Source organism: Limanda limanda, chromosome 2, assembly GCF_963576545.1.
Source record: "Limanda limanda chromosome 2, fLimLim1.1, whole genome shotgun sequence".
Classification (NCBI taxonomy): domain Eukaryota; kingdom Metazoa; phylum Chordata; class Actinopteri; order Pleuronectiformes; family Pleuronectidae; genus Limanda; species Limanda limanda.
Window position 1 is genome coordinate 22,859,428 of NC_083637.1, and position 129,755 is coordinate 22,989,182.

The 129,755-nt window shown below is 41.8% G+C and overlaps 17 protein-coding genes across 19 annotated transcripts in view; 8 read left to right on the forward strand and 9 right to left on the reverse strand.

Annotated features, from left to right (window-relative positions):
* The window catches only part of LOC133016246 (serine/threonine-protein kinase pim-1-like), a 4,021-nt gene extending 1,368 nt beyond the window's left edge, over positions 1-2,653 (forward strand). The window contains exons 2-7 of the mRNA XM_061083493.1: positions 1,138-1,201; positions 1,319-1,423; positions 1,464-1,682; positions 2,006-2,186; positions 2,296-2,466; positions 2,562-2,653. Of these exons, the coding sequence (XP_060939476.1) occupies positions 1,138-1,201; positions 1,319-1,423; positions 1,464-1,682; positions 2,006-2,186; positions 2,296-2,466; positions 2,562-2,653 (832 nt within the window). The remainder of the gene's footprint in view (positions 1-1,137; positions 1,202-1,318; positions 1,424-1,463; positions 1,683-2,005; positions 2,187-2,295; positions 2,467-2,561) is intronic.
* Positions 2,654-4,492: 1,839 nt separating this feature from the next.
* tekt4 (tektin 4) lies at positions 4,493-10,762 on the forward strand. The gene is made up of 8 exons (XM_061067292.1): positions 4,493-4,507; positions 6,647-7,168; positions 7,468-7,538; positions 7,639-7,782; positions 8,749-8,835; positions 10,085-10,220; positions 10,297-10,451; positions 10,549-10,762. Exons 2-8 carry the CDS (start codon positions 6,647-6,649, stop codon positions 10,760-10,762), a joined length of 1,329 nt encoding a protein of 442 aa, XP_060923275.1. The 5' UTR covers positions 4,493-4,507.
* A 2,979-nt stretch (positions 10,763-13,741) lies between these two features.
* Positions 13,742-17,005, forward strand: LOC133018807 (dead end protein 1-like; the record flags this gene model as incomplete). Its single annotated transcript, XM_061085194.1, has 4 exons — positions 13,742-13,853; positions 14,351-14,676; positions 15,393-15,525; positions 16,596-17,005. Coding segments are annotated over 4 exons (981 nt in total), but the record flags the coding sequence as incomplete, so codon positions are not given.
* A 3,660-nt stretch (positions 17,006-20,665) lies between these two features.
* LOC133024190 (lysyl oxidase homolog 4-like) lies at positions 20,666-38,677 on the forward strand. Its single transcript, XM_061091188.1, has 14 exons — positions 20,666-20,930; positions 21,376-22,022; positions 22,713-22,924; positions 29,304-29,342; positions 29,450-29,657; positions 30,338-30,518; positions 32,261-32,415; positions 32,494-32,661; positions 33,148-33,310; positions 33,400-33,643; positions 34,869-34,984; positions 35,349-35,485; positions 38,373-38,484; positions 38,607-38,677. The coding sequence occupies exons 1-14, from the start codon at positions 20,666-20,668 to the stop codon at positions 38,675-38,677; spliced, it is 2,718 nt and encodes a 905-aa protein (XP_060947171.1).
* Positions 38,678-42,567: 3,890 nt separating this feature from the next.
* Positions 42,568-48,914, reverse strand: r3hcc1l (R3H domain and coiled-coil containing 1-like). The gene is made up of 7 exons (XM_061086154.1): positions 48,851-48,914; positions 47,489-48,001; positions 47,084-47,274; positions 46,580-46,650; positions 46,400-46,495; positions 46,152-46,292; positions 42,568-43,804 (listed from the first exon to the last, which is right to left on the reverse strand). Exons 2-7 carry the CDS (start codon positions 47,975-47,977, stop codon positions 43,752-43,754), a joined length of 1,041 nt encoding a protein of 346 aa, XP_060942137.1. The 5' UTR covers positions 47,978-48,001; positions 48,851-48,914; the 3' UTR covers positions 42,568-43,751.
* A 327-nt stretch (positions 48,915-49,241) lies between these two features.
* On the forward strand, positions 49,242-54,414 carry crtac1a (cartilage acidic protein 1a). The gene is made up of 14 exons (XM_061088856.1): positions 49,242-49,335; positions 50,588-50,799; positions 50,907-51,103; positions 51,220-51,356; positions 51,448-51,604; positions 51,685-51,819; positions 52,448-52,584; positions 52,680-52,816; positions 52,926-53,008; positions 53,214-53,314; positions 53,400-53,568; positions 53,678-53,823; positions 54,034-54,073; positions 54,194-54,414. The coding sequence occupies exons 2-14, from the start codon at positions 50,600-50,602 to the stop codon at positions 54,199-54,201; spliced, it is 1,647 nt and encodes a 548-aa protein (XP_060944839.1). The 5' UTR covers positions 49,242-49,335; positions 50,588-50,599; the 3' UTR covers positions 54,202-54,414.
* A 1,580-nt stretch (positions 54,415-55,994) lies between these two features.
* golga7ba (golgin A7 family, member Ba) lies at positions 55,995-60,613 on the reverse strand. Its single transcript, XM_061088867.1, has 5 exons — positions 60,554-60,613; positions 59,281-59,406; positions 58,304-58,456; positions 58,109-58,210; positions 55,995-57,153 (listed from the first exon to the last, which is right to left on the reverse strand). The coding sequence occupies exons 1-5, from the start codon at positions 60,563-60,565 to the stop codon at positions 57,070-57,072; spliced, it is 477 nt and encodes a 158-aa protein (XP_060944850.1). The 5' UTR covers positions 60,566-60,613; the 3' UTR covers positions 55,995-57,069.
* Positions 60,614-62,712: 2,099 nt separating this feature from the next.
* Positions 62,713-71,969, reverse strand: zfyve27 (zinc finger, FYVE domain containing 27). The gene is made up of 12 exons (XM_061089771.1): positions 71,665-71,969; positions 70,507-70,734; positions 70,304-70,374; positions 70,002-70,188; positions 69,641-69,736; positions 68,775-68,887; positions 68,180-68,298; positions 67,716-67,787; positions 65,028-65,169; positions 64,597-64,643; positions 64,404-64,485; positions 62,713-64,284 (listed from the first exon to the last, which is right to left on the reverse strand). The coding sequence occupies exons 2-12, from the start codon at positions 70,725-70,727 to the stop codon at positions 64,214-64,216; spliced, it is 1,221 nt and encodes a 406-aa protein (XP_060945754.1). The 5' UTR covers positions 70,728-70,734; positions 71,665-71,969; the 3' UTR covers positions 62,713-64,213.
* Positions 71,970-72,772: 803 nt separating this feature from the next.
* Positions 72,773-74,787, reverse strand: LOC133018823 (serine/threonine-protein kinase pim-1-like). The gene is made up of 8 exons (XM_061085195.1): positions 74,748-74,787; positions 74,507-74,629; positions 74,321-74,415; positions 74,159-74,206; positions 73,843-74,061; positions 73,298-73,478; positions 73,017-73,187; positions 72,773-72,921 (listed from the first exon to the last, which is right to left on the reverse strand). The coding sequence occupies exons 1-8, from the start codon at positions 74,785-74,787 to the stop codon at positions 72,773-72,775; spliced, it is 1,026 nt and encodes a 341-aa protein (XP_060941178.1).
* Positions 74,788-76,972: 2,185 nt separating this feature from the next.
* Positions 76,973-81,718, reverse strand: LOC133020775 (zinc finger and SCAN domain-containing protein 2-like). Its single transcript, XM_061087487.1, has 3 exons — positions 81,259-81,718; positions 78,866-79,174; positions 76,973-78,125 (listed from the first exon to the last, which is right to left on the reverse strand). The coding sequence occupies exons 1-3, from the start codon at positions 81,599-81,601 to the stop codon at positions 77,566-77,568; spliced, it is 1,212 nt and encodes a 403-aa protein (XP_060943470.1). The 5' UTR covers positions 81,602-81,718; the 3' UTR covers positions 76,973-77,565.
* avpi1 (arginine vasopressin induced 1) lies at positions 80,759-90,237 on the forward strand. 3 transcript variants are annotated; one of them, XM_061087529.1, is made up of 4 exons: positions 80,759-82,273; positions 85,709-85,933; positions 86,853-87,294; positions 88,781-90,237. In XM_061087529.1, exons 3-4 carry the CDS (start codon positions 86,936-86,938, stop codon positions 88,980-88,982), a joined length of 561 nt encoding a protein of 186 aa, XP_060943512.1. In that variant the 5' UTR covers positions 80,759-82,273; positions 85,709-85,933; positions 86,853-86,935; the 3' UTR covers positions 88,983-90,237. The 3 variants fall into 3 exon arrangements, with proteins under 3 accessions (XP_060943512.1, XP_060943505.1, XP_060943519.1); XM_061087522.1 differs by lacking the exon at positions 80,759-82,273 and adding an exon at positions 85,049-85,351; XM_061087536.1 differs by lacking the exon at positions 80,759-82,273 and adding an exon at positions 85,368-85,590.
* On the reverse strand, positions 81,820-82,385 carry LOC133020851 (cytochrome c oxidase subunit 8A, mitochondrial-like). Its single transcript, XM_061087584.1, has 2 exons — positions 82,165-82,385; positions 81,820-82,046 (listed from the first exon to the last, which is right to left on the reverse strand). The coding sequence occupies exons 1-2, from the start codon at positions 82,294-82,296 to the stop codon at positions 81,951-81,953; spliced, it is 228 nt and encodes a 75-aa protein (XP_060943567.1). The 5' UTR covers positions 82,297-82,385; the 3' UTR covers positions 81,820-81,950.
* Positions 90,238-90,289: 52 nt separating the features above from the next.
* On the reverse strand, positions 90,290-97,403 carry pi4k2a (phosphatidylinositol 4-kinase type 2 alpha). The gene is made up of 9 exons (XM_061087440.1): positions 96,932-97,403; positions 94,661-94,861; positions 94,428-94,559; positions 93,735-93,888; positions 92,854-92,915; positions 92,616-92,715; positions 92,313-92,446; positions 91,690-91,749; positions 90,290-91,506 (listed from the first exon to the last, which is right to left on the reverse strand). The coding sequence occupies exons 1-9, from the start codon at positions 97,268-97,270 to the stop codon at positions 91,345-91,347; spliced, it is 1,344 nt and encodes a 447-aa protein (XP_060943423.1). The 5' UTR covers positions 97,271-97,403; the 3' UTR covers positions 90,290-91,344.
* Positions 97,404-99,296: 1,893 nt separating this feature from the next.
* pgam1b (phosphoglycerate mutase 1b) lies at positions 99,297-103,485 on the forward strand. The gene is made up of 4 exons (XM_061087509.1): positions 99,297-99,689; positions 100,951-101,225; positions 101,341-101,521; positions 102,855-103,485. The coding sequence occupies exons 1-4, from the start codon at positions 99,551-99,553 to the stop codon at positions 103,022-103,024; spliced, it is 765 nt and encodes a 254-aa protein (XP_060943492.1). The 5' UTR covers positions 99,297-99,550; the 3' UTR covers positions 103,025-103,485.
* A 657-nt stretch (positions 103,486-104,142) lies between these two features.
* Positions 104,143-109,471, forward strand: exosc1 (exosome component 1). Its single transcript, XM_061087597.1, has 8 exons — positions 104,143-104,194; positions 105,670-105,785; positions 105,981-106,055; positions 106,182-106,270; positions 106,654-106,687; positions 106,803-106,853; positions 107,508-107,592; positions 108,444-109,471. The coding sequence occupies exons 1-8, from the start codon at positions 104,167-104,169 to the stop codon at positions 108,548-108,550; spliced, it is 585 nt and encodes a 194-aa protein (XP_060943580.1). The 5' UTR covers positions 104,143-104,166; the 3' UTR covers positions 108,551-109,471.
* Positions 109,128-113,383, reverse strand: knop1 (lysine-rich nucleolar protein 1). Its single transcript, XM_061087429.1, has 5 exons — positions 113,322-113,383; positions 111,905-112,874; positions 111,500-111,571; positions 111,141-111,209; positions 109,128-110,338 (listed from the first exon to the last, which is right to left on the reverse strand). Exons 1-5 carry the CDS (start codon positions 113,360-113,362, stop codon positions 110,033-110,035), a joined length of 1,458 nt encoding a protein of 485 aa, XP_060943412.1. The 5' UTR covers positions 113,363-113,383; the 3' UTR covers positions 109,128-110,032.
* Positions 113,384-117,169: 3,786 nt separating this feature from the next.
* gprc5bb (G protein-coupled receptor, class C, group 5, member Bb) lies at positions 117,170-120,708 on the reverse strand. Its single transcript, XM_061087475.1, has 3 exons — positions 119,598-120,708; positions 117,317-117,429; positions 117,170-117,214 (listed from the first exon to the last, which is right to left on the reverse strand). Exons 1-3 carry the CDS (start codon positions 120,706-120,708, stop codon positions 117,170-117,172), a joined length of 1,269 nt encoding a protein of 422 aa, XP_060943458.1.
* Between the last annotated feature and the right edge of the window lie 9,047 nt (positions 120,709-129,755).

The following is a 129,755-nucleotide window of genomic DNA, read 5'->3' on the forward strand; positions in this document are numbered from 1 at the left end:
TTTTCATAAAAGAGCTGCTACCGGTGTCCCTACATAATCTTCCCCCACACCCCGTGTCCAAATGTCATAGGTTTCTATGTAACTAGGAAGATAATACATAAATAAGAGGAAATATGTATAATGGAACTTACCCAAAAAATAATATTCAGACTCCTTAAGCTATTACAATTACAATTATTTTGATTTTCAATCATACGGGCACCCCCATTACATATTGTACTGAACAAATAGTTTGAGATTTGAACTTAAAACATTCAGGTTAACCCAGACCCATTCAAATAATGCACAAAGATGTTACATTATATCAAAGATTGCATCTTCTAAAGAACGTTAAAGACTCATGAGAGATGACATGAACTTTTTGATCAAGGGTCTAACCACCCATTGATCAAAGGCAAATACATAGACATGTTGGTTGTCACAGGCAATCAGGCAAACATACAAGAAGACTTCAAGTGACAATGCTCAGAATCAGAATGACCTGGGGTGGTTGGTGTATCAGACATAAAAACAACTATAAATATATAAGTAGGAAACAATACATAAAAGTAGAAAACTATATACATAAGTAGAAAATATATTATTATCAAGAAAGTTATTAGGCAAGATGAGTCGTCTCTTCGAAATGGTCCTCAGAACCCGTAAAAGTGAGTAAATTCAGGCAAAAACCTGCTTTCACCAATGTTATTGATCAGATAAAACGGCCGTTGTTTCAGTTTGTAGCTCAATCCCGACAAACTGATGATAGCGACTTTCTCATGTGCAGATGAACCCTCTGAGGAGGTTGAAAGGGTGAGAGGAACGAAAAGGAAAGACAGAGATGATGAGGGAAAACCAGAAAAGAGGAAGACACGACCTGTCGTTGACTCGAATGAACCCGACTCAGCAGAGGCTGGTGTCAGTCGAATAAGCAGGAATAGAAACATCTCTGCTGATAGCGGGGAAGACGAAGAGAATCAGACGTCGGTTGTTGAGATGAAGACCCCGGATGCCTCAGAAGACAACCCAAGAGGTGCGTAGGAATTGATTAATAGATTAATGAGTCATATTAAGTCTGGTGTATTTAATGCTGCTCTCAACTGTAGTTTAACCAAATATTTCTGTAGTTGACCTTGAGGCCAAATACTTGGTGATCAGTCAGCTTGGTGGAGGAGGCTGTGGATCAGTGTTTGCTGGCTTCCGCAAAGCAGATCTGTTTCCAGTAAGTAATACACATACACACACAGACACACTTACACACAAAAAAATACACACACAGACACCTACACACACAATAGGGCCATAAAGTGATAACCAAACTTGTGTTGTTGTCTTGTAGGTGGCGATCAAGCACATACCGCAGGCAAATCTTTTCTGCAAACACGTGGTAAGTGGCCAACACCGACTACTCCACTGTGGCTTTCACCTCACTCACTGTCTGAATGTGTTATGGATGAACTGTTGCTTTTGTTGTGACTCTTCAGTCCCTGAATGGAAAGAGGTTCCCTACAGAGGTGGCCATAATGCTGAAACTAACGGCAGAGAAAAATGACTTTGTGGGGACGTCAGCACCAGTATCATTACTGGACTGGTATGACCTGGGCCATGAGTTGATAGTGGTGATGGAGAGACCTGTCCCTGCCATTGACCTATCCACATATATATTGCTCAAAAAAGGCTCTCTACAGGAGTCTAATGCCAAGGTAAGCTGCTGGAGGATCGTATTCACTGTTCATGAGCTGGTCAACAGGTTGATCTGTGTAACTCCCTTTTTCTCTCTCATATTGAGACAACTTCTACCATTGTTGCCTGTCACACGACTGAACTGCAGTTAACACTCCTGCTATTTAAAATAGTGTCACCTTTTCAGTGTCAAGTATATAATACACAGTGTAAACATGCAGCCACACCCAGGACCAAGACCCTATAGTTGTTTCAAGATCACATTCGCGGAAGCTCCAGGTTATGGAATCAGTTCTCTAGAGCCATGAAAAATGTCAAACTGCTGTCTGTCTCTGTCTCGCAGACCATAATGAAGCAGCTGGTGGTCGCAGCCATTGGGCTGGAGCAGAACGGAGTCTTTCACCGGGACATCAAACCCGAAAATATCCTGATTGAGACTGGCCGACGTATCCCACGGGTTCGCCTCATTGATTTTGGGCTGAGCTGCCTCGTGAAGAAAGGCTCATATTACACTGTATTCTATGGTAAGATGCCTGGTTTCTACTCTGATTACTAACCTGTTACTTTAACATGAACACAAAGCTTTTCCTCCTCATAATCCTCACCGTCTCACATCATGACTGTGTATTCCAGGCACTGAAAGGTACGCCACTCCAGAGTTTTGCAGCTCTTCTGTCTACAGGGCTGGTCCAAGCACAGTGTGGCAGCTTGGCGCAGTTCTGTATGAGATGCTCCACAATCAGGGATTCATCACCAAACGCTTCCTCAGAAAACAACTGAAAATCAGCGGCGGACTCTGCCAAAGTAAGAAATCTACACTGGTACACAAACCTGTCAGCAAACACCGATCACACACTGCAACGGTCATCCTCATATTTCCTCTCTCTTTTTCACTCTAGACCTCAAGGATTTCCTCCAGCTGTGTTTGGAGGAGGACCCTAAAATGCGTCCCACCCTGAGAGAGCTGCAGCTTCACCAGTGGCTGAAATAAACACCACCTCCTAACTCTGTCCCCATCACCATCCCCAGCCACAACCCCTCACCGTCTACCCCTAACCCTGCCTCCAGAGATATCCTCATATTCAATCAAAAACAGCCACCTGATTGTGCTGCAGCTTCATTGACAAAAAAAGAGGAGACAGAATTTAATATTAAATTGTAAATGGACTGTATTTATGTAGCGTTTTTCTAGTTATCGTATATTCTGAGCAGCCAAGAGGTGTCGATGATAGTCTTGATGACCACTCAAAGCCCTCTACAGTTTGCCATTCACCCCTTTTTTCTAAGAGGGGCAATTCGGGGTCTAGCATCTTGCCCAAGGACACTTCGGCATGCAGATGGGGAAGACTGGGATTTTTGTGCCGCTCTACCCCTCACAGAACAACACCACTACCACTTTAAAATACTTTAAAGTAGTGTCACCTTTTCAGTGTCAAGTATATAAGACGCAGTGGGAACATGCAGCCACACCCAGGACCAAGACTTTACAGTTGTTTCAAGATCACATTCGTGGAAGCTCCAGGTTATGGAAACCGTTCCCTAGAGTCACAGCTGGTGGACGCAGCCATTGGGCTGGAGCAGAACGGAGTCTTTCACCGGGACATAAAACCTGAAAATATCCTGATTGAGACTGGCCAAAGTGTCCCAAGGGTTCGCCTCATTGATTTTGGGCTGAGCTGTCTCGTGAAGAAAGGCTCATATTACACTGTATTCTATGGTAGGATGCCTGGTTTCTACTCTGATTTTCTTCTCTGTGACTTTTACATGAAAACAAAGCTTCTCCTCCTCATCATCCTCACTGTCTCATAATCATGTCTGTATATTCCAGGCACAGAAAGGTACGCCCCTCCAGAGTTTTGCAGCTCTTCTGTCTACAGGGCTGGTCCAAGCACAGTCCTGTATGAGATGCTCCACAATCAGGGATTCATCACCAAACGCTTCCTCAGAAAAAAACTGAAAATAAGCATAACCTGTGCAAAAGTAAGAAAACCACACATGTACAAAAACCTGTCAGCAAACACCCATCACACACTGCAATGGTCATCTTCATATTTTCATCTCTCTTTTTCACTCTAGACCTCAAGGATTTCCTCCAGCTGTGTCTGGAGGAGGACCCTAAGCTGCGTCCCACCCTGAGAAAGCTGCAGCTTCACCTGTGGCTGAAATAAACACCACCTCCTAACCCTGTCCCCATCACCATCCCTGGCCATAACCCCTCACCGTCTACCCCTAACCCTGCCTCCAGAGATATCCTCATGTTCAATAAAAAACAGCCACCTGATTGTGGTGAAGCTTCATTGACAAAACAAGAGGAGACAGAATTTAATAGTAAATGGTAAATGGACTGTATTTATATCCGGGTTTTCTAGTCTTGATGACCACTCAAAGCACTTTACAGTTTGCCATTCACCCATTCACACTTTTCATACAGTGCATGTGTTACCAGCCCTTTTTTTCAATAAGGGGCAATTCGGGATTTAGCATCTTGCCCAAGGACACCTCGGCATGCAGATGGGGAAGACTGGGATTTTTGTGCCGCTCTACACCTCATAGTACAACACCACTACCACTTTAAAAATACTTTAACCACTGATGCTAGAATTCAAAGAGTACAAAACCGTATGTTGAGTATTCATATTCTTTAAACTGCCTGGGGCTGAGTATGTTTAATGTTTTATTTTATTTTTTCATTGAGGTACATTGAGGTGTTCTTTGATCTTTTTGTTTTTCATTTACTAATAAGCATGATAGTGAGATTCCTTTTAAGTTTTATTAATCGTATCTTAAAATAATTTGCAGATAGTGGCTTGTTGAGTACATTTGTATTTTTCTTTTACAAATCTTGATTGGTCTTTTTTGAAAATTAACCAAGTACGCACCCTCAAATATTGTGCTCAACAATTCTGAGGTGTACTTTTCTTGAGTATTTCCATTTTGTGCTTCAGATATTTATCCATTTTACTATATTATATTACTTTTATTTATTCAAAAAGGGCAATGTACATTACAAACAAGGAGACAGAGAACAAACAACCGACAAATGGACAAGAAAGTTACATAAATATTCTATTATAAATGTATTTCATAGCTTCAGTTAGGCCACTGCTAACTTTGCCAATTCAGAATTTGAAAACACATACAAGACAAAATATGATGCATTGTTATAAAAGTCAATATAATCAGTAGCATGTGATTATATCATTAAATAAAAGCCAATTTTCCCCTGCTACTTAGTCTATGGGGTTTTTATATTGTGTTTTATTTACATTGTATATATTGGTTTATTTTTGTTGTGCACTGGTTGCTGGTTGTACATCAAATTGCCCTTGAAGGATAATAACTATGTTCTTTTATGGACAACTTTAGTTAATCATAAACTGCACAAACCAAGAAAGAGCAGCAAAGGAACCCAGCAGTCAGCAGGAGGCAGTCTCAGGACATCACATGGGAGGAAGCAATTAAATGTGTCCGACACTGTGATTCTTGTAAGGCGTCAGAAGCCAAGGCTGGAAACTACTGGGTGATTCTCTAACAATAGGTTTTTAAAGCATGTTAAATCATCCAGTATCTAAAATCCCAAAATATAAAAGTAACTTTTAAGTAAGGCTGTCAAATGTAGTAAAGTAGAAAATACAATGGTTTACTCTTAAATGTGTATCAAAAACAGCATAGAATGACACAGACACACACACAAACAATAATTTGTCCATCTTCTTCCTGTGCTTAGTTTCTCATAAATATGAACAGGTAATCCAATCCTTAATGGTAATCCCCACTCTTCCCCATCTGCATGCCGAAGTGTCCTAAGAAAGATACTGAACCCCTGAAATTGGCAGGACTTCAACCACCTATTAATTGCACAATATCTTGGACTATGTCAATTTTTAAAATTTAAAATTTAAAATTTAAAATTTAAAATTTAAAATTTAAAATTTAAAATTTAAAATTTAAAATTTAAAATTTAAAATTTAAAATTTAAATTAATCCTGCGCAGTCCACTTCTGCACAGGAGGTAACTTAAAATGAATTAATTAATTAAATTAAAAAAAATAACAGAAAATAAATGAAAAGTACATTTTCACCACTTTCTAATTTTCTGCAAATTTTGGTAAGAATTTGAGCATGTTAAAGCCCTCAAAAAGCCAATTAATTAACCTGAAAAATAATAATAATAATCCTTACAATTTTAATAGGGCCTCACTCACTCGGGCCCTAAATAGCATTTTTCATCCTGATATTTCTTCAAATACATGCGTCAGTGAGATTATATGAAATCAATAACACCCACTGTTTGAAAAAGGAACTGAGATTTTTTAACATTTTCATACTTTGTTTACACATGTTGTAGGCGTAATGTTAACCCCTTATCTGTATACTCAAGATTTTACACTGTTGTTATAGTGTGAAGAATCAGGTCACACTTCCATATAAGCAGCATCAGTATTTTCAGCTGGAGTTTTGAGCCATGCACATTGCATTGTGATCAGTATAGTATGTAAGGTAAAGCAGCTTTCAAAGCTTTTGATCGTGTCAATTATAGTGACTTAGTTGCTCAGTGAGAAGAGGGGTACAATAGTACATTGTCAGATCCTTGCGAAATGGAATACCCATCGGACAATGTAAGCAAAATGGAGAAATAGTGTTTCAGCCTCATTTGCTGCAATGGTGTCAGACAAGTAATTGAGATGGAGTGATGGAGTGAAGGCATCTCTGTTCAGATTCTCTATAATGCCTACCTGTGGTCAATCTCCAATCTCCACTGTATATTGTGTTGCACTTGTTTAATGGCTGTAATTTGATCTGCATCCGCTCATTTGATCTCTGGTCACCTGAGCCAAGGATCCTACCAACATGTGTAACCAGGCAACAGGAAACAAACACAGGTACAGTTTGCTGCAGCATCACTGAGGCCTCTCAGTCTTTTATGATCAACTGATCAGTTTGAAAGGTTTTCTCCCAATAGGTTCATTTAGCCGTCAGAGACATGAGCTCTGAGCTTTTAGTGTCACGGCCTCACTGTGACAGCAGGGCTGTGGCTGTGGGGCTCCCGGGGAAGGAGCCTCCTATGAGGGGCTCGCAGCCGTCCTCAGGCTCCACCACAGCTGGCTACCGCTCTGCGAAATACACCCCGGGCGAGTGGTTCTCCAACTACCACAACATCCTGCAACAGGCCGGCACCGACCGCCTCCAGGCCCGCAGCGTCCAGCGAGAGTCCAGGAGTCTGCACCAGGACACCGAGTCGGCCACTCTGTACACCCAGGCCGAGGGGACGCGTCTGCTGGGGGAGAGACTCCAAGACCTCCACCACTGGAGGTCAGAGCTGCAGCGGCACATCGAGCAGCTGCAGGCCGACAATCAGTCCCTGGTGGCGGTGAAGACGCAGCTGGAGAAGGCGCTGGACGCCACCGAGACTCCGTACGTCATCTCCACCGATAACCTGACCTGCAGGACGAGGAGACTGGGACCAGACCTGGTCAAAGACTCAGTGGAGGAGCAGCTGTTAAAGGTGCTCAAACTGTTAAATACTTTGAGTTATGGAAATAAAATAATTTCAATCAAATGATAACAATTAAAACTAAATTAAATTATTATTAATAATAAAAGAATATTCAGAAAGAATATTCAGCATATAAATTAATACTGAACATAATTATCAATCATTAGATGCAGCCCTGAACAATTATAATTCTTACAGTTATGTGTATGGGAGAGAAGTGTGTATACTGTATTGAGTGTAACAGTAAAATGACGCCAGCAGAGGGCAGAGTGTGACACTAACCAGAAGCATGGCTGTGTTTTTTGTAGGAAGTGGACCTGATCAGGAGCGTCCAGGCTCTTCTGAAGAGAACCACAGCTCAGGTTGTGACTCAGATCAAGTGAGTCTCCCGTCCTGGAGTCAAACTGCCTCACATGCACAGCAATTATGAAAGGTCCCATTTATTTAGATGTGTGTGTGTGTTTGTGTGTCTGTATCAGGAGGAACAGAGAGGCCAAGCAGACCTTAGAGTTGGACTGGTCTGATAAGTATGAGGCCTACAACTTGGACGACCACTGTGGAAGATACAGTAACATGAGTGCAGATACAAAGCACCACCCCAGCTCAGCCACCGTGCAGGACCAGTGAGTGTGTTTGTGTGTGTGTGTGTGTGTGTGTGTGTGTGTGTGTGTGTGTGTGTGTGTGTGTGTGTGTGTGTGTGTGTGTGTGTGTGTGTGTACCACAACAAGATAGACAGTGAAAAAAAGATCTGTTGAATATGTCACGTACCTAAATATTCACCTGTACCTCTTTCAAAGTAAAATCATTTAAGCGTTGTGTTGCCTGAATCCATTTCTTTGTTTGAACAGGGATTCGATTATTTGATTATTGACCAAATGCTTCTTAAAGGGATAGTTCAAGCAAAATTCACTAATTATCTACTCACCACTATGTTGGGTGTTTGAGTCCAAAAAACACTTTGGGAGTTTCAGGGGTAAACAGATTTGCAGCCAAATCCAATCCAATTTTAAGGACTGGGGAACCCTTCTTTAAACGTAAACAACAACATCTGGTCTGGTGGTCCCGAGGCCATTTACACCATATTTTAGGGCTAAATGTCCGCTATGATCCACACACAAATGCCCCTCCGTATAATACTGAGTAGATGATGAGTGAATTAAACATTTTGAGGGAACTTTCCCTTCTTCTGTCAAAACAAAGAGTAGATTAGATGTGATATGACATATCAAAGTTATATAATGTCTGGCAATCTTCAAAGGCAAACCCTATGTAACACACTATGTTGTGTGTCTGCCACACAACCAGTGTGAACAAAAACACGTGAGACACAGCAGATCAGCGACAGCCTTCACATGCTGCAAACACACCCGGTGCGGCGCAGGCAGTTCGAGGTTTAGTTGAAGTCCAGAAAGTCTATCATATCTCATTTTTTTCTTCGGGGTTTAGGCCTCCCTGGACCTTTCAGCCTTTGGCACCCAAAGTCCCTTTAAATGCTTCTAAATGCATGAAGTGATATTACCCCTGCAAATGAAAAACTGTGCTGATAACCCTTGTGAATAATGTCCACACTAACCTCTGGTCTTCTGCAGGGTGTGTAACCATGCAGCGTGGTCTAAGTTCACACAGGACAACCTGAGCACAGCCTTGCAGGAGGAGCAGGCCTCGAGCAGCCTCAGGTCAGAGAGCAGAGTGTGTGTTCGGACTGTTGTTGAGCCTCCACACGGACTCAGAGTGACACTGTGGCACATTCATGAATCTTTCCAGGAGCTGTTTTTACAGTGGATAGAAATAGTCCGCACACCCCTGTTAAAATGCCAAGTTGTTGTGATGTAAATATTAAAATGTTTTAGGGGGTAAAAATAAAAACCTCAAAATAACTTAGTTGTACAAATATGCACACCCTTAAAATAATACTTTGTTGAAGCACCTTTTGAGTTCATGACAGCAATCAGTCTTGTTGGGTAGGAGTCCATCAACACATCTTTACTTGGCAATATTTGCCGATTCTTCTTTGCAAATCTGTCAGATTGCCTGGGTATCTCCTGTGCATGGTCCTCCTCATGCAGTTCAAACCCACAGATTTTCAATTGGATTCAGGTCTGGGCTCTGGCTGGGCCATTCCAAAACTTGAATCTTCTCCTAGTGAAGCCATTATTTTGCTGATTGGGAGTTATACTTTGAGTAGTTGTTGTGCTGAAAGATGAAAATCCTCCTCATCATCAGCTTTTTAGGTTTTTTGTCAAAATTGGGCCATTTCCTCGGGCGTGGCCTGGCTGCTGACCCAGTGCCCACCGCTGCTGTATGTTTGTCCAAATCTTTGACCACTTGCTTGTTTTGGGCTACAATTGCAGGAATTTATTTCAATTTTATTTTTAATGTATTGCCCTCAGTCTTCTTCTTGTCTTTTCATCAATTTTGGAGAGACGTCCAGTTCTTGGTAATGTCCGAGGTTTTGTCCACTTGTTGATGACTGTCTTCACAGTGTTCCATGGTATATCCATCCTTCTCCTGACTGAGACCTTTCCACAATGCGATGCTTTATACTTTGTAAGCTCGTTGCAGACCGTGGCTTTTGCTGGAAGATGCGACTGAGTTCATGTCAGGACTCAAACTACTGAACTTTATTTAGGGTTAACCAATGTCACTTTAATTTATGGCAGGTGTGTGATTGGTTAATTCTGAACACATCCACACTCTCAATTATAAGAGGGACTGCACACTTATGAAACCACATTGTTATAGTTTTTAATTTTGTATCCCCTTAAAGATTTCAGTTGAAGATTTCATTCTATTGTACAGATGATGGGTCACATTAACGGTGGGACAAGTTTCGTGATGATTTATCTTGGTCATATTTGTTTACTTCACAACAACCTGGCCTTTTAACAGGGGTGTGACGTCTTATATCCCGTGTGTGCATCTCAGAAAGCTGGTGGAGCGAGTGCTGCTGGACACCACTGAGGACCTGAGGGTCCAGTGCTCCACTGTGGACCGAGCCTTCAGCCAGCGCTGTGTGGAGCTGAATGAGGCCAAGACCCAGCTGGAGAGGAAGCTCGCAGAGGTAGACACAGACACACAGAGCGATTGATTGGTGGATTGATGGATTATCTGTTGTATGATGGTGTGTGTCTGTGCAGGTCCTGGAGCAGATCGGGGCTCAAGAGAGGAACATCGTTGCTCTACAACAGGCCATCCACAACAAAGAGGCTCCGCTGAGAGTTGCTCAGTCCAGACTCTACGTCCGCTCCCTCAGACCCCACATGGAGCTCTGCAGGGACGAACCTCAGCTCAGGTACACACACGCACACACACATTTACACACCTACAAATCATACTGAATGTTTCTCCCTTTGTTTCTCTATCTCCTCATTCGCCGCCTGTGTCTGTAGTTTGGAGGGGGAGGCAAGGCAGATTGATGCCACTGTGGCGTCTCTGCACCAGCAGCTGAGCGAGGCCAGAGGCTCCCTGTCCCAGCTGGAGGAGTCTCGCATGGCCCTCGAGAAGGACGTGAACTGTAAGACCCACTCGCTGTTCATCGAGAGGGACAAGTGCATGACTCAGCGTAAACGATACCCAACGGTCTCCACACTGTCAGGATACTGAAGACGACGACCACTCAGTTTTAGCTGAAAATGTACAACATGTTTTTCTGTCGTGTTTTTTTGTTGTGCTTTGTTGTTAGCATCAACGTGATATTATTTGCTTTAAAAAAATGGAAATTTAATAGTATTGCACATATTTGATTATATTTTTGGTTTAGGGTTTCCCATTTTCAGAAATATCCTAAATAAAATTGCTCCATTACCTCATATGCATCCATCAGTGTAATGCAGAAAATAAAACTCACTATGTTATTCTATGGTTTTTTTATTCATTCACATTCACAAAAGTATCATATACATTGCTCATCAACAGTTAGTCATGAATGTAACAGTGTAAAAGTGATGAATATCCTCAGTGAGTTGGAGCGTTGCACCACAGTTGTACCAGAATATGTTGGTTCTCTGATTGTAGCAATAAAACAGGATCCTTTTGACCATAACTCTGTGACCCCAAAACATTAAGGTTGACCAGGCTCATGTGTCTCAGTTGATTCTCAGTGAGGCGTTTGGTATAAAGACTCAGTCGCAAAGAGCCTTTTCTTTCTTTATAGGTTTGAAATTATACAAATAAACAATACGTATACAAGCAAGTTTAGTTAGTGTATTTTGAGGATGAGTGATAACATATGTGTAATTAAGAAACTATAGGTCATGCATGTGCATCTATCAGCGAAACTGCTGTCGGTCAGTTGGTCCAATTGTCCATGACCTTGGTAAAAATGTCTGTCATTTGATAGGAATCATCTTATCAGGTAAAATCCTCAAACTCTAGAGGACCTGGGCAAGGGAGATATATATATACACATATATATAAATCATACTAAATTTTAATTTTCAATACACAATAGGAAATAGTTCCCCCCCCTCAATTTATTTTCTTTCATTTATATTTATGTTGTATATCCTTTTTAACATAATAATATCATAATGTATTTTATTATACATTGTGTTTTTTTGGGAGTAATCCACAGATCACTTGAGCTGTTTATTTTCAGTGTTGAGCAACATATTTGAAAATAGTCTTTATATAAAAGTTTGTAAATAAAGTTGTTTAAAAAAAGGGAGGGTCACGAGCACGAGCTGGGCTGGTGGCGGCTGGAGGTATCCGCTGATTGGTCCACACGGAGCCGACCTGCACCAGCGTCTTAATTACTTCTCTCATCGATAATACAACAACATGGGCTCCAAGTCGGTGAGTTCATATTTGATACTTTTACTTCAGTAAACTTTTGAATTCCAGACGCTATCTGTTCACAGAGAACTTTGACGTGTCTGTATTGGTCCCTGTACTGGTTCCTCCACTGAGGAGGTTGTGGGTTCACTGTCCGGCTGCACAGGACGGACACACACCTGGGACCGGGAGGCACATCAGAGGATTTCCACCATCGCATGGTGTTTGTTCTCAACACGTTTAAATAACAACGAACAATTCTTGAGAGTAACTTTGACAAGTTATGGCTTTAAGTAACAATTTTATTCTTTTAAGTTTAGATACAATACTTGCCAGTTGTTAACAATTTGCACATCTTAAATAGAAACACTTTTACCTGTGTATGATACGTTTGATTTTAGGTGACGTTTTACTCTCTTAAGTTTAGTTTTCTGATATATTACACACAAGTCGACAACCTTGTACATGGCCTCCATGATTTCTCCATTGCTCATTCTTACCCTCAATGCCCCGTATGTGTGTTTGAAGCTTCTCGATGTAAACGTTTCTAGATGTCTATCTATCTATCTACATTTTATATTTTGTCACATATCTATGTACAACATTTATAAGAGGTTAATTGAACACTTAGAACGTGGATAGTAATCAGCTACGTTTTAACAAAGTTAAACAAAAGTTACTTTGGAGAAAGAAAAAAAAACGTTTTACCTAATGTCACTGCACGTGATTGGCTGCTCTCTCTCTTAAAGGGGAACCCCACCAGGTGTGTGTGTGTGGGGGGGGGGGGGGGGGGGACTGGGACTGGCTGGAGCCTTTTGTGCCTCAGATTAATGTCCTCAGGTGATTTCAATTGAATCAGCATCAGCTTGCACGGAAGCCTCCAAGTCTGAAATATGAACCTAATCTGGAGTTAAAATGAAGTGAGTTTATCAAACCTCTGTGGCCTGTTAACGCTGTCACTTTGCATTTGATAATCAAGCATTTATTCAAACGTGGAGGGAAAAGTTTATATTCTAATTGTAATGACCTGTGAGATTTGGAAATATGCAGTCTAAGAGCGTGTCTCCTGATCCAGCAGAGGGCGAGCGGTGTGTGTGGCGATGCTCTTAGACAACCCAAGGGCCCAACTGGTGGTTGAGTTGCATTGTGGGTACTTAGGTACCACATTCAACCTATATAGGAACTTGTAGATTGATTAACACATGTTTTCTGGGTTTTCTGCATCGATTTAATCCTGTTTCTGTCTGTCCATGTTAATTTTACAATATTAAGTCTAAGAATGATGCTAAATCCATGGAGTGCTTGCTTAAATGCCAAAGACTGTTGAAAAAACCCTTTTTAACCCTTTCACTGTAATAGAGTGTGTGGTAGTTTTACTACAGAAAATGAACAAGTGTCCTGATTATGAGGATTTTCTGCTTTAGGTTCTTGTCCTCATCAAATACAGTGGTGTAAATCTGCTGTAGAAGTTATAGGTGGAATGTTTTCCTGAAAATGATACAAGGCAATGATCTATTATAGATCATAAACCAGTGAGAGTAAGTAAGTCAGAAAATTTAATCAGTTTTCAGCCCCTGAAAATCTGAAAAAAGCCTTTTCACATCCCAATAAACATGCTATATTTTACTTAACCTGGGCGATTAGGTTCATTAACTTTTGCTCATTTGTTACTTTACACTTGCCAGTTATACATGCTTTGAGTAAGTGGATTAAAACAGTGTCACAACAACCAATGATTTTATTCAAATGATCTGTCTTGTAAGTTGCAAAGGAACTGTCACTGTGTAATTGTTCCCACTTTGTTTTTCCTGTCAGGTGCTGAACCTTGAGCGGGTGCAGGCCCTGGAAACCTGGTTGGGAACCACCAATATAAAACTGACTCAAGTAAATGGCCAGAGGAAGTACGGGGGACCACCTGAGGGTAAGAGAGACCGCAGCTCACACTAGTGCTGTTCCTCCAACTGACAGTCCAGTTAAAATGATGTGTTATGGTCTCAATGCCTCAATACTCACTTAATTAAAAGGAAACTGTTATTTATTAGTTATTATCCTTTTATATTGTAAGATTTTTTTAACATTTCTTTTTTATTTCTCTGAGAATAATTTCTGAATCTTGATATAACAAAAATTGGGGCATGTTTACAGGACTGATATTTAATTAATCAAAATTTGTATGCCCCTCAGATATCCAGATCTAATCGATTTTAATTTGGGTTTCATAAGGGGACTGTTAGGCCTTGGGGCTCGTGCTCTACTCAGATCCAATCTAGTTGTTGATGTTTTCTATAACAAGAGTAAAAAAAGATAAGGTAACTCCAGATTTATCCTTTAATGAAGATTTAAGCCAACAAAGTAACAACTTGAGCTGATGAGATCACGTGACAGATCACTTCTCTCTCCTGTTTGTTCTGGTGACAGTGTGGAATGGTCCCACTCCAGAAGGCCGCTGCGAGGTCTTCATCAGCCAGATCCCACTGGACACCTACGAGGACCTGCTGATCCCCCTGTTCAGCTCCGTGGGTCCACTCTGGGAGTTCAGGCTCATGATGAACTTCAGCGGACAAAACCGCGGCTTCGCGTATGCCAAATACGGCTCACCAAGTGAAGTCGCTGATGCGATCCGCCTGCTGCACGGCCACGTGCTGGAGCCTGGCTCCCCCCTCAGTGTTCGTCGCAGCACAGAGAAGAGACAACTCTGTATTGACAACCTGCCGGTCACCACCAGAGTGGAGGACCTGCTGCAGGTACAACAGCAATATAGCTTGTCTTAGTGATTGCATGATGGGAACTTAGACTCAGCGACCAGTTTATAATCATCATTACCAACAGGACAGGAGCTAAGTTTCTCTGCAAACCAACACACACTATCCAAGTTAAAACATTTTAATGTGGCAGCTTGAGCCTGCCCTGGCTGCTTGACTGAGATTCAATTGGAGCAAACTACAGATAGGGAAGTGAGCAGAAGGAAAATAAATGAGAACTCGTCTGTCCCAAGACCATTCCCCAGATCTTGCTGCTGGCTCACTTGACAGGCGGACTAGACAGAAAAAGTAAACCCAAAACAAAGAAGAGCAACTAATTGGCCACTAATGCTCTGCAGGGAAACAAATTTTGATACGCTTTATTTAACTATTACTAAAAATGCTCTAATTCAACTCTAAACATGACATGACTGAACTCTACCTGGTAAGTCCCACATGATATGATATCATATGATAAGTGATGTGAAATCATTGAATGGAGTCATATAACATCGTAATACTTTAAATATGGCAACCTATAAGATGAGTGAAATGATCTACAGCTTATTTAGACTAACCAATCATTTGTCATCATGTGATAAATGACATCATTATGAAATGGCTTTTTTTCGCAACTTAACAAAGTTATCATTGGCTGACGGGGTATACACACAGTGAATACATCCCCCCTCTGATACTATCACTCTCTGTGTTTGCAGGTACTGCGTGTGCTCACCAATGGGGTGGAGAGAGTGTGTCTGATGACTCAAGCTGGTGTAGAGGGGGTGTCAGCGAAAGTGACCTTCTCATCTCACCACGCTGCTTCTATGGCTAAGAAGTTGCTGGTGGAAGGTTGGTGCTGGACTGATGCCTGTGATCAGTGAATTGCTGTTAATATGGTTCCCGTATAGCGTCATCCTCTTCAATACTCTTTGAATTTTTTTTACATTATTACGCCTTAGCTCTGAAACAGCCAGAGGAACTATGAAGGTACTATGTTTTCAGCATGTCTGTCCCAAGCATGTCTGTCCGTTCATCCGTAATTTTTTAAAATGTGGTACAAATGTTCAGTTTGACTCAAGGGTGAACGGTGACCTCATGTTCTAATGAACATGATAATTCAGGAACACTCCTTAGATCTAGCACAAACATTCACCTGGACTCAATTATCACCTGATTAGAATTCAGAGGTCATTGGTTGGTGGGTGACACACAAACACACACACTCACGGATTTCCAGTTTTATTAAAGCAACATATTCGCAATTATCAAAAAGATGTGTAGTAATTGTTGAGCACAACACTGGACATCTTGAATCACTGAAGAAATCTGACTTGCAGCCGGTCAGTGAGGATGGATCCAGGCAAGAGAATGGCCCTCACAAAATGCATAGCTCTGCCAAGGCCTAAACTACATTTAAATTGACTAGATCCAAACTGATATTTATCAGTCTCCAAAAAGTGCTGTTTTTTCCCCATAAAGATTCATGGACTATTCTGAGAATAGGGAAATGCTGAAAAACACCTAATCTTCCAATGTTTAAAAAAGTGAAAAGTAGTTATTTCCTGTAACATAACACATCCTTCCACCGAGTTTGAAAGTAATCCATCCTGTAGTTTCTGCGTAATCCTGCTAACAGATAAACAAACGCTGATGAACTTGGTTGTACCTCCTTGGCAAATACATAGACTTCTGACAAATGAGAGCAAATTAATGATTGGAATGAATATGAACGCAATCCTGGACTACATCACAGACTTAACATTGACTCAACGTTGTTAAATGACATTACTGATGGTCCAGAATGAACCCTTTCAAAACAGGCCACAGATATATACTGTACTGTTATCTGTTAATGTCGTGGCACTTCTGTGTACTGCTGTGATCCTCATTGCTGTATTTCTTCATTTTTCTTCATCCAGCATTCAAGAAGCGGTTTTCACTGTCCATCTCAGTCAAGTGGGAGATAGCGGTGAAGCCGAGCCCGGACAACCCTATCACTCCAAAGAAACCTTCAAACAGCTCCACCCTGAAGATCCCCCCAGTGAAGCTGCCATGCCGCTTCCTAAATTCTCCACGGCCCTGCTTTGTCCTTCCTCCTCGCTTGGCCCACCACCATCCATCCGTCCCCCCAGGTTTCTGCAGCAGGGCAGTGGGAGGACCGACTCCCTTGCTGCACCCTCACCTTTCCTACTCTTCCATTCTCCACTCCCAGCGGCAGCTCGGGTCTGCAGCCTCCCCAATGATGCGCCTGCATAAGGAGTTCGAGGCGAATGTGGCTCGCCAGCCGCTCTTAACTCGGCCTCCCTCTATGATGACAGGATTACTGTGAAATGGAAAACGCTGATGTTCTGAGCAAAGTTCTGCAGCAGTGTGAATTTCTGGAGGTTTGCTCTGGGGGTCGACATGTGTTTCATGTCTGTTCAGGTCTGACTGAGTTGTGTCCATTTTGACAGAAATTGTAGAAGTCAGATATTTAATGTTTTGCTACATGAGTAAATCTCTACCATCTGTGTTTTGTTGTGACATGTTCTAAAATAAAGATTCCCAAAAGAGACGTTAACTGTTTTGTCTGTTATTACAACATTTGTAAATTGCGTTCAAGTCAGATAGGTTGCACCAGAATGGAACTTTGAACAGAGATTAAATTCACACTTTTATATCTTTCAGACCTGCACCTCCTCACAGACTAAAAGAAAGTGCATCTCTGTGTGTCCTCGGTCACGAAGTTGATGGCTGTGACGTTTGCTGACAACAAGCTTGGCAGGGTTGATCTTGCTCATACACAAGTTATACTGTACTTAGACACAATGGTAAACAAGAATTTTAATATAATAAACAATATACATCCATCCTCAATGAAATTAGCTTATAAAGACAAACTAAATACCAAGTTAAATATTGTCAAATCTACAAAACTGGTAGTGGATATTCAACATTTGTTCTAAACATATTTCTCCCGCAGCGTGGTTTCCAGGAGTCTGGGGCCAAGGGCTCGGAGGAGGCACTAGGGATGATGAACAGAGTACCACTCCCCTCAGATGCCATGTCTCACCTGCTGCCACATTGTACCAGATGAACCTCACGCCACCTTCAGTAAGTCTGAACCATAATAACTTTGTTGTTCCACTAAGTAGAAAGCAGTAAACACAGTTCAAAAGTGTTTACTGTTCATGTGTGGACATTCAGACAGACAGACTACTCTTCATGCATTTACTTTTATGTGAGAAGTTGGGAAACACCAAATATCATCAATACACAAAGTGAACTATCAAATGAGGATTATATTAAGAACTATTATACAGTGTCAGTAGAGGTTACTTCTCATTATATAACTGTTAAATATAAAGGAACATTTTAAACTTTCGTTCAAATTATGAAAACGTGAAAATAATGTTTCACTCTTTAGACTCATGCAAATACTTTACAACCTCGTTGATTGGGAAAAACGTATTTTGGGTTCAAAATGATTAACTTGTAAAGAGTTAAATAATCATCATCATATAGGGCAGAATAAAAACAGACTGTGAAATAGACTAAAATGAAGTGAGAGAGAGATTTACTCCACTAGAGTGAGCTCTTGAGCCTCAGTATCTCCTCACCAGTGACATGTCCTTACACATGCGCAGGGGGTAGAGTGGCCACTAACCAGAAGTTCGATGGTTCGATCCCCAGCTCCTTCAGTCCTTCAAAGTGTCCTTGAACTGAACCCCAATTTGTCCCTGACAGCAGTGCTGACAGTGTATGAATGGTGTGTGAAAGTAACCGTGTTGCATTTAGAAATGCTGTATAAGTGTTTGTGTGATCTGTTAAGGGGACTTGGGCTGGTAAGCACTTTGAGGGATCGAAAAGAAACTCTGCTGAAGTGCACTCAAGTTTACAAAAACATATATCAGAGAAAGTGGTGTCTTCAAAGCAGGGTTAGGGGGTAAATCAGATGAATAACCAAATATAATCAAAAACAGCAATTTTGAAGGCAAATTACATAAATCACTGTATAGAAATCATGTATTTCTTGTTAAATTAAGTTCATCTCAACAAGCGTTAAAACATTACAAACTAATTAAGGACTTATATCTGTGTTTGCTCATTATAATACGTAGCCACCATACATCTCTATTCTTAGACAGAGCTTCCTTCGAGTGAGGAGGTGCCACGACTGAGGATGTTATGAAAACGAAAATTCAGGCGAAGAGACAGAGAGTTCAGACGGGCAGCTCCGTTCTCACTGCACATAGTATTTATTTCATGACACCACTGACTGTGGGCATGGGATGACGCCAGGGCTGCTTGTGTAAGTGTGTGTGTGTGTGTGTGTGTGTGTGTTTGTGTGTGTGTGTGTGTGTGTGTGTGTGTGTGTGTGTGTGTGTGTGTGTCTGTGTGTCTGTGTGTCTGTGTCTGGGCACGACTGACAGACTGACAATAAAATGAATATTCATTGACTTAAGTGTGTGTGTGTGTGTGAGTGTGTGCATGTGTGTGAAAAACAACTGATATCCCTATGACATCATGATCTTAAGTTGAACTCACGTGTCCCATGTGTCCACCATGTGACCTGCAGCCTCCAAGAAAACAGGTTGGTTTGGTTTGAAAATCCGTTAAGTTGATAAAACAAGCGTTCACAGGTCCGCGTTGCTGCACTTATTATCACACAATCATCACAATGTTGATATTCTAATCTGTCATCTGAGGAACCAACAAAACTGTATATTTTGCTTTGTAATTTCTTTGTGTTTTAATGGATTTCCGTGGTCAGTCTGCCTTCTCCAGATTTTGTTTGATGGGTGATGTAAAGCAGTGAGATGAAAAGGGTGAAAATAAAAGCTACTTAATTTAATGGATTAAAAGAAAATGGGAGGGATGGATGAAGCAGCAGATGTGAGGGAGTGACAGAAAAAGACAGAGGGAGGGAAAAGAGGAGAATAGAGAGAGAGCAGGACCAAACTCGCTGCCTTCTTTCCCCCAAGTGCTCTCTCCCTCCTTTCTCTCAGTGACTCCAAGCTGAGACCAACAGATAGGTGAGTTCCTCTTGAGCAGTTTTATTCTTCTCCTCTTTACTCTACACTTTGTCTCGTTCTTTTTTCCTTTTTGCTTCAATGTACGTTTCTTCCATATTTCATTTTGATTCCAATTTCATCCCTGTGGTCACCTGATCTCATCCACTGTCCTTTCAGCTTAGATATGGTTACCTACGAGTTATCACTTCAGTTTTGAGTTATTGTTTTTGTCTTCACATATTTATGGTCTTGTATGAGTGTATGTTTCATATATGTAAATCAGAGTTTCCCTGACCATTGACCTCTGGCTGGATTAACTCGGCCTCCACATCTCCTCTTCCTCCGAGTGCTCCTTTACTCCAACCTCTTCCCCTTAACCAGGAGAGAAAACAGTTTTAGAGTTGGACCGAGGATGAATTAATCATCGTTCATTAACCAAAACGTCTCTCACAGACGCAGACCTGCTGCGTTATTTATGTGTGAGAACATTTTTATGACTGTGTTTATTTGCTTTTGTGTCTGTTGGCTAAATCCATGCAGCTGAACCTTGAGGGTTTGCGGAAAGCCAAAGTTTCCGCTGGCTGGACGGAGAGGCTACTTATAGCTTCAGTTACTACTCCCTTCAGCCTGACTGGCTCAGACTGAGGGCTGCCTCTTCACAGTGTTTCTCAGGTCTCTGGCTTTCCTAAGAGAGTCTGATTATTTAAAAGGATAAAAACACCTATCAATCTTTCATTTGAGTGTGGAATGTCCCTTTAGGGTTACAAGATAAGTTTCTAATTATATGTTTTGTCTGAGCACGGAATGTGAGTTCCATGGCTTTGTGTGATTTTTGGGATTTTTGTGGTAACACAGGCATATTTATTTATGTGGCCCTTGTTTAACATGTGTCTTTGCTGTTTTCTGTATCTGCTGCTCTACACCTCACGCAGCTTACAGCTTTATTCACAACATCTCCTAGCTACTCACTCCTGATTCTCTTGTTTTTCTCCAGGATGCTGTGCCTCGGGGGCCTGTCCACACTGCTCCTGCTTCTCCTCTGCCCCGCTCCACTGTCGGCCCAGGAGGGGCTCATACGCCTCGCAGGGGTGGGCCGGCGCAGTGCAAATGAGGGACGTGTGGAGGTGTTCTATAATGGAGCGTGGGGGACGGTGTGCGACGACGAGGTGGATCTCAATCTGGCCAATGTGGTGTGCCGACAGCTGGGTTTTCAGAGCAGCCTTACCTGGGCACACAGTGCCAAGTTTGGTGAAGGACAAGGTGGGCTGGGCAATAAAAGATTATGAATAATTATCGCAATGTTATTTCCATCAATAGCAATATAAAATATATATATATATATATATATATATTGATATATTAGTTTTGCATTTTGCACACACAGTGAGGAGGTATAACACATAATTGATCAACTTCAGATTTGTCAAATGTTTTGCTGTTTCATTCTCTGTCTATTAATAGGAGTTTAAAACCACAATCTTCACTCAGGAGTCAAAAATCTTCCTTTAAACTTCAAACAAATAATATGACATTTATCGTGATATTTTTCAAGATCAACTGATGTGAGAATGTTTATCTTGATATATAGTTTTTGGTCATGTTGTCTATGTCTGACCAAGAGTATTTTGTTGTTAGCATCAAACTTGCTCATTAATCTGGTTTATTCCTCGGGATTCCATGACTTAGCGTTGTTTCTCGTCATTAGGTCTGATCTGGTTGGACAATGTGCGCTGCCAGGGCAATGAGCTCTCTATTGCAGAATGTCGTTCCAATGGGTGGGGAATCAACGACTGCACCCATGCTGAGGACCTGGGGGTCATCTGCAGTCCAGCAAGAAGACCTGGCTTCTCCCCTGCCTCTGTGGACGAGGCCGCTCCATCATCCAGGCACCAGCCAAACCAACCGAGACAGAGAAACCCACCACCACAGTCTGTGTCCCCTCCAGCTTCAAGCCCAGCAGAAGAACACATCTACTCAAGAGGCCATGAGATTGCCCTCCATCGCAACCCAACTTCTTCCCGTCGCAGCAACATCTCGCCACAGGAGAACGGCCACGAGATCCAGATCTTGCGACGGGATCGAGCCGGGTCCAGAGTGAGCCAACAGGTGAACCCACGGGGGCACCAGCTGCCCTCACGTCTGGCAAACGGGGCATCCTACAGGCAGAGGCAGGAGATGTCGAGGACCAACCCGCAAGCAGTGAGGCGGGAGGCGGAGGGGCAGCTGAACCGGCAGCCTCAGCCTCACTCCGGACTCCAGTCTGAGCGGAGGAGTGAGGGGAATCAGAGGCTCAATGGGAACCATGTTGAGCCAGACCCTGTTTATCCAGAGCCTAATGGATATAACACACAGGTAAAAACACACACACACATATTGTTCAATCTTCCACCAAAGAAGTTGCCCAAACTGGCCTTATTCAGAGTTCCATACAGAAATGTAATTTGTGAGCATGTATAATTAGAGACAAACCTAAAACCAAACCTTCTACAGTTTCGGTTCAAGTGCGGCGGTTCGGCCTGGAGTTTAGTTTAACCGCCAGTAGCTCTACACACCGAACCAGTGGAAATTGCAAGACATTTGTCACTTGTGTTTGTTTTTTGTTCTTTTCAACTTGCAGAGTTTACACATTCTTTACAGTTTTGTTTTCATCATGACACGTGAACCGACACTTGAAGCAAAGTCTTTGTTTTCTGTTAGTTTCCTTCCTGCTGCCTATACAATGAAGCACAGATGATTAGAGAGTGTGATGATTACAGACCGTCTACATCTCATGTTGTCGTCCTCTGGATTGTTTGGTGTCGGTAGATATTTAGTTAAACAATGTGTTGTTTTTGATATCAAATTAATCTTGTTTTTGGGGTGTGAGACAAAACCTTGGTTGGTGAAGTTTGAGGCTGGAGTCAAAACAGGAAGCGAGACAAAGATCCAAAACTTTCTATTTTCTAAATTTTCTATTTCCATTTCTATCCTACAATAAAAAAGTACAAACAAAATACACCAGAAATACTCTTTGAAATATCATGCATGTTTTCTTGCGGACAGGGATCTTCGAGGGTTCATTTAGAGGAGGCCCGTCTACGGCCGGTGCTGTCCAGCAACCGTGGCGGTCTGGTGACGGAGGGAGTGCTGGAAGTGAAGCATGCTGGGAGGTGGCGTCATGTGTGTAACCATGGATGGGACCTGAGCAGCAGCCGTGTCGTCTGTGGCATGTTAGGGTTCCCTGCTGCAGAAGCGTTTGACCAAGTCAGCTACAGGTGAGTATTAACATAGCAGAGGGACTGAGGAGAGAGTAAGACTGTGTGTTTGAGCGTGTGTGTGTGTGTGTGTGTGTGTGTGTGTGTGTGTGTGTGTGTGTGTGCGTGTGCGTGTGCGTGTGCGTGTGCGTGTGGGGTTATGAAAGGGATGGAAAAGTGTGGTGGACTACACATCCTATCATAGATTAGGCGGCCCCGTGGCTGGTTTGCTGTTCCATCCCCCCCAGTAGTAGTGGTTAACCACAACTGCTGTCATTAGTACAACCACACTTTTCATGATGACATGTCCACTGTGGCATTAGCCAAGCCCGGCTGTCCGCCAGGCCGGTCTGAGAGGGCTGAGAGGGCCCTAACAGAGAGAGAGAGTATGTTATTAATGTTGGATCCAGACGACAAGATTATCATCATCATCAGGCTGTGTGTCTTTACACGAATCCTCCCTTACATGGTTTCTAATCTCATATAATTAAGAAGCTCCTAGTGGGAACTTTGTGCAAGTCAATAATCATTCAACAGAGAGGACTCACATTAAATGAAGCTGAACTTAATTTAAATTAAATTAAACAAACTCACAGATTAAACAACAGCAGACTATAGTAGAGAAGTGACATGTTTTGTAGCTGCCTCTTTCAGGGTCATAAGCATCTTTAACTCAATAAGATCAATTACATTTTTCTGAAAAGATGCACATTTCACATTTCCGCGCTACCATCATTCTGTTTTTTTATATGATCAAAATAGAGACACATCTGGCTGCTGATTTCAGTGTACTGTATGAACACAAGCATTTAACAATCAAGCAGCTTGGCTTTTTAACAAAGAGAAACAATGATTTATTTTACCATTAGCATTTATCAGCTACAGCCACACTGGATCAGAATTTATTGAATCCCACCAAATAAATAGTTAAAAATATAGCATGCACATTTTCCTTGTTAGTACAGCTATAAATACACGTTTAGCTTATCGTCATAAAACTTCTTTTTTTAGGTTTTTAGACAGACTGAAGAAATAAAAACATTTATAAGAAACGTTCTAAGAAAACTAGTAGAACAGCAAGACTAGAGCGAAGAATAAGCAGGATTAGAACTCATGAAATACTGGCTATGCTAATAATGTGTCATGTTTATGTCTGTTATGTTGATTTTATTACCATAATTCCGACTCATCTGTCTAACTTTAGCCATAAATATCCACTCAAGCACCTAAACAAACCTTCAAAGCTCGTCCACACATACCATCCAAACCACCATACCTCACATACATACACACACCCATGCTAATACATCCCTACTTAGGAGACCTTACATAAACTACGTCCAAGATCCACATAACACACACAAACAAACACGCAAACACGCTCACACATGCAAACACAACCCTCCTTGTGTCCGTCTGTCTGCCCACAGAGGTCTTTTTATGGCTTGGCCAACAGACGGTCTGTACTGACCGCTGGCCTGCTCTCCGCCATCTGTCTCCACATGTTGGTAATAATTACCCCCTGTGTTCTGCTTCCACGCTGCCTCTCCTCAGCTGCCCTGTTCACCACCACGGCTTTTATAGCCTCCAATAGACAAACTCTCTCACAGTGTCTTATCTTCCAGGGCTCTTTCAAAGCTGAGTAGTTCAGTTGCAGCTTTGTCTAAATCTTATTTTCCTCACATGTACTTTCGTGGGATCCATTTCACATCGCTACAAGCCCTAACACGTCAAAGATGAACCAAAGATGGTTGAGTCCAGTAGTCGATCATGCTAACCCTCTAAGTCTATTGCTAATGAAGACAACAACACAGCAAAAACACCTGAGAGAAGATTGGAGAAACATTATATATGTGCCAAGAAGCTAACCAGCAGTCTGCGTAAGGACGGGACCAGGCCAGGGAATGTTGTTTATTTTCCACCCGGCTACGTGGGAGATGAATCAGGCGGCCATTTTTGTCAGACAGTAAACAACTAAGGGGTTTGGGGGATTAACATAAAAGAATAAGCAGCATCCCTGGCATCTTCAAATCAAGCATTTGAGTCAGATGTTTATGCTGTGGATCTTTTTCAAAATGTACCCTTTTGAAGGTCTAACGGAGCAAGCCGGATTAGTCAGAGCCAGTTTTAGTCTGTCTAGCAGCCGGGCTGGGATAGCAATATTGGTTTACCACTTTTGTCTGGATTGAAATATCTCAACTTCGAAGTGGATTGCCATGAAATATCGTTGAAGTCATTCTCAGGTCCGAAGAGGAAACTGACTTTTATAATGCTTTCACCTTTCATCGCTATGAGGTTGTATTTTCTTTAAATTTATTAAACATTATCCATACCGCATATCATTTGAGTGTAGCACGGGGAGCTGGACCAGTCAAGCTGTGAGGTTGTACACTGACACCGGGAGAACATGCAAACTCCACACAGAAGGGCCCCAGCCAACATGGGATTCAAACCAGGAACATTCTTGCTGTAACCACTACACCCCCGTTATGTTTGCTATTTCGCTCAAATGTCTCGACAACTCTCAAATGGACTGATATATATTTTTAGTACGGATGCCCAGTGCCCAGTCAATGAATTCATAACTTTTCATAGAGCCATTTTGAGACATGGCTTCTTTTTCTTCTCTGTCAAATGAATTAGTCTCTTTCAAGATAAAATGTATTAACTGCGACACAGTAACTTCTAATCTTGCCTTACTGTATTTTTATCTAAATGCACACCAACAAAGATGTTTAACACACTAAACAATACTTTCTGACATTGCTAAAGGGAAAAAACGTATTCAGCATTTTGCCGAAAGCATTACTGTGCTCAAACTCCAAGAGCCACAACGTCATTCCTGTAGATGCCAAGTTTTGTTACCTCCGTCATTTGTTTATTTGTTTGTTAGGTCGCAGGATTACGCAAAAAACACTCAACCGATTTCCATGAAATTTTGTGGAGGGATGTGGCATAACACAAGGAAGAACCCATTCAAATTTGGAATTGGTTTGGGTAAACGGGCGGATCAAGGAATTTCTTTTATTTCATTTCACATTGCATAATAGGCGCTTATCCTTGATGGAGATACACCTTCTCTGAGTGCCCTTCTAGTTGGTACTCAAGCTCAAAAGTTGTCCTGCTCACCTGCCTGAACACAGCTGCGAAATAATCCCTTCCTTTCTGATGTTCTCTTCTTTTGAAAATGTTTTTGAGGTTGAAATCGTGACAATACACAGTTTCAACGTAAGTGATGGTAGCCATCTGTCTTCTCTCTCAGTCTCAGTCACATCACATCATTTCGCTGCTCCCCCATGTGCTGGCGGTGGCCCTGCTCTTCTTTGGGGTTTGTGTCCACTTGAACAGATGTAATTATGGTCTCAGAGATCCTCTAATCTAGAATATTCTCTCAATTGAACCTGCTGCACCCGCACTCTGCTGTGTCAGCATGTCCCTCGCTGGCCATGTGGTTGTTTTTTTGGTGTGACTGCTTTTGTCTCGGCCTGTTAAGTTGCTCAGTGCATTTTTACAGATGTTTAAACACTCTCCCACTGTGCCATGCTTACAAAAGACAAGTGCTAAAGCCATTTTCCAGCCCCCCCCCCCCTCATTACATCCACACTCTCTTTGAGGCTCACAGTAACTTCTTTAGTTCTTCTAATTTACTTTCACCCCCTGCTTCTCGCTTCTCCCATCATCAGTGACAGCCCTTTTTAAGGCCACGTTTAATTCCTTTGTGGCAATTATACTAAATCCCACATTTCATGGAAAGTACTTTGTTATGACCCCTTTGAGTTTTGTTCCATTGAGGTTGATGGGACTGTCTAGAGGCTGTTGTCGAGTCGGTGTGGCAACCTGCTGTCTCCTACGTGAGCCGATTGTTCCAGTCAGGCAGCTTTGCATTCATGCAGCATAATAATAGGTTATCTCTGCTTTCCAGTCAGCTCCTCTCTGCACAGTGGCTTATGGTATTGTGTGGTCAGAGTTGCAAAAAGAACTGGCATTGGATTGAATATCCGGAGGACTAAGAAAGCCTTCTCCAGGTTCTAAGGATTCAGCAGCAGTTCTGCGGTCACACGTTTGTTGTGCTGAGGCTTGATGCGGTGGTTCACCTCCGCTCCTTTCCATCTCCCTATGAGACTAAGATTACCTTAATACAGACCCAACCTTCATTTCTGAGTGAAAGCATCACAGACAGGACTTTCTCCTCTCTGCAGGACAACCTGAAGTGTGTCAGAAAATCAAAAGAGCTCGCTTGTCCTTTTCTCGTGAAGTTCGGCGCTGCTCGTAAAAGCAGCCCAGTTCACAGAGACTTCGGTCTTACATCACTGGCTGTGTTTCCCAGCATGCAGTCATAGTGTTGGGTAACGACTGGGGGTTTTAAAGACCTTTGTGTTTACAGAGGCAAGGCAGGGAAAGTTGATATGTACGTGCATATTTCCATGTCTGGTGTGTGTGAACCAACATGCTACCGCTCGACCGCACAGCAGACACTGCCAAGCAGAGCAGGCAATTATATAGGTAGCCCCCCCCCCCACTCCCTGCCCTCCAAACCCAGAACCAACACCCCCTCACTGTCTGTCTCTCTCTTGTTTGATTCAGAGCCAAGTTATGAAACAGACACACGCAAGCAGATAGACCCAGGCTAACACACACTTTCATATATCTTTTGTTAAATTTAACATGCATAGGTGGAAGCAAATCTGCTTTTAAAGATTGTTAATGCTTTCAAAGCAGTTGAAAACTAGAAGAAAAAAGAAAGGGCAATGGTAAGGATGGAGGAGAAGAAGAGAGAAAATAAAATAGAGAATTGATGTAAATGACTTGAAACAAACACAGATAATGAAACATGAAAAGAAGGGGTGGCTGTCAACGCTCTAACTTGCCCCATTCCCAGATGCAGCAGGCGGCTAATTGCAGTGAAAAAGCTTTTAAAAACTCATCGCACGCTACCTGTTTGGCACCAAACTGCAGGCATGTACAGTTAGGATCTAGCCCGTGAACACAGTGGAGTGAAGCAGGAGTTGGTAGAGATCATATTGGACCTACATTTTACTTTATACAATTGATTCCTAACATACCATAATCAACTAGCTCCTGATATGCCAATTTTTGACCAAATAAAGATAAACACATCATTTAAAAATAATTCTTTGAATCTACACTTTGTAGAGGAGAGGTTTGAACTTAATGGAGTCCTGCAGTCTAGACCAGACTGATTGTCTAAATTACATTGCATCACTGTTGGACTGCAGCAGAACTCACAAAATGGCAATTTGTACCAGTTTAAACTTATACGCGAGTGGAAATGTCCTATGAAATGAATCATAAATACACGTTTCCCCTTCCCCGGCCTGGTTTTGGATTATAAATGATTTGTGGTTCACATCTTCCATACAGTAGTTCCTCTGGCTCAGGTTCAAGCCTCAAGCACATTTCTCATCTCAACACTGGGACTGGATAGTAACGTGTGGAACACCAGGGTACTGAGCATCTCCTGGAGGGGAAACATGTCCCGTTTTAAATATTTAATTGCATCATGAATCTTGTTGTACAGTAAACTCACGTCCAGTCTATACTTGGTGCTCTGACTCATTTAATTCAAGCACATTCATGAAGGGGCGTCAGTCACACTGCACCTGTCTGTGGTCATGCTGGCTGTGTTCGTGTGCACCTGTGTGTGTGTGTGCGTGTGTGTGTGTGTGTGTGTGTGTGTGTGTGTGTGTGTGTGTGTGTGTGTGTGTGTGTGTGTGTGTGTGTGTGAGGCAGAGGGACACCACTCGACTCTGCCTGGTTTGTGAATCATTCTTTTTATTGAATTCTCCTGTTTTTCTTCTTCCCTGTTTTAGATTTTGGCATGGTGTGTGTGTGTGTGTGTGTGTGTGTGTGTGTGTGTGTGTGTGTGTGTGTGTGTGCCCAGTCATAGGGGGCCTCATTTGGGTATACACAGTTTCCCTTTAGAATTTGACTCTAGTTTATGGTAATACCCGCGGAACTAGACACAGTTTTGAAAACCCTGTTGAAGTTGGCAGACCTCAATAAGGCCTCATGCCGGGATTAATGTATAGTGGTTTATTCATAACTTAGTTTATTTTCGTCACCACAAAACCAGACATCCACCGTAGACATATAGACAAACACAGAAACAGAAATACCCATGAATGTAGAAATGGAAGATTAAAAAAGACACCATGACATGACAGTGGTGGAGAGAAGAGAGAAAGAAAGGCAAATTTTACCTTTTTCTCACTCCGGTGTCTTACATGAGGACTTTGTTTACCCTGAAAAATACACACCCGCTCCGGCAGGGTTGTGCCTCATTGATAGAGAGGAGTACCGACTGTGTGTGTGTAGGACAACAAGTTGTTTAGTCAAATGTAGACACCCACAGTTGTAACCCCTATGTTCTGTCTCTCAGGAAACTGTGGGACTCTAAGATAGCCGACCCGTCCTCCAGGTAAAGTTAACATCTTTTAAAACCATTTATGTTTTCTGTACAAAGAACGAGTAATGAGACAAATCCCAAATGTGCCTCTCGTGTCCCTGTCTCCTGTCCCCGTCCAGGCTGCGGCCACAGATTGGTAAAAAGGGCTACTGGGTGGAGAAAGTCCAGTGTCAGGGTGTGGAGATGTCTCTGTCCCAGTGTCAGGCGCAGCTGTCCCTCCCCAGGAATGATGTCCCGTGCAACGGGGGCATGCATGCAGTGGTCCGCTGCGTCCCCGGGTCCCAGTTCGCACGCTTTGGAAGAGCACCTGCACCCCCTGCCGTGGCGGTCAGTGTGAAGGAGCACATCGACTTGATTGTGAATTAAAATGTTAAAATTTTAAGTACTTCAATTGTATTAATATTTGTATGTATTGTAGTTGTATGTGTAGGTACACAATTCACAAAAACATTGAACAGTTTTAGTTGTTTTGTAGAAATGTTACATATTTAACCTTGAAACAAAAGAGTAAACCTTTTGAAAGAGAGCTGTGTTCACACCAAGCACAAAGCAAAGAGATTACACACAATGTCAATGCAAACACTCCAAATTCAGGTAAAGCACCTCACCTTGAGTTGAAATGTTTGAACTTAAGTGAAAAACTTAATGATGATTCAAGATTTTATTGTCAAATGATGCTGATGCCACTGGTCAGCCTCATCCAGGCGTAGTCTCTGGAGGAGCAGGTGAAATTCTCTGGGTGGTCTCTGTGGACCCACACACAACAAATCAACATTTCCACATTAGGTTCACCGCAGCGATTGTAGTCACTTCAGTAGCCTTCCTCTCCTCTTTCCTGGAGGAGAGTGAAGGAATACTCTGGGCTTGTGTTTACTCTTGTTGCTTAGGTAGGTACAACACATATGAACCTGCGGCCAAACACGGAAATTTGCTTTGTTTTTGGTGTTTACGCAGCACAAGATGATCAATGAACCATCTCTCGCCCTAACCCTTCTTTTTCCCTGCAGCCTGTTGTGCGCCTGAAGGGGGGGCCCCGTCTTGGGGAGGGCCGTGTCGAGGTGCTGATCGAGGGCAAGTGGGGCACCATGTGTGACCACCTGTGGGACATGCCTGCAGCCAGCGTGGTCTGCAGAGAGCTGGGCTTCGGGACAGCCAGAGAGGCCCTCACTAAGGCTCAGCTGGGACAGGGTAGGAGAGGATTCTTACAGATATATTGTTCTTAAAGGCATAAAAAGCAGTGTACTTTCAAGATTTGCTCAATGTTGCAAGTGAGACGTTTGCACAAGATGTTTAACCTATACTATAACTGGGAGTTTATTTTTCCCCCTATGATATTATATATCCTCGTTTAAAAAATCAAAGAGTATAATAAAGGCCTCTAGCTGCTGATCAGATTGTCTGATTAAATGGCACAGACTTTGAAGCATTGCCGGAATTCACCATGCACCCTGAGCACGATCAGTTTAGCTCAATGATTCCCTTCAGACTAAACACTCCTCAGTCTAAATGCCTGTTCCGAAACGCAGCACACTGGGAACCATGGGCCTGAGCAGACAAATAAACCCTGAGCGATGTTTACAGCCTCACTTCTGCTTCTGTTGAAGAAGCTGATTGTTGGGGAACTCTACCCATGGCCAATTATAGGAGTGTAAACTGTGCTCGGAGGTTCCAGAGACCGTGTGTTGTTTTCAAAATAAACCTGTTGTATGTGAGAAGTCAGTGCCGCTTTGAAATCCAGGATGTCGGGCAATCAGTGCCGAGCACGATCAAACATTCAGAGAGGCGTGATTATTTTGACCCCTGCTTTTGTTGTGGGCAGAGAAAATACAGCCAGTAAATGGCACAGCAATAATAGAGTGAAGCCGTTTCCTCTGAAATAGCGTGGTCACTCGCTCACACTCAGTTATCACCCTTTTTTTTCTCCTTGCTGCACCTCTGCAGTAATTGTGTAATCACGTTTATTTCCTCCCATTATGTTGCTGCTCAAATGAGCACATAGCATGTCCCGTTATGGTGGAGCACGTTTCCCTCTCACTACATGACTTAATGAACTAGTGATGGAAACCATTAGAGTGGTACTTTTAGGGCCTAGTTAAACTAGGTGCTGTGGTGCTGTTTGCTCAATAATGCACAAGGTTAAATGTCCCTGTTTAGCAAAGATGTGTAAATATGTGATACTGTATAAAGCCTCTTTTTCACAAAAAAAACTATCCACTTACATCTAGCTTTTGTCTACAATGAGAATGGATACAATGAGCATTTAGTCCTGGGTCAAACAACTCTGCAGTAGACACAGGTTTGTACTGTTTTTTGGCAAGACAGCAAAATGAGAGAGGGCCTCAGTTTGACGTCACACACGATGCACCAGGGGGAAAAACTGAAACTCTACTGACCTGGGAAAGAAGTCTAATGCCTTTTTAGTGGGTTTACCTGCGTGTACCTGCTACTTTTGGTTTAAATAAGTATAAGAGATGAGTGTGCATTGCAGGAGGCCAGTGGGGGCCCATAGGCAGTCAGAGAACTTGAAGCTGGACTTGTTGACATCATTAGCTATTTAAGGCCAAATTGTAGGGCTTATAAAGCATAAGCCTGGGCCTCACACACCTACACAAACATGGATGTGCTCAAAGATTTTTCCTGCGTTTTGCCATTTCGGTATCTATTTTGGTTTATAAAGCGTGGCTCTGGCGTGCCGTGTGCTGCTCTGAGTACAGTAATTTGGACAGGAGGCTCTCTGGTTTAGCTCAGTTTCAGAGCCACATCAGAGGTCCCGATCCTGTCTGGGCTTTAGATCCCTCTCTGTGGACATCTGTGGCTGCAGAGCCATCAGGTTTCAGAGACATTAATGTACCGTGTGCGTGTGTGTCTTTTTGCGTGTGTTTAGTCACATGTGAGTCCATCAACTGTCGCTCCACGCCCCTCTTCTATAGGTACTGGTCCCATCCACATGAACAGCGTCCAGTGCACGGGCAGGGAGAGGACGATTACAGAGTGCACCTACAGACCGGTGCCGCTCTACAGCTGCAAACACAACCAGGATGTAGCAATCCGCTGCAACGTGCCCAACACTGGCCTGCAGACCACGGTGAGCAGCACGCATGACTGACTGCCACAAACAGGTGTCGAGCAGTGTCACTCACTTTGCCCCTCCCTCCACAATCAGGTGCGCCTGGCGGGCGGCAGAGTGCCGGCAGAGGGCCGGGTGGAGGTGCTGATGGAGATCGGAGGAGTGAAGCGCTGGGGCTCCGTCTGCAGCGAGAACTGGGGCATCAATGAGGCCATGGTGGTGTGTCGACAGCTCGGCTTGGGCTTCGCCTCAAGAGCTCATCAGGTAAACAACATAGTGCTACATAGTTTGTGCTCCTGCATTTCCTCTCCTCCACCTCTCTCTCTCTCTCTCTCTCTCTCCCTCCCCTCTCGCTGTCCCACTGTTTGTGTGTCTGTGCTGTGTTATTACCGAGGCCCGAGATAATTACAGGCTTCTCAAACGTCCACTTCCAGCGCACCCAAAATAAAATAGGGAAAGTGAGGTGAAGAGCGATCGGGAGAAATTCACAGAGCAAACAAACTGAAAATAGCAGTGTGCATGGAAAGGGCAGCGGGAGTGGGTTTTGGGGAGGGGGGTGCGCTGGGAACATTTAACACGCTGTTTTAAAACTGAAAAAGAGTGGAAACTGTGATAATGTGGACTGATAGCTACTATTAAAAGGAGGTTTTGTTATTTATAGCAGCCTTCAGCTCGGCAATTATTCCCATCTTATTCCAGAAGTGTTTAAAACAACTGCCAAATGACTGATTTTACATGTGAATGACGCAGGAAACCTGGTACTGGCCTGGTTCCTCCGATGCCGGGGAGGTGGTGCTGAGTGGGACTCACTGCATCGGCAATGAGATGTCTGTCCAGCAGTGTCGCAGAAACACAAACGTCTACTGTCCCAGAGGAGGAGATGGCAAAGCGGCAGGAGTGACGTGTGTCGAGAGTGAGTCCAACACCAGCAAACACGTGGAATATATTTGTATTTGTTGTGCAGCAACTGTGAAGTAAAGTTTGAGTCTTGCCCCCCTACAGCTGCACCCGACCTTGTCCTAGATGCTCAGCTGGTCCAAGAGACAGCCTACCTGGAGGATCGACCCCTGCATCTACTGACCTGCGCCAATGAGGAGAACTGCCTGTCCACCTCCGCCGCCAGGATGAACTGGCCCTACGGACACCGCCGCCTGCTGCGCTTCTCCTCCCGCATCATGAACTTGGGTTGCGCCGACTTCCGACCCCGAGCCACCAGAGAAAGCTGGGTTTGGCACCAGTGCCACAGGTAACATCAGATAGAGCCTCCATAATCTGAACCAGACATTTGTTTGGTCCTAGCCATTGTTTCTCACAGAATACCGGTTTGGAGCCAGTACCTAATCTCTAACCAGCTAGTCAACAAGACCAAGACAAACCGAAACATTGCCAACACCATATGTGTTGTGTGTGAAGAAGACTAAATATCTTTAACTACCGATGCCAAAACGAAGCAGAGGTCGTCCAGGGAGCAACACTTTAAAAGAAACAGTGTAGTTGCAATTGTTGAGTCCTGCTTGAAGTTGTTGCTACAGTTACTGGTAAATCAGATATGCATAGAGTGACGTACAAAGTGACAAATGGCTTTATGGTGGTTAAAGCAATGGAAAAAGGGAAACTGTTTTTTAAAGGGTTCGAGGAAGAGATCCACCTCGATCAAAAATGGTAAGTGTAAGGTTTTCATTTGAAGCAGCAGCTGCTTATTTTACGCCTTCAACCAGATAGGGAGTAACTATGTGGTGATTTTAGCTGCTGCAGGGTTTGGTTGGAAGAGAGGACCTCCTTCATGGCACAGCTACGGGCATCATTATGAGCTGGCACAAGAAAAAGGAGCCAGAGAAACTAAGTTGCTACCAGAGGTAAAAAAATAAACCGAAATGTCTGCAGCAGGAGATGATTGAGGATTTTAAGATTTGGTGAGTGAAATTGGATCCCTGGGTCCAACGTGCTGCAGTTATATTTTTGCGATCTGGACGGTAAATAAACAAAAATGATGTTTACAATAAACATCCTCCTCCCTGGTCACCCAGTTGTTAGAGTCAGCCATGAGTGCAGTCGCAGCAGCCTGGCCTCTTATCTCAGCGGTTGTGGTTGTGTGTCCCAAAAAAAAAGAGGCACGGCGTGTTGTGTCCTCGAGCCACAACACAATCACTACCTCCACAACCAGCAAACACACGGTTCGACTCTCGGCTTTGGTCGAAACTGCCCTGGGAACGGTTCTGTAATGAGAGAAAGGGCAACACCAAAGTGATACCTACCTGCCAATATGTACTTTTACAATTGTTGTTTGTTTCTATTCGACGCCTTCACAGCAACATAGCTGGATTAATGACGGATGTGTTTCAAATGAACATCAGGAAACAGATGATCAACAGAAACAACAGCAGTAGAATCAATAGAAATCTTTCTTTCTGTAACTTTCTATAGTTTTTTTTTATCATGTCTTAATCTTTCCACCCTGATCCCATGTTCAGGCACTACCACAGCATTGAGGTGTTCACCCACTACGATCTGCTCACCCTCAATGGGACCAAGGTGGCTGAAGGTCACAAGGCTAGCTTCTGTCTGGAGGACACCTACTGCCCCGAAGGTGAGAGGGACTGCAGGGTCATGTTTTTTCCATCTGCGTTTTTTAGGGAAATCTGGCAACAAGAGCAGGATCGTGACAAACGAGAGAATCGAAAATACATATAAGCTCAAAGCTGAAATCCCACAAAGTCGGCTGTAAGATCGGAGGCCAAGCCTCAATTCATCGTGGCTTCACAAAGCCCAGACAGTTTTATGTCGCTTAAATCCTTTTTATTCACTTGAAAAGTCCTTAAAAATAGGATTGGCTCTTTAAATCATTTTTGTTTTAATTTCGGCTTGTTGGTAGAAATTCCGATCCACAGTGATGGACGTCAAAGAATTTTCAAATCATAATCTCTTTTTATCTCTTTTTTTTTCTTCTCTAGGTCTCCATAAACGTTTTGCCTGCTACAACATGGGAGAGCAGGGTATCTCAGTCGGCTGCTGGGACACATACCGCCACGACATCGACTGCCAGTGGGTGGACATCACAGACGTCCGACCTGGAGAATACATCTTCCAGGTCAGGAGGTTCATTCAGCACCTAAATAACACACTGAATCAACATCAACAAGGTACAAATGGAAAAAAAACATCAAAACAAGACGAAAGGGGAAAAAAGCAAAGGAAATCAAAAGGAAGGAGGTCATTATGTTTGGTTTAGATACTCTTATTGTTGTAAGTGTCAATGTGTGAGTGTAAAGGAAAGAAGCAGCAGTATATTTTGTTTTTTTTCAAAAATATATTTGTCGAGAAAAGATCACAAATTAGATTTCGGCAACTGAAGTAGTAGAAAAAAGCAAAGAACCATTACAACATAAATATTTAGTAACATAACTTATCATCGATTCATATTTCATTTTCCATAGAAAAAGGAGAATGAAGAAGCAACATGCTTGTCTATTTTATATTGGCCAGAGGGAGAGAGACTGGAAAAGAACAAGAAAAGGAAAGAGCTTTGCTGGTGTCCGTTCAGTTGTCTATAGAAGAAAAAGCAGTCCACATTTCAATATTCATGGTGACACAGCGTCAGTGAACCTAAACAACCTCTGAGAATGGGCAGAAATGGGAAAAAGAAAAGAACGGGGCAAACCGCTGGGGTTTGTGTTTCAACATCTGAAGGCGCACATGAGATAAGAGCCGTGATAAAAGACCATAATTTCAGCTAAATGGCTCTTGGCTGGGCTTGCAGCCACTCAGGTGTACAGTATGTACGTATGTAGTTTGGAGGGTGTGTGCGTATTTAGGGAAAGTGAATTTAGTCTGGATTTATATAGAAAGTAGACCTGCTATTACTACAGCCTCTCACAGAGTGTGGCAGTGGAAAAGCTCCCTCAGCACATTTGTACAGTGAGTTTTTGTGTTTGAGAGCTGAACTTGTGCTGTTTCCTCCACTCTGCTGCGGTGACCTTCTCACATGTCCTCCCTCTCTATCATTTGTTCTATTTTTTCCTGACAGCCGTGATGTTTACAGTTTCTAATTATTTTCGGAGTGTTTACATAAAACGATGATGCTCACGCTTGATGTGTGTGTGCACACGTGTCGACCGTATGTAAAGTACTGGTCCGTCAGAGCCCTATGAGCCTGCACACGTGTGACCGGCTCCGTCTGGAGAGATGAAACCACACATATATGTCACAAAGCAGGGATCCACCGACGCCATGACGATGCGAACCAGCAGCAGTTTGCGGTGGTTATTATGGTTCCACAGTAGTTGAGCTGCTCGTAAATTTATATAAGAAGTGAGAGATTGAGGGAGGGCGCGAACGCTTGTCTTTCATGCAGCGTGCCATTTTTAGTAGCATACATTTAAAGCCATGAGTCACGTCCACCTCAGCCTGAGTGCTCCTGATTGCTCCATCATTTAAAAAATCTGCTGCACAACCTCGGTGGTTCACAGGACAGTGACGACCTTTGATTGTTCTCTCAAACAGGCTGCGGGCCTTTCTTTTTTAAGTTATTACAAGAGCTTTTAAAAGAGCATCAACTGCAACCACCTTAATATGTTATTTTTCACTAGTTACATACAGTCTATGGTGCAGAGTGCAGTTATAAAACTTTGCGTCCATCCTTCCTGGTTTTACGGCAATGAAGCTTTTTTAGTCAATGTTTTTCATAAAATTAACTGAATTTGCCTTGTTACTGTTTGTGTGTGTGGTTTATATATGAGTTTAAAATGATTTACTTAACTGCTGTTTTTTTACATACATTGCATTTAGAAAATTGCGGAGTTCTGCTAAACAATCAACACAATCTTCAAACCTATTCACAACTTTTCAAAATAAAAGCACTGCATTTCTGCTCCATATAAAGAATTACTACAACGAAACAAATATATTTTTACATTGAAGTACATTTGCTAAAGAGGAAAAAAGTCGCCATTACAGAGATCAGGTCCATTGACACTGATGACTGTTCCGGAGACAGACAGAAATAAAGATAGACTGAAACTTGTGGGATTAATAGGTAGAATTTCTCCCACACAAATTTGGCTTAAAATCTAAAGAAAAGAATAATTACTATGTACATTTTACATCTTAAATCATTTTCTGTAAATATAATTGTTACCACAAATTTAAATCTGGGTGGCTTTATTGTATATGTGGTCAGCTTATCTGTTTGATGTGTGCATCAGGAAAATTCATTTATGTGCTTTTCTTATATATATATATAAGGCAGGCAGACAGACAGGGTGGAAAACAACAAACCATGGCAACCAACCATGGCTACAGCCTAATGATAGGCTGCAACGTAATCCAAACCCAAAACTGTCATCTCCATCTCAGAGCCTTTTTTCTTGCTTGGTGATAACAGTGGAAAGTGATGTCATGCTTTGCTTCAACCGCCAATTTATACACCATGAGCCATATAGAACAGGGGAGAAGAATAATCCTGTGGCTCCTCGGGCGGCCCTATGGAAAACCAGTTTCTTACTGTCTGAAGTAAAGTGTTACTTTCTCACTTGGTCCTTTACTTGCAATGTCTAGAATTAAGAAAAGTGCTTTCAGTGGAGACTACAGAGAGTCACTAGTCATGGTCAAGAAATAGCCTGTTAAATAGTGAGCTTCAGGGGTGCCAGTTGGATTTTCCTAAACCTTAAACAAAGCCATAGTGGGAAATAGAGACTTCCAGCTCATCTTTCCTGTTGTGATTGGGAATATTCAGATTACCAAGGAATTTTTAAGAATAAAGAATCATTTCCAAGGAAAATAAATGTCTTTAAATCCAGTATCATGTTGCACTAGGTAGTACTACTCAACTCTATCAAATGCTTTTTCTGGACAAACGATAGGACCTTCTCTTCAAATGCTATTCCTCCTGCATGGTTCAGAAACTTCACCCAACTGTCGGGAGAATGACTGAATTAAATCTTGCAGCATCTCATCTGTGCTCTCTCTTCTTTCTACAGGTGAAGGTCAACCCTTCCTTAGACATGGCTGAGTCTGATTTCCACAACAACGTGATGCGCTGTCGCTGCAAGTACGACGGAGCCCGAGTGTACATGTCTGGATGCCACGCAGGTAGAGTGCTGCGACTTCCTCTGTTCACAAACACCATCACGTTTTCAGCATGCTCCACTATATACCTCCACCGTCATTTGCTGCTGTTTATTCCCGTTCTCTCGTTTGTCTGTTTTCATCAGCTGATGCATACAGTGCCGAGGTGGAGGACTTGTTCGACCACCAACCACACCTCTCCAACAACCTTCTGTGAATGGAAGAACACGCAGATATATACGGACAGAACAACTGCACAACTCCTCACAACACCTCAACATGTCAGGGGAGGAAGGCTTTTAAATAACAATGACATGCCAGTAAAGAGAGAGAAATGAGGCTCAGTGGGAGGAAACTGGGATTATATGGGAGGTAATTCATGCAACAGAGGATTAGATAGGATCCCGTGACTGAAGAAGGAGAAGGCCTCGATCAAAGCATAACCCAGTGAACAAAGTGATGACATGAAGGCACACTAGTACAACACCTTCTGTACTGTTACAGTGCACAGTGTTATGATATCAACACAGATCACCGACTGTTGACACAGCTCGTCGTGCCTCCTGTGCTTTCACCGTTTGCTGTTTTTGGTTTTCAATGAGATTTTTTTATTTCATGGTGCTATTTTGCCTCTTTTTAATAAATTTTGTAATGTATTGCAAATGTATTGTCATGTACAGTTTTATATTACCTCTCTTGAATATTGCTTTCTAATTTATGCAGAATTTTAATGTACTTTTGAGTTGAAACTTGTCCCTGTGTGGCTGTGTTATTATTTTTTTTATTGTTGCTTTTATTATGATAAATACTTTTAATTCTGTTTGTTCTTAACTTGTGGGGAACATCAGCCGAGATCTGGTTGTACCACGGCATTGCGCCTTTTACAGTACTTGGTAATGGTAGAGGAAAAATAAACATCAGACTGACAAACTGACTGTATGGTTATTTGAGGCATGGTTATTTTGACTGCAGAGAACAAAGCTAGTGGTAAATGCTACGGATTCTGCCAAACATTTCTCAAATCTGAACTTGCCATAAGAGATTCCCCATATGTAAACATTTAGAAGAGTTAATAACATAATGAACAGCAGCTTGTGTAGTTAAACAGTAGTTTATCAATGTTTTACACTCCTCTGCTTCCACCAGCAGAAAAGAGTGAAAAGTGATCGAAAGAGATTTAAGTTTGACAACAGATTTCTCATGTTTTTCCAGGGAGCTGGAACTGAACTGTATTTTATGGTTTTTTACGACCTCAGTCCCACTAGTGATCACACACAGACAATGGAAACTCTCACAGCTCTGCACTCTCACGTTACATATGCTGTACTTAAAATATATGACTAAGTATAGTCCCATTTTTATTCTTTTATGAGTTGGAGTAGAATATAATTTTCACGTTGAGTGAAAGTGCATAAAGGAAGTGACAGACACAGTCTCACTCCTCCATTCATATTTTGCAAACAAGTCCCTGAAAATATCATCATGTCCTTCAGTACCTGCACTTCTTGATGAATCATTTTATTATCATATCAGTCCATTTATCCCATGATTTACCGTTGTGGGACGATTATTCTTTATTCGGACCTTGCCTCACAATTAATTTCCCCCGGCACAGAGCAGTGCGTATAGGGGCAGAGTTGGCACGCCGAACCAGCACTTGCTGAGCAGCGGTTTGTGTTTGTGTTGTTAATCTAATGATTGTGTGAGAGGCACTGCAGTAGGCTGCTCTGCGGTGCATCGCCTGCTCGTGCAGCCACAGTAAAAGCATGAGATTTATAGGCAGGGCTCGGATCTCACACGATGCCGGTGAGGACGAGCTACAGGCTGTGTGTGTAGCTCGGCTGCAAGAACAACAGCGCACAGGGAGGTCTGCTTCTGTTCTGCCTCGTTCAGTGAGAATATTCGTCCACATTTGCTTTTCCACACTGAAATGTCATGGAAGGGGGTCACGTGTGCTCTGAAACCAGCAGAGGCCTGAAAGAGCTTCAATCACAAGCCTGAATAATGATAAAATACTTATTTATTATTCACTCTCAGTGATCTAATGTAAAGACAGCACTGAACTAGAATTACTGCCGTGCAGTTTTATGCCTCCACCAACCAGTGCAGTGTCAGTGGACATACATTTTTTTTACCAGACTCATATGAGGTCACCATGACTTGTGACCTTAGGCCACTGAAACCTTATCGGTTAATCTTTGAGTGCGAGTGAAAGTTTGTACCAAATTTAAAGATATTCCCTCAAGCCATCAGCGCAAAGAAAAAAAACATAAAGCTGATGCTGAAACAAAATTTATAATGCAGTATTGCCTTTTTGTAGATTTTCTTCTCCTCCGAACTCTAAGCAATGACACTGTATATACAGTTTAAATTAAGAATTAGTGGCACATTCACATATTTATATATATTCACAGATAGAATTCATGGGTAAGTTACTGAAATATATGGCATCATTTTTTTTTTTTTATTTAAAGTTTGCCTGTTTACATTTCAATCTCACTGCTTTTGCTTCCTGGAAAAACTAAAAGGATAAACTTTATATTATGGCCTTGGATTTTTAATAGAAGCTCTGTTAAATATTCCTCTCTGCTGCTAGTCCATGTAACATGCTTTCAGATGCATTTTTTTAAATGTAACAACCCGATTGTCACACTTGTGATGGAAGTTTCCTGGAAGCCGGTGAAAGGGGAACTCAGGCAGCAGCTGAAGTCTTATTCAGAAGATTTTAACGTAGAAGTGATGCATCAAGGAGACCAGAAGGTGGAACGATATACAAACGCCACCAAAGTAACATGAGAAACTGTCACCCCCAAGTGTGAAGATGTCTCACACAGCATCCCAGTATGTGTCCCTCATCTTACGTCACCCATCCCAATAGCACATCCACGAAAGCATGCATACCTAACCTTTAAGTCTAGCCACTGATGTTATATGCAAAATAATTGGAGTTGGTGCCTCCCTGTCTGGGCATCTGAATTAGATATGAAAGTCCATGAGAGTAGACACTACAATGTACTGCTTGTTGCCCCTTTATCTATAACCTGACCCTGGGTACTGGCAGGAGAGCAGGGAGTATCTGTGGAATGAGTCTGGCTGTAGTGTCTTCATGCTGAACAGATTTACTGTATGAGGCTGGTCAAACATTCTCTCACAACCCTGATGATGAAAACAGCAAAGTGCATCGCTCCTGATGCTGAACTAATCCTTCTGTACAAAAACACCTTTAGAAGGGACCCTGCAAAGACACGAGCACCTGTAGAGACTGCAGTTGCATAAATACAAATTTGTCTTTGTGAATCACTAAGTCAAATGAAAATACTGAAGATGAAATGGTGCCTCCTCTGAGGCTTCAGCACTTTTATTGAATTGGTTTTATGAGCCACGTGGCACCATCTCAGTCGCAATCAGCCACTGATCTGCCCAGTAACAAACTGGGTTCCGTACTGGATCAGCTGTTACTTCCAATCAGTGCATTCATCGAGAGCTCAATATCCCTCTCGATGAATGCACTGATTGGAAGTAAAAAGTGTCAGCTAAATGATATGGGTTGTGATCAGATGGAGGCAACATCACGTTTTTTATTTCCCATGTGTGCACCCAGCAGTATGTTGTTAACATATGTAAACGTATCCACTTACAGCTGGGTGTTTATATGAAAAAGAGTTAACAACAAATCTGAGAAACAGAGTTCACTGAGAACAAATACATTGGCTGCTCTCTCTGCAGTCTGGGAGCCTGGAACTTAATTACTGGCTGAGGAGGTGAAGGAGACGCAGTGCCACGTGGTCTGTGGTGGCCTGGGTGCAGCCTCAGAGGAGGCAGCAGTTGCTACATGGGAAAAAAAAAAAGTCTCCTGAGGCTACACGGGTGCTGGTAAAGAATTAGGAAGCTGAATTTGTGGATAAAAGTTATTTTAATTCAACATTTGTGTCTACCAGATAGAAAGCTCGGGTTTTTGATTGTAATCAATAAAAGCAGCCAGTTGAGATTGACCACATTTTCAATATAAGGCTATTAGAAAGGATTGTGTTGAACCTGCGTCCTTAACCAACAGATCATGCTTTGATTAAACTGAAGTGAAAACGTCACCAAATCAGGAGATGGAAATGGAATCTTTTCTTTTTATTTATTCAGGAATCTACTGTAAGTTACTGATACAAACAGACACAGTTATATAACATCTGTTCAACAGTTTCATTCAAGTTCACAGACCCAGGATCTGTGACTCTGCAGCCACATTAAGACCACGTTCTACACATTTTTTCAGAATTTATTTTTCGAAGGTTTTAACCACATATATTGTAATAAAGATGCTCTCCACTGTACTTAAAAAAAAACACTGTCCAATGTCTGGTAATACAGTTTGAAATGGATAAGAAAGGTAAACTGGGAGTCCCACTGATTCATCTGAACAACATACAAGTATATTAAGTTACTGTTGGAGCTTTTGAAAAATAACCAGTGGGGGAAACATTAATGAGATGCAATACATTTATTTAAGATACCTTGTAGTTCATCATATTTCTATCTGACCTAAGAATGTTTCATGCTCTTGATACTACTTAGCTTGAAAGATCATGACAAGTTATTTCTGTTCAAAGTTTCCCTGACAGAATGGGTGAAAACATATTTATCATCATCATCTTTCTTTGGACAAAGAAATCCTCTGACTGAAAAGATGTACAGACAAACACACGACACAGTTCAAACGCTGAAACTGACCTATATGAAGTTTTAAAAGTGAAGTTAAAGTTTAATAAAAGTTACTATTACATTGTGATACAAGAACTGACTCTCAACAGTATATTCATATACCATCATGTACTGTATCATAATGATTTTAACAATACAGGATATTTACCTTGCGGGTGGATTTAGTTTAGTTTATCTTAAAAAAACATCTAAAAAAAATGTAAAACAATGACAAACATGATGCTCTACAGCTTCACAGAAAATCATCCTTTCAATGAATTACAAATGATTAGGCTCAGTGCTTCATTACAGACCTTAGTTACAGTGTAACAGATATGAAAGTAAGTCCAGGTGAAAGAACAGTTCCTAATAAAGAAATAATAAAGGATCGGGAACAGTGAACGGACGCCCTGACCCTTAGGAAACGCTGCAGACTAATGGACAGCGGCAAAAAGGAAAAATTGATGGGAATCCATATCTGGGAAGTGTGGTGGTAGGAAAGAGTGGCCAGTGGAGAGAGACAGAGCAGAAGAAGTAACAGAAGCTTTGCGTCTGTTGGAAAAAGCAAAAGGAATCATACGAGTAGTTGTTGTTTTCTGTCACTTTCCCTCCCAAGCATCTTCCTTCAGTTTGGCTTCCAGGCGCTTTTGTTCTGAAAGATAAATCACAGAGAGATGTTGAACACATCAATCAGCGAAAGCCTTTAAACAAACACGTTGGTGATGTGTTGCTCTAAGTATACATCAGCGTCTCTACCACATAGGAGTGAGAAGCAGACTGTAGATGGAGCTGTACGTTAATACGTGGCGTCCATCCCAGAGACACTATGTTCAGCCCATGATGCACGTCTGCACTGACATTTACTCTGTGTGTTGTGAACTTAAGTAAAGAGCACCATAGTGCGCAGCGCCCATGCTAAGAACAAAGGAGCTGTTTTTAGTTCGCTATACTCATGGCCCTGACTTCCTGACTCACTGCTCAGTGGACGGCCATTTGTGGTTTGCTGTGCCTATATACTTATGTTCCATCTGTGAAGGGAAATGGCTGCTGTTCTGATTATAGACCTGTTACCATCTGCACAGGGATGGACAGAGAACAACTTCTCTTAAAATCAACTTGCAACTGCACCTTCCATTTTTCATCTGTAAAGTAAGAAAGCAGCTCCCTCTTCTGGTGGAAACACTGTGATGCAGAAACTAGGGCAAACGGTTGCGGATTCCTACACGTGCGAAAGGCTGAGAACCTTTTTCTCAAGGAGAACATGCTTAATATGTTTGTGGCCTAAGAAAGAAAGTCAAATCACAAAATTAAGTAATGTTTCAACATGGTCCCCTTCTGTATTCATACATTTAAGGTCTTTGCACAACCAGCCTTTATTTTCGTAAGAGTTTTCTATCTCCATCAAAAGTGCTAAGGAGTCGGTGTGCAATCTTGATGACACATGAGGTCGTATTTATTTGTGAATGTGCGACAATTTCAAACGAAAACGAAAGACTTGGTGGGCAAAGACCTTTAGTCCAGAGATGGAGGAGAATACAAATCTGTTCTTTGCAGAAGGCATCAGTTGTGAAAGGTCTCCTGTGGAGTGTTGGTGACTTGCCTTCCAGGATAAGGGTCATCTCCGAGGCTCTGATTTTATTCACGCGTTTTTTTCTCTATGTCATATTTAGATTCCGCAGTTCTTTTCTTAACCAAAGTGTCAGCAGTAACCACGATTTCCTCGTGGACCTCCTTGGGTGATAAGCCCTTCAGACAGATGTTTTTATCTCTTTTAGTGGTGACTTGAAATGACCCAAAACAGAAGTATCCAACAACTTATTAAGAGAGCTGTGTATCTCTTTCTGTCTGAGGCCATAATCACCCTTCAAATGTAAGCAACCGTCCACCTGAGGTGTGGATCAGCAGTATTTCAGTCTCCTTCACAAAACTAGAAAAAACTACCAGTGGAGAGAGCACACAACCGCCACATTATACAACAGAGCAGGTTTTGCTGAACAAATCAATAGGGGTGCAACGATTAATCAACGTCGTCGACAAATCGATGAAAAAAAACAGTCGACGACGAATTACTCGTCAATGATTCGTTGGTTACGTCATAGCGCGCGTTTCTCGTGCCGTGCAGCTGAACTAAACGTTGTGCTGATAGAAGTAGCTGAGGAGTGAGCCATCTCGCTTCCTTCCTATCTCTAAAAGTCGCGCATGTGCAATAGCGACAAAACATGGACCATTGGCGGCGTCCGTTCCATGGCGTACCAGGAAGTCAAAAGTTTGGGAGATCTTCACCCTTTACATAGCCCGAAAAAAAACTACCTGCAATATGTGCACGGCGGACCTGCTCACACGAGCATTTGAGGAGGAGTCACGTGTGACTTCGTAACGGAGACGATGCGGACTCGCCTCGGTCAGATGTTATATACACGTATACACCTGTGGGCAGGATTCTAGAATCCATTACAAAAATATGGTTTAAACTTTTTGTTAACGAGTTTAAAAGCGTAATGTTATCCTATTCCCTGACAAACGTCTTTTTTTAAAATCACAATTATTTAGTCCGAAGAAGACTGTGGTTTCGTTTGTTGATGTTTCTATTGTTGATACTTTCCCTGTCATTTTGTTAACAGGAAAAATGGATACTTGATTTTTTATTTATTTTTAGTATCAGCACTTGGCCTGTTCTTAGTTCACAGGAAAAAGGGAAATTTGAATTTGAATTAATTTTTTTTTTATTAGAACTTTACCTGTCCTTGGTTTTAAATGGACAAAAACTTGATTTTTCTTTGCTTGTGTGTCAACAGTAGCGTTATATGCAGCAAAGCTTATTATCGATCTTTATTGTCTTCATTGTCAGTCATCACATGCCTCGAACAACCTCAAGCTAAATTTAAAAGCGATGACTAATCGATTATCAGAATAGTCGTTAGTTGCAGCTCTACACATCAATGCTCTATGCATAAGACCAAAAGCATAAGCCTGAAAAGAATGCATCTGTGTATTATCACCTTTCGCTGCCAGGAGTTTCCTCTTCTCGGCTTCGCGCTGCTCGTCAGTCTGGTTGTTTTTAACACCAAGGGCACCGATCACAAGCCTACGAGCCATCGCTGCACTCGTCTGAGGTCTGTCTTTTGCAGGCAGGAGGTCCTCTGAGGATAGACAGACATGAGCATGAAGAGTGACACTCATCATTTTAGCATTTAAATGTGTGACATACAGAAGACAAACTGACAACGCCAGAGGACTGTATTTGTACCTGAGCTGCTTCGGGCTTTGGCTTGTACTTCGGCGGAGGATTTGGAGAGTGGTCGCAACTTCATCAGTGGATGTTTGGTTCTTAAAGCTTCACGGGCTGAAGAGAGAAAAGACATAACTCCCTCTTATAACAATTTGGGATGGAAAGTGTCCCAACAATACCATGCAGCGATTAACTCACCTGCTATGGGGCTTGAGAAGAGGCCTATAACGTGAACTTCATCGATCCACTTAATGTCAAAGCCCCTCTGTCTGGAATCACAATCAGAAATGAAATGTTACCAAAACCAATATTCTTTTAATCTTCTGACACTTGGGGATCAAAAATCATATTCAAGTCCTACTGACATGTCAAATGAATACACTTTACATAGCTCTATTCTCTTGTTTTAAGTTAGGACCATGTCGAAATAGAAATGCTGCTACATCCAACATAGCTCATCATTTTCAATCTCAAAATGCACCTGCAGGTTTCAACAAGTTATATTTAAGACTTTTTATTTCAATGTTAAATTATTGTTAACATAATTAAGACCTACCTTAACCTAGTAAGTAATATTTTAACTTAGTTAAGACTCTTTAAGGGCTAAATACCAGATAATTGAATGTAAGAGGTTTTTTTTTACCCTGTTGTGGTTTAAAAAAATGTCTTAAAGTAAGATGTTGTGCCTTGTATGATACATACTGATAAGCCTGGAATAACTTGAGAAGGTCATCGGTCTTAAATTCAGCAGGAAAGTCGTAGATTTCTACGATGTTAGAGATTTCATCATCTCTGAGGTCGGCTTCCTCATCATCCTCCTCTCGGTCCATGTTGTAGTAATCAAACCTGCGGCCCTGGATTGACTTCTTCTTTCGACCCTGCTTCACAGCCAGCTGCAGCCAGGGAGAAGGAAAGTGTACAGATGAAGACAGGTGGAATACGAGTAAATGACAGGAGAAGGAACAGAACCAAAGCTTCAATTATACTTCTCCCGACTGCTTTTGTGCTGATTGAATTAGAAACTCAGTGTATGTGAATGTTGGGCATTGGATCTCTTGATATCAGGTCTTGTTTTGTTTATCAGCCAGACTGAAAGCAAACTCTCACCTCGGCAGGCAGGTGCTGTTCCAAAGAGTCGCCCTCATCGTTGAACAGTGTATCCCAGCTTTCCTCTTCCTCCTCTTCCTCCTCTTCCTCCAGAAGGGATATTGCTTCCAGCCGTGAGGCAACATCTGCCTCCAGACTGGCTGACTCAAGCTGCTCTTTGACCTGCACATCTGTATCCTCGAGCGGCTCTTCCTTCACATCAGGCTTTGTATCGCTGTTCTGTAGCTCACCTGCATCTTCTCCTTCAACGGCTGCCGACTTACCCTCTCCTCCAGCCTTGTCCTTCTTGTTCTTGGCATTCTTCCGTGCCTTGTCAGTGTAGCGAGGCCTGGGTCTCGGCTTTGCTTCTCCCTGAGCCTGAGTTTTGTCTTTGTCAGGAAGTCGCTGTTTGGGGACGTACGGAGGCGGATTTGGCTTCTTGGTCTCGGAGGGAGGTGCGGGTGTTGGCTGAGATGTAGCAGAGTCTACCTTTGGCTGTTCCAAATCCATTACTCAATCGTATTAATAAATCACCTGGATCACGGAGGAAGAGGGACAAATCAGGCAACTTGTAAGGAAAATTTGATTTGATAAAATACACTGAAAATATGGAATGAGATTGTCAAAAGGTATAAATTGGAAGGTGACATGAAACTGTCCCCCAGATTTAAGCCTAAAGAGATAAAAGAGATCATACATTTGCAAGGTGATGGAAAAAATCTAAAATGAATTAATCTCAGAAAATGTAGACATTTACAGCCAATAGCTTTTCATGATCCATAATTTAAAAAGGGCGTTCACTGTCTCCACATCTGTCTCACAGACAAGCCCCTCAGTGTCCTCTATTCAACTTATTTAATTAAATTATTTAACAGTGCTATAATATTTCTTTTAGCTTCTTACTTTTTTAGTTGTATTGCTTTATTTTATTGATTTTACCATTAAATCGTTTTTTCGATGCAGCAGTTTGTTTCACCTAAAGTCTGTTCTAATTAACGTGCTAACGTGGAGTGCTGTGTACATCAAGTGGAGTGGAACACATAAAATGAATAAATAAACAGTTTTTTAAAATTTCTAAATCATACGCAGATTTTCAAACGAGAAAAATTTGATCCAATATTGATTTGATTTCATCCAAACAACCAGAATGAGCTCACACGCTGCTGGAGCCTGAAAACTGACCAAGTAGCTTAGCACTGTGTTTCAGTTAGCTCCAGCATGCTAACCGGTTTAGCTAACGGGCTAAACTTCCACCAACTGACGCGATATTAGCTGTTTATCGAGAACACAAACATAAAGACAATTGAGGTCTTTTGTTTTCATTGTAATTACGACACCACACGTATAAACAGGGACGGTACTGTTATTGTTCTTTCAGCTCACCCGTGTTTGGTTTGTTCAGCCCACAGTCTCTGCTTCAGCCACCGAGGTTCGTCGCGCTACTGACGTGAGCACAGGAGAACCCGCTGCATGCTGGGAGATGACGTTCTTTTAGGGCGCCGCAGCCGAGCCACTCTGCAGGACAGGCTCGTTTATTTAACGCGATACAAAACTGTTTTTGTTCTCCAGCTCAACTTCCATCCACTTCACAGTTTATGATCGTTCCCTAACACTTCTAATCACTCATGTATTATACGTGTATTGTTGCTGTGACTACCAATACATAGCATCCGGGTCTCGGAGACACGGGCACAGAAATGCAGGTCAGCCATTGGTCAACAACCCGATCATTCAGAGAGATGTCCTCTGATTGGCTTATCCTCTGCACGTTACACAAGCTGTTTTGTAAATGTTAGAAGCTGGAGTTGTGTAAAGACGAGGATCTGCAGCGCAGACACATCATCTCCATCTCTACACTCAGCTGTCAGGTAAGGAAGAAGGAGACATTCCTGCAGACATACTTCAGAGAGGAAGAATTAACCTCATGCATGGATGTATTGGTAAAGATCTCATTGCAATGTAGGCTATGATTGAATGTTAGATCAATTATGCCTGTGAATCATAATTAACAACAAGTAAACATTAACAACACGACGAGACAGTATTCCTAACGAAATGTATATCATTTTTTAAGCAACTTCCAATGTAGGATTGTTTTCACTAATCAGGAAAAACACGTTGGAGCTCTCCTTTGAAATAACCTGCTCCAAACTAGTATTTACTTTGTCTTTCCATTGATGGCAACTTCTTTCTCTAGATTTCACTATAGCTTACTTGTAACATCTATTTGGATTCTTTCATTTAATTGTGGCCTTTTGTACATTTTTCAACTTTGTGTTTGTGAAACCTTGCTGTGTGTCAGCAACATGAGCCTCATGTTATCAGGATAAAACTTCAGTAATTATCGATAATGAGGAGAGAATGACAAACAAAACAGATACCAATGTGAGATGCAACATTAAAATCAATTATGTGTTATACCTCCTCACCGTTCTTGCACAATTCAAAGCAAAACTGCTTTTATATTGGTATAATTACTATCATATATAAATATATATTATGTTATATTATATACTATATATACTGTACTGTTCTTATATACTGTCTAACAATACCATTACCATCATCAGTACTATTACCATCATCTTGCCACTGCACCTTATCTACCTATTTTATTGTATTTTATCTTGTGCTTCTGTTTTTTATTCTTTCTACCTCAATATTTTTAATTTTATTCTATTGTATTGTATTGTATTTTATTGTATTATATTGTATTCAAATATACCGGCTGCTATGACAACTTAATTTCCCTTCGGGGATGAATAAAGTACTCTATCTATCTATCAATTCATAGGCATTATATCCCCTTATATATTGGACTTTATTTTGCCATTGATGAAATAATATTGTGTCTACCATATCATTACATTACATGTTATTTAGCTGACGCTTTTGCCCAAAGCAACTTACATTTTACTACACTACTACATTACATTACTACAACATTTAGGGGTGCCAAGGACATTTTGGCATGCAGATAGGTAAGAGTGGGGATTGAAACGGCAACCTTCTTGTCGGAGACCGCCCCCTCTACCCCCTAGGCCACATCGACTACACTGACTATCTCTGTGCGTCGTCATACATTTGTCTAACCCACACCTGCTCTCTGTGTCCCATCAGGCTGCAGTGACGATGTGGGCCTCAGGTCTGCTGCTCCTCCTGTTGGTGGGACTCCGGCATCAGTCTCTCGCCCAGAGCTCCGAGCCCATGTTCCAGGTCATAACGCAGACTATGCTCCCTCCGGACAATCATCACAACCCGACACAGCTCAACTACGGGATGGCCGTGACAGACGTGGACGGTGACGGCGACCTGGAGGTGGTGGTGGCAGGGTGAGGGGCTGACGGTGGGACAGAACCCAGCTATGAGTTTTTTTACCCTGTGGCCGAACGCCTGCATGAATTTGTACAAATCAAATCGATGTGACGTTTTCTCTCAGGTACAACGGGCCCAACCTGGTGCTGAAGTACGATCGCACTCAGAAGAAGCTGGTAAACATCGCCACTGACGACAGCACCTCTCCATACTACGCCCTGAGGGACCGAGCAGGTAACGCTATCGGAGTTACCGCCTGCGACGTGGATGGAGACGGACGTGAGGAGATCTACTTCCTGAACACAAACGACGCCTACTCTGGTGAATAGTGCAATGTCAAGATCAAACCAGAACCACCCAAATGGCCTCCTGATGTCTGTACAACAGTATGTGAAGGGATTTCCCTCATAATTTCTGGCTTTTTGTTTTTTATGCAGGGCGGGCAACTTATTCGGACAAGCTCTTCAAGTTTCGCAACGGTCGCTTTGAAGATCTTCTTCATGACGAGGTCAATGTGCGTCGGGGCGTGGCTAATCGCATGGCAGGACGTTCTGTGGCCTGTGTGGACAGAAAGGTCAGTTAATCCACTTTGTTGAAATCATAAAATCCAACTTCTGCTTTAAAAACAAGTCCTCTCACTCCTCTTGTCTGCTGTTGCACTGCAGGGAACAGGTCGTTACTCCATCTACGTGGCCAATTACGCCAGTGGCACTGTGGGCCCCCATGCTCTCTTAGAAATGGACGAGGCTGCCAGTGATGTGAGTAAGGGCGTCATCGCTCTGTCGGACGTGGCTGCTCAGGCCGGGGTCAACAAGTTCACAGGTCAGAAGGGGTTCAGGCTGGAGAAGATGACGTGTGTGATGAGGTTTGAGGTCGACTCTCACAGTTTGCTCGTCCTGCAGGTGGACGCGGTGTGGTGGTCGGGCCGATCCTGAGCGACGCCAGGTCGGACGTCTTCTGTGACAACGAGAACGGACCCAACTTCTTGTTTAAGAATAAAGGAGATGGGACTTTTGTTGACATGGCCAGACAGGCAGGTGAGCTTGAGCGAAAGAGCAAGAACGCTGAAGTGGTGGGAGTTGAAATACTTAAGATTGAATGAGAAATCTGAGGAAATCTGAGAACTATGGACATTTTTGCACTGTGTCAGTCAATGGCTACTGGAACTCAACCGTTACCTCACATTTTGACACTAAAAACGAAATATAAAAAGCAGCAACAAGTAGGTGCTTTTTGTAGATGATTTGCTTAATTTCCTTGTTTTGTATCAAGATTTACCATCACTGTGCCAAAGACCGGACTTTTTTGTCCTTGCTATCTTAAATTGCACGTTTTCTTTAAAGGAAGAGTTCTACAGATTGGACAAAGTTATTATTGGCTTTAGTTTATATGGTCACACACGAGATATTCTCATCTAAATCTCAGCGAGAAAAAGTTACCAAGATTTTAATGTTTTGACTAAACTAGAAGAGACTTTGCATAATAAGATTTAATTGTTGTGGTTATTTTACAAGAAAAGTAATTTATGGGGAAGAATCAGTGTGCTGCTCTGCCGTAGTGTCTTCTTTAATATCACCACTAGATGTCACCAGAGACACTTGATCTCATCACTATTTTTCCAGTAGTGGCAGCACTAAAGCTTTAACACTGCATTTATATCCACAGGTGTGGAGGACACGTACCAGCATGGCAGAGGAGTAACACTCGCTGACTTCAATGGGGATGGAAAGACAGACATCGTTTATGGAAACTGGAACGGCCCACACCGACTCTACCTGCAGGGCACAGACTCTAAATTTCGGGTGAGGACTTTTACAGAAGAATGAAGAAGATCAGATAAAACTCTGTGAAATGGAAAGAATTTGATAAAACAGGATTTCAAAATGATCTCTTGCAGAACGTAGCTACTGGGGGATTTGCGACCCCCTCCCCTATTCGCACAGTCATCGCGGCTGACTTTGATAACGACAAGGAGCTGGACGTTTTTTTCAACAACATTGCCTACAGAGGAAACGCCCCCAACAGGCTGTTCAGGTAAGAACGTAATAATTACGTGGACCCGAGGCGCCACACGTAAACCATTACATGACGGGAAATCCCTAAATAAAAAAATGTTGTTCTAATCCTATGTGTTTGTTTGCAGGGTGGCGAGGAGAACTGGTGCGGATCCACTGATCGAGGAGCTTAACGTGGGAGATGCTGCCGAGCCACAGGGGAGAGGAACAGGTCAGCTGCCTCAGAGCTCAGGACAACATGTTGTCATCAGTTTGATTATCAAACTGTAGAGCGCTAAAAGAAACATGTGACATCTCTGCCTCCTCTCTGTCTTTTGATTTGAGATTTAAAGAGACAAAGCTGCCAGATAAACACGACAGTTTAGTTGACTCATGGGAGTCAGAGCAATAAAGGCTCTCTGTTTGCTACTGGACAGGTGGAACCGTGACAGACCTGGATGGGGACGGACAGCTGGAGCTGCTGCTGGCACATGGAGAGAGCGCCCAGCAGCCAATATCTGTCTTCAAGGTCACACAGGTGTGTACGTGTGTGTGCGTGTCTGTGTATGTGTGCGTTTGTGGGTGTGAGTTACATCAGCCTAACCCATCGTCGTTGTTGTCAGGGCTCGTCCAATAACTGGCTGCGGGTCATCCCTCGCACCCAGTTTGGCTCTTTTGCCCGGGGCGCCAAGGTAACAGCCTTCACCAATCAGAGTGGAGCTCACACACGCATCATTGACGGAGGCTCCGGGTACCTGTGTGAGATGGAGCCTGTCGCCCACTTTGGTTTAGGTAACAACTGCATTTTAAACATTATAGACTATTATAGACGCAGTATCTAAAGTAAAAGGCAGTATAAATATAAAACTTATAATTTTTTTTTCCTGCCCTGGACTCCCAGGAAACGATGAGGTGAAGGTGCTGCAGGTCTCCTGGCCAGACGGCAGCTCCATCAGCCGAGCCCTTCAGCCTGGGGAGATGAACTCAGTGGTGGAGGTGTCTTATCCCAGAGAAGTGGAAGTGACTCCGCTCACCGATGACACGCAGGTACGGAGTGCGGAGCCACAGCATGAACTATGAACACGGGTAATGTTCCAGTGTGCCTCTATCAGTGGCCTTATTGACTAATCTAACACAACTCTTTTCTTCTGACTGTCAGTTTTAATTCAATCAAATGTAATTTTACAACATAATACTAACAGAAGTCAAAATCCTTTGTTTTTCTGTATTTGAAAAAATATATATTTATTTTTTCAGTGTGGTAAAGGCTTCACCGTCAAGAATGGCCACTGTGCAGGTAGGCAAGTTTATTAAATGAGTTGTTCTTAAATAAAGTGCCTCAAATATTGATTTGAAATGAAAATGTTATTATTGTTCTGTTTTCAATTTTCTTTTCTTTATTATTTATTTTTTGCAGGTCTTTGAGGAGGCAATACAATATCTTTGGAAACAGAAAAACTAAACAGAAAATGGTTTCAAACTTTTTGTCCAGCCCTCAAAATTAAAATCGTGTTGTTTCTTTTACTCTATGAGTAGCTAAACTATTTTTCATTAATTTTAATCAAGTATTAATTTGTACTACTGCTAGGGTTAATGTTGTCTTTTATGACCCATGACGAACTCTCTTAATAAAATGTTACCAATCAATATTCTTTGAGTCAGTTTCTTACTTCATAAGTAGAAAAAAGATCACGTCAGTCTTTGGTGCTTTAAGAGAATTAATCTTAAAAACAACCTCATCATTACATTAACACTATCACCTATTTAAGCCTCCTCTTTATATTCAATTGTATTGCCCTGTCTTGTTTAGTGTTTAAACTGTTTTTAGCTGAAGTCCTATGTTACATTTTATCATGAATTGTGAAATATAATAAGTTATATTACTATTATTATATTATCATTATTTTGATTGTTATAATTATTATCACAAAGGAGATATATTGCGTTCTGCAAATTCCTTAGTGTAAACACTTGTCTCTATGGTCTTCTGTCGTCATATTTCCATTTAACTGCCATGTGCTTCCGTTTGAACCATTTCTACTGTGTCGTCCTAACCTTGTGTCTGCCCTTCCTTCTTTTCCTCCTTCGTTCTTGCTCTCACCTGCTTTGTGCTGTCACTCATGCAGCGTTGGCTCCATATTACATTGGAATCCGCTCCACGTCCGTCACCACGTTTCAAGCCTCCTGTGTTAAGACACTTTTACTACAGTGCGTGTTGGTGCTGTCTGCACAGCTCATGAGTCGCTAGTCTTCAGAGTAACAACCATCATGTCTGAGAAAAGTATCTGCTTGACTTCCTGTGACATGCAGTGACCGTGTGTCCATCTGGATTCACTAGTTGATGGTGTCCTAGTGTCTAGACGTCACGCAGTCTGGATGTTTCCTGGGTGCACGCTGTCGTCTCTGCACTTTCCAAGTGAAGACTGAAGAATGGGTCAATATCGACCCACTACCCAGCCGAAAGTGCTCTGTCATAGCCAGATAAGCATGCTTGGAAACAAAGCTCGGATTTGTGAGATTTACTGATGCTGTAGTGCATGTAATAAGATGTTATGTACTTTGAAATGGTGGTACCATTTTATTTTTGATTACTGTGGTAATTTGGTCGTTTCTGTCCTGCGTCAAGCAGAGTTAGCAATTCACCAAGACAACGGCTCAGCAAGCAACGTGCACAAGGCGGGGGGGCTGAAACAGCTGCTAGCATTCATTGTCACCAAAATTGACGTCTTTTTCACATTCAGCACATTTCATAATACTGTGGTAATATATTATCATTTTTAAATCATTTTTAAAACACTTATCAAGTTTGTATTTGTTCAGCTCTATTGTAGTTTTACAGTGCATATTAAGCACTTTACCAAACAACAATCACGCAGAGCCATCAGGGATTATCTTGCCCAAGGAAACTTCGGCACACAGACTGGGATGGAATTGCCTACACTCCATTTAATGGACCACCCACTCTACATCCTGATCCACAGCTGGTCTTTTTCTCTAGTAACATTAGTGATGTTTGTTGTGTTTTCATTACTGATAAAAACCTGCTGATAAGTACAACGATAATATTGGCTGCATTCCATTTAGCAGCTCCAGTCCTGGAGACCTGCTCCTGTGCACGTTCAGTATCTGATGACTACCGGCACATCGACCTGTATCCTGTCAGGCGGCCTCATGTTTACTTACAGGGTGACGACAAAGAAAGACGAGTTCTGTGCAGCTGCGATGAAAGAGTTTTTATCAGACACCAGTCATATTTATCTCTTTGCTGTGTATCAAACAACAAGCGATAAGAAAGTCAGTCCTCGCACAATGTCACCAAAATAAAAGACACATTCACATTTGTGAGTCTGTATTTTTTTCTTTTTGGCAGTTATTGTTCTTTGGAGGTTTGATGTATTTCAAAACACTACAGGTAAGATTCAGGAAGACTTTCTGACCCATACTTGGTCCACATATATAATAATGCACACTACGTCTTTGCATAATACAAATTTAGGAAGAGTTGGTCTTCGCTCATTGAAACCAAGAGGTTACTACTTGGATTGGTGCATTTGTGTCTAATTACTTTCATGTGCGAGATATGGAAGATCTGCTACATTTGTACATGGATGTGCTGAGTGACATTCATCTGCTACCAGACAGTATGAGGTACAGCAGAGTTGATGGAGGAAGAGTTCCTTTGCACAGTGAGATGTTGTGATGCCGTGCTCGAATGCTTGCACGACAGATAACGTCCTTCAGAAGCCAGTGTGGTGGTGGTGCCGGGTGGATGGTGATGGGCTCAGTCCAGTTTCCCAGTCGGTCAGGGCGCCGCTGAGGCTGATCTGGACTTTGCGGTGCAGCTGCGGTGGCTGAGGTATGAGGTTTCCATGAGGCCTGTGGTCGTCACTCCCGTCTCAACACTAACACATCCTCTCTTCTTCCTTACTTCCTTCCATCCTTTTCATCTCCCACCAGACAAAACAGGAAGGACGTTAATGGTACGATCCCACAAAGTATTGCGATGATTTTTCTCCATTGAGACACTGCAGCAAAACACATCTGAGTCAACGTGCATGCAAGTCAGTTTGCAAGAAACGACTGGAGTGCATTCACTGTGAAAAAAGCTTGGAACAATTTAAGCACGTGATGATGTCAGGTCATTTGCCAAAGAGAGAAAAAAAGCTAGTGAATCCTTTGTGTGAACATAGCTGAGGGATGATACGTATGAAGTATTGGGACAGGAGCGGTATCAGGTCCTGACTTCCCCGGTGGTGAGTGACCAGGGGGACAGGGAGCTGAGGAAGCAGCCAGTCATCGAGCAGTGCTGCCGGACACAGAGCTACTCCCTGAGCTGGAGCCGCTGGAGCCCCGGTCTTCATAGATGGAAATCTCTATCTGGAGAAAGTAGTTAGGGACCAATAAGGCACTGCAGAGTATCTGAAAACACCAGCACTCTTTAGGGCTGGGCCATTAGGACCAAACGTCACATCTCTTTGTTTTGGCTGAATGGCTTCTCATACAAAATGTTCAGTAATGGTAGATATCACAAGAACGTCTATTAAAACAGTCTGTGATCAAAATAAAACGCTAAGACGGAGTTTTCTTTCCTGTTTGAAAATGCTGCACAATTTGTCACCATTTAAATAAAATTTATATGAAATAAATGACACATTAATTAATAACAGTAGCAGTATTTAGCATAAAGAACATGTAGGTGAGGAAGAAAATGTATGAGGTTCATAAACTGCTTACAGAAGAAATCATTTGAATGCCACAAAAAAATTAAAAATATGCTGACATTTGTTTGATAAAATGTACTTTGGCAGTTAATTACTTCAAAACTACACTGTAAAAGTACTTCTGAGTATTTGCACGAATAGGTTAGGATGCACTAAGTGAATAAGGCTCATAAATTACTTATTCTCCCACATTAACATTTGACAAATAGGCTGAAGTTTGTCTTTGAACCGGTACTTTGGCCTCAGATTTAAAGTATATGGTAGAACGGGTAGTATCAGAGTTCATTTTATCAGACTTTAAAACACTTCAAGTTACGGTTGTGGGACTATTTGATATTTCTCTAAATTGATAAACTGTTCAGGTTTAGTGGGGTTTTTATTTCTATGAAATACTGGTAAAACTTGTTATGCTTCATGAGAATATAATCAAATCTTATTTCCATATTATGTATTTTGTCTCTGAAATGGTATTACCTGTGCTAAGGGACCCTAAAGATTGAATTGCCTCTCTCTTCTCCTCAGGAGAGATGCAAACACAAGCATTGATTTATTAATTCAAACAGCGCTCATACTTTTGTGTTCATGGACCCAAAAACACTGAGTAAGGATACAACACGCATCCCCCTCTCTATGGGATCAGTGATGAGCAGACCTCTGGGAGCGTAGATCTTCTCATTCTGCTCCTGGATGTACTTGGCGATCTTCTTCAACACCTGACACACAGACAGAAGAAGAAAAACCCACAACACGTTCACCGCTGAACTTGAACATGAAAATCCAGCTGCCTTTGAGAGAACCAGCCTGACCTTCTCGTAACGTGTCTCCATGCAGAGGAAGATGATATACGCTGTAGCGCAGGCCAGACACCCCTCCAGGTACGACTGTCCTCCGATCTTCTCCGCCTCTGTATAGTAGTTATTCAGAGTCTTCACAGTGTCCTCAAACAGCGTCCGCTCGATCTGGAGACGCACGCAGGACAGAGTCACGAGGAGAGAGATGAGTCAAGTGAAATGTGGAGAGGAAGTGTGGGTTTTTCTCATTAATGACAGTCTTAGGGACTGTAGCTGTGAATTTGGACTGTTGATGAAGATCTGCCATTTATTTCCTCAATTTAATGATCTTTTTTTTACCAATGAAATATCTCAAAATAGTCATGGAGAGTTTCAGTTTACAAAGAAACCTTGCTAATGATAAGGTGGAACTATGTCATCTTTTATTTTGAAAATCAACTAAAATGATCAATTAATGATCAATAGTATTATTATAACTATTAATAATAGTAGCCTATTACCAATAGCGACAGAGGAATTTTCAATCATTCAAATAATTCTCATAATATTACTACTCTATTGTCATATTATTCATTTATTCTCTTATTATTATGACTTTCTACACAAAACCTCCTTTTTCTTTCTTAAAAATGTCTCTAATACGTCGTCCACCACAGACAGAGATTTGTTAAAGAATGATTCTTGTTTTTTCATTTGCATTGATGCCACTAACTCACTTTTTTCTTGCACAAGGGACTTTGCCTCATTTTTTTCTCCTTCTGTAATGATCCTGTAGGCCTTTTAAATTGTACTGTACTGTTTTGCCCCTGTCATCTGTCGGGTATTTGGTTCTAATGTTGTATTTATATGTGTTTCTTAATAAAAATAATGAATTATAATAATACATTTGACTTGATTTAAATATATAAATGCCTTTGATATAAAGACACACACACACTCACATATATATACATCCAAAACAGGAGCATGTTAAACAGAAGAAGTCTCCTCACCCTGCTCTCCAGCTCCGACGGGAACTTGGTCTGAAACTTGCAGGTGGTTCCTTCGCTGTAGTCTCTCTGGATGAAGACTTTGTTGGCCAGAGACGCACTGTGCCTCAGCTCCTGCAGGTTGTGGAACTGAGCACACATACACACACACACACACACACACACACACACACACACACACACACAGTAGGGGTTAAAACCGTATCTCTGTAATGAGTCCCCAGAGAGACAGAGGGCGACACCCCTGTGAGCACCTGTTCACGGTCAATGTGTACAAACAGAGGCTGATTTGCCGGTGCAGGATGATAGAGGAGATGTGATCAATCTCCCCGTGGCTCAGTGTCTGCACTTATTTCTGCCTTGTTGTGTGTTGGAGCAGAGCCCAGCACTGGACACACTATCTCCTACACACACACACACACACACACACACACACACACACACACACACACACACACACACACACACACACACACACACACACACACATTCTCCCCCTCTTCCCTCTCCCTGCTCGAACAGAGAAGCACAGCTCACAGGAGACGGTTCAACATCTAAACTACAGCTCACAACAGATCGATGATGAGGAACAGGATGAGGCAGACTGATTCTGACTTACAACTGCATTATTGTTATTATTTATATCTATATATCGTTATCAACCTCTATTGTAAAGCCAGCATTAACTGTATAGCACAGAAGGAAAGCAGTGAGTGGCTTCTGTCCATGGTGCTGAACGCAACTCCTCCCTCTGTGTGCGGGTGTGTGCGGGTGTGTGCGGGTGTGTGTGTGTGTGTGTGCGTGTGTGTGTGTGTGTGTGTGTGTGTGTGTGTGTGTGTGTGTGTGTGTGTGTGTGTGTGTGTGTGTGTGTGTGTGTGTGTGTGTAGTCAACACGGTGGATTAACGGGGCGTCTCAGCAGACAAAAAAGCCCCGATCTGCTTTCACCAAACACATTTTGTTCTTAACATCCCTGTGGGGACCCGCTGCTCCGCTGCTCCTGACACATCCCTGAGATGTTAAAGGTTTATTCTCTTTATAACAATAAAACATCTTCTCTATAAAACACGCTACGAGAGAATAACCGACCGATCCTGGGCCGACGCGCAGGAGAATGTAGGACACTGACTGAAGTGAGCAGTGTCACCTCGTCTCTGCGCTCACCCGCACCCGTGTTTTTTATTCTTACTCATAGCGCCACCATGGAGGTGAGGTTCCTGCAGATGGTGGGAACATGGGGGGGGGGGAGATTAAAGCCTTAACATCAGCCAGCCTTACCTCTGTCGCCATGTTGCCATCCGCGGCCGTGGGGACGAGTCCCTGCGTGCGCTCAAATCGTTTTAGTGGGACAAGAGGAGCGGGGCGGGGGGCGGGGATAAGAGGAGATGAGAGGTTAGAGGGGCGGGGCTAACCTACAAGTGCAGGTTTAAGTCCAGTGCATTGCCTGTTCTAAATGTTTGGGATGCTCTCTTGTCCTGTGTTAGTGATCGAGAGCTACTTCATAATTACCCCATGTCATTAGTGAGTCCTCCTCAAACAGATCTACAAGATACTGTCACTTTCTATGGTTTGTGTGCTGGACGTTGTGTGCAGAGATTTTCTATATAAACTATCAACGGTCCATGGTGCTGAGTCAAGCTAGAAACTGTGTGTTCCTCCAACCTGGTTCATCTGCAAGATGTAATTGTTTTCATACAATGAAATTGAATTTGCTTTATTACTGTTCACATGTTCGGTTTATTAAAACTAGTGTTTTTCATACGTTGCAGTTTTTCTATTTCAGAGGGCTGTTAAGAAACTGACACAATTTTCAGAACCAACATCACAACTTTTGGAAATAAAAGCTCTGTTAGCTGAATATAAAGCATTGTAGCCACAAAAGGAACATTGAAGACAAATTGCCGAAGAGGAAGCGATTCTGTAAATGGTGTTGCCATGATGGAACTCAGTACCCATACACCTGGTGTTGGTCCGATACATTGAAATAAAAACAGTTAAATTATGAAAATGCTACAGCGCTGATTTGACAAGCAGCTTGACCCAGTTGCTGACCTCTGCTGTCGTTTAACTGAGGACAGAGAAGAAGATTCAGCTCGTTCACAGAATGAACTCAAACTGCCCTGCCCCCACTGTGCTGGAGTGCTGATTGCCTGTTTGTTTTATTCTATCTTAATTAATATTCAACGTACCGCATGTCCAAATCACACCAAATTTGGCACTGCACTTCCCTGGGCCCTTAGCAATGCAAATGCCAAGTATGAAGGCGATAAGACGAACAGTTCATCAGATCCAGTATGTGTTCCACATAGAGACAGACAGATGTTTGTGGAATTAGTAGGTAGATAGAAGATAATCCTTTATTAGTCCGTAGAAGGAGAAATTTGCTGTGTTGCAGCAGTGTCAAAAAATATCAGTACAGCAATAATTACGTAAATATGCAATATAAACACAAGGGAAAGCTTTGTGTTTATATTGAAACTGAATATTTGCATATATTGTGAGCAGAATGTATACACAGTGTAACAGGATTGCAAATTAGTCATTGAATTGCACAGATTGAAATGAGCATTGCAGTTAGATTCATTTTAACCTGATTGAGTTTATAGTGGATCCCCAGAATTGGTGCATGTGGTCGACTGGGCGTAGAGCTGCTAGTCTAACAGCTGCAGGAAGGGACGACCTGCAGTTCCTCTACTTCAGACACTTCGGGTAGATCAGTCACTGAAGGAGCATCAGTGCTGTGATGGTGTCCTGCAGGGGGGGGGGCTACCATTCCCCTCTGTCCCAACACCTCCACTTGGTGAAGGGGTGTCCCGGGACCGAGTTTTTCAATTCATAATAAAGTCACGTTACTATGGCTTCTCTACATTTTCACATGACTGTGAACATTTTAACCTTTTTGATAAAAGGTGTTATGATTAACATTGCTCTGTTATAATCATATAATTATTATTTGTGTGGAAAAGACATTTAATTGGCTTTTCTTGTATATTCATCATTTAGTTTGAATCCTAAGTCATATACGATAGAGGGTATATCTCAGCCAAGGCCCAACAGTCGCCTTATAAAACCACATTTAAATTCACTAGATCAAGATTTTGATTTGGGTCTGCACCACATTGCACTCACTCCTAAATATCAACGACCACGGAAGAAAACATAACCTCCTTGGCAGAGGTAAATTGGTGACTTTGAAATCCTTCTCTTGTGATTTATGTGGTTTCCAGTAGGTTAATTTCAGACACAACTGGTACTTTTTATATAGCCTCAGGCAGTATCCAATATATATATATTTTTTTTTAATCTAAAATTGTAAGTGATGTCAAACATACAAAATTGAAAATGTTCATTTCCTCAGATAAACTTTGATACTTTAATCAAAAAAGTTTTTTCTGTTTCTCAGTTGCTTTTAAATAAAAAACACTTACCACTGGGACTTTAAGTTAATGAAATCATCGAGTTTATTTCAATAATGGCTTGTTTTAACAATAAAATATGGGCCAATATATACAGAATTCATCAATAGGTCAAATAATAATTTCTCATTTGTGGAGTTTTAACTTAAATATATTAGATATAGAAGAAACATTTACAGTAACAGCTTATATGATTTCAATAAAAGCAAAGCAAACAATTACAATCATCCTTGTCTGAATCATCGTTAAAACAACTTTTGTCATCGGTTTGCCAGTTTGCCATCAAAGACCGAACTTCTGGGCTACAAAGCCCCACATTGATTCTTTTAAGTCCCGCTTGCAAGAGTGTGAGGCTCTGATGCTGGTTTCAGTTGGTCTCTCAGTCTGTTCAGATGAATTGAATCCAGTTGGATTGACTTTGATACGGTTAAAAGGAGAAGCTCGAGCTGCAGGGATACAGAGTTCTAGGCTGTCCCTATGCTCCAAAAAGAAAGCCAGTTTTACATGTCTACACAGGAATAAACAACAATCAGGGTGAATAATTAAGCAATTTGTTCATAATAAGTACAATACGGCCGTCTACCAAACGTGTCCTCATCCACAAACCACCAGTACACCTTCACCTTGATTCGTTAGCATGGTTCACCTCTGGACTTGAGGTCTGGTAAATAACATGCATACCCACAGGAGCCGTGTAGAGCAGGGTGGGTTGCAGCAGGAGCAGATGCAATTATTAAAACATGAAGTCAACCAAAATCACTGGCCTGGAAAAGTTGGACAAACCCAGAAATAATCACACAGAGATGCTGACCAGCTACAGGTCGATGTGGACTGGGGGACAACAAACGAGTCTTTGAGGAAAAAGGGTTTTGAATTGCCGGCATGCAAAGCCGAACCTAGAGCTTCTTATTTTGTTCATCCAAATAAACAGAATTCTGTTTTCTGCAGTGCCCAGCTCGTAACATCATATTTATCACCAATATAAAAAACAACACATGGTTTTTCCAGTTGCAGCTTAGTCTTGTTCGTTCTCTCGGCAGGATGTTACAGTTGAACAGCCAACCGGGCTAAAGATAACCACATTCAAGTCGATTCAAATTTGTGGCAAGAAAAGGTATGTAAAAACAAAACCACCGACATCCAGTCAAACTCCCACTATCACCCAACACCACCAGTACAATCCGGGCCTATACCTTGCATGCTTTATACTTCCTTCGGCCTAGCGAGGGGAAAACCACAGCCCTGGATTTTGGTTTATACTATTATTTCCTGTCTTGACTCTCATTGATTCATAAGGTCCAGTTCTTCAAGAGTTGAAACAGGAAATATGTAGCATTTTACAGTAGAAGTCCCATAATGATAAGTAGCTTAGGAGGGATTTGACGGGAAAAGGCAGGACCAACATAGGAGGTATCTTAACAGACATTTAGTGTCTTAACATGAACACCAAGGTGTGTGGGGGGGCTACAGTAACTTTGTGAAGGACCTTCCACTGGCCACCGGGAGATAAACTGATGCAATGTCACTGTAACTTGATGAGAGAGGAATTACATGGAGCACAGACAAACACTGTCTCTCTCTGTGCCTCTGGAGCTGAAGAAGAAACAGTAAGAGAATAAAATGTCAGTCAGAACACACATGAGCCAATCTGAATCAGTGTCAGAATAAAATGTTGTAGAATGATCCAGTATCTTTTATGTTTCACTCCTTACCGGTTGCTCCCATGCAAGCTCTGAGCACTTTAAAAGAGCAGCATCGGGAACAGAAGCTGTTGCCACAGTTACTGCAGTTCCTCTGCAACAAGAGACAAGAACGTGTTGAAGAAAAGTCAAGACAAAATCCATCACGATGATCATGTGATGCCTAAATATATCCCAGATTCTGGTCACAAGTTTTCAGACTCACCCTTTTCTTCAGCACGGAGAAGACAGCGTTGCAACTCGAACAGTTGCCTTTGGAGACAAAGAAAAACAAGTTGAAAGAGTACAATACAATCTAGAACATAGTACTAGTACTAGTCCATAGACCTAGCATACAAGCCAGGAGCCAGTCAGATTTCCCTTTAGCCTCAGCGTACCCTCAGGTTCAGCTTTTGACGTTATAGCAATTAAATGGCCAAAACACCCGATGACCCTGAGGTACAACTGAAGATTACTGTTTTCTGACAGAGCTTAAATATGATGGTTACACAACTGTCCCTTGTCTTCAAGTTGCGAAACTGACGTAGCAGCAGCAACATTAACTTAACTTACCACCAACATCAATATAACGTAAAGCACACTTCCAAATTGGCAACAGGTATAATGAAACCAGTGGATGAGTGGGAGCAGACTGACCTGTGCTGCTGGTGGGGTAGCGTTTACGCAGCTTCTCTGTCAGTTTGGACACCTTGCTGCGAATTGGCTCGTTGCGGCTTAAGAGGCCATTTTCAGAGATGGTGTCGTACTCTGGGGCCCCGTGAGGCCCTTCGTCATCCTCCTGAGCGAGAGAGAGAAAGGAGGGGGGGAGAAAAGAGGAAGGAAAAGGGGGAGTTATGTACTGTATAAGCAACAATCATCACAGTTGGCCTTTAAGAGTGTGGAAACAGAGCAGGCAGTCCGGCAAAACTGGAAGAAACACTTCACTTCAACAAGTTTGACAAAAAGATGTTTGCTAAATAAATCAAGCAGATCAATGACAAGACATAGATGGAAAACACATGCATTTACAGAACATAAATGCTGAGACTTTCAATACATAACGAGTGCTGTTTATATCTCTACACCCGCCCAGATGTTCATAAAAAGACCTGGTCTACTACCAAACTTTCTTGAGGGTAATGGCTTGGAATACCAGGTTAGTACAACCTAATCCACTAAAGGGGAAACCATTGACTTGATGGGTACAAGGTGGTGACGCTCCACTCGGAGTGTGTGCAGCACGTGGCGGCTGTGTGCCTGATCTGCTTCTCCTCACACGCCTGTTGTTCACACTAGGAGCGTGACTCCTGCAGAGCTGCTACGTGAGGTTTTGGTATGACTTCAGCATTTCCTTGAATAAAAGCAGCCTGCATGCTCAACTAAATGCAAGTTCTTTACATTATGAAGCTTTGCATCTTCCTGTCCTGCAAATATTTCACAACAAAAACCTTGTTAAAGCAAATGAATGGATTCAGTCAACAGAATCGTTTACTTTGAAACAATTACAGGAAGCGCTGCAAATATTTATATTAACCCTAACCCTGACTTTCAAAAGAGCAACGCAGCTCAGGCACGTCTCATGCGTGTGGCTGCTCTAACCCGATAAAATGGGCGAGGATATGAAAAAGCAAGACATTCCACAACTCACACACACACACTGTTCTCCTTGCTAAGGAAATCCATCCATCTCCTGTTGAACAGTAGATATTCAAAAAAGATGAAGGCAACAACTATTCAGAATATGTCAAATATATAAATTCCTTTATGCACCAGAACTTGAATGTATCACATGTTGTGATTGGTCAAAGAATATGGCTCTCTTTGTATATTGGATGTTTTTTTGTCAGCAGGATTACAAAATACTTGAGGGAAGCATGGGACATGAGCTGAGAAAGATCCATTCAATTTTGGTGCAGATCAGGGGATTGATATTTATGACTTCCGTTAACAATTTACATTTTCACCAGTTTCCCAGGGAGTAAGTCAATGATCTTGATGAAAAAAATCTGGCACATTTAGGCAACTGATATGTGTTGTTGTGTGAAATTTGGTGCAACTTGATTGAATTTGAGGGACTGTTGGGCCTTGGCGGAGGTATGATCTACTGAGGGACATTCTAGTTTAAACTGGCTTGAGGAAGGAAAAGCTGATTTCACTAATGGCTCATGAATAATGGCAGTCATGCAGACTAGAAATGAAGGAGCCTGTATGATGGGTCTATAGGAGACAGACGACAATAATGGGCAAACAGATGGATGGAGGCACTGGGGTAATCCACTTACCACTAAGACCAAAGGGGTTTCCTTATCGCGATGAAAAACAACACACGAGAACAATGTTACTCACAAACGCAGATATTCAGTGTGAGTATAAAAGGAACAAACCGAACCCTTCAACAGAGTAAAGCAAGAACTTAACCACCTCAAACAAGTGGACGCCACATGAAGAACATGTGGCAGTAGTTCTACAGGTTACTGAGTGGAGGTGCACTGGCCTCTTCTAAACAGAGGAGAGCGAAACTCACCTGCAGGGAAATCAAATGTTCCTGATTTCAGAGGAAGGCAGATAAAAAAAAAAGAAAAGAAAAGAGGATTGATTTTTTTTTTTTTGTGATGCATGCTCCAATGACATTTCAAATTTGTAAATAGGAGGAAGAGACAAAATATAATTTTCTTTATATCTTATAAATAGTGGGAAATACAGAATCCAGGTGTTTAGCAGACGGGACACATTTTCAGGAAGAGTTCAAATAGGCTTTTTTTGTGATAATTAGAGGAAAAGATCAACACCTAGCTCATGTCTGTTAACTCAATGTGAAGCTAGAGCCAGGAGACTGTTAGCCTAGCTAAGCACAAAGACTGGAAATGGGAAAAAACGCCTGTCCATCAGTAACAAAATATAACAACCAGCATTTTAAATATTCATGAATAAAACCAGTATCTTATTTGTTGAATGGAATAAATTAAGTACACAAGAAATAGTCCTGCCTGTTATTAGAAAAACTGTGTTTTGACAGAGATTATACAAACATAATATGATGTGTTTATTCAAGCCAGGCTAGTTATTTCCAGTCTTTATGCTAAGATAAGCTAACCAACTGCTGGCTCCAGTCGGATAATATTGGCATCAATCTTCTCATTGAATTCTTTGCAAGAAAGCAAAGGCACATATGTGTCTTTTACCTTATTAATACAACATTCTTTTTGGATGATCATTAATTAAACAAAAAATATCAGTTGCCCTGATAATCTGAAATTCCCACATCAGATTTGTTATTCTTAAGAATAAGGCCACCAGTAAACGAGTGATTGCAATGTGGACATATTGGTTTAGAAAATGATTTACCTCAATGGCATCTTTAAATTCATCATCGGGTTCTGCTTCCTCAGCCTCCTCTACACTGCCAGGAGACAGGTCCTGTCATCAAACACACACGCAAGCACATTAATACTCAGCTGCAGAGTGTACTACAAACAGTCCCAGGATCAGCACTTAGGACAGTGGTCAGGTTCTGACTGAGCATCTGAGCCGTTCAGGGAAACAGGAGGATTCCATCAAATACAGAACATTTTATTCATTTTCAGCCCGTCCATCCGCCATCGATGGAACATAAAATCACAACAGAAAGGAGTGGCTTGATGGATGGAGAAAATCCATGCACGGATTTGTGTTACATTACCGGATAAATACATTGAGAGCATGGGATAAACTGGATAAGAAGCTTACGGTCATGGTTGTTTTTAATGTAAATCACAACCAATGAGGAAATCCGTATTTAACCCTTCATACACTTTTCTCCTTCCTCTCACCTCCAGACTAGTCGAGCTGGGGGTCCTGTCCAGCAGATTTCTTTGTTCCTGTTCCTCAGACAAACCCTCTGAGGCCTTACTCTGGCCCACGTGGAAGAACTTTCTGAGGTCCAACAAAACTGGAAGCACAGGAGAAACAACCCTTTACTTAAGCTTTTCTTTCTTAAATAGTTCTGCTTTCACACATGCAATGTAAACCTTTCCAGATATATACCCAGAGGAAGAGTAGGTGTGAATGCATATGTGTGAATCAGTTGCAGCGAACATTAAACAGACTTTACCCTGCCAGCTCTTTAGTGGAAAGTCTGCGTTACGGCTGACTGAGCCGAATAGAGTATTGTCCGTAAAATTCATAGCAAGCAAGTGAGTTGATGGTGTTTGTACCCAACCTCCTGCATGCTCCACCCTGGCACCGCTCTCGCTTAACCCAGGTGGAACACTTCCAGAGAGTGTGAATGCTGCTGACTATCTCCTTTTGTGTGCTGAATGTGTGAAATTCCAGGTAATGTCTACATCTGATTCTCTGGACACTGTCAGGAATTCATATGTGAAAAAAGGCAACAGTTTGTGCTTCTTTCAGCCAGTATCAACTGACCTCTGAAGAATTCTCTGTTGCACAGGAAGATGGCGCTGTTGAGCCCAGCCAGCACCCAGCCCACAGGAACAAGGTAGAGCAGACACACCACTATTAACATCACTCCATAGAACCTGAAAGCAGATAATACAAATGTCAGGTCACAGTCATCCAACCATGGGAGAGACTGATCAGCCACTACATTACATTAAATGCTATAATGACGTAACAACTGACCTGGGTCACAGCTGTTTACATGAGATATCTAACAGAAATAATCCACTAGTATTACTGTATAAAAGAACATACCCCAGTTAAGCAACATTAGCTTACTGTTAATACTAATAATTATTAATACTGCATGTGTCTATTTGATTATGCCAACACCAAATTTTATATGTTGAAATTTTAAAAAATAGTTAATAATTGTAAATTGCATATTTCCTTTCCCTTTCTTTCCAGTATTAGCTGGTGTTAATACAGTAAATTGGGCAAATGAATCAACACAGAAACAAAGAATGATCTACTTGTTAATTACCGTCGCTAAACTAATCAGTGATGAACTAACTCATCTACAGGTGACACTGTCCATTTGTGTACTGGATTTAGATAGTACTTTTTCTAATCTAATCAACTACTCAAAGTGCTTCACAGTCAAATCGCTTTGACCCATTCACACACACATTCATACTGTATTTTTCTATCACACATCAAATCAGTCGTCAGGGGCAATTTGAGGTTCAGTATCTGGCCCAAGGAAACTTTGGAATGCAGACTGAATGAGCTGGGGTTTAAACCACCGACCCTCTGCTCAGTAGAGGGCCCTTGTTACCTCCTGAGCTTGTGTGCGTGTGAATGTGTGTCTGCTTGTGTATGCCGATGCTGACCTTGATGATTTGGTGTGATTATCCCAGTGCAGGACCTTTTCAATAGCTTCTGCTGACTGACAGGCAGAGGACAACATGTCGTCTAAATGCTTCAACCTGGTGAAGACAGAAAACACCCAGCACACAAAGATTACAAGGACAAAGATATACTTTAACCCGAACATGCACATGTCATGACAACCCAGGAAAGAATGGACAGCGCTTACTCCAAATATTTTTTTCCAAATAGAATGCAGATTTGTCATTATCTGAGTAAAACAAGACACAAAACTACTTATTTTAAAGAAATATATGAATCAGTAAATTGAGAAATCTTCAGCAGGTGAATTAATAATGATTAACCGTGTAGAATCTGTCTTACAGGTCTTTTACTTCCAGCATGGCCTCGTGTTTGGTGAGATGCACCGTCTGCAGGTCTCTGCGGTGCACAGTGTAAAAGCTCCTCTTCTGGAGCTCAGCTTCAGAGGCTCTGCCCCCACACCTGTCCTGCCGGTAACCCAAGGCAGCAGGCGCCAACACAAACGCCACAGCCACTGAGAACCAGCCCGCTGACACCAGGGAGGCAGACACAGCAGAATGTTAATAAATTAGAGTGTGTATTAAAGCACAACAGAAATGTTGGCTCAATATTAACTCCTTTAGCCTCATGTTGCCTCATCTTACCTTCATTCACAGTGCAGAAGAAGACATTAAGAAATATACACACGAGCAGAGAGCACACCGGCATCTTCCATCTGAGAGATGAGAAAACATAAGAAAACAAAGCTGACAATATTGAATACTCCCAATTTAAACATGACTGCCTCATTACACAAGCAATTGAATCACATGGTGCTCAAACAGGCTGCAAACAAACACATACACACCCGAGCAGGAAGCGGCCCAGCTCCATTGCTTCAGCAACTGGTTCTAAGAACAGAGTGATTCTCTTATAGGAAACCACCATGTTGTGGAGGTCAAAGTGTGGCATACACCGAGGGCTCCCCAACTCAGAGGCGTCTGGAGACTCTTTGGACAGGGTGTGAACCAGCTCCCCCCGTTCGCCTGGACCCTGTGAAGGGTCCTGGGGTGTTCCGCTACTGTGCATTGTCGTTCTGTGAAGAGTTAAACACAATAAATAGTGGTGTCTGGTGAATTGACAGTGAGAGACTGATACTCTGCAGTATATTCTGTTCTGTTCCAGAGAGACAAGACCAGAAGGCGTGATCCGTACAAATCAATACTGCAGAAGGCACAGAGATGGAAGGGATCTATTGACATAAGTGAAATATAAAATTATCCTAATGAGGTTTCATCAGTGTGAAATCACCCGAATGTATGAACTGTTGCTTTTATTACCCTAAAATGAGCCCTTTATATTTACGTTGGGAGCGTGTCCTCTCTACGGAGGCTGCCATTAAACTTTTCACACATTTTCAGTTTTCAATAATAATCGAAGGCTACCATAGGTTCTCCTTCATGCTTGGAGGGGTGAGGTGAGGGTGTATTCCGCTGCAACATGAAACCTCACCACAAAATGTCACTAAATCCTACACAATGGACCTTTAATGTAAACTTTGAATGATCCACCAGGTCAGAGGGTTCCTCACACAAGTTACAGCTTTAGTTCTCTGATAATCTTTCATATACAATGACAAGAGTAGTCTATGTCATCAGGAGAAAGTGTGAGAAGGTTTCCTTTAAAACAAAGTGTGGTTGCCCCTGAACGCATCACTGGAGTAGCTTGTTATTCAGGGTCTAGATTCCACACAGACCTTTTCAAAGTGCCTCCATACTTCATGTAATCTAAGCAGTACTTTATGTGCTCAATGTGCGTGTGTCATTGTTTACATCCCTTACTATTGTAACAACGTGCGGAATCAAACTATTAATCGTGACCGTGAACGGCCACATCTCAATGGATCAGCTGCTGTGGCCTGTGACGTGCTGTCAGTAACAGCGGGGCTAACTTGGCCAGCTGACAACCGGACCCTGTGGATTAACTGATCTAACACCAGCTGCTGGGCCTGAGGGAGACTACTAACCCGGAGCTGAGAGTCCAACCACATCCAGCTTGTGAGGCAGCAGCCTGGAGGAGCTCAGGCGAAACTAGCGAGTCCCAGCGACACCATCGTCAGCCCGGAGGAAGTCAGAGCCTGACCCGGTCAACATGACAGCAGCCTGGACTCCGGCATGAGCACCGGCCGGGCAAAGCGATGAGGTTCACGGCGGTGTCGGGTTGGCTGCGGAGAAACTATTATTATTATTGTTTAGTTATCTTTAAAACTGCACGACTTCTTGTCGCTGTTAGCTTTGTTATTAGCTGCGTGTAGTTCCGGAAACGTCCGCTTCCGCCTTTCATCCAGGCCGAAGCGTTGATCGCAGAGAAGACGATGCCAACTGGCGAAATAGTCTATGTATTCGATCACAGAGCAGGGTGATCTTCGGCTGCAGAAATGAATAAATACAAAATAAAATAAGTTTGATAACATCGGAGCAAGGATTGTGAGAGGCTGGATCCGCATGAGAGTAATTTTAGAGATTCATACTGAATTATGCATCGTAAATACAGGTACCTAAGATATTTTCCTTTTGTTCAGCACATTTAAATCAAAATAGCTTTGGGTCTCTCTGTGTTAACGGTTTTCAAAAATGTGAGAAAAATATAGTGTGAACACATTGTTAAATAAAGATTCTGCTGTGATGAAGATCCAGTTTCATGAATTGTGATTAAGCAATTTAGAAAAACTGTAAGGATGAGAAGTATTCAAACAGATCTCTTGATAGAATAATGTTAAAGTTTTGTTAGAATCAAGTCAGTACTTTATATGACAGCATCAGTTATAGTCTAAGTGCCTCAGTGCTTCAGAGAGAATATCTGAATTAATTTTCAGTGAGTATCGAGTCAATTTCAGAAAGTGAGTGAAGTAGATTAAAATTCAATTATCCTCATTCAGATCTGAATTTAGTGCTGACTACTTGTGATTGAATCACTCAGGATGGATGTTAATACCTTTGGGGGCCCCAGCTTAAAGGCCCCTACTCTGATCCAAACCAGAAACATGCCAGTCAAGAAAACATATGATCCCAAACCACATTATTACACTGTTAAAATGATTCTTTAATGATCAAAATGAACAGCACATCTATATATTATACATTAATTCCACTGCTGAGATCAGGTGTTTCGTCAGTGTTAGGAGGCAGTGTTTCTTTCAGCCAAGGGTGAAGCTGCAGCTCTGTCAGGGTGGGACGCAGCATAGGGTCCTTCTCCAGACACAGCTGGAGGAAATCCTTGAGGTCTAGAGTGAAAAAGTGAGAGGAAATATGAGGATGACCATTGCAGTGTGTGATGAGTGTTTGCTGACAGGTTTGTGTACCTGTTTGGTTTTCTTACTTTGGCATAGTTCGCTGCTGATTCTCAGTTTTTTACTGAGGAAGCGTTTGGTGATGAATTCCTGATTGTGGAGCATCTCATACATGACTGTGCCAAGCTGCCAGACTGTGCTTGGACCAGCCCTGTAGACAGAAGAGCTGCAATACTCTGGAGTGGCGTACCTTTCAGTGCCTGGAATACACAGTCATGATTGTGAGACGGTGAGGATGATGAGGAGGAGAAGCTTTGTGTTCATGTTAAAGTAACAGGCTAGTAATCAGAGTAGAAACCAGGCATCTTACCAAAGAAAACGCTGTAAAATGAGCCTTCCTTCACGAGGCAGCTCAGCCCAAAATCAATGAGGCGAACCCTTGGAACACTTTGGCCAGTCTCAATCAGGATATTTTCAGGTTTGATGTCCCGGTGAAAGACTCCGTTCTGCTCCAGCCCAATGGCTGCGTCCACCAGCTGCTTCATTATGGTCTGCAAGACAGAGACAGACAGCATTTTGACATTTTTCATGGCTGTGAGTCACTCTAGAGAACTGTTTCCATAACCTGGAGCTTCCACGAATGTGATCTTGAAACAACTATAAGGTCTTGGTCCTGGGTGTAGCTGCATGTTTCCACTGCGTCTTATTTAACACTGAAAAGGTGACACTACTTTAAATAGCTGGAGTGTAAACTGAAATTTGAGAAGTTGAGAAGTTGTCTCAATATGAACTTTCCTCCATGTTGAAATGTAATGAGTTCATAATGTCTGTCAGAGGGGATTATAGAGAGAGCGAAAGGGACTTACACAGATTCACTAGCCCATGCACAGTGAATAGAATCCTCCAGCAGCTTACCTTGGCCTTCTCGTCCTGTAGAGAGCCTTTTTTGTGCTTTATATATGTGGAGAGGTCAATGGCAGGGACAGGTCTCTCCATTACCACGACCAACTCAAGGCCCAGGTCATACCAGTCCAGTAATGATACTGGTGCTGACGTCCCCACAAAGCCATTTTTCTCTGCTGTTAGTTTCAGCATTACGGCCACCTCTGTTGGGAGCATCTTTCCATTCAGGCACTGAAGGGTCACAACAAAAGCAACAGTTCATCCATAATACATTCAGAAAGTGAGTGAGATGAATGCCACAGTGGCGTATTCGGTGTTGGTCACTTACCACTTGTTTGGATAAAAGATTTTCCTGTGGTATGTGCTTGATCGCCACCTACAAGACAACAACACAAGTTTGGTTATCACTTTCTAGCCCTATTGTGTGTGTGTATGTGTCTTTGTATGTATATCTGTGTGTGTCTGTGTGTGTTGTGTGTGTGGTACTTACAGGAACAAGATCTGCTTTGCGGAAGCCAGCAAACACTGTTCCACAGCCTCCTCCACCAAGCTGACCCAGCTCCAAGTATTTGGCCTTAAGTTCAACTATATGACACAAATATTTAGTTTAACTACAGTTGTGAGAAACATTAAATACACATGACCTAATGTGACTCATTAATCTATTAATCACTACCTCTTGGGTTCTTCATCTCCACAACCCTCCTATTGCTCTCTTTCACTTTCCCATCATCAGGAGAGAGTTTTCTCTTCCTACTTTTCCTTCCTCTCACCCTGCCAACCTCCTCACAGGGTTCACCTGCAAATGAGATAGTTGCTATCATCAGTTTGTCGGGATTGAGCTACAAACTGAAACAATGGCCACCTTATCTGAAAATAACATTGGTGAAGGCAGGTTTTTGCCTGAATTTACCCACCTTGAGGTTTCCTGAGGACCATATCACGGACACGATTCATCTTGGAGAAGTCAACAAACACAGTGAAATTAAGTTTAAATCACGAGTATCAATCCAATGCTTGTTAGTGGTCGTCTCTTGGAATTCTGTATGCTCTCCAAGAGTGACTGATATGTGTTGTATATGTTCTTTGAAGTATTTGCCTTTGATCCTTTGTTGTTAGGCTGTCATTCTTTATTGTTCGCCTTTGATCCTTTGTTGTTAGGTCAGTTACAAAATATGTCTACCCACATGATTCTTTGAAGTTTTTTTGAAGAGGTAAATTTTTATTTAATGTAAGTATGTATATATGTGCATTATTTGAATGGGTTTGGTTTAACCAATGAATGTGCGCAGCAGTTGTGGACACCACGCGTGTTGTAAACAATAGAGTTCTATTAACTATCACCGTCACGTTATTAGAGATCACATAGAAAACGTTGCTTAACAACAAAACGCATATCTGTCCATAGAACCCAGAGCACCAGATGAGGATGCAGCCAAATTAAGCATCTAACTAAGTAAATGATAACTTCTTCAAACGTAAAAAAAAACAATGCCTTAACACTGCTCGTGTGGTGTCATCCAAATGATGAGGAAAAATAAACTTACAGTAAAATATTACACTTAGTGTTGTTTTCACCTAAATAAGCAATGAATGGTGAGTGATTGTAAAACTCTCCAACAGGACGAGCGCAGGGTGGTGTACGTCGGCCGTATCCGCAGGTCGATGACACAAGAAGAACTGACATCGCTTCTCTCAGTTAGGAGATGTGGAGGGTGTGTCGCTTCACTTCGGGGAAAGAGGGAACGTATAGAATTCAAAACATGTCTCCATTGTCCTCACTGTTACTTGCGTATTTTTATATCTTTAATCACTACATCAGTATTTCAATCGTGAACCTTTGGTTACCATAGCAACCACTATGACCAGATGCATTTGCAGCCATTGATAACGGCAGCAAATAACGGAAGCCTGATGAGCTGCCGTTTGACATCTGCTTCAGTGAGGAAGACATTTCTGTAATCCAATTTATTTAAATTCAAGGCCGTGGCTAATTTGAATGCAGACTCCCTCTTTATAATGAAATGCTCTGGGTTTATCGTCATGTGCCTCACTAACTCAGCATGACGGTGTCTTCCTCTCTCTGCATACCATTACACACACCCCCTCTATTTCCTTATTACCACAACTAATCAAATTACTGAGTCAGCAGAGAGGCGGGGTTTGATGGGACGTGACTATCCACTGGGACACAAGGATGATTAAATTAAGCTGTAAGCAGTTAACTTAATATTTTGCTCCCAGCTGTACATCAAACTGGTTATGTGAAGACAGGAGAAAGTGCAGATTTCTGGACCCATTGTTTAAAACTGACATGTCTTGTTAGCTACAACTGCACCATATTTACCCCCCTAAAAATGAAAATTTCCTGTGAAAGTTTTTCATTTGGTGTTGAAGAAATATTTTGCATGGATCAGTTATTGTTGTTGCTTACTAGTAATTAGACTAACAGTGTAAAATACATTCTAGACTTGAATAGCCTATGTGTGATATGGTCTTTGTTGCCCTTTATAGGTAATCTGAATGTGTCCTGGGCATCTTTACTGCTTCATGAGATGTCCTCTGAAATGGCAGAGCATCACGTTTTCATTCTCTGTGCAATCTGTACCAGACAGTTCTTTTCAAAATTAAGTTTTTTGAAATATTGCTGCCGTTTGAACTAAGAACTTTTTTAAAACAGGGTTTACAAAATGTTTTGACCGACGAAGCAGACCTAGTATCTACAGGCCTAAATGGAAAAATGCATTCACACTGAAAAATAAGCAGACATCACGTAAACCAGTACTTAAAAAGGTAGGAACAATAACAATAAGACATTACATAAAAGCAAATGAATAAATATAGGAATATCTGACTCTGAACACATGGAACAACTGACACCTTGAGGTGGACTGTGATTCTGCTGCAGACAGGTTGATGAAGTGTCAGTGACTTTAGTAAATAGAGTTAACTTCCATCATCTAACTAAATCAAATGTTAAAATTAGACATCAGCCTTATTTTAAGGCTTCCACTGTCATATATCTACAGTGGTGCAATACAACATCCTTTGTTCGATTTCTGGCCAATTTTCTGTACAATGTCAAAATTAGATGCTTGTTCGTCTAAATCATGCCCATAAATAAATGATAAGAAAAACTAGATTGGCCGCCAAAGAAAAATAATTTAATAATCATAATATCCGTTAAATAAATGGCATTTACATTTACAAATGAATTAAAAGCTTGCACATATCTATAAATCATTAATGTGGACAGTACGCAGCTAAATAGCCGAATAAGAGACTTTGTCCTTTTTCTACCAAGAGGTCACTAAATCACAGGACATCACCACTGAAATGAAAGCAGATCAATAATAATTTGCTGTGAAGCTGCTTTCTGGGAAAGAGAGGTTAAATAGCTGTAATGTCAAATGGGAGACTTGGCAGAAAAAATGGGACAGAACAGGAGAGGTCATCAGTCACTCTGATGGAACACTGACATGTTGATAGACTTAATGAAAGATTGGGACTGTTTGCGTTTTGCTCATTTTTTTAATATATGATAGTAACATTTTTGTCTGTTTATATTATAGCATTAAATTATCAATGCTCTTGTAGGCTACTATGTGTATAAGGGATATATCAAGTGGAAATAGATTTTAAAACATAAAATTATCGAGCACAAAAATAATTCAGCTGATTGTATCACACACAAATAGGTTGGTCCTGAAGACCTTAATACCATTGAGTCCCTCTTTACTGTAGCTGCTTGTTGTGTACACGCTGGTGGAATTTAAGTCCCCCACAGTTTCTGAACGACTTCCCACACTGTCCGCAGAGGTACGGCTTCTCTCCAGTGTGGATACGGAAGTGCCTGGTTAATGCACCAGAGTGACGAAAGCACTTGGAGCACACGGAGCAGGTGAATGGTCTCTCTCCTGTGTGTATGCGGAGGTGGGTCTTGAGGTTCTCCAGGCGGTTGAAGTCTCGGTTGCACTCGGTGCAGCGGTAGGGGCTGCAGCCCGGAGGGTAAAGCTGCAGTCTTCCCCTCTTCCTTCCAGCTGTGGGCGGCGGACAACGCTGCTGGTGCTTCTGCTGGCACTGGCCAGAGTGACGCCGCAGCAAGCTGGGCAGGTGGAAGGTCTGGCCGCAGAGCTTGCAGGAGTACATGCTGGTCCTCACGTGGACTCCATAAGTCTGTGGACGAAGCTCTGGGGTCGGAGCCGGTTCTTCCAGCTGGAAGATGGGAAACTCAGAAGAGAGGGTGGGGAGATCTGTGGGCGGTGGAAGGCCTGGGGTCATGTTTGGAGGATGAGCTGTAAAAAAAACAAAAAACAACATAGCCTTTTAAAAATTTAGGAAATCCGAATTTTGTTTTCACCTTAATGCCTTTCAAAAACTTGAATTTTTGTATCAAGCTTTTTGTTTGCATATTATTTGTATCAACATACAGGCTTAAAGCAGCCATAAGCATACACAGCAGATCTCTATGTGAGCATATTGGCCATTGTAATGATTTGGTGGTCTGACAGGATTCAAAAATGGTGAGAAAACATTGTTATCTAGAAGCCATAATGGAAGTCCAGATGTCAGACATTGGCACCAGGACCTGAATGTAACGCATGCAATATATGAAAGGCACAAATATATATATATGATGCAATGTTAAAAAAACAAGAACTACATAGTCTATGAGTAGGAACTCCTTAATGGGTATTTAGACAAATTCAGCATATTAACAACAGCGATAGTCTAGAATCAGAGATTTTCAGCCATGTGAAGTCTCAAACAAAATCTCTATCTTCCATAAAAGGTTTTCTTATTATTGAGATGAGCTGTTGAAGCTGTGTTACTGAAATACTTCCACCATGGAACTTATATTTTTACCCCTGTCTGGTGGTCTCTTTTTGTTTGTTTGTAAGCAAGATTACACAAAAACTAATAAACAGACTATCACCAAACTAGGTGGATGGTTGCGATTTCCAGAGAGTATTAAGTGGATATTGATGACATGCATCGTGTGATTGTTCCAGACTCTCGCTGAGTTGGCTCTTACCCTGAGCCGTGGTGCAGGACAGCTGGGGTTTCAGGTCTTGGCTCGGAGGATCCAGCACTTCTTGTTCCCACTCGGACACAGACTCCAGGCTAAAATCCTCCACTTTGATTGAGTCTAAACAGCAATCTAAACTATCTCTATCCTCCTCCTCTTCTTCATGCTTCTCCTGCTTTACTGTAATCTGCTCTAAAGGGGACATTGCATCACTGCTGGGGAGTGGAGCCACATGGTGAGCAGTCGTCTCCTGACAGGGCTGCTTGACGCTTTCTGCCTTCACCAAACTAACATGGGAAATTGCTTGAGTGACTTCTGTAAAAAAAAAAAAAAAAATCAAAGGATATCAGTGTAGCCAAATGAGGAATGTTTATGCAATTAAAAATAAATCTCATATTGGGGAAATTATCAAACACAAGTCATATCCAAGAAAACAATAAAAAGGCACAAACAATAAATACTATCTGGCAACTGTCATGGGTTTGTCAAAATATGGAACTTTGCTTTGTTGTTTTCCGCTTTCACCTTGTTGTATTCTTACCATTTTATGTTTTCTCGTTTTAATCTCTCTTTTCTCATCTTTAATGTTTGTTTTATTTCTGTACCTGTGCTCTATTATCTATAAATTGCTTCTAATTATTTGCCTTCAACTTTCATCTTCAACTTGCATAGCACCTTGTAACAGTGATTTGAAAGTTCCTACATAAAAAGTTTATTATTATTCACCCATCTTGTCAGTCACGTCCCTTTTCATTAAGGTACTTTTACCTGATTTACTTGAATACCGGATTTTGAATGTCTTGTTTTATTATGCAAGTAAACCCACTATGAAGAACGTTTTTAAACTATATATACATACCACTGGTACACAGTGTTGGGAAGGATACTTTCAAAACGTATTCCGTTACAGAATACAGAATACATGCCCAAAAATGTAATCTGTAACGTATTCCATTACATTAACTAATCTGAGTAACGTATTCTGAATACTTGGAATACTTCCGGTTTGTATTGCATTTTTTAAGTGTATGATTGCGGCGTTGTTATAGTCAGTGGAGCAGCAGCAGTTTAAACTCTCTCTCCGCAAGATGCGGCGTGCCAGCTGGATGTCCGGCTCCCATCCTCTCCCATCTCTGTGCGGGTCCTACCGGAGGCTGAACCCCCCCCTGCGCCAAGGCTGCCTCGTGCCGTGCAGCGATCGTTTCGGCGTCGAGTCTATTTTTTGCGCTTGACGCGAGCGTATCGCTCCATGAAACACACTGAAAAATGATTTTAAACGATATTGATGACATATTATATGATATAAATGATAAAGTATGCATCATATGGCAGTATACGTTTATGGCAGTATATCTGCCATAAACCAGGAAAAGCTTATGAAAATATAAATATTTTGGACTTAATTTTTTTTTTAAATGCTGTTCTCACACAGACATCATTTTTACAATGTAAATATTATATGATAAAGTATGCATCCCATAGTTTGTATTCCCCTTCTGTTGTCCTGGAGTTTTAATTTTACCAATTTTACCGATCACATTATTAAATGCCCCCCTCTGACCATCCATACAGACACACAAGCAGTCATAAAAATAAAAAGAGAGGGGGGGGGGGGGGGCGGAGAATACGTAATTTACCCTCGACACCCGACATTGAACGGAGCAAACAGCGGAGAAGCTCTTGAAGATGGATGAAATTAAATTGGGACGCTGTTGCAGTTAATGTTGGAGAAACAAGTGACCATATGCTACTGGGTCAACGGGTGATATTATCAGCGCTTCACGGCGCTTCAGCGTCCGGTGTGAACCCGGCGCGCCTCGTTGGTCTCCTGCAGAGCCATGACAGCGGAGCTCTGGAAGCGCAGGTCGGTCTTCTCTCACCAGGTGCTGGAAGGGCAGCTTGCGGATCAGCAGCTCCGTAGATTTCTGGTAGCGACGGAACTCTCTCAGAGCCTCGGTCCCGGGCCTGTAACGGTCCCGAGCTGGTAGCGGTGAGGCTCCTTCACGCCGCCGGGGGCCCGGGCGCTCTTACGGCAGCCCTAGTCTCCAGCTGCTTCCTGGGGGCTTTGCCGCCGGTGGATTTACGAGAGAGTGAATAAACTCGAGAAGTACCGTCATGTAATCCACTGATTTCAACAATGTAACTGTATTCTGAATACCATCTATTTAATTTGTAACTGTAACGGAATACAGTTACTCATAATTTGTATTCTAAATACGTAACGCTGTTACATGTATTCCGTTACTCCCCAACACTGCTGGTACATGCTTTACTAAGTTCTTCCTCTGGCTCTGAAGCTGCATGACTGACGAGCTGCATTCTCCCGTCAGCTGATCTCTTCTCCTCACGTCTGCGCTCAGGCTGCTGTGCACAGCTGTGACGGGCAGGGGGCGCCTCACCTGGGATACCTCTGAAACTGTGCACGCCGACCGCTGCAGGACTGAGTTTAGCCGGAGACGGGTGATCGGTGGACGGGAGAGAGACTCCACTTGGCTCCAGCATGGCTTCAGCCCTCTGCAGCCTGCGCCTGAGGGACTCGTTCTCCCGCCGCACGTCCTCGTACGTGTCGCCCGTCGCATGACCCAGCAGCTTCTTCACCTGGCTGACTGCGATCTGCACGGCCACCTCGAAAGCGGAGTGTATGGCCGCGACCAGCTCCTCTTCCAGGGACAGAGCAGCCTCGTCTCCGGCCGCTTGTGTGGTGGGGGGTCGCGTCCTGATCCCGGTCAGCTGCGGCTTCATGGTGCATTCAAAGACACATCAGCTGGACCCAGAAAACACAGTCCCGGGCTGATGAAGCTCCACAGATCGTCTCTGTTGTGACTATTCTCAAGAGACGCTGGCAGGAGTTCAGCTCACACACACACAGATCGAGGTTTCACTTCCGCCTACAGCTTCTGACACCTACTGGTCCGCAGGGAGAACTGCAGCATTTGATCCAAATAAATACAAAAGACGAGTTAAATTGAGAGACTTGCTTTTATTGTGTTAACATCACGTCCCCGAGACTCACACAAAAAGGTTCAAATGACACATTACAGCAAACACGTGGTTTTCACGGGTAAAGACGATGCTTTCAAGGCTGCATTCGTCACTTCCGTGTTTTGTAGTCCTCCAGGTTCGCCAGGACCCAACCAGAGGGCACCATCACTGTCAGAGTCATCACAGTCAGCACGAACATAGACTCCTGAGGGACAGGCGTGGAAGAAACTTCAGCACTAAACATTTAAAAACAAGTTGACTTTTAAATGTACACATAAGAAAATGTCTAAGAAAACCAAGAGTTTCGGATTTTATAAACCTACCAGTGCACCGACTTTATTTTTAGGCGGTTTGCTGTGGACGTAGGTCGCTTTTTGTTGAACCATGACTCGTGCCCTCGGGAGAGAAGCCAGTCGAGGCCTGAGCAGTCCGGTGAGCAGCCCACACATCTTCATATCAGTAGAGAACCTGAGTGAGCTGCAGGCTGCTGGAGGGGAAGGCCTTAAACACCTCACACCACACACCTGCCCACTCAAATGCTTTCAATCAGGTGGCCTTCAGGTGCAATGGAGTGTTGGGAATCATGGCTCTTTGAAGGGGGTAGGACCTCATGGATGGATCTCTTTTTATCTAATTTTTATAAAGGGGATGGGGTTACCCAGTTTATCTGCAAAAAAACCACTAGGATAATGATGATTTGGATCAGATTCAAACTAGGTGTTACATCATTATAATTTCTTCTTGCGTGTGTGGTGAAGCAGCACTCAATTACTGGTATTTCCAGACCTAATGTCAATAACCTGCATTGTAAGCGATACCCAAGTTGACGCCATATCTCCCGTGCTTTGTCAGTGAATTGACTTAACATTGAATGTGTGGAATGTGTTGAGCCACACGCGCCCACAGAGAAGACACGAAGAGGGAGCGTGCGCTTCAACAGTATTCAAACTGAATTAGGGGAATAATGTCAGCCAGATAACTAATGATAACTTATGAAAACTCTGCCATTCAGTTTAAGGTTATTTGTAAAATTCCTTAGAGCAGGCAACTACACAACACCGGCGCATAGCCTGAGGGAAAGTTTAATTTCTCAAATTAAAGACGTCTTGTGTTTTAAAGTGATGACAACCACTTGCTGGTTATGTTAAATGGCGTCAAATACACATTAAACAAGTCTGAGAGAAACAATGGGGCATTATTATTGGACAAAGGCTTACATTGATATCGATGTAGTGCATGAAGGGTGAGAAGTTCCCCCTTGTCCTTTGCGTAGAGGGGAATGTTCTCACTGTTCATGTCACTGGTGTGGATTTTATTTTTATTATAAAAAGAGCTGCTCTCAGACAAGGCTCCATGACACATGGTCATGCATTTCATTTAAATCAGGATGCAATGTGGCATTTATAGTTTTGGTAAATTTAGGTGGATGGGTGCCTCCATGTCAGCAACAGCGACGATGTGATACTTCTAATTTAGTACTTTATTGTTTTATGAATATGACAGTGGTAGATCCTCAGGGATGCTGAGGTCTATGGGCCATGACTCTGGTACAAGAGTAGAACATACAGATAGCTGGTTATTTATGTAGTTTGCAAAACCTGCTTTCCACATTACAGAGTTAGACAAAGATATCCATAGAAGCTTAACATTGTGTTGTTATTGTGTATCAGTCAAGCTCATATCCACAATGTCATGGACTGTACAGTGTTCGTCAGTCATTGCTTTCTGTCATGGTCTGTCATTGAATCTAACTTTCCTGTTTTAGAAATGAACAGAGCCTCCTGTCCTGACATAGCTATGCTCAAAGTTCAGTTGGATGACCTGGAAACATCATTATATAAATTCTACCTAATGTTTGCATCCGCCTGATACCAGGAAATGTTAGTTAGTCTGAACCTTAACGTCCTTGTGACTATTTGATTTTCTGCCCAGTGTGTTTTCACTCAGGAGAGAGGGGGGCATTTTGGCCATTCTCTGATGATATCTGAGCAATGTCTGAGCACTGGACACGTCCTGCCTGCATGATATCGAAGGATGACGTTGAAACCCTCGAGCTGTGTATAAAAGCTGTCACATCCCACCCGCCATTTGTCAGATCCTTGAAACCTGCAGTGGTGTTGAGGATTCTGTCCCGCTTGGCCAAGTGGTTGCTTTGTAACTCTGTTTGTGTTCAAATCTATTCTCTGTAAATTGTTTCTCAACCATTTATCAAATACTTTGATATCATTGAATTGATCACTCAGTCTGATGGTTTATTTGCTCACCAGGGAATTAAATACAAATTCCCACCACACTTTCAAAAGCAGAGAGAGAGAGCTATTAATAAGTTAAATAAAAAAACAAATTATATGCTGGTAATTTTAGAAAAATTTGACGGACTCTATATAAATATAATCTTCCCATATAAAGCTATAATTGACTTGGCTTTTAATCCATTATTCAGAGTCTATGTATAGATACAACACCAGGCTTTTAGGCTGCAGAGTGAATAACATTAGATGGGTCCAACGACAGATGGTATGGAAATGGAATCACTAGGTGACCAGCTGTTAGACCCAAAAATCCAGTTATCATATATATGTTCATACCAACAACCAAGAGAAGACAGGGCAACTTAATCAACAGATATCTAAAAATAACATGATGAAGTCCAACATTCACGGGATAGCAGAAGACTTAAGCTGCAATCCAGTGTTTTAGTTATACCTCAACTTAAATAACCTAATGGCCAAGTGGCCTCTTAACAGTGAGAGAGCTCTACATATACTCTAATTGAATCATTCCCCATATCCACTGACACAGAGTCACGCACATGGTGTGTTGTAAAATTGCAGCTGGTGCAAGAGAATAGAAGCCAGTGTTAATGCAGCAACACGAACACACAACAACACTTTTTTATCAATTCTGGAAAGTAAACAGTGGTGGGAAGTAACAAAGTACAAATACTTTGTTCCTGTACTTAAGTAGATTTTTCACATATCTGTACTTTACTTGAGTATTTATTTTCCTGACTACTTATTACTTTTACTCTTACTCATTTGAACACCAATTTCGGTACTTTCTACTTCTTACATTCTTAAAACTGTCTCGTTACTTGAGCAGCGGAGGTTAGCGCAACCGGGGCTTTACGCACTAGTCCATTACTGTTTGAGATATATATATTATATATATTGTATTTATTTTTTTAGCATTTTTTTTTCTCAAGGAACAGTACAACAACAGCTCCATTTAAAGACATTATGGCGGAACATAACAGAAAACGCAACAGGAAGTCGCCAATCTTTGATATTACACGTTCAATCACATTCGATCATATCAACTGACGTCTTAGACCTACTATAAAAAGCACTTTGCATTTTTAATTCTGGTACTTGTACTTTTACTTTTGATACTAAATGTCAACACCAGATACTTTTGATACTTAAGTACATTTAATATGAGCTACTTTAAGACTTTTACTCAAGTCGTTTTCTGACGGGAGACTTTTACTTTTACCGAAGTCACTTTCAGGTAAGATATCTGTACTTTTACTCAAGTATGGCTTTCAAGTACTTTATACACCACTGAAAGTAAACAAGTCCAATCATAAATGTATTCAACTTAATTTCTGAGGTTATTGTAATGTTGCATTTTGAACACAACAAAATGTATAAGACATAGAGTGAGGCGTTACTATGCAGCACCTGTTTTACGTACAAAACATTGGGGTCACCCATTGTTTGTGGTCCCCTTTGCAGCTTGAAACTATAGTAAGTGTTCTCCTGTTTTAAATACGCAGGAGCCTGTAAAGGCCTCCTGTCTTTCTCAAGGCCACATGTTGTGGGTTTGATTGTGTATCAGTTTGTTTTTCTGTCTTTTTACTTGCAGACTGGCTCTAAGTTGTGAGCACCTGGACGCTGATATCGTTAATGGATTACTCTTTGATGATTCCCTTATGTCGTCACGTGGCTCCACAGGCCACCGGTAGACCGGTCGGAAGTGGGTCGGCTCAGCATTAGCGGCCATGAAGGTTACAGTCTGCCTGCTGCTGCAGCAATAAGGTCTGTCTGCCTGTACTGCATTGTTGGAGTTGATTTCACTCAAACTACTAAGGTAAGCACTCTCAGCATAGATTGTATTATAAATCATTTGCATTTTAAGGAGGTTATATTTTCACTCCTGTCCATCTGTTTGTTGGTTGGTTCATGTGTTTGTTTACAAGCAGGATTACACAAAAACTACTGAATGGATTTGCATGAAACTTGGCAGAAGCATGTTGTCAGGGTCAGCGAGGAACCTATTCAATGTTTGTTAATCCCAATCAGGGGATGGATCCAGGATTTTTACTTTTTTTACTTTCTTCAAAAGTGTGAGATAGGACATTTATTATAGTAAGCATGAACAATATCAGTCAAGATATCAGTGCCTCCAATATGACATAAAAAACTCACCTTTTCTTGTAGTAATAGGAATTGATTTAACAGAGCAAGGTCTGCGGTTTCTATTTCATTTCCTATCTTTGCCTGTCTCCAAAAGGTCAGTTTTCTTGTTAAGCTTATAATAGGATTTTATTTGCCTAGATTTTCCATCAGTTAACCTCTGAAAACTTTGCTTAGTTTTAGCCCAATTTCATTATCAGAGTAAAAGTGCAAAACATCTCATGGTTTCAGATTCTCAGATGGGAATATTCTCTGGTTCACTCTGACATTCAATGTCTTTGGTCTTTGAACAAAGTTGTCTCTGCTCAATGATCCAATTTAGGCCCAAATCATTTAATGTAGAGTAGAATGAAAAAGTGATAAATTCATTTGGCGCTCACTTGGCGCTGTTTGACAGTGGGTCTGTGATTGTGGGTCACTTCTCTCTTTACAATGAAGACCCATGTATAATTAGATATGTCACACAGGAGAGGTGAGCAGAGGCAACCCACATTTTTTGGCTGCATCCATGGAATTGTGACTTGAACTTGGCTTGTACTGTGATCTCTTCAGTTTGAACACTTTGGTCTCTTTCCTTTCTCTCCCCTTCCCAGGTTACCTGCCTGTCCCCCTCCTCATATTCTCCCCTGAAATTATCCTCCTCTTCCTTATCTCACCACCTGGAAGCTCTCGCAACATGGCAGAGGCCCCAGCGTTCATTGACGATGGTCTGCCTGTCCAGTGGAATAATTCCATTCGATCCAGCAGGAAGCTTGGATGCTCCAATATCTTTTCGGGGGTCAACTTGCATCAACTGCGCAGGCTGTTCAGAACAGCAGGAGACAGAGATGCTAAGCAGCGGGCGAAGCTGGTGTGGCGTGGAGTGGCTGCAGATATAGAGGGAGCAGAGGAGAGGAGGGAGAGGGACGAGAGAGAGGACGAGGCAGGACTCGCCAGGGCCTTGGTGGGGCTCAGAGTCCGAACAAGGAATAGAGCCGGCATCAGAGTGGAAGGACACAGAGACCAAAAGCAGCCTAGAGCCTCAGGATATGTCAGGTCAGTGTGAAATGGCAAGAGGCCTGAAAAAAAGTTAAGAAAGCATGCGAAAAGTGATGTGTAGACGTCGAGTCAAATAATAAATGAAGGGAGAAACGGTCTTGATATTTCATTTTGAGTGGTGAAGTAGATCTCTGCCCTCATTTTAATCATTAATAATGAAAAATACTGTATTACTTGACCTTCTTTAAGTTCAAGGCTGCGGCTAATTTAAATCCAGAGTCCCTCTGCATGAGAAAATATCCTGTGTAGGTGTCATGTGCCTAACTAACTCAGCATGACCTCACAAGAGCATGTCTTCCTCTCTCTGCATACCAATACTCATTCTCTCTCTCTCTCTCTCTCTCTCTCTCTCTTTCGCTCTCTCTCTCTCTCACAGCATTCCTCTCTGAGACGAGAGTGTGAGGGAGAGAGACTCACATCTTTTACGTAGAGATAAAAGAAATAACAATACACCGTTCAAAATATTAATTAAAATAAATATTTGAGTATTATCAGCATCACATTCCCATGGGTGAGGTACAATCTTATCTTACTGTAAATACATGTACTTAATCTTTGTAGGAGTGCATCGTGATTCATTTGTTGATCACACACTGTGTTTCAGTATCTTAATGTGCAATTATTAATAGACTTGAGTAGACACCTCGAAATTGGACTTGGTGCAGTTAGTAAAACAAGTCTGCTCTCCTTTTTATTATATCCTCACAAGATGAGACTGATGATCCCTCGTTAGTGCCTGCGTCATCATGAAGGAGTACAACAATCTCTCTCTCTCTCTCTCTCTCTCTCTCTCTCTCTCTCTCTCTCTCTCTCTCTCTCTCTCTCTCTCTCTCTCTCTCTCTCGCTCTCTCACAGCATTCCTCTCTGAGACGAAATTAAATTTGTTGGAGGACTAATGAAATCTCTCAAAATGGTGAAATGGTGGTGTGAGTCTGCAGAGTGGTGTAGAAATAACAAAATAGTGCCCAGCAAATTTTTCTAGTCATGTGCCTCTAAAGGTGGCAACGCTGGTCTTGTTGGTTCGGTCAGTTCACAGCTTTGATGCTGACTGGAATAACTTAACATCTATTAGATGCCAATTTTTTTCCGTTCATGGCCCTGATCCAGATTGCTTTTGTGATCCTCTCATTTTTCACATTTGGTTTTGTGATATTTCTCAACCCGATCGGACAGGTCGCCACTAACTTGATTTATATGCATATTGTTTTGAGTAGAACTGTTGGACTATTTGAATAAACCTTTTGGTAGAGTTTTCAAAGTGCTAAAGTGGCTCAAGGGTTATTAGGAATGTTACACTACACCATATGTTCAGTGGGTGAATGGTCATTCCTATGTTACAGAAATAAATCATCCAAGTCTGCCATGCTGGAGTAGCAGTAACTTGTTAAGGCTGTAACCATTTACACCCTAAGCCTGCTGGAGGTAGAGTGTAGAGTAATCTACTCATGTATTCCTACACCAGAATGACTTCTCTGTGTTCCAGGCCTGAGGAACTGTTATCTGACTGCTCTGTCGAGGATGAAGAGACTGCCTTGGCGCCAAGTCCGGAAAAATTCCTGTTGGATGCTGAGGAAGATATCCCAGAAAACCAAAATCCCTTCAAACCTTCCTCATGGAGGTTGGGTTCGGCCAGGCAGGACAGTGCCCAAGACTCTAAGCGATACCTTCACCGCATCCTCCACTAAAAGCTCCCTGGAGTTTGAAATAACACACAAAGGTAGAAAATGGGATGGAGTTGTGAATTAGGACTGATTATGTGTGAAAGTTAACAATTTATTCCTAACTTTAGACCCTTTCTGCTAACATGTACTCTACATATTATACCCCAGCACAAGCAGTCTGGTAAACCTCCTGTGGGATTAGTCCAACGCTTATAGTAGACCGAATACAGGCATGTTGGCTGCAGACAAGCACAATCAACATTATTAAATCAGTAGGGAACTAGAATAGCACTCAGAAGTGTGCCGACCAACATCCCCATTCATTTCAATCAAGACGCACCAGATTAACATAAATATAGTTCCCTAAATTTGCCTTGTTTTTTCACCAAGTCCCATGAATTATTTTCTGGAAAATTAGTGATAACATTAAAAAAAAGCTCCCTCTAATAATGCAATGTTAAAGAAAGTGATTACAAATTCCTGGATTGTTACTAAAATGTATTGGGTTCTTTCCTGAGCTGTAACACATCCTTCAACAGTTTCATTGTAATGCCTACAGTAGTTTAAGCAAAGTTAAGTAAGGCATCTAAACCACAAACTCCATGTGGAGTAAGGATACCATCATTCGTTTAAACCCTGCAATAACTGATCTTTTTAGCCTGTTGGGGAAAACAGAACCAAGTGGTGTACCCAAGCTGACAAGTTAATAAGGAAACATTTTTTATTCTCTAATGTAGCAGATTGGGATCAACATTAGCATTCCGTTGGAGTCATGTTTCTGTCCACCTGGCGAATGGGAGACAAATGCTCACTCTCTTTCCGCTGATAGATCTCAACAAACCCCTAAAGAAATATTTGTCTCTTTAGCTAATGAAGGCTCCACTTTATTCACCAGCCACGGTATGTGTGCATATGCGTGTGTGTGTTTGTCTGCCAATCTGTGTTGACTTTGCCGTAGCTTTTTCCACTGAAAACCACTGCCTGCAGCGGCTGGAAACAAAGCTGATGAGAGTTGTGAGAAAGAACCAAAATAGTAATGTAAAACCAAAACAAATCAGCTGGAAGGAACTGCAGTCAGGTGATAACCACCACAAGCAGCTCCGATCACAAACACCTTCTGTAGTCACTTGATCCATCTGTAATACAATACCATTGATAAGAGCAGCTGTAAAAGGTGATCGACTGTAAGAATCATTGATAACATATCTAACATTGTCTGCAGCTGTAATGATAAGCAGTATACAAGAACAGTAAAGCACTTTAAGTCTGGCAAAATTAATCATGTTTGTGTTTTGTCACTTTTCTCATTCACATACACACCAAGTCATCTGTCTCAATGCAATAGGTTTTAATTATAATCTATCATTAAATATTACATACAAATTATACAGTGCATTGTCACAATTACATTTTATGTCAGTTCAGTACAGCAGGAAGTTACTTTGTTGTTTTTCGGTCCAGCCCACGAGCAGCAGAATTAACACAAATCAACGTGACCCAGGCAAACGGGAGCTTGTGGTCTGAGAATCACCGACCCCCTCCCTCCGCCTGCTTGTAGACAAGATCATTATATGTTATTCACTTGTGATTTAAATCATCAGTTGGAAGGGACCAATCAGGTGACCCAGTCATACTAATCTGATCTTAAACGGTTTGATTATTTTACCCAAAAGTGCCTCCGCTTTCCATCATCACCCGAGCAGACTTGCAGATTCTAATCAAGACAGTTAGGAGGAGCTATGAACAAGTGTGAAACCAGTTCACATGGCCTATGTTCCCTGGGTAAAGACACCCATGAGTCGCAAAGATCCAAAATCCTAACCATAACATTTCTCTGATTTGTTAAAAATTAAAACTCTCTGATAGTAAGTAGTGGCTCTGACGCTTTCACCAGCCCCGTATTTTAACTGCATGGGAAAGACAATGCAAGTGAATATTAAAAAGGCAGAAGGGTATAAAGAAAAGAAAAACGTGGAATGCAACACCTCTCATCCAGTAAGTATTAGAGGCTTCTGACTGGCGCACGCGTGTGTGAGCAAACCTTATTTGCACCCAGGAGTCCAACAAAAAAAGTCTTGCTGAAAACCTTTCTTCTTGCAGGAAGCTAGAGAATCGTTTAGGCGTGAATTCTTCACTGACATCCACAAAAAGGCACCGAGGCAAACAGGGAAGAAGTGTTGTGAGATTCTTCCTCTTTTGGCCTCATCTCTCCACCCATTCACCCTCTCTCAGGAACCAAAATATCCTTACGTTCAGGAGGGGAGGGTAATGATAATATCCATTTTCAGGACAAAAACCTGTCCTTCCAGCGACGCCGCTGTAAGGACCCTCCTTGCCCTGCTCCGGCTTCCTGCTGTTCCTTCTCTTCCGCTCTGCTGCTCTGTTCCTACCACCAGGTGAAGAAGGGTCTTCTGCTTTGGAAACTCTGTGTGTAGGACTCACTGTTGGCTCTCTGAGGTGCTCTGGCTGTTTCGACGATTACTGGGGGCATCTGGACCAACTGTAGGGGTGTTTTACTGTCCTTCAGGGCTTGGCACAGGTTCAGGATCTTGTATGAAAAGGGACACAGAAAGAGTATGTCAAAACAAAAATAACTAGAATTAATGCTTTAAAGCAAAGGTCAAATGGCCAAAAAAGAAGTGCTTAAAACTTTACATTTCAAGGGTAATAGTCCAGTTTTAGATTTTATATTCTAGATCAATGTGTTTAGAAAAGATTGGAGAAAACTCACCTGTCCCCTCATTACTGCTACTTGTCTATGAAACTGTCCTCTGTCAAAACCAGGATCTTTCTGCAAGACACAGAGTACAAGACATGCATCTTCAATCAATCAGATTTCATTTGTTTAGCACCTGTTATACAAAGAATGTAATACAAATTGGAGAAAAAAGCAATAAGTTATCCACATAAGGAGCAAAACAATATTGACAGGAACTGAGGAAATGCAAGTGTAAATCTCATAAATATGAAATGAGGAATCACCTAAGGCAGGTAAACAAAGAAAGATAAAATAATTAAAATAAAACAATAAAATACTTAAAGAAATGAGAAAAATAAATCAGGTGAGAAATCAAATGAGGAGTGAGTAAAACCAGAGATCAAAAGTAGGATATTAAATAAAACAACTCGAAGAATAATTAAAAATTCGAAAAATTAAAATAGAATAAGGTTTTGAGTTTCTCTTTAAAAATATCCACCTTCTAAATAATACAAACACAGAACAGAAGAATCTTCCTCCCCTCCATTTTGCACTTCCCTTTATTTCAATGTCTGAATCCATATCTCTCACTCACAGCATTCCTCACAATTTTCCACACAGACTTTGCTGAATCTTTACTCCATGTCCGTCCTTACCTTGAATAGTTCATACAGGTCCTCTTCCAGGTCTTTGATGAAATTCGGGTCCGACAGTTTGGGCAGGACCAACTCTCTGATTTCATGGGAAAAGGGAACTTTGGCCTGGGAAAGCCACGCCCAATAGAACGGGTCTGGTGATGGGACAATACCAGTGTGAATTAACGACTGTAAACGTCATTTGTGTAAAAACTTAGAGGTAATATTACAGGAACGGAACTAAACTATTTTTGGAAAAATATATTTTAAGAAACTCTAAATGTAAAAATGATTGGTTATAACAATGTCAGTGTCGCTGCTTACAGGCTCTCCAGGAGTCGGGGTGTTTGAGGGGGAAGGCGAGGCCATTGTCTATGGCTGCCAGTTTGATGATGGGATCCTTCACTACCACCCAGTCTGAGTCCTGCAGAGAGGGAAATAAAAGAATTAAATTTGAACTCTTAGTTAAAAAAATACATATAAAACATCTATTCGGCCAAAGCATGAGCATTTCAAAATGCACGTCACGTTGTTGACACTGTGCATGTCTGTGTATCCTCACCCTGTTTCCAACAGGGTCCATTGGACAGTCGTACTTCAGCAGCCAGTTGTCGTTTCCCCTGTCTGCAAAAGCAAAATAGATTCAAATTCAACCCGGGATAATAAGCCTGTCATAAGTACATACATTCATTTAAGTATGATGTACTTTAAACTCTCCAAGACCATATAACAACACCTTTATCAGAGGTATAGCATGAGGATGTCATATAAAGTAGCGGTACCATATTAAAAAAGCAACAATCAGGAAATTGTACCTCAACTATCAAAAGTAAGTTCTGAAGGACAGACTGACCCCTGCTACAGGATACATATTAAAGATTTATTACTAATGATAACTTTAAATAACATATTAAACTGGGTGAAGAGCAGATACATAATCCAGTCCTCTGAACAGGTGTCTGTACCAGTATTGACCCTATTAAACAGATTATGAGCCACATGTGTTCACAGTTCACACTAAATACAGTTTCATTGTTTTATTTGCGCTATAAGTTAAATCCACTCAGTCCATCCTACTGCCAAAACCATTTATAGAACTTTGAATATTGTATTACTTCTCTCGATCCGGTTTGGATCATTGTATTCCTAGATTTGACAAGTTAGATATTTCTTTTTTAAAACAGTGTGTCATATTATATAAAATGGTCCCACGGTAGATTTTATGTGTAAAATCTGAATCTGAACATGTAACTACAGCTGTCAGATAAATACAGTGGAGCACAAATATGAAGTCGCATATAAAGCAAATTACTTGAGTACATCTACTTAGTTACTTTTTCCACAATGAATCTGACACCATAAATTATAACAACTGGTTGTCTTTGCTCTGCTTTGCAAAACCATTTTGTGAAATGATGAAAGCTGAGGATTGTGACCACGTGCCTGTGTTCCTGATGATGTAATCCAGCACTACGAGCCGCTCAAACTGCAGTTGAAGCTGACGATTGGTGTTTTCGGGCAAAGGGTCTGCTTCAAACCTCCGCAGCCAGAAATCGGCGTCCTTGTATCCATCAACAAAGAGCTGGAAGGAACCAACCTGGAGCAGGGGAAACAGATCAGGGTGTTTCTGTTACAAACGGTAAATGTATTCCCCGGATTTAATGAATCAATCTGTTGAACTGTGTTTAAATTAACAATCCCCACAAAGCTTTTCATAGAGCATAATTTGTTTTTCATAACAGTGTTTTTTTTTGATCTGGCACTGACACTGATTCTTAACTGTTGTTTCAAACAACAGGAATAAAGTGAACTGAATTGGTGTATTTTTGATATTCATCTCAATCCCAGACCAAACTAAGATATTTTGACAGCTCATCTGTTTATTTCAGCTGCAGGTAAGATGGCATTTAATGCTAGGAAATTAATCGTTACAAATAAATATCACAATTCATGTAATTTACAGGCAACAGGTTTCTACCATTTTCAGTATCAAATCAATCAATTATTGATTTTCATGTCAAGATTTTAGAGGGTGTCATTTTCCTGAGTCAAAATACTGGACAGATTGTGTGTATTTGATACATATTTGAGAGAAATTAATCATCAAATGAAAACACAAAAAAAGTGTTGTCTTACCTTTGGAGGCAAACCAATCCTGTGAAAGTGCTGCCCCACTTTAGGGACCTTCTCCAGAGCTAACCTTTTTCCTCTAGATTTCACCCTGTCTAAGGCGCTGTAGTTGAATGTTTCACTAGCCAGGTAAACCACCTGCAGAGGAGAAGATGTATTAGGGGAGGAGAAAGGTGCATTTGTGATGTGGTACCACTATCAGTGTGTGTGTGTGTGTGTGTTTGTGAGTGTGTCAATACCTTGGTCCTGGGAACGATGTTGAGCTCCAGTTTCTGGTCGACCAGGCTGGCCCCGGCCTCTGAGAGGTAACCCTGGTTCAGGACCAAACAGTCACGACCGAAACAGCAGGGACAACACAGCTTCTGAAGCCACTTGGTCCACTTGGGGTTCAGCTGGCCGTAGGGCTCTTCATTTTTGGGTTTGAACACGCCGATAATCTTCTGTGGAGGGGGAAAATGAGAATGTCATGCCGATAGAGAGGTTTAGAGTTGAAACATTTACGAATAGAGGAAAATAGAAGGGGTTGGATGTGTATAAGGCAGTTAAATATACATTTTAAAAGGATAATAGTTTACTTTTTAAACTTTATAATAAGACTGAAAGATATGTACCATACAGAAGGGAGAGAAAATGGTAGATGATGCTGCTTTGAAAATGTTTCACTATTTAAATCCAGCGTGACTGAGATGGAATGAAACTGTCCACAGCCACGGTGCTCTGCAGAAAATCATATTTCAGTCCGTCTGTATGGACGTCTGATGATCAGAGCTTGATAAGAAAAAGAGTTGGTTGCAGAGTCACTTTTGAGTTGTATGTAGCCATCACATGTGGCATTATGCAAGTTTTACACACATTCACCGATTACAACATGAAACTTGGTCATAGATGAGAATTATACCCTCGCACAGAGACCGAGCACATGACTGCTAAGCACGCTGGTGACTAACTAAGGAAACAGGGGGGGGGAGTGGTTAGGGGAGCAGGCCATTGGATAAAAACCTCACGCAATGTGAAGACAATACACATTTCTGTTTGGTAAGCCTTTAATGAGTGGATTGAGAGTGGTACATAAAAGACCTGGATTATCTTGTCTTAAACAGATTTTAAATGAAAGTGAAATGAGTGAGGATGCAGCTTCAAAGACACACTTCCCCTTTTTTAAAATATGGATTGAACGCAACACACAATGTAGACCGGGGCACTGTGGGAGGAGAGTGTCTCTGAGTTGCTCAATTCTTTTACTGGTCGAATCGAGTAGGGCCGATCAAAGTTTACTGTCAATCAGCGTGATTAGAGAGAGTCAGGAGATGTTATAGGAGCAGACAAATGAAAATAATATAATGTATAATGATCCTTGTACCGATTCATGGATTTGTCTCGAATGTGGAGCTATTTGAAGATAGTGTTAAGCACTCGAAGAATAAAGTGATTACGAGAGCTGCACCTAATCAAAGGTGTGAGCTCAGCACTGTCTGTTACGTTTAAGACTTTGGACAGAAAGAAAAAAACTAAGAAATGGGAGAAACTAGCTGAATGAAAGGGTGACAAGCAGGGCATCTGTGTTGTTGTTGTTAACAACTGACAGTGGGTCAGAGATGGGGATTATCTGACGTCTTTCATGATTCTTGTAAATGTTTTTAATGAAGTCCTTGTTGTGTTTATTCGCTGATTGTGGGTGTCTCCTGACCTGGGGTCTCTTTTGAAAGAGAGACTGAGAAACTAAGCAAGATTGCCTGATTAAATCAAGATTCAACTAAATTTGAAAACTGTGTTTTCAAGACCTGCATTCACATTTGACTAGTTGTCTCCATACAGCTGGGTCCAAAAGTCCGAGACTGATAGGGAAAGTGGTGGAGGCCTCCTGTTGTACAATATTAATACAAGAACGAGAGTCTTCAATATGGCTGTTAAACGTATGAGAAAACATGAGGGGTCACTTGGGAACACAGGCTGAGGAGGAGGAGGAGGAGGAGGAGGAGGGTCTATTTATCACCATTAAATCGTATATGACCATAACTGTGACCGAGGCTGCAGGAGGATTTTAGCTGCAACTAGTGTTAATAATAAGAGATTTACCCGACATGCATTTAATTCGCTCAATTCTCAGAGACATTTTCTTTCTTTTTTTTATATGTGTATTTTGTAATTCATTACTTATGCATACAGTCATTGTGCATGCAATGTATATTTTTATCAACTGCTGAAACCCCAAAGAAGACTTTGGTGAACATTAAAACAGTTAAACATAATATCTTCTTAAACGTGGCCTGTTTATTAGTAGAAACTTGGAGCTTCAGGGTTTGTTTACATGTCTTTAACCTATTTGCCAAGTCATCTCAGGCTGGCTGAAGAAGAGGCCTTTCGGAACACTGCGATCAAAACACGTCTGCATCCTCTCGGACTGAGGATCACAGCCCTCAGTGGGTCAGTATATGACACGAAACGGGAACTGTAGCATGGCAGCAACAGTCAGTAAATGAGTAGATGTGAGTCAGCAGCTGCATTCTTACCCCCTGCGAGTCTTTGACGAAGTAGCTGCCACTGGATCCCTGGTAGATCCTCTCCGGATAGATCCCCTCCTCAATGGCTCGCTCGGCCTTTCGGATGATCTCCCTGAACTCGGGATCCTCCGGGAACTCGTTCCGGTGCGGCTCCCGCGGGGAGCTCCCGCGGTCCCGGTCCAAGAGGGGCTGCCTCTCCCGGCTGCGTCCCGGGCTGCCGGCGGGGATCCGCACCACGGAGCCCGGCGTACCTCCAAACGCACCCCGCGGGCTGGTGGGCTCCGTGGGACCGTAGCCGAAGTCACCGGAGTCCCGCAGCGGAGAGACAAGAGGACTCGTCTCGTCCATGTCTTTGGAGGTGGACGGAGGAGTTGCTTGAACTCCCGAGGAAAGAGAAGAGAGAGAAAAGAGGAGGAGAAGAGAGGAGGGAGGAAGGTAGGACGGTTGTTTTGTTGGCTATCGCTGAAGCTAATGGAGAAACATAGAGGGAAGAAAAATCAGATGACTGTCAGCTTCCGGGAAGAGGCGGGACCGTTGTAGTGTTTTTGATTTTTAAGCAATCATCGTTCGAGTGTAACTGTCAACAGCCTCATCTCCAGCGCTGATTGGACGAAAACGTTCCGCCTACGGAAGCCACGTGAGCTCAGTGGATACCCAATCAATTAACTTCAAACTTAAGACGTTTTGTTATAATGGGGCAGATGAATAATTGTTTTATTTCAAGACTTTTAAACTGCCTCGTTGATTATATTCAGACAAAATGAAGTTTAACAGTGTAGAGCTTGAAAATCACACTACAATCTGATGGTTTATAATAACACAATTTACACTAATCAGGGTTTAACAGACCATGAGGGAGATGTGCGACGTTTATTTTTATTTTTTTTGTTACTTTATTGTGCTTAATCTTTAAAGTGGATTTTGAATGAGTAAAGAAACATAATAAAAAATCATCTGAGGACATAAAGTCTGTGACGTCAGTGAGAGCTCACTGTAGATGTTAAACTCACCAGCGTTTCTCTACCTCCTGATTGTCTGTGCATATTAACCCCATGCGTCCTCCCTCAGGTTATGCCAGCGTCATTTCCTCCTGAGCTTTTCTGTGCGTGACCATCACCTGTTTCTCCTGTGACTCCTTTTTGCCTGCTCCTTTTGATACTGTTGCCTCGTGTCTCGACTCCTCGTGTCCCGACCTGGACTTAAATAAAACCACCGTATCTGCCACTCTGCCTTCTGAACCGTGCATTCTTGGGTCCTCCATCTCCTGGTTCTGATAGAAGATGAGAAAAATGCTTTGACAGCTGTACATTATATTTCAATTTACCCATAACCACAGATTGTCTCGGTCTGTTTTGTTCCGTAAGGACCTGAGATAACCGTCTGGCCGAAAGTCCTGACAACTAACTTCTCCCAACAGCCGATTCATTTCTCCCTGGCGATCAATAGAGATATCATCAGTGCACACAAAGTATAAAAAAAAGGCAGGACATTGCCTTGTGGTTAAGAGTAAGACACTGGGCACATGTTAAAGTCATCCCTCTCCCTCCCTGTCCCTTTCCTGATTGCCAAAGGAAACTATTTGAGTTTTAGTTTCAGGGACTCCTTACATGTTTTCCTCTTAAAATGCTCAATAACAAACTGATAACTCCTCTCTTCACCGGAAGGTCAAGGGGGTGGTTACATGAAGCTCTGTGAATATACAGTCCTACTCCAGCAACAAATCATCTGAGAGAAGTCTGGTTAGAATACTGTTGACGTGAGGAGAGGCCTCAGGATAACCAGCGTCTGTGAGGAGAGTCATTTTGATTTAGATGCTGTCTAAAATTGAATGGGTTTATTGCTTCTTTATAAGCTAGATATTTTCTATATATTCCTTAAATTCACAAAGAAACCCTATGAAATCATCACTATTTGCGCGTTTTTATGAAATATCTATGATTTTTGTTTTGTTTTGTCTTGTTTATGTTTAATTGTTTTATAGTTGTTAATATTATTATATTGCTTTTAACCAGGCTTATGTTGTTTTTTTTGTGCTTTATTTTATCAGTTGTCTTGCATTGAATTGATTAACTTCATATTTGCACTGTCTGTGTTTTCTGAAGTAGTAGGTGTAGTAATTATTATGATTATTATTATTAATGGTGTGGAATTTACCATATAGAATCACAAGGTAAATAACAATGTCAGAGTTAACCCCATCTTTAAAACGTGTAATAACATTTTTTCATTCAAATGTCACACTAATCCGTAAACATTAGATCTAAACGACATATAATGTAAAAGTAGTCATTTTGCATGACGCACGGTGTTGGTGGACGTGAGCCATTGCGCATCCTCCTGCCTCCTCCTCCTCCTCCCGGCGCGCACACCTCGCCCTCCCATTGGTGGAAACCAGCAGGAAGAAGAGCGCTCGGGTCGTGAGATCTGTCAAGTTCAACCAGAACCAGTCAACTCCTCCAAGCCACCGAGACCCTCAGATCATCCACCATACTGCGCCCGCGTCTCCGTGCCTGTCTGTGCTGTGCCCGCGGAGTCAGGTCCAATCTGCGGACGTCGCTGACGCATTGTAGGAAGAGTCTCTCACCCCAAAGTCTCCGGAAACCCACCGCAGAGGACATCGGTGTGAGGATGGCCGTGTACAAGCTGGTGCTGATCCGCCACGGAGAGAGCTGCTGGAACCAGGAGAACCGCTTCTGTGGCTGGTTCGACGCGGATCTGAGTGAGACCGGAGAGCATGAGGCGAAGAGAGGAGGACAGGCCCTGAAAGGTAGATCCGAATCAGATCACACATCCCGGGGCCTATTCAGGCTTAAAGCTGCGTCCAGTCTGGTGCTTATGCAACTGAGCAGGGTGAGGAAACAGGTAGAGGAGAGCCACTGCGACAGAAGAGCAGCAGGGACAGAGAGTGAGCCTGGGATCTGTCATTGTGCTTGTCCTGCCATAACGGACTTCTGTTAGTATTTGAAATAAAAACAACTGCTGTTGTCACGTATTTCAGGGAGAATGTTGATGCTGCAAAAAGCCTGAGGAGACATCATGTCAGTCTGGTACAGACCTCTGTCCCCCTGCTGGGCCTGTCTCCTCCCGAGCCCAGAATAACCATCCTCATTTTATACACAACGGTCTCGATTTGTCTTTGGATTCCCTTCTCATATATTCTACCAGTACTGGCACCAACTCCTCCATTTCAGTTGTTTTTGCTACTTCCTTCATTTCCAACAGACATGATCTTATTTACAAATACTATAAACATTAGAACACTTCTCAATTATGTTATAATACTGTAATTTTGTTGATGTGTTCAGCAACACGTCGTGGCATCTATTGCACATCTGTCCTGTCCTGTGGCTCTCTCTGAGGTTTCTACGGTTTTCCTTACCCTTGTTCAGGGTTAAGAACAGAGGAAGTTGCACCTTTTAAGATTTGTGAATATGGGCTATACAAACACAATTCCATTGATTGATTGATGAGTTATATCAAGTAATTTTTATTCATACAGCAGATTAAAAACAAAAGGAGTTGAGCTAAAGTGCTTTGTAATTATGGCAAAGGAAAACGAATTAAAAGATAAGAAGTGTAATGATGAGAAAAACAGTGAAATTATAATAATTTCGATACAAACACCTAAACCTTGGACAACAGAATTAATAGACAGAATCAGGCTAAAGATAAATCAGGAACAAAAAGTCAGTAATATAAGCTAACTAACTAAACCTGTATAACCTGTGTTGAATTTGAAGTTTCTTTATACACATCTTGTGTTCTTGTGAATAGGATGTGAGGATATGTTCAGAATGACTTGTTCATTTTATTAAGTTATACTGCTTTGTTTGAAGTACTGCTGTACTGCTAGAGTATTTATGTGTTCTTACTTTGCATGTTAGCAACATAAAATGCAATTGGTATAATATGCATTTCCTCTCTGCAACAAATATAGATTCGATGTTTATGTTAGTTAAATCTCTCCCTTTGTCTAAAATGCTAATAATATACCATCTTTTTCATGTCCTCTCCCTGATGCGCCACAGATGCTGGCTATGAATTTGATGTTTGCTACACCTCTGTTCTGAAGAGGGCCATCCGCACCCTGTGGTTTGTGCTGGACGGCATCGACCAGATGTGGCTGCCTGTCCACCGGACCTGGCGTCTCAATGAGCGCCACTACGGCGGCCTGACTGGGCTAAACAAGGCTGAAACAGCAGCCAAACATGGAGATGCTCAGGTCAAGATCTGGAGGCGCTCTTTTGACACCCCTCCCCCTCCCATGGAGGAGGAGCATGACTTCTATCAGGCCATAAGCAAGGTGACACACAGTGAAACATTGTGTCTTCCCCCCTTAACAAATGCAGACATCTTTATTACATCAGTGTAGGCCCAGTGACATCATGCTGCAACATTAACTCTGTCTTCTGTTGTAGGACCGTCGTTACTCCGACCTAACGGAGGAACAGCTTCCCTCCTGTGAGAGTCTGAAGGACACCATCGCCCGGGCATTGCCTTTCTGGAACGAACAGATCGTTCCGCAGATCAAAGACGGAAAGAGGGTGCTGATTGCTGCCCACGGCAACAGCCTGAGAGGCATCGTCAAACATCTCGAGGGTAAATGAGCGGAGACGTGTTCATCCCCTTTTTAAAACTCAAATCTGGAAATTGGCAGTGATTGATAACCTTAGTATTACTCAATACTGCGTTTATTTAATGCATTTTTACAAAACACAGTATGCTTGCTTCACCTGGGGCAGGCACAAGTTTCTGACCCTCACTGATTGATTTTTTTCTTATTGCCGTCTGTGACTTATACTTGTTAGTGTCATATCTGACAATCTCATATAAAGCAAGGTTCTTGATACAAAACTTTTGATTCTAATGCAGATCTGGTTACTTTTATGCAGGTTGAAGGGTTGATTGTGTCACATTAATGCATTATCCAGTATAGTTGGCTGATACTCATCCCTGCAAAAGGATGTGATGTGGATCCATAATGAAAAATAAGTAGAGCAATCATAGTCTGCAAATGATGATACGGTATATGAATAATGACTTTTCCCTTTCAATACTACTCTATCTATTGGCTGATTTTGCCCTTTATCAGAATTTAAGTTAAACAAAGACGAAATCTGTCCAGTGAGTTTACCTGATCTGGCCACGAAATCACACCGAAGTATGGATGCTTGAACTGGACTTGTGTGTGCCGGTGTATCAAAACATTCTTGGCGTGTCCAACTTTAGCGTTTTTTTAATAAGGGCGGAACTAGCTGGTGACGATGATTACAGAGATCCTCTGTGCACCAGCCTGTCTCATTATGGTTCAGCCATGGACGATCTGCGCCGCCCACGAAGGAGGTGGTCTTCACCGGCCAGATAGAAAACATCCTCCGAAGGAATGTGTCCCCTGAGTCACTGTTTCCAAACATCTAAATTTCTGTCCATCAAGATTAAATGCTACCACAGAGTTTTCAAACTAAAATGGGGCCAGCAACATTTCCAAACGTTTCCATTTTAGCATCTCTAAAACCCCAGAGTAGTGTGGACACAAGGCCTACCCGTATCAGAGTTGATGCCTTTTCAAATGAAAACATAGTAGTGTGGATGTGGACTAGCTCCCCAGGAGACAGAAATATTCACTGAGCAGGGGAGTGATGTGGCTAAAACGTTATAGCTGGAGGGTAAACGGGAATGGAGTGTGACTGTAGAATAATGCTTAAAGCAATAACCGTAAAATTGGGCTTGATGTTGGATAGTTTAAAACATGATTCTATGATGTTTGTATGAAATTAATTGAGCTCTGTGGGCGTGTTTCACCATGCCATCATACCTAGCCAGCAGCAGCTGTTGAACACCTCAATTCCTTTTGCTTCAATCTGTAGATGCATGAAAAGAATTTAGCATTCACGCATGGATGGATTGTTAACTCAGAATATCTTTTTCACAGGGATGTCGGAGGAGGCAATCATGGAGCTGAACTTGCCTACAGGCATCCCCATCGTCTATGAGTTGGACAAGAACCTGAAGCCTACAGGACCCATGCAATTCCTGGGAGACGAGGAGACAGTCAAGAAGGCCATGGCGGCTGTGGCTGCTCAGGGCAAAGCCAAGAAATAGACTCATCCTTTCTCCGGGGGATTAGAGTACAGTTCAATGATGTGCTGTTTAGTTATCAAGTGAAAACAAGGTCATTTACTGTGTGTGTCATCGCAGACTGGCATAGACACAATGTGCACTTTATTGAACAGAAATCTGGTGTTTGATTTGATTAGTCTTTATCTTTGGCATTCCGAAACACACATTTCATCATTAGGCTATGAGTATCACATGTTATATGGTTTAAGCACTGACCAAAAATTGCAAATAGGGACCAGCGAATAGGAGCTAAGTTACTAACCTTGCACAGTCATCCCAAGTATTCCTTCCTAACGTAAGACCTGTGTAGGTGAAGCTCAATGGGAACAGTTTAACATATAAAGTAACCCTGGCTGTTGTCAAAGGGGCAAGTTGATGTGCTCTGCACTGCTGAATTTTGTTTGTTGTGGCATTGTGCGAAAAAGAATAAATGTTGTGATGAATTCAGTGTTCGATGTTATTTCAGCATAGCTGTCCACTCTTGAAAATACTAGTAACTATATTAGTTTTAATCTGAAAGAACTGGCTCCAGCTTAAACCCTGCAAGAAGTTAGGACCTACATTTATAAAAAAATATATATATTATTATTTTATTGAAACACACAGAGAGCACCCACACATAGTCAGGGACAATATAAATATAGTCAAACAGATAAAAGCGTGATATTAGTACAAATATTTCAACAATAAAAACACATGTTAAAATGAAATAAAATGATAAATAACAATGAATGAAACAAAATAAGTATCATAAAATTGGAGCTACAAGTAGCATTCTTTTTTTTCTTCTGTTAGTTTTTAATATACATAAAAATTATATACACATACAAAACAGTCACAGAGTGAATATAAGTATAGTCAGGTACAATATAAATACAGTCAGACAGATGAAAGGGCGATATTTAGACAAATATAAAGCACATACAAAACATTGTGCTTTACATTAACTCAACTAAGTACAAGTTGGGAGTTGCATGTTGTGTACCATGTGACCTCGTGTGGGCCTCTCCCAACATGGCGGACCGAGCCGTCCTCGCTTCCTGTCAGCGTGGGAACAGCCAATCAGGATCTACTCGAGCCCTACGCCTCAGCCAATCAGCGGACAAGCTGCTCTTCGCGAAAAGATGTCGCCCATGAAGCTGTGTGTTCCAGGTGAGCTCCGCTATCTTTAGCTTTAGCAACACACAGGATGTGCGTACACTTCACTTTACACTCTCTCGGTGTGTTCCGCTGTTGCTGGCTGCTCGTAGTCGTCTCTGTGTTCTGCTGAAGTTGTGTTAAACTTACTTCTGCTGCGGTTTAAACAACGTGAATCGTGTCCAGCTGCCATGTGTGAGATGAGCTTTAGCACCGAGCGCTCTGACGTCCCTGTTAAACTTCTCTGTGGTTGAACGTGGGGGTAAATATACAGTACAGTATGTGGGTGTGTGTGTTTCTGGGTTGTTACTTCAGGTTGATTATTGTTTAACAGTGAAGGAATGTGTTCAACTTTTACTTTCCACGGTAGGTTTCATTCTGCACCCCGGCCCATCGCCTGAGGCAGGACAGCAGCATTCCTTCTTTAACTGGTTTTCACTCACACACCTCCTGATTTTATTTTAATGTGTAGTAGTGGTGAATGTTAACACAAGTGTTACCCACTGGAGTGTTCACAAGTGTGTTTGTGCGGCTCTGGACGGTTGTTGCTCTTGATCCTAATGTGCAAAGTGGGGGAAGCAAACCTGTCAGCATGTCTAATGATAATTAATGTGAGTTTACATGTAGATACATCCAGGGTTTCCTCTGTGGAGGCAGATCCTGACATGAATCCATCATTTCAATGAGCTGATGATGGTCAAAAATATACTAATGGTCTCAATCTCCTATAAATATTATTTTTTCCTCACAGAAGTGTATTATTTGATGTCCCTATTTGTCCTCCCTTAAATATGTATAGCATGCTTTTTTGATTTATATTTCTTGTGCACCAAACACCAAATTAAATTCCTTGTATGTTGAAAATGTAGATGACAATAGATATTATTGTGATTTGATAGTCAGCATAATAGTTATAATAACAGTTTGTAGATATTACTGGTTTTTGTTGCTGTTTGTCTGTTTGTTAGTTAGCAGTATTAAACCAAAAAATAGGACTACCTCTGATCTTGGTGAAAGGATGTGTTATGATTCAAGGAAGAATCCAATAAATATTGGTGCGGCTCCAGATCAGGGGGCAGTTCCAGGAATTAATTGTTTCACTCTCTTTAACATTGTGAGATGAGGTGTTTTTAAAATAAGCATTTTCACTAATATCCCAGAGAATAAAACATAGATCCTTATGAAAGAATCAGGGATATTTAGAGGATTTCTTAATCTGTGGGCAACTTGATGCATTGTGATTGAATTTAAGGTGACTGATTGGCACTGTATGCTCTCTACTGAGTGCTACTCTAGTTCACTTGTTTCATGCATCTATGTTGTAAATATTATTCCCTTTTATCTTTTATTGATTCAGTTGTTTATGAAGTACTTTGAACTGCACTAACCTGTGAGAATAAGTGCTATACAAGTCAAGTTTGATAGATTGATCGATGTAGTGTCTCCTGTACTGACACCACCTCTGACTTCCTCCTCTTCTTTGTTCACAGGTGACAAACTATGCAACATAGAAGACTGCTCTCCAGGCACAGGAGTATATCAGCGGCACGGCTACATCTACTCTTCACTAGCAGGCTACGTGCTCAGGAAAAACGAGGGAGGCCAGGTGAGGGGTGTGGTTGTTGTGGGCTGGAAAGAAGTGAAAGCTGCAGAAGCTGTCAGGCGTACGATGAGGGAGTGTCTCTGTAAAGTTATTGCACAACCTTTGTGAATGTGACCGAAGGGAAAAAGGTTTGAAAAGCCGTACAGGTTTTTGTGAGACTGGTTTGCATTCATGCATGTCATTTATGTCATCTTCCAGTTACCTGTGATCTCAGTGGTGAGGGAAACAGAAGCACAACTGCTGCCAGATGTGGGAGCAATAGTCACCTGTAAGGTATGCATTGGAAGCAAATCACGTTGTCTCATGTTTGATCTGTTAAGGTGATATAGCTCAGTGAAGATAGTGATGTGTTTGATCAAAGAGGTGGTTTGTTATGACCTTCTGCGTTTGATGGCACAGGTGACCAGCATCAACCCCCGGTTCGCCAAGGTCCAGATCCTCTATGTCGGCTCCACGCCGCTGAAAGATCGCTTCAGAGGGACCATCAGGTACGTGACCTAAAAGGGATTTCATAGAGCAGCCGTGGTGTATGGTCTTAATTCTTTAAGAGCAAAATTGTTTAGTATATTTGTGCAATCTTTTTAATTCATTGCTCTTTATTCTTTGTGTCTTTCCCCCTTAACAAATGCAGACATCTTAATTACATCAGTGTAGGCCCAGTTACAGTTACCTTTCTTTAAACTTTGGTTTCATGTGCTGTTGACAGTTGTGGCAGCTAGTCAGAGCTGTTGCACTGCAGTTGATGTGGATGTTAATTGTTCTTGACTTGTGTGAACTGTGTCATGTCTGGACATCAGTAAAAGTTCTGACTAAAACCCCAAAGTGTTGAACTTGCTTATTCCAACTGAGCTCCCTCTCTCTGACTCCGCAGGAAAGAAGATGTGCGTGCGACAGAGAAGGACAAGGTGGGTTTGCATGAATGGATTCGAAAAGCTCGACATCAGCTGTCCCTGCAGCTCCAGTTTATTTCTGAAAGTGAAATGAGAAGCTTGTTTTAAATCCTTCTCTTTACTTCTACAGGTGGAGACATACAAAAGCTTCAGACCTGGTGACATCGTCCTGGCAAAAGTGGTATCCTTTACCTGCCCCCAAAAACACTGCTCATAAGCTATGAGAACTATTGAGCTCAGGCATCAGCCTCTATTGTAGGGGTCATTAATCACCGACCTGTGGTCTGGGTCTAGACGCCGTCCTATGACAGAGCTTTTCTAGCCTTTAGGCCGAGAAAAGACGGTGAGAAGTGAGTCAGAGGAAAGTAACTACAGACATATTGCTCTAAAATGAAAAAGGTATACTGCGAAAACAGTTAACATAAAAAAAAATAGTTAACCACTTTATTTTATGCTGCACATTTTTCAATAAGCTTTATGTATTTTATTTGTTAGTTCACATGAGAAAAGAGCATTTACTCTAGTTTGCTTTGGATCTTTGCTTGACCCTATCTTAATTTGTATTGAATGTTCCTGGAATGACTTGCGTACATTCAACAAAATCACATCAAAAGAAGTCACACAAACTGATGTCTGGAAGTGTTTTTTTATTAAAAGTGGGTTCAGGACGGATGGACATTTTAAGTTTAGTGTTAAACCCAAACTCATCACTGCATCTCTTTACTATAAGTGATTCAAAGAGAAGTGTCACCTCTGATAATGATAGGTTTGCTTTACCATCTTCGGTTTGGACATGTGTACATAGATTTTTATTGCCCTTAACATGTGATGTCAGATTTCTTTGGGTGATGTTCAGTCGAACTATCTGTTGACAACTTCTGAGAATGAGCTGGGAGTCGTGGTGGCACACAGTGAAGCAGGTAAAACTTGATATTTCATTTTAAAACGTTTGCTTCTGTCTCATTTCATTTCAGAGGGTTTTCAGACATGCTTAAATGTGATGCGATGTTTTAAGGAAGAAACTTCATAGACATTTTATGGGGAACTTTGTAGTAAGAATACCGGTACTGTAGTATTTGGTTCGAACACAAGGTGGTGCAAAAGTTATGGTCAATGTAGCCTAAGAAAAATATGGTTAGTATTCTGCAGACAGCAATTGTCATTTGATCATTTTCATTGTAAGAGCTGTTTTTCAAGTACTAACTGTAGCTCAAATGAGTTCAAATGTAGTGATCCAGGCATTAAATAATTTTAAAATGCAAAGTGAAGGAGACATGATGTAGGAGGAATGTTGTTTTCCTTCTGAGAGCAGTGGAAGTGGTGAAACACATATCTACTCAATCACAAAGCAATTACAGCATGATGAGTGCCTGCTGTAAGTCTGAGGTTTTCAGACTGAGGTTCAGAATCTCAGAGAAAAATGTGAGGCATGATCCGCAATACAATTTGTACATCTTGGAGTCAGTCATGTGTGTGCACCTCTTACAGTATCTGACAGAAGTTATTTAGCTCTGCTGTACTGACAGTAAGAGGTGACATAAGAATCCTCTGCACATATTTCACAAGGCTGAACCCCTTAGAGCTGCGTTAAAACTCCCTTTCAGCACCTTTTGGGGACAAAAATATAAATATTATTTTTCATTTACATTTTTCAAATACAAACTATTCAGTCATCTTTTATTGGAATCCTTTCAAAAATGTTTTTCACTGAATGCAACATGCTTCTGTACTATTTGATCACATTTCTGTCACGTCTTCTTGTGTTACCCAGGTGCCCAGATGGTTCCCATCAGCTGGTGTGAGATGCAGTGCCCGCGGACGCACACCAAAGAGTTCCGCAAAGTGGCCCGAGTGCAGCCGGAGTATCTACAGGCATGAGAGCCCTGAACCGTCTCTCCTCCACAAGGAACACACAGCTTCCCCCGTCCCTACTCCAGTCACTGTTGTCAAGTGGTCTCTCAACTCTGTTCTAGGTGTTTTCTGAGAGACTGAACAACATGCAACTTGGTGACTACTTCTGGGGTCAAGTCTTACCTAAGTGCTTTTTTTTTTTTAACAGATTTTCCTGTGTACATTGTGTCTTGTGCCAGCTTAGAAACTCTGAAGCAGCCATCATACCAAACTGCCAAACTTTCCGATGTGACCGATATGTTGAGAAGCTAAAAGCTTTGGAATTACGTACTTCGATCAGATTAGCTAAAAGATGAACTGTGTTGCTTGGTAACTGTAGGACTTGGTTAGGGCAAGAACCATATTACATCTGAAGGCAAATATTAAAATACATACTCTCTAACCAGAGGTGTCATTACAAAGGGCAGTGGCTGCAGTTGGTCTGAAACAAGGAGGCTCTGATGACAATAAGCTGCGTAGTGAGCACTGCACTTTGAAGCTTTCTGCATGTGTGGCTGACTTGAGTTTCATAAATACCTGGTCTATAAAGAAGTCCATCTCCTGAGTCCCATTTTTCATAAACCTCAGCTTTTCCAGTTACAAAAAGTTGACTAATGTCCACACAACAGTTTTAAAGGTAAAGTGAATGGTATTTAGAGCCTAATGTTCAAAGTGACTTGGAACAAAGCTCAGTTCCCATGCACTGAATACTGAAGAACAACATATGATGGTAAAATATTTTTCTTTTCCAGCACATAATTGAAACTGAACCATTCTGAGCCCACAAGCAAAGACAAATGTCTCCATAGTATCTCTTACGTAGAGGGAACATTCTTTTTCTTTAATCTGTCCTCACTTTACAGCAGATGTCATGAGCAGGACTGGAATAAAATGAAACAATGAAAGCAAGTTTTTTGTACAGAAAGGTTTTATTGATGTTATTTTGCACTCAATATGAAACTAAGTGATTTCCTCAGTTCATAAACAGATCCATACATCCACTCAACCGACAAAAACAAGCATTTCTCCTTACACATGATTTAATATTGACACATGTCACCTTTTGAAAGTAAAATGCTGAACTATTTAATGTAACAGGTAAAATCAATGTCATCTGCAGATTGTAGTCACTTGCCATTATAAAAATAATTTGTCAAATTTAGACGAATATCTAAAATATAAAATCTGAAATTACAAGATTGACATTTTTCACCATCAGTGTAAACTGAGATTTGGCATTGCAATAAACTAAAAGTGGTTCTTATCTCATATGTAATAACAGTCCAGTTCCTCAAGGAAGAGGATGGTTAATATACAGCTTGTACAAATGGCATTTTGTCTTGTGTTCAATGGCTGATAATCACATCTCCACAAGTTAAAAGGTTCTCCAGTCGACTTAAGCAGACAGCGAAGTATGAATCCATAAATAAAAGTAAACATGCAAAAAAATTACTTTTGATCACACTTATATTAATCATCAAAGCGAATCGATCGACTTTTATTGATGTCAATAGAGAACTTCTTATTGGACGGTGCAGAAAACCCAAGCCCTGCCCCTTTGTTACTGAAGTCCATTCTGCGCGTGTGAGCACGCTCAAACTCTCCCAGAAGCCCTTTTTGCAGCTGCTGCTGTGCGTCTTGCCCCATCGCCATATTTGCTCCATCAGTGCTCGCCGCAGCAGGTTGGAAGCCCTTTTTGAAGCCGCCCATCAGACGGAGGAACTTCTGCTGCTGGTCAGAGCTATCGAACCGTGCGGTGCTCCACTGACCCAAACCCTGAGAAACACCAACATTAGGTATTAGACGCTAGTCCTTGATAGGAGTAGTACACCCAACGACTGTTTATAAAGATGGATGTGTTTCCACTTCCTCCTGATGTGAAGGAGGAAGCCATCTTGTGACAATGACATAATTTGCAGCCGGAGTGTGTCCTGATCAGAGGATGGAACTAAGGTAGTGGCGTCCTGCCAATATACACACATAAACTGATAGTGAGTCAATCTCAGCTGTCAATCATGTTTCACACCCAACTTTATATCACCAAATAGCTAATCAAAAACAAACTTGAGTTAAGTGTGATAAGAAGTCTAAAAAAAGATAATATAGAGTTGCATTATTGTAGGTCCTCAGCACTTGTTTGACTCAAACGAGAGTCATGATATCACTGCCCCAATTTTAAGAAAGGCGCATAAAAGAGGAACTGATATTGTAAAAACTGATCAATTTGATGGAGATCATCAGGTACAAGGTAGAAATGACCAAAAGCCAGTATTTAGTCTGTGCCACAGATCATTTTGAACAAAAGCACAAAACACCTCAGACTCATTTGAGCGCCTGAGACTTGGATCTGTACACAGAATTCTGGAAGATTAAGTTACAGTTATTCACCTCATATCATCAAAATAATCATTCAGAAATTTAACTGGGATTATTTGCAAATCGCAGCCTCTGTGGTTTTCTATGTTGTGCTGTGGTGTTGACAATTATGTTATTTAAATACTATTTCAATTTCTGAGTAACTACACACCAGGAAAGACTTAAGGGGAAATCTCACTGTACATTTCCCGCAAATACTGACCGATGGTTGAGCTGGTTTTTCAGGTTGAGAGGCCTTGTCACTTTCCATCTGCAGCACCGGTCTTCTCTCCTGTGACAAACCAAAAGCACACTTCATGCAGAGTACTGTCGTTTGGCAGAAAATAGGAGGATTTAAAAATGATATTATATTTATTATATTATATAAATATATTCTTTGTTTATTTTTGTTAAATATGAAACTACAATCGGGAGGTTTATTTTAAGTGGATCAAAAAACAAGATATCATTTGTTAACTGTTGGGTCCTATAGGTGTGGTAGAAAGATTTATTTTAATAACCGTTGGACGGAGCCACCACAGATATATACAACGTTATCTTTACCAGTCAAGCCTTGTTTACCTCGATGTTGTTGATTTCATCAGTGTTTCCATTCTTCTCTGACAGAAACACCACTTCCTTCTGAGGGGCCTCCTGCAACACAAACACAAACACAAACGGTTCACTCCTGTGCACACAGGGCTCCTGCAGGTTTACGCCGATTTAATTATAGACCTTTTCACACCATATTAAATCAATAAATGTCCATCATGACAAATATTAAAGATGAAACAGCCTGGTTAAAAACATTACTACACTTTCTGTCAATAGATCCCTTTCATCTAAATCGTACATATTGAACCTTTAAATGAACACTAACATAATGAAGTCCGACCTGAACATAATATTTGAATATATTGAAGACTTTTAAGACCCTGTGTTATTCCTGGCAGTGTCACAGACCTCTGATAAAACACACACACTCACTTTTTCGATCTTTTTCTTTTTCTTCTTCTTCTTCTTTGCACCAGTTTCAACTCCAACATCTTTCTCCGTCTGTGTCACCTCAGCAGCGCTCTTCTTCTTTGGGATTTTCTTGCTTGTTGTGTCACCGGCCTCTTCATTTTCTGTACATTTGATTAATGGCTGCTCTTCCTCTCCCTGTGGGATTCCCTTTTTCCTCTTCTTTTTCTTTGGCTCTGTATTTTCTACTTCGGTGACCTCCACAGAAGCTTTCCTACCTTTTCCTTTTTTCTTTTGCTCTGTCTTCTCTTCCTCTAAAATAATCCCACTCTCGTCCATTATACTGTCTGTTTCTGCCTTGCTCCCTTTGATCTCAGGTGTTTCGACTTCATTTTCGGCCTTGTTCTTCTTCTTCTTCTTCTTCTTCTTCTTCTTGACCGTTACATCCTCACCCTCAGTCCCTCCGGCTGCTGCTGTTTCTAACTTCAGTTCATTCTCGCCCACTACAGCTTTCTTTTTCGTTGTAGTCACTTCATCAATAGCTACAGTCGTTTCTTCCTCTGAGGTTTTCTTTTTCTTCTTTTTCTTTCCTTTCCTTTGCTCTTCTGTCACTTCTGTGTTTACAGACAAAATATTGTTTTCCACATTGTTTATATCATCTACCTGCTGCTGCTTCTTCTTCTTCTTCTTCTTGACTCCTTCCGTTGCCGTTTCCATGGCATCAGAATCTCCGGCATCATTCAGAGAATCATTGACATTTTTCCTCTTCTTATTTTTCTTTTCATCACCTCCATCCCTCGACTCATCTTCTATAACCACTGTCTCAACTGTTTTGCTTTTCTTCTTTTCTTTTTTCACCTCTGTTGGATTTTCAGGCACAGAGGCTTGTCCTTTCTTCTGTTTCTTCTTCTTCTTCACACGATTCTCCTCACTCCTATCATTCCCAATCATTGTTTCCATTTGTCTCTCCACAGCAACAGACCCGTAGCTTTTCCTGAAAGAGGAGAACAGTTACTGCAAGATAATACCTTTTAAACTTTAAATAATATCAAATACATATGTAATCACATTTATGGTTTGTGTTCCTAAGACAAAATTATGTTTTAACCCAGACTGAGTTTACAGATGTGTCTAACGTCGCTGTGTTTGTGTGAGCGAGCAAAAAAGAGAGGGGGGAGTCAGTTAGTGTAGCTGGTCAGGGGACGTCAGGTGAGCGGGTGGTTTTTCATATGTGTCGCAAGAAAAGCATTTGCGTTCAAGTAGCGGAAAAAACAAAGTGTGAACGTCCTAGACTGCCTGGCCTGAGTGATGGGATCTCAGGACACATGTTGGTTCCTCCACAACTGTTCGCTGCGCTGACCACTAGTGGCTGGATCACTCAGGACAGATGTTGACACCAGGTGCGAATGGGATCTAAGTGCAAACAGAACAGTGCACTAACCAAGCGTTGTGTGGCTGCCAGGGCACAGACTCCTGATCCATGTCTTGTTGCAGGGGTAGTTCCTTAACCTGCCAGGAATAAGCTCATACATAGGTGAGCAAACGAAACCACACCGGGTCCAGGTGCTCTTTTAATGCAACATTAAATAATGCAACATTATTCTGCACGTCAGCCAAATTAAACCTGCACATGCGTAACTTTGCAGAAAGTGCTGCTGATCTTATTTTTAGTTGTGCGTGCCTCATGATTCAATAATGCTTGGTTTTGTGATACAGACGGAATATTCCTGCACCTATCTGGCCTTGGCTGTTTACCTGCTCAGGTAAAGGCCACATGACACAACCTGTATGCATGTTCAACAACTACAGGTTTACTCCTGGAAGAATCGACCAACAGATCTGTTCTGATCCACAGTGGGACATGTGAAGAAGTCAGCCCCTGCTCGATGGTGTTCTCTTGGGGAACTGGGTGCAGACTTCTAGGGGACACAGATCACTTCCTGGTCCGTGTGAAACATGAACTGAACAGTGTTCTCTGCAGATGAGCGCCAGGACAGAGCCAGTGTTCACCAGTAAGATCCCAGTCCCACTGCAGCAGCTCCATGTGAATCACAACATGTGGGGGTTCAGCCAGGCGGCGGCTCCACATCATCGACTGGTAATGTTAGGATACGCGAATGAGCGACACGTTGGCAAGAGTAGAGTTAGCAAATCCTAGTGTGGTAACAGGGCAATGACGACATTACTCAGGCAGGACAAGTTCATTCATGGAACTCTCTTGCTAAAGCATGCTAGCTAGCTAACAGCAGCTAACGGGTAAAGTCCATGAGGAGACAAACTCATCAATAGCACACACGCTGGCACTATTTAATCACAACGACACAGTGTGTGACAGAATATAGAGTCAATGAGTGGGTTAGTAAATGTGTACTCTGGAAACTCACGTGGAAATCCGTTGACTCTCTTGACCCGGAAGTAGTTTTATTTCTCTCGGTCGTTACCCTTAGCAACGACCCTGGTATCTGTAGCAACAAGCGCGCTCTCGAGAACGACTTCCGGAGCTGTGCACGAGAGGAGGGCTGCATTAGGTTGAAAAGTAAAAATCTAAATAATCATAGCTTACATTAGACTTTCTATAAAGTGCACGATGAGAGAAATGCTTGATTGCTTTTGTCTTTTCTGTAATACATTTAAATAAGCCAGATTGTAATTAGTTGACCCTTAGTTAAATAGAAGGATTGTGTATGTGTGTGTGAATTGTGTGTTTCATGTGGGAACCCTAGACTTATTTTCAGAATCATCTTCATAGAAAATCGCACATGGATTTTTATTACTTTGCATAATTAGTTTGTGTTTTATGCTGTAATAGCATATTTTCTAATATGTGTTACCAAAGAGGTGTTCCCTATGTTTCCTCTTTTTGCTGGTATTTTCTTTAAAAAAAGAACCTTTACTCTATTAATAGCTGTTACCCCCTATAGAAAAGTGGATCCATGAAGGAAAGGATTCTGAAGGAAGATCAGTTCAATGACCAGACAGTCGTTAACAGCAGAAGTGCACCGATGTATTAGCCACTTTGTGCAAATCACATAACAGACATTCATATTATGCTATCATCATATGAGCATCTCCAAAAAGTAACACAAGTGCTTCTTCATATTTGAATATTCACACAATTAAAACTCTGCTTTATAGGATTTTTACATAAAATTATTTGATAATAATATTTTCAAATTACAATATCAGAGCACACGCCTGTACACAACAGCAAAGTTTTTGACAACTTGGTTATTCAGTAAAGTGTAACAGCGAGAAGGAATGCTCACAACATGAACATGGTGACTGCTCTTTAAATTTCTCAAGAGAAGGAAACTACAACTCTCCAGTCAAATATGCAGGGATTTTTAGCCAAACTTTTCAAATATCAGAAACACAAAACGTTTGCAGTTAATGTCACAGTGAAGGCATGTTCTCGCTGTTTTTGATAGAAATTTAAATGAAAGGAGATACTAAATCCCAAAACATGTCAGATGTTGCCATTATATTGAAGAAATTGTCTGAAATGCTCACGGTGTTAATGACTTCAGGGAAAACACACTGAAACTTGTTGACAAAACATCCCAAACTCAAGGTCTATTTAGCAAATTTGACCAAACTTTAAAAAGTATCAAATGGCCTTCCTCTGCAGATAGGATTTACCCTTTGTCATTACATTGTAGATGTTTAAAATGGCCATAATATCCTTTTCAGGTGTTCCTTTCCTTTAGTGTGTGCTCTAAGTTACAGAGGCCAACGTCTTTGGCAAAGGTATTTATCTCTATGCCAGGGAACATAGCTCCTGAAGAGCCTAGAATTCCTGGGTTGCAATCCTGGCTTGTTTACCGTAGAGTGTCTGTGTTACCAGGTAACATGCAACGTGTTTATCTGCCTTCTAACGTGGCTCAACATGATTCTTGCCATTGCTGCAGTTGAGTTTACAGCTCATCACTATGAGCAGCTGAACAATTTCAAAAGAGTTGGCCTGCCCACCAATCAGAGCAGACTGAGCTGTATGGGAGTTGTTCCAAAAGCTGGATTTAGCATTTCAGACAGAGTATGAGAAGAGGCACTGCAGCAATATCTATGGTATGTAACAAATATAAATATTTGACCATCACAGCATGTAAACTTGTTATTGTAGAACCCCAAATTAAAATGACGAATCTTTAAATGGCTGAAATACGGGCACTTTTAAATTCCACTTTGGATTGTTTTGTCAACTGTCAATAATCTGCTTGGAAACTCAACACAAAAACTGTTATTTTCTCCAATATATATGTATAAATATATATCAAAATTTTAGAAAACATTCAAAATACATTAAATCTGACAAAAATACAGGACCTTTAAACTGTACTTCCACATGCATCTCAAATATCACAATGCCCAGACAAGATCAGCGCTAATAAAGTGCAAAATCACATTCTCCAGCAGTAACTCCTATACTACAGAGTAGCTATTGCAGTATTAAATGGCTTTTTAAGATATGCTTATAAAAAAAACTAGATTTCCTATAGATTCATCTTAAACCTTATAAATCACTTGAAAATACATGACATTTATCAATAGGCCCAGTGAAATGTACCAAACGGCTGATAGCACTGAGAATAGAATGGAGGAGAGAAACACATGGAAATCCTTTTTTCAGTGTGAAATACTGAGGCCAAGCAAGCTCTGTGGGCGTATGCAGGAAATTTACATAAACGTCCTGACAGGTTTTCTTCTCTTATGTGTAGCTTCATTCCAAACAGGAAGAGAAGGACAATTTCACAAAGTAAGTAACCCCGATGATCAGGAAGGTAACAAGTAACAGCGCTGGATTAGCACTGCTCAAGCAAAATGTTCACTTAACTACATTCAAATCCTCCCGTTATCATAGTCTGCCCCTGTCTCATTCAGTGTCACACTGGACACTGAGTTTTGATACATTAAACATTAGCCGTGTTTCTACACCTCTCATCAAAGTATTGCACCTGAAACGCAGTCACTTAGGGATGAAATGTCCTTAACTACGGAAGCCACAACACTTTCTCTTCCCTCCCTTTTGATTTCATGTCCAGTGATTAAAGCTATTTGATCAAAAGGCAATCAAGAAAATTCAAGCACAAATACTATTACAATTTGTTTTTAAAATCTCAAATTCATACACGTGAGCAGAAACACAAATACATTAAAGATATTTAGCTCCCATCAAATCCACTTGAGAGTGATAGGGGATGTCTTTAATATTTCCATCTTCTCGTCAGGCAACATCAAATTCCTCAATCACAAGAGTGATTCAGATATATCCTCTTCGAGCCTCGTCCCACATTACCATAAACGGCGTCCAGTGTAGTTAACTGGGGCTGTGGGCATCTACGAGAGAGGGAGGCAGAAAAACAAAGGCCCATTGAGTTAAGTTATTGAGTGATTAAGAGAGGCTGACACACACAGAGGGAGTATTTCTGCCCAACTTACCGTGCCACCGTTCATGACCAGAGCCATCTCAGTGGGTTGGTACACATGACCTCTGAAGGCGATGCCAGGACGCGCACTCCCTTGGCTGCCGTGGTACGTTCCACTCCGGAGAGCTGACAGACCAACAGAGACACAGAACACAAGTTCAATGTGTCACATCTCAAAAATGATAATCATTCCAGCATGGACAATACCCACTTTGACAGATGTGCTGTGCTCCTGAGACAATCCTACACATACTGAGGTATGACTTTCCCAGCAGCTGGGTAACTCAGATAATGTGACAGGAAGTCTAGGCATCAACATTAAGATGGTCGTAAACTATGCCGGATACAAAGTTGATCACATAAAAGCAGTAAAAGGGCAATACAAATAATAAATCATATAAAATAAAAGTTGATAAGAAAATTATAAGAAGACGATAAATAAGACGACGGGAATGTCCCTTTTATTTTCCCCATAGGCGAAGTTAAATGAGAGGGAAAACTTCCCTGAATGTCTCATCAGTACAAAATTAAACATCGCATTAGGAAGTATCTGATTCTTTGGTGAAAGGTTAAACATACACAACTGTTTGAGGTCAGGAAGGTAACAACAACTTCCAAACTGCATTTTGGCTGTGTCACAAGCACACATTACATAAATATTGGTAAATTGAATTTTCTTTTATTTCTGGATATAGAAGCTTCAAAGACCTGATCACTAGCTGAGTAGGATGTGAGTGAATGGAGTGGCACCACCAGCGGGAAACAACAAACTGTAATGAGGTAAAACTGTGTTTTTGTCTTGTTTATCTCTTATGATATAAAGAGACAGAATGACTCAATGACTAACACCAGCAAACTTTATAGCCACTGTAAACCACAACTCAATAATTCTTGCTTTGAGGTGATTAAACACTATTTGCAAATACTGTTTATCATTTCTGCCAGAAGATTCCCCATAAATCCTACGCACAGTTTTTCACATCCTGTGTCTTCTTTCCATGGCACTTGCAAGTATTCCGACAAAAGCTCATTACTCGCTTACTCTAGAGCAGAGATTTTAGAGACAAGGAGGCTGAGACATGGCTTACACCGCATAATCCATCAGAAAAAGTATCAGATACTCTAACGTCGACCTTTCAAACAAAAAATAAATCCTCCCATGCCTTTGCTTACACTGTGTTACATGACTTCCTCTCTGACTCCATCATTGCCTCCTCCTCAGTCAGCTGAACAAATGTCAACCTCCTGAAGTCTGCTTTCCTGGAAAACACTCGTGATTTCTTTCTGCCACCTCCTCCACTCTTTGTTTGTCCCGGTTCCTCATACTTTAGCTCCTCATCTGTGCATTTGGCTTGGTAATAAATACAGAGAGCTGCTGTCAAAATGAGTCATAAATCTTCCTGTGGGGAATTTCACAGGGTTTGATTGGAATTTGGATAGTGTACTGTGGCTAGAAGTGAGCAACACTCTGCTTTATTACACTTCTGGCAGGGCATTGATGTGATCAACAACTTGCAGGTTGAACAGGGCTTTGATGTGCATGTTATGGTTTGAATGGTTTATAGCTTTGAATTAAATTTAAATTTGATTCATAATTACATTTAATATTCACCTGCACCATGTTTTGTTTGAGTCAGTTTGTTTGGTTATTTCTCCGTATAGTAGTTAGCAGGATTACACAAATACTTATGAATGGATTACCATAAAACCTGCTGGAAGGATTTGATACTGGTGAGGGAAGAACCCATCAAAATTTGGTGTGGATCTGGAGTGCTTCACTTTTTTTAAATATTGTGATTTATGGTTTTTCAATGTTTTTGTTGATTTCCCACAGAATAATTCATGGATCTCTGGGGCTGATATTTATGAGCGTCTACAATTTGGTGCAGATGTAAATAAAAATCTGGATATAGTGAATTTGAACGGGATTCTCCTGTCAAACGTGTATGGTGAATATTTTTTGCCTATTCACTGTCATAGACCAGTGACCTGTCAACCAATTACTGTGGACTGTCGAGTGAGTAAATTAATTCTTAAAGCATGACACCACTTTTCTTAGGTAAGGAGTTCTCTCAGTCCCTCTCTGCAAGTTGTTGCTAAAGCTCTTAATTGGAAGCTATAGGCTGGGACATTTTCAATGTAGTTTTTATGTCAACAGCCCTGGTCACTGTTGAAAATCACCGTAAATGAACCAGTTAACCAGAGACCAACCTTCTACACAATTTCTTTTCTACACATTTTTCATTCCTCTCTTCTCACAAACATTCTCACAAACAAACACACATTTGGCTTACTTGCACTGTGCTCCTCCATAGAAAAGGTTGGTTGGTTTTCTGGGAAGGGTCGGTGAGGGCGTGCAGGGAGCTCATCCCCAAAATGTGGAGGAGGGGACGTGTGACTGGTGTCGAAGAAATCTTGCGTGATGGACTGTTGAGGATTTCGGAGACACAGGTGCGCCTCTGGAATGGCATGGAACAGCAGCAGGATCCATCCCTGAATAACCAGGGCCACCGCCAGCGCAGGCTCATCCAGCACTTTGACATCTTTCTTCCCTCCACCACCTAACCTTTCTCCTTTCCCCTTTCCCCTCAAACCCTGACTGCCGTAGAGATAAAACCCCAGCCAAGCCACCCACAGCAATGCTGAAGCCAGACTGGACAGGAAGAGCCACACAGCATTACACTTCCATTTCCGTTTTTCACTCTCTGCTTCTCTGTCTTCTTCACTTCCACCTCCTCCTTCGTCCCCAAACTCTCCTCCACAGAGCACCACCCCCAGAGAAAGCCCCATGGCTATGAGGAGCAGCCCCAGGGTGTAGGTGCATGTCAGAGCAAAGTCCAAAGGTGGATATTCGCAGGCCGGGTGACCCTCCCTGACAACAGTCAGCAGGACCCATTCAGCAGAGATGATGCCCTGAACCAAGGCCAAGGCCAGGCCAAGCGCTGCCAGGGTGCTGCCCGATGGGCTTGTCTTGCCAGCCACCAGCCTCCTGAGCCTCACACCCTGCACGAGCAAACTGGAGAAGCAGAGGGCAAAGAGAGGCCCCCAGAAGGCCCGGCGGACCACACACAGCGCCTGGTTCTTCCCCACCAGGAAAGCCAGAGAGATGGAGAAAAGGCCGAGAAGCGTGCCAAGGAGCAGGAGAAGAGGCCCCGTGCCGGAGCGCCTGGCGGGGTCAGAAATAGAGCGCAGCTTGACAAGCAGGAGGACAGTGATTACCAGAGAGGTGAGACCCCCGCAGCAGGCCACAGCCTCCAGGACCACTCCCCAGACTGACTCCAGGTCACACAGCACTCTGTACGGAGGGTCCACATCCTCACTGCACCCCCGAGGAGGAGAAGAGGGGTGGGATGAACCATGGCCGATCAGTGATAGGAGGCAGATGATTATCGGGCTGACGGCCATCTTAGAAACACAGAGACAAAAACAAATGCAGTGATATAGACAGAGAAAGGGTTAAAGGAAAAAAAGAGAGATACATGTCGAGAAAGAGATAAACAACAGGAGTGACATTGTGGAAGAAGATCCAGAGAGGAGGGAGGCACAGATGAATGTAGATATAAATTACTTTTATTATATTAGTCTACAGAGGGTCTCCATGATGCACGACATACTGCTGAAACAGCAGCCAACAAAATGAAGCTGTTATATATCAAACATCAAAATGTTTCTACCTCTTTCAGATTCACAAAACACACACACACTCATGTACTCACAGCACAGAGCTGCTTTTAGCACTGGGCAATGGTTTCCATGGGAACGGGAAACAGCGTGGGCTGACTACATTGCGTACTGGGCTTTTGAGAAGTCGAGTTTCAGTAACCGAAAGCACAGAGGAACGCACGACTACACACACACACTAACACACGCACACATGCACACAGACACACACACAGTCATGTCTCAATGACTTCAGAGGACATTGCATTGACAAACATTCATTACATGCAGACTAACTCTCACCTTAAAACATGTATTTATTTTACCGTGTCATTATTAACGCCATTGGTTGTCTGCTTTTTTGTGCTCATAAGAAAGACAAGTCCTCATAGCGGGACAGATTTAGGTCCCCACAACATGGGCCACACACAAACACACACACACGCATACACACACATTGTTTCAACTTACTTCAGAGGATCTTTATTGACATTATTCCTCAGCCCCAAGATCGACATAATTTAACTAGTGTTAGTAACTATAATAATTGGTGATCCACTCTCATTTTTGAAAATATCCTCATTTCATGCATTGGAGTACACATAGACACACACACACACGTACACGTACACACATATGAGAATAACACAAAACATGAAAACACCATTAAAACCATTTCATTCTCGAATTAAAAAACTCCAAACTCACCTCAGACATATTCTTGAATTGAATCTTGATTTATTGAGGGTGAAGTGGCGTCATACTTTTCCAGTCTGCATCACTTCAACTTGTCAAAGTGTCGGCGTAATCCCAGCTAATGAATTCCTCTCGGCAGCAGCAACAAAACAGTTTCCATTTTGCTTCTGAAAATGTCTCTAATGACGCGCTCAGTGCTCACAGCTCCCACTGTTTTGAAGTAGAAAATAACACACTTTGAGAGACCAGTAATGTCCTGCTGCTCCAGTGACACGTCCGGCTGCTCCGAGAAGAATCCACAATTATGATGCATGCCTTGATGCTTCACACACCCACATAGTCAAATATATCTTCTGTCTCCCTTTCACTCTTCTCTCTCACCGTCTCTGCCCCTCTCTCGCTCCCCCTGTCCTCCTCTCTCTATTCATTCTCTCTCCGTGCCTGTGCTCCTCTGTCCCTGCTTCACGCTGAATGTGCGGAGGTGTCAGCAGAGATGCAATCCCAGCTTTACCTCTGTTCACCTACACTCGGGGAGTTCAATTTGCTGATGCACCTGTCTTACAATGAAGAAGATAGGGAGAAGGTACAGCATGTAAGCTTGGCGACGTACTGCAAATCCCATATTAGTCACCCGTTTGCACATCTCCCTGCTGTTTCCTGCCCTCGTCCTCCCACGTCTTCCTCATGCTGCTTATACAATTCTCCCTCACAACCAGAACCGTGGGTCATGTAGATTCATCTGTAATCACCAGATTTGACCACACCAATAAGAAGCCTGCTCAGCCTCCTAATGGTGTGTGTGTGTGTTGCAGAATGGAGATGGGATTTGGACAGAGAGGGGCAGATGGTCAATCCAAACAAAGGTGAGCCTGGTGGCCACGTGGCCGTCCTCATAGAGAGTGTTACATAATACCCTTGAAGACGTGATTCAGCCAAGTGTCCCTTTAGAGTGCATTTATCTCATCCCCTGGAGGGGGCGTCATGTCGGGTTGGAAAGGGACATAACATGACAAGGGGCAACAATTGTACCCGCTAATTGAGTCTCTTTGTTTCACAGTACTGGAGATTGAAGCTGATAGATATCAGTCAGCTCACTGAGTGATAGATGTCGAACACTTGAGAAGCCAAAGCTGGTTTGTGATGAACAAATACATTCTCAGACAAACAGATGCAAGATGCAACTAAAGGTGTGCACACATGCAGCCTTGAAGGAACAGCACATCAGCTGTAGAGAGCACAGTGCCTGAGAACATTGCAAGAACAGAGCTGTGACAGTAATGTGTCTGCAATGTTCCTTTGATTTCCCAGAGGACATGCCAACACGAGTAATACTTTTCCAAGCAGACATTACAGTTAGGTCCCGATCACACAGGCGCGACTGCGAGGCGAATATCACGGGTCAAAGTTCACGTGCCTCGCCACAGCATGTAAATGTTTTATTCCCCTCCTCGCTATCACAAATTTGGCCGGAGAAGGATGAAGGAATTTACTCTTTTTGTAGCAGAAGACAGTGAAAGTCCGGCAACACATTATTATTCGCTATCAAAATTAACAATATATCAGTTCAAAACCAAAGATTTCCAACATCAACGTACGTGAACTGTGTACCTGTTGTAAGAGGACACAGAATTACGATTCATCCATCTGTACTATGCATCGTATGGAAATTAGTTGCATACAAATATGGTTGATTTAACAGAGCCACAACCATGTAGCTGACAACCCCCTCTGGCAGTCGAGAGAGGCTAATCCAGACCTTGAGTCGTGATATTATGTAAGCGGAAGGAGCAACTGTGATTGGTGATATCAGGGAGATGACTGTAATGATGAATGCGTGGAATGGTGCTTTAGAAGCTTATAGTCATTGCTTAATTCACCATCATTGAGGGAAATACTCAGGTGCATAACAATGACTACAGCAGACATTTTGAATCATTAATGCAGGAAAAGTACAGGTTTTTCTTAAAGACTAATAGTAATTATATCAGTTTATTGATCTGGGCCATTTTTATGAAATATTATTATTCAAGTCATTTCGAAAGCCAAGATGCTACATTTATTTTTGAAAGGGAGAATTTGACACTTTCTCCTTTTAAGTGTCAGTTGGGAAAGGAATAGCTCCGAAATTTGCCAGACTTTCTGTGCCGGTTGCCAGGTAACCAGTGGATACTCCAGGAAGTTAAAAGCTCGACTGGTCTCCTGCTTCCAGTCAGTCAGCTGCTGAGGCTGCTGGCTGTTGCTTCATACTTAGCGTACAGGTATGAGAGGGTAATACATCTCATTGCAGTCTCAGCAAAAGAGCAAATAGTTTTATTTTTCACAAATTTATTTTTATTGGCCACACATTTAACTTATTGATTGCAAAATCAATGTCTGATGAATCGATAGTTAAAATAATCTCTAGCTGCCATCAGCACTATTTCTTACTTACAATCCAAAAGGAGCTTGAAAATTCTGACTCTAGGTTTATCTAGTGCGTGTGTTGTCGTCTGTTCTGTTTTGTCCCTTTGTGTGTGATTGAGTCCACTGACACAAAGAAAGGCTGCAGTGGGAGACAATGGGGCAGAGAAGTGCTGACCAACACAGGTCATCAGTCCTAATCTGGGTAATCTAGTGGTTACTATGGTCACAGTGTGACAGGACCTCGATAAGTAGGCGCCATCCCATAATCCCATCTTCATCCCACCTCAAGTCTCTTCTGACAAGACACATATAGAGTCCACAAAGGAAGTCCTCAGGGGAAAGCTCATTGGGCTGAACATACATCGCGTGTTATAGTGACCCTGCAAAACCTTCCTTCACACTTACATAATGAAAGACCTTCACAGCTGGGGAGCTTTAGTTTCATCCTCTTGACCTTGAGGCCGCGATGGACAGTTACTGGTTGTGTGCCAGGTTCATTGGTGTGAAATCATCACAGTGGGGTAGATCTGTTGTAAAGGTATGTGTGCTGTGCAGTGTGGAGTCTTCCTTTATTTCACATCTTATCTTCTGTGTTGTTGGGGAGTCGGTACGAAACGGTGCGACTCATCAAGAAGAAGTGGCAGTGGTGTATTGTGGGAAACCGATGCCTGCTCTCTCTTGCAGCCTGCTGGCTCTATCTGCTGTTGTCTAGTTGAAAGCATTAGAAGCTGGTCTCTTAATAAACTTAAATTTGGTCTTTAGCCAAGTACACAACCATTTGCAAGTTTTTGGACCTCTAGCAAATAAAAAAAAAGTGAATGCTCTTCTCTCGCTTCTTTTTCTTTATTGGAAAAATCACCAACCAATATCAAACCAACACAGAGTACATCAGGGTATATTGCTTAAATCATAGCATGAAATCATCAGAATATGGATTGCACATATAGTACATACCTGCATTCCTTTTATATTGATATTTGACATTATTTGTTTCCCTTTATTCCCCAAGAAATCAGCATAACTTCAGAAGTAACTCATGTTTCCAAAACCTCTGCTTTAGTATATTCTGCTAATTTATGGAACAAGATGATTATTGAATGTTTTGCTTCATGATTTGCTGATGAGAATAAGACTTAAGTTTGCATCTCAAAAATGTTTAATGATTTATGTTAAAAAGTGCATCTCAGTAATGAAGTCGAGACGAAGACATTTTTAAGGTGGTAACCTTTAATGTAAGGTGCCTTGACATAATGTATATAATGATTTGGCACAATTCAAATAAAATTTAAAAGATTCAAAGTTACATCTCAGTAAAGATTTATTGGTCATTCATTCATATTAATAATTATTTTCTTATTTTGCCGCTTCTTTTGAATTTGTTCATGTGAGAATACTGTTTCTTCAGAATAAAAACTAAATTGTGAGTCACATGACAATTTTCAATTAAAACATTCAATATGTCATCAAAATAAAATCTGTATCGCAACTTCAGAGAAAAAATATATTACTTTGGCTTTTCTTGTGGACACTATATTTAAACAGGGCATTCAAATTTAATTAAGAAGATACTTTAATTTTACACTGATGTATCATCTTATTATAAACGACATCAGTCAGATCAGGTAAAAAATGTTATCAGAAAAAATTACATTTTTCACATTCTTAAAACATGGTGACGCATTTAAAATCATATGATTAAAAAAAGAAAGCACAAACTTGTGTGAGCTCAGGAACATTTGTGTAGCCAGGTTTGGCCCCTGTACAGACGTAGGTCTCATCATGGCTCTTTTTTATATCTTTCGTTCTTTGAGTTGAGGCGACACTTCTGTTTCATTTACGTTTATAGACATGCAGGACGGTCTTACACACGGGGCAGGAATGCTCCACATCCTTACAAGCATCCGCAACCAAGGGGATCCAGAAAAAAGGCCAGAGCCTAGAGTTGAGGATTGTAAAGTCAAAATAATGCTTGTTTACTTAGTGTATGTACCAGTGTGTGTGTGTGTGTGTGTGTGTGTGTGTGTGTGTGTGTATGTCTATTTGTGTGTGTGTGTGTGTGTGTGTGTGTACTCACAATAAGGCAGCACATACACTACAGAGCACCCAGCTGAGTACACCTCTTTTGTATTTGATTACACTGACAACAGAGGTTTGGCAGCGAGGACACAACATCTGTCCCGGAGCCTCCTTTGGCAGCTGCTGCACCATTAACATCACTAAAGAAAAAAAAATACTTGTAGGAGCAAAATATGTAGCAGAAACAACAATATAATTTCCCCCTTAGTTGAATGGGCATCGCTGTGTGTGAGCAATGGTATCTCTCAGGTACTTGGATGCATGGAAAGCTCACCAAGGTTGTCAGGTGTTTGACCCTGGAGGGTGAAAGAGTCTTTGTGTTTGTTTATTGGATTGGCTGCTATCCCATTAAACTAGTAGCGTTAGCCTAGCATGTAACACAAACTCAAACCCAGTAGGTCAGATTGTGCTGGGAAGTTGGACAAATGACAAACTGATTGAAAAGACAAACTTAATAAAGCAAACTGTATAAGAAAATGTATTTAATGGTAAATAATGATAAAACACAGACAGAGAATGCTCATTAAATGTACTTATGAATCTGTGTTTGATCTGATGTCGTGACGATAGGGGGAAAACATGAAATATTGTTTAAAGCAAAAAGGATGTTTAATGGTGTTTTGCTAATGCAAAATCGTGGGTTTCATGCAACGAAGTTTGAGTGGAAATGTTACTCCAAACAACAAGGTTTCCAGTGACGTTAATCCTAACATTGTTTGTAATGTTTTTTAGTGAACACTAAAGTCAAAGTTTAGTTAAATTTGATAAATCGGGAACCATATCTTCAGCACAAAAAGCTGAGACAGATAGAGCTGCACTTGTTGCGTATGCTTCTGCTTTAAAGGAACACAAGCTCTGGAGGAACAGCAACAACAGCTGATGGGGAAAAAGATGGAAGCTTCATTCGGAAACAGAACTAGCTGCATCCACTGGGAAGTTGGCAAAATGACAGGCCTCTGAGCTGAAAAGTTCTTCTCAAGCACCCATGCAAGCAAGCATGCAGAGAGAGACAGTTGGAGAGAGACACTCACCAGGTTGAGCAGTCTGAGGCTGTTGTGGAGGGAGATAGTGAGCAGGTTGGTGATCTGGATATGAGAAGAAGACATTTAGCTTGAGAAAGATGATTTAAGAAATAAGAACGAAATTACAATAAGAGAAAAATAAGCAGATAAAATGAGGTCAGCACAGTGGTCACACACACACGTCCTTCGGACAACTGCGGAAGATCTCCGGAGTTCAGTGCATGTGTGAAAGCAAGCCCACTCAAAAGGATAAGCAGCATTGATGATAGATGGAAAATGACAAAGAAGACAATTCCAATAGTTGGTCATGTTGGATAGAGACACTCACCAGGCTGTACAGTCTGAGGTTGTTGTTGGGCGTATTGGTAACCAGGTTGGGCAACTGGATATGAGAAGAAGACATTTAGCTTTAGAAATGCTTAAAAACTAAATTTAACACAAGCTCCTACCGATGGATTAAGAGGCCAGAAATAATTAAAGAAATAACAACTATTTTAAAATAAATGAGAAGGTTAAGCACGTTTCTGTTAGGAGCTTGGATGTTTCCCCCGTGTTTGCATGAGTTTTCTCTGGGTACTCAGGACGCGTCCCACAGTCCAAAGCCATGGAAAATTGGTAAAGATCAACTCTGAATTGACCAAAGGTATAAATGTGAGAGTGAATTGTTGTTTGTCTCTATATGTTGGCTTATTTGATAGGCTGGTGACCTGTTATAGGCTGGGGACCTGTGTGGTGACCTGTGATAGGCTGGGGACCAGTTCAGGGTGGACCCCGCCGCATGCATGTCAGCTGGGATTGGCTCCAACTTCCCCCGAAACCCTCAAAAGGATAAGCGATATAGATATCCGTCTAATCTACATGATCCAATTCTACATATTTTGATTTTTACTGGGAAACAGTTTGAGAGAGACACTCACCAGGCTGTACAGTCTGAGGTTGTTGTGGGGCGTATTGGTAACCAGGTTGGGCAACTGGATATGGGAAGAAGACATTTAGCTTGACAAAGGCCTAAAAAGAAAGTTAAACACAAGCTCCAACCAGATGGATTTAAGAGGCCAGGATTAATTAAAGAAATAACAACTATATTAAAATAAATGAGAAGGTTAAGCAAGTTTCTGTTAGGATCTTGGATGTTTCCCCCGTGTTTGCATAGGTTTTCTCTGGGTACTCAGGATGCGTCCCACAGTCCAAAGACATGCAAAATTGGTAAAGATCAACTCTGAATTGACCAAAGGTGTAAATGTGAGAGTGAATTGCTGTTTGTCTCTATATGTTGGCTTATTTGATAGGCTGGTGACCTATGATAGGCTGGGGACATGTTCAGGTTGTACCCCGCCGTATGCATGTCAGCTGGGATTGGCTCCATAATCCCCCGAAACCCTCAAAAGGATAAACGATATAGATATCCATCTAATCTACATGATCCAATTCTACATAATTTGACTTTTACAGGGAAACAGTTTGAGAGAGGCACTCACCAGGCTGCACAGTCTGAGGTTGTTGTGGGGCGTATTGGTAACGAGGTTGGGCAACTGGATTTGGAAAAAAGACATTTAGCTTGACAAAGGCTTAAAAAGAAAAAGAAACACAAGCTCCAACCAGATGGATTAAGAGGCCAGGAATAATTAAAGAAATGACAATTATATTAAAACAAACGAGAAGGTTAAGCAAGTTTCTTTGAGGATCTTGGATGTTTCCCCCGTGTTTGCATAGGTTTTCTCTGGGTACTCAGGATGCGTCCCACAGTCCAAAGAAATGTAAAATTGGTAAAGATCAACTCTGAATTGACCAAAGGTATAAATGTGATAGTGAATTGTTGTTTGTCTCTATATGTTGGCTTATTTGATAGGCTGGTGACCTGTTATAGGCTGGGGACCTGTGTGGTGACCTGTGATAGGCTGGGGACCAGTTCAGGGTGGACCCCGCCGCATGCATGACAGCTGGGATTGGCTCCAACATCCCCGGCTCCCCGAAACCCTCAAAAGGATAGGCGATATAGATATCCATCTAATCTATATGATCCAATTCTACATATTTTTACTTTTACTGGGAAACAATTTGAGAGAGACACTCACCAGGCTGCACAGTCTGAGGTTGTTGTGGGGCGTATTGGTAACCAGGTTGGGCAACTGGATATGGGAAGAAGACATTTAGCTTGACAAAGGCTTAAAAAGAAAATTAGACAAAAGCCCTACCACATGAATTAAGATGGCAAGAATAAATCAGGAAATAAGAATGGCATTATAATAAAAGAGAAAAATAAGCAAGAGAAATGACACATATTAAAGGTTGTGATGTCTTACCAGGAAAGACAATAGGCTTAGGAGGGACTTCTTTAGAGGCTGCCATGTCATAGTCTACAGGGAAAGCTGCAGGCACAGTTTTCACTGTATGGGTAGATCCACTGTCGTCATTCATGATGACTGTTTAACAGACTAGGGAAAAAAAGCTTATAAGGAAGAGGTCGAGCACATACCAATGCCCTACAGTCCCTTTTAAATTCAGCCAAGCTGCACCAAATTTCACACAACCTTTTTTTCAAAAAAAATGGGCCCCCTGATTTGGAACCACCCCAGATTTCAATGGGTTCCTCCC

Excerpts from the sequence above, each read along its gene's own strand:
- pgam1b (XM_061087509.1), top strand. The coding sequence starts at position 99,551 with ATGGCCGTGTACAAGCTGGTGCTGATCCGCCACGGAGAGAGCTGCTGG. Across the intron at positions 101,226-101,340 it reads TCTATCAGGCCATAAGCAAG|GACCGTCGTTACTCCGACCT; the intron begins GTGACACACAGT and ends CTTCTGTTGTAG. Across the intron at positions 101,522-102,854 it reads CATCGTCAAACATCTCGAGG|GGATGTCGGAGGAGGCAATC; the intron begins GTAAATGAGCGG and ends TCTTTTTCACAG.
- r3hcc1l (XM_061086154.1), bottom strand. The coding sequence starts at position 47,977 with ATGGATTTGGAACAGCCAAAGGTAGACTCTGCTACATCTCAGCCAACA. Across the intron at positions 47,275-47,488 it reads AACAGCACCTGCCTGCCGAG|CTGGCTGTGAAGCAGGGTCG; the intron begins GTGAGAGTTTGC and ends CCCTGGCTGCAG. Across the intron at positions 46,651-47,083 it reads AAGTTATTCCAGGCTTATCA|ACAGAGGGGCTTTGACATTA; the intron begins GTATGTATCATA and ends TTGTGATTCCAG.
- avpi1 (XM_061087529.1), top strand. The coding sequence starts at position 86,936 with ATGGCAGAGGCCCCAGCGTTCATTGACGATGGTCTGCCTGTCCAGTGG. Across the intron at positions 87,295-88,780 it reads AGAGCCTCAGGATATGTCAG|GCCTGAGGAACTGTTATCTG; the intron begins GTCAGTGTGAAA and ends TCTGTGTTCCAG.
- pi4k2a (XM_061087440.1), bottom strand. The coding sequence starts at position 97,270 with ATGGACGAGACGAGTCCTCTTGTCTCTCCGCTGCGGGACTCCGGTGAC. Across the intron at positions 94,560-94,660 it reads ACATCGTTCCCAGGACCAAG|GTGGTTTACCTGGCTAGTGA; the intron begins GTATTGACACAC and ends TCTCCTCTGCAG. Across the intron at positions 91,507-91,689 it reads TAGCAGTAATGAGGGGACAG|ATCCTGAACCTGTGCCAAGC; the intron begins GTGAGTTTTCTC and ends TTTTCATACAAG.
- knop1 (XM_061087429.1), bottom strand. The coding sequence starts at position 113,362 with ATGGATCAGGAGTCTGTGCCCTGGCAGCCACACAACGCTTG. Across the intron at positions 111,572-111,904 it reads AAAAGAAAAAGATCGAAAAA|GAGGCCCCTCAGAAGGAAGT; the intron begins GTGAGTGTGTGT and ends TTTGTGTTGCAG. Across the intron at positions 111,210-111,499 it reads ATGAAATCAACAACATCGAG|GAGAGAAGACCGGTGCTGCA; the intron begins GTAAACAAGGCT and ends GGTTTGTCACAG.
- LOC133020775 (XM_061087487.1), bottom strand. The coding sequence starts at position 81,601 with ATGAAGCCGCAGCTGACCGGGATCAGGACGCGACCCCCCACCACACAA. Across the intron at positions 79,175-81,258 it reads CAGTTTCAGAGGTATCCCAG|AAGTCACTCAAGCAATTTCC; the intron begins GTGAGGCGCCCC and ends TTTTTTTTACAG. Across the intron at positions 78,126-78,865 it reads GTCCTGCACCACGGCTCAGG|CTCATCCTCCAAACATGACC; the intron begins GTAAGAGCCAAC and ends TTTTTTTTACAG.
- zfyve27 (XM_061089771.1), bottom strand. The coding sequence starts at position 70,727 with ATGCACAGTAGCGGAACACCCCAGGACCCTTCACAGGGTCCAGGCGAA. Across the intron at positions 65,170-67,715 it reads AATTTAAAGATGCCATTGAG|GAGGATGACGAAGGGCCTCA; the intron begins GTAAATCATTTT and ends TCTCTCGCTCAG. Across the intron at positions 64,285-64,403 it reads AGCTTGCATGGGAGCAACCG|CTCCAGAGGCACAGAGAGAG; the intron begins GTAAGGAGTGAA and ends TTTCTTCTTCAG.
- LOC133020851 (XM_061087584.1), bottom strand. The coding sequence starts at position 82,296 with ATGAAGATGTGTGGGCTGCTCACCGGACTGCTCAGGCCTCGACTGGCT. Across the intron at positions 82,047-82,164 it reads AAAATAAAGTCGGTGCACTG|GAGTCTATGTTCGTGCTGAC; the intron begins GTAGGTTTATAA and ends CCTGTCCCTCAG.
- golga7ba (XM_061088867.1), bottom strand. Across the intron at positions 58,211-58,303 it reads TGGAGACACGTTACGAGAAG|GTGTTGAAGAAGATCGCCAA; the intron begins GTCAGGCTGGTT and ends TCTGTGTGTCAG. Across the intron at positions 57,154-58,108 it reads TAGAGAGGGGGATGCGTGTT|ATAGAGATTTCCATCTATGA; the intron begins GTATCCTTACTC and ends TACTTTCTCCAG.
- crtac1a (XM_061088856.1), top strand. The coding sequence starts at position 50,600 with ATGTGGGCCTCAGGTCTGCTGCTCCTCCTGTTGGTGGGACTCCGGCAT. Across the intron at positions 52,585-52,679 it reads GCACAGACTCTAAATTTCGG|AACGTAGCTACTGGGGGATT; the intron begins GTGAGGACTTTT and ends GATCTCTTGCAG. Across the intron at positions 53,824-54,033 it reads CGCTCACCGATGACACGCAG|TGTGGTAAAGGCTTCACCGT; the intron begins GTACGGAGTGCG and ends TTATTTTTTCAG.
- LOC133018823 (XM_061085195.1), bottom strand. The coding sequence starts at position 74,787 with ATGAATCGTGTCCGTGATATGGTCCTCAGGAAACCTCAAG. Across the intron at positions 74,630-74,747 it reads GGTCCTCAGGAAACCTCAAG|GTGAACCCTGTGAGGAGGTT; the intron begins GTGGGTAAATTC and ends TCTCATTTGCAG. Across the intron at positions 74,062-74,158 it reads ATCTTTTATCCAAACAAGTG|TGCCTGAATGGAAAGATGCT; the intron begins GTAAGTGACCAA and ends GTGACCCTTCAG.
- tekt4 (XM_061067292.1), top strand. The coding sequence starts at position 6,647 with ATGAGCTCTGAGCTTTTAGTGTCACGGCCTCACTGTGACAGCAGGGCT. Across the intron at positions 7,539-7,638 it reads CAGGTTGTGACTCAGATCAA|GAGGAACAGAGAGGCCAAGC; the intron begins GTGAGTCTCCCG and ends TGTCTGTATCAG. Across the intron at positions 10,452-10,548 it reads AGGGACGAACCTCAGCTCAG|TTTGGAGGGGGAGGCAAGGC; the intron begins GTACACACACGC and ends CTGTGTCTGTAG.
- gprc5bb (XM_061087475.1), bottom strand. The coding sequence starts at position 120,708 with ATGGCCGTCAGCCCGATAATCATCTGCCTCCTATCACTGATCGGCCAT. Across the intron at positions 117,430-119,597 it reads TATGGAGGAGCACAGTGCAA|CTCTCCGGAGTGGAACGTAC; the intron begins GTAAGCCAAATG and ends TTGGTCTGTCAG. Across the intron at positions 117,215-117,316 it reads TGGTCATGAACGGTGGCACG|ATGCCCACAGCCCCAGTTAA; the intron begins GTAAGTTGGGCA and ends CCTCTCTCGTAG.
- exosc1 (XM_061087597.1), top strand. The coding sequence starts at position 104,167 with ATGTCGCCCATGAAGCTGTGTGTTCCAG. Across the intron at positions 104,195-105,669 it reads CATGAAGCTGTGTGTTCCAG|GTGACAAACTATGCAACATA; the intron begins GTGAGCTCCGCT and ends CTTTGTTCACAG. Across the intron at positions 106,271-106,653 it reads CGCTTCAGAGGGACCATCAG|GAAAGAAGATGTGCGTGCGA; the intron begins GTACGTGACCTA and ends CTGACTCCGCAG.
- LOC133024190 (XM_061091188.1), top strand. The coding sequence starts at position 20,666 with ATGCTGTGCCTCGGGGGCCTGTCCACACTGCTCCTGCTTCTCCTCTGC. Across the intron at positions 32,662-33,147 it reads TCGCCTCAAGAGCTCATCAG|GAAACCTGGTACTGGCCTGG; the intron begins GTAAACAACATA and ends TGAATGACGCAG. Across the intron at positions 35,486-38,372 it reads CTGGAGAATACATCTTCCAG|GTGAAGGTCAACCCTTCCTT; the intron begins GTCAGGAGGTTC and ends TTCTTTCTACAG.